Genomic DNA, 111,587 nt, shown 5'->3' with positions numbered 1-111,587 from the left:
ATCGCAAAGACGCTGGACGTCTTCCACAGGACTGATTCTGCGAGCTAAATTTCTCTGCTGCGTTTAAATTCCGCTCATTGTGGATCAAGAAAAACGCTGAAGAAGATCAAGAAACCGAGTTCCTCGAGAACGATGGAGCAAGCCTACCATAAGCCTCCTTTTCGCGAAGCAGAGGACAAATTAGGCTCTGGAATTGAGTTGCTTTTCACGGTTTCTGTCCGTCGCCCAGAAACAAGGCTGTTCGCATCCGTGCACACTGTCGTCTGCGCAGGCCCGGTAGTCTGTGATTTTCCAGCGTGCAGGACCAAAAGCTATGGACACTTTGCTCCATCAAAGAGGAAGAAAAGGGACGGTTTGTCTTCAGCAGGACGTCCACTCACTCACTGGGGGCGCGTCTTCTGGGCCTGATTGTAATTTCCGCGACTAGCAGCGCATCTCGTCTGAAGCTTGTTTGAAGCCGATTCTGCAACTGTAATTGCTGAAGATTGCTTGGATAACTTCCAGGAGAAGGTCATCAGGAACGCAGGAAAGAAACATACTTCTATTCTAGATAGTCCTACAAAATCACAACCAATGTAACGATTATTCAAAATGTCATTCTAAATTGAATTTACTCTTGGAGAAATGTTGTTGATGTACATTTGCGGATGTATCAAAGGGTAATGCATGGTGTCTTTTTCCAGTAAACACGCCATCAATGATATTTGTCAGTGTACAACCTGCACAACATACATAAAGATAAATTTGTGACGCAAACCTGAGGTCTTGATTCCACTCCCTTGTGTATACCAGTCTCTAAGGGCAACCAGCAATAAAGCAAGCATGTCTACAGTAACGTGGTACTACACTGGAGACAAAGAATGCGATAAGAAAACAACCAAAAAACCCTTCAAAGCAATAAACTGCGCTGTGTTTTGTAGGTAATATGCTCTGAAAGATTCTTGGGTGGAGCCGAGGACTCGTTGCTTGTATAGAACTCTAATTAGGAGCCGACCGACACGTGTACATCGCTGGTTCGAATTATCCCTGCGCTAGATGACCCCGCTGTTCTTGACACAAGCCTGCCATCCTCCAGCTAATGAAAGGCGATTAAAGTCTGTGCTTTAAGGACTCACAGCTACTTCATTACGCCGGCAAGGTATGTTTGTCTTATTGATGACAAGCACTTTTGGTATCGTTCCTCTGTTGTTGCCGCTGCTAATGTGCTCGCGGGGATCACGCCCTCATACTTTTAAGACTCAATGTCGGCATTAACCTGGTGAAAGAATCGCTAGTTAACACAGGCTGCTTGAGTAAAAGGTCAGACCTAGGTCAACGATCCGGGATGGACAAAAAAGAATCTTTGTCTTCAACTTTGAAGACGCTGTATGGTCATCGTCTTTGCGACGCTTAGCGCAAAACAACATCGCCAACATCTCAACCACTATTTCTTCCACCTTTTACTTGTGAATGTATGTTAGAGGACTTGAGGTATGTTCTTAAAGGACATGTCAAAATTCAAGATATGTATATCTGTGTAAATTTATCGAAAAATGTGTTATTTGATGCCTATTGGAGATAGTATAGGAAATATTATGACATATGATGGTTTCAACACTTGAATTTTTTTAAAGTTTTAAACTGCAGACTAACAATCAATATGAAAATACCTCTCTACTTGATGCACAGCCCATTTGTAAAAACAGACACGAAGATTGAAGAATATTGGTGTTTGTGGTGATGTATTTTATTTGCTGGCTGGCTGTCAAACACCTGCCTGTGGAAAGAAGACAGAACTGCTAATGCAACCCCACACAGAATCTTGCAACCTGTGCAGCCCACTCCGAACTCACATCCCACCATTCTATCTCAGCCTCACTGAAATATGGCAGTCTGTAACTGTCCCTGAAGTGCAGCTTTGGGTGAACATTAAATCAAACATCGGCGGCGAGCTTGTCCGTGCAAGACAGTCCTGACGGACCTTTGGACATTAACGTCCCTTCTGGACGTGCAGTCGCCATCCACAGCTCGCGGTGATGAAGCCGCACGTGCAGAGCGCGAACAAGTTGCTTTGCGGACCAACGAGAACAGGAAACCTGCTGGGTCGCCTACAGCAAGAAAACGACATTGCCTTCAGAAGATGACAACCTTCTATTTCATTACTTGGATGGAGTATTGTATGGCAAATATCTACATTATTGCTTCAAGACCCATGCATCACAATATCAACTGCCCTATTGCTCGAACCACCAAGTCTAGATGGTATTGGAGGGCAAAACACATCCGGGTGATTAATACCGACTGGTATGGTAATAATGATAATATGAGTTTGGTGGTACTTCGTTTGGGGAATAATCTAAGAATGAAGATTGTCTTCATATTATGTGTAAGGCAACAGAGAAAACAGATTGACAAGCTGTACACTGAGACATAATTGTTGTTTTCATTGCAGGCTAGTAAACATCGCTATTTGTTTACTGTATGGTACACGGCGGAGAGCATCTGCAGTGTTATGCAGGCTTCACAGGTACTTGACAGCACAAGTTCTCCAGCACAAGCTCGTGAAATTACAGCCAAAATTCATCACGGAAATTCTTTATCCAGTTGTTGACAGTTCAAATTGAAATTACCATCGAGCACAACAATGGGACCTAATGCACACTTACTCCTCCCACACAAATTACGTGACAGCACACACCCTCCTCGTCCTCCAAAACACCTTGTGACAGTCTACACTTAACTAATCAGCCACCCCAAATTGACTGTCATTACACACCCGACTAACCATTCACCCCAATCACGTGACAGTACACACCCAAGTAATCATCCACCCCAGCCAGGTGACGGTCCCACCCAAATCCCATGTACGTGACAGAACACACCCAGGTGAACTCTCACGGGTTTTTTTTCTTCCCTTTAACCGTAACCCACGCACCCACACCCCTACACCCGACTCTCCAACCCTATCTACACCTTCCTACACATCCTCCCTTGGGCAGAGTATCGATACCCCGGGATCCCCACGCACTTGTGGCCCTGTTGCCGGGCCGCTGTATCGATGGCACTCGCGAGGCGTGCGCGTGCTGGAGCCGCGTGTCTGCAATCAGTGATTGATTTCTGTCCACGGGTGCAGCCAAGCATGCTAACACACGTGTAGCGGCCTCCGCCTTCATTCCGCTACAGCGCCCCCTGGATGGTGGCGGGAGGGCCTGCCACAGCATCGCGGAAGGTTCGGACATGGCGTCTCCTCATGCTTCAGCAGCAGCAGCTACTTTATGGCAGGAAGTGGCAAGCCGCATGCACTTTCTGTGCAGTTTCCTTTGTTGCCCCCAGTTTCTTCAGAACTTCGTGTTGCATGATTGCGTGTTACTTCTCACATGTGGTTGTGTGTGTGTGCGCGGGTTGGTGTGGTAAGGGTGATGTAGCAGTGTGGGTAAGAGAGTATGTGGAGAAGTGTGCGACAGTGTGTAAGAGAGTGTATTCGAGAGTGCTTTCACTTTGTATTTGAACTACCTTCATCTCTCTCTCTCTTCCCCCTTCTTCCCTCATTCTTGCTTTTTGTCTCCTATTTTTTTTTTTCACTTGGTTTCCATTTCTTCCAATCTTACAGTCTGTCAGATTCTTTCTCTGTTTTAAACTATTTCCACTTGTGCAGCTCAAAGTCCAATTGTATGTGTGTGAAATATGTACTCATATTATTGTTCTATTTCTAACAGTCCCGAAGCTCAAATATAAATATTTTTATATAAATAAGTTCTTGTGTGAAACTAGAGAAGAGTAAAGATGAACAGTTGGCTTCTCATGCAGTATTCGTAGCAAACACGTTCTCAAACAAAAAAAGAAACCCACACAGAATATTTTTCTTTGGAAAGAGCACTATTGAATAGTAACATTTCATGGCAACAGATAGATGTACACTAATTTTCACGCAAACAGAAGACGAAGGACAACTTAAAGCAAATAAAGTTCGCGATTGTTCTGTTGTACGAGTTGAGACCAACTCTGTTGGTCATCTAGACGAGTTAAACGATGTGTGTCTGATGAATGCCGAGGATTTAATTAGTATTGTGATTTGGCATATGAGCAACATGAGCGCTTAAAAGGGTGGATGGAAAATGTATTTGAGATGAATCAGCTCAGTTTGTATTACTTTAATTTGAGATAAACTAACAGAAAAATTTCATTTTTCGGCGTCCAGGCAGAAGCGAAAGAATCAGCAAATGGAAGTGGCACAGGAAGATACTCGGTTTTTTTTTTTTTTTTTGATGGGAGGGGGAAACAAACTTTTTGCTGACAGTGAACAACGTTCACATACTTTCTTCTTCAGTATTTAATTTTTAGGGAGTGGCATACCCCCAAACCACACTGTTCCTTTGCCACTGAATGGTTGTTCTTTTCTAAAATTAATAAACTTCTATTGTTGGTACATATACTTTTGGAACCTCTATTATTATTTTCTCACTTTTACTTTTTGGTATGAAGGTTAATAATAAACAATGCCATTAAAAAAATTCAGGGTTGTCTAGAGAAGAGTCTCCAGTCTCGGTTAGAGAAAACAACTCTCGGTTGGCATAACTTTTTTCATCAGCAGTCTTCGTAAAATTAAAAACTTGACTGAGTGGCGATATATATCTTGATCAGAAGATTCCTTTCATATCACTTATTAATGCCTTGAACACTATATTAAATAAAGACGATTTCCCTGACTTACTTCCATTTCTGTGACCTGTTGGCTGCTTATAGTTAAAATTTCTCCATACCCTTCATGGGGTGAATAAAAAACACAAAATTTCTAAATGTCAAAATAGACATGCTAGTACCTTCTGAACAGCTCCCCTGGTGACAAAATAATACTACTTTCTTCTGTACTATATGTTCTGCCGCTAAACCAGAATTTATAAACAGTAATTACAGTTCAAATGCCGTTATGTCACAAGTCATCATTTAAATTCCCTAAGGAGGAACATTCAATACGTCCTCAACGCGTAAACACAAATTTCGGAACCATTTGTCAAAATTGTCTGAATAAGTAAATTAAAAAAAAAAAACCACGTTTGGAGAAATAACCCAGTGACCAAAGTAGTTTCATAGTCACAAACAAGAAAGTCTGCTAGCAAATATTTTCAGAAATAATCTAATAGTCTAATTTTATGAAATGCTAAACTTTCATCACCCCCAACTTTTTAAAGAGAGAGAAAGATGAAGGGAGGGAGGAACAACAAAAAAGAGACCTGGAAGTGAAAAGTAGGCAAAAGAGCGAGAAGAGGGAGGGTGTACGTACTTCACGAAGCCGTTGACTTTGAAAAGTACCGCGAGTGGAGTGAAGACGCCGGGAGGAAGACATTGGACCTCAGACGTTTCACAGACACGCTCACGCTGAATGCTTATGAATACGGCCCAGGGGCAGGCAACACTCCGTGGCCCTGGTGATGCCGTGAGTGCCGTATCACCAGACGGGTTGTTCCAGAAGTCAATCTGCTCATCAATGCAAACGTGCGGTCATAGGAGGTCCACGTAGATGTCCCGATATCTCGCTTCCCCTTTCTCGGGACGTGGTGGTGTCGTGTGTCATCTCAAGGGAAAACATGAATTTCATTACCGCCTGTCGAGTGGTGGAAGGTGGTTTTTGGCTAAGAAAGCTGTGTGCGTGCGTGCGAGCGTGCATGCGTGTGGGTTTGAGTGCGCCTGGGTCGAGTGGTCTAAGCAAATTTTCAGTGAGACAAAACCTTCCCCGTGGCGTGCAGCTCGCAAGCCATCATATACTATTGAGACAAGTGTAGATTTGTTCTCCCTTTTACTAATATTGACAGTCGCTCCCGAACTGTCTGATAGGAAATAAATGACAAATTATTTACGTACCCGATTTTATTTTAGTCTTTAAGAGCGATGTCCAGACACAACCCTTCCACTTGGAAGACGTCTTGAAGACAGTCACCAAGTTCCCCGCCCTTAGTGATCCTTCTTCCCTCATCTCACAGTTGCAGTCCAAAAAAACTGCGACACGAAGATACTAACGACCTTTTTTGTCCTCTTTGCACGAATAAGAAGAAACAGAAAGAAAACAAAAAATCGGAGTCCTGGCGAGGGCGCGGGAGCGGTTTAATGTTTCGATCTTACGCCGAAGGACAGGTAGGGTTTGTACGGGATGTGAGTGAGGGCGTGTCCAGGTGTGTCAGGATGTAACGACATGTGAGGATGTGTCAAGTGTGTTCCTTTATAGGAGTAACAACTCAATCAGTATTCAACCAGAGGTTCACAAAGAAGTCTACAATAGCAAGGGTGATGATTTTTTTCTCTTTATTTGAGAAAGTAATGGTCGTGGAAGTAAGATTTCGACGAAGCATTATTCATGTGAAAACATGGAGGAAACTGATCTCTCTCTCTCTCGCTCTCTCTCTCTCTCTCTCTCTCTCTCTCTGTCTCACAACACCACAAAAACTACTGTAGTATAGGCTGATTACGATAAAAATTAAAGATAGTTCAGAAGTGTCTGCTTTGAATTTATTTTTATTTACTTTTGTGACTAGTGCTGCTTTATGCTGTCATAATGGATTGAGAATAAACAGTGCACCTTGATATCAGTAAACCTAATATACTATTAATTTTATGTTTGGTTATTGTGTCAAAATGTGCGAGAGCTGTTGGTCGTGAACTTATTTGTACTTCTACATCGGTATGTGTGCCAGTCAGAAGTATTGTCATTATCATTCTCTCTCTCTCTCTCTCTCTCTCACACACACATACACACACACTCCTTTAGAGTTCACTAAATAATAAAGAAAGTAAGTCGTCAGTATAAGCAACATTCATAAATATAGAAACAGGTGCTAAGTATGGAGTGTGCGATTTGAGTTGTGTACATGTTCGCTCATGCGTACAACAAGTACTTGATGTATGGATATGAACGACTCGGCATGTACACTACTGTCGGGTCCCATCTCTGTATAAGCTCTTTGTGTCTGTGAACGTTCAGAAGCATATCCGACTATCAGCTTGTTCTGTTTGTGTGCTAAGATATGAGACTTAGTTTTCATTTGAGGGGCCGTATGTGTTTTTAAATATGTGGTCGATTGCTTATTCATTTATTTATGCATATTTAGTCAACGTTTGAAAAACGTTTTGAATTGCTAAATTCCTTTTTTATTCATCAAAATGTGCATCTGTCTATGCCTTGTTCATGCATTATTAAACAAAATTCCAACAGAAAAAAAGTGCATACTGGAATCTTCAGTTTTGTAGCGACTGTAAGAAACAAATAATCAGATTTTATCCAGCTGTTAGCTTTCAGTTTCTGTATTAAAAAACTTGTCAGCGAAGCCAAGTAACAGAATAACAGAATTTATTCTAGCTTTTTATCATCCCAATCAAAAACAATCACTAGCTGGAAACGCATTAAGCAACTTGCAACTTAAACATAAGCAATTGCAACCCTCAACTAATTCTGATGTTCTTCGCGATAAAGAAATTAAAAAAATTATTTAAAGCCGATTTTATTATAGAAGATTTTGAAAAAAAATCCTGTCGAAAACTGAGAAACTGACAAACGCATAACTTACTAACCAAACATTGTAATGTTAATTTATTTAGATGTTCTAGTGGGACATACAAAGGTCTGCCCCTGACAATCTTATGTATTATCGACGTGTTAACCCACGCGAGAAGGAGTTCTGTCTGAGACAAGATTCGACCCTCCAAGACATTTCATCCCTCTGAGAAAAATTAGGCCACAGAAGGGGAAATTATAAATTATTGTGTTTTCCGATCATTTATGCCGTCTTGTGTTCCTTCGATCAACTGGCGTGCGGCGTGTCTTAACAAGATCAGAGGGTAAACACGCAGTTACGCTCGGCGCGCTCTCGATCGTTACAGCTATCGTGCAAAATATCAGAGGTTGTATTTATTGCATTAAGGAGAATTTAAGACGTGACTGTGCATGCCTGCCAGCAGCACAAATGTTGTGAGTGTACTACTCTCACATTTTTTTTTTAATATAAAAATCAAGCAAGTTGTTAGAAAGCTACGTGATGCTCAGAAATCTTTGTTTGTGAGCGCAGTTATAAAACAAACGATCATAGCAGTGACAAATGTTGAGAATTACGATTAAAATAAGTAAGACTATTTCACTATTATTACCAGGGAGTTCTTGGAGGATATCCCTGTCATATAATCGTTTTTGACACACGAAATACTTCAGTAGTATCATTACGTCAGGACAACGTAGTAAAGGAGTAACGCACTGTGAGACTGAATGGACTTATTTTTTAATTTCTTCCTTAATATTCTTATTTATTTATTTCTTTATCAGATTATAGTCTACCAACTTATGTTTCATTTATCCTTTACTGTCATTTTTATTTAAGATGCAGCGTGGTAATCACGTGACGTAACACTTTTCCCAGAATCCGTGTCCAATGACGAGGTGATTGACGGTTACACAAACAGACAAATCACGCTGTGTTGATCTCAGCACGAAAATGCAAATGTTCATTATGGCCTGTCACGCTCTCACAGAGAGGAGAAAAAAAATTAATGAATTTGGAGGACCGTAATTGGCACAGCAGTCTACAAACAGTGTTTGTTCCCAAAGCAATGGGCAAACGCTTTTTCTCAAACATCCATAGATCATCTCGCTGCTGCAACTTGATTTTGTTGATTGATTTCTCACTGTCTACTTCTGTTCGATCTTCCGCTGCCTGCCACAGACCAGGATTAATTAATATCTGAACATCCTCACATACACACCCAACTTGAAAAAGGTGTCTACATCCAGGATGGTGCATTTGTCTCAAGACCCTTAGAATACAGACTGTCTGGATGATGCAAAGTTGATAGAAAGGAAATATTGGAATAGGAAAATGTTAATAACCGATGATTGTATTTATGAATATCGAGGTTTCACCTTCTGGGTAAATTGTTCAAACTTGTGAAGCAAAGAAAATAAAAAAAGTTACTTAAAGACAGACAATCAAACTTCTTTTTCTTGAGACAATAAGAGATGTTAAATAACCAGCTGGCATTCCGGGAACTCCGGAAAAAGTTACAAATACGAATGTGTTGTTTAGTCAAGATTCCCTAAATCACAAATAACACACGTGGAACGAAAAGCTCGAAAAAAAAGGAAAAAAAACGTGGAAGTCAATTTTATCCACTCCTATCATTCGCCTCGAGGAAGTATTACATAGCAAAAATATTATTGCATCTTCATTTGGGAAAAAAAACTAACAAAGGGTAGACACGAACCACAAAGTTCATTTTTATATGACGTCTGCTAGTCTCGGGTTTAATAAAAATGTCAGATACTAAAAAGTTTTGTGCCATCATATTTTTCCAATATATTTATTAGGTTTTAAAAAATTTTCTTCCTCTCGTCCTTTCTTTCGTTTTGTTGAATTAGATCAATCACGATCTTAATCATATTTATACTACGTGGGAGAAATTAGAAGGGGGACCCCTCCGATAAAATACAGGCTGGAAAAACAGGTTTGGGTAGGCCTTCCCTAGGATCTGATACTGCGGTTAAAAATATTTTTTAAAGTTCTTTTTGAAGCAAGACTCTTACAAAGGGGCATTCACCCTCAATAATAAATAAGAAATTATTTTGGTACTTTATAGTGTATCAAAGATATGTCAGTTAAAGAACAATTTATTTACAGTAATTTGATGTATACGAACATAACTTATTATCCCTTAATCATAAAGTTTTTCGTTCTCTAGTGGTCAACATCCTGCTTTTGTCATATACAGAATTCCACAAAATAAAACATGACAAATCCCCAAAGCAGTAAACAAATGAGTAAGCATGAATACAAGAGCGACTATTTATTCAAAGTTGCAATATTGAACAATCTCTACCTTACAATACAGAACTTTAAGACCAAAAAAAACGTGCAGAGAAAAAGTAAGATAAGAAAAGCAAAAGTACATGAATGAACAAATGAATAAAATGATAATAAAATTAAAAGTAAAAGAAATAAACATAAAAAGAATCAAATCAAGAAAAAGTGAAAGTGTGAAACACAGAGAAAGAGAGAAGAAAATAAGGGACGAAAGAAAATAAGAAACACAGGGGGAAAAGGAAAGAAAAAAAGAAGCAAACATAAATGAAAAAGGAAGGAAGAAAGAAAAAACATACAAAATGAGAAGGAAAGAAACAAGAAAAATAAAATACGAAGTACAGAATGGAACTGAAAAGAGGGACTAGTGGAAAAAAAATAGAGAGAAAGAGAAGCAAATAGGACCTGGAGTGAGAAGCGGGGGAATGTGGAGGGGAAGAGAAAGAGCAAACAGCAAACCGGCCCATCTTGTTTCACATTCTCGGATGCCCGGACACCAAACTCATTCGGTGCAAACTAAAATAAACGTATTCTGTACGCACTGTTTTCACCGATTATTGCGCTTCCACACTCCGCTGTCTGTTCTTTCTCAACAGGCAAAGGGTCCAGCTCCAGAAGCATTTGAAAATGTCACGTAGCACCAGAGAGGCCATTCACTTCCGGCGACTCGGCAAGCTCACACGGTAAGGCGAGCCTGCAGACGATCAAGACCATCCTTCGTGCTCATCTTCGATCTGCTGAACTTGCTCCTTTACAATCCATCTTCATCCCTTTCAGTCCATCCTCTTTCCCAACCAGTAGAAAGGCATGAGGGAAGGACATGCAAGAATGTAACTCCTAAACAGACATTTTTTTCCGTTGTGTTTCGTTCTCAAACTCGCATTGAAGGATTTCTTGTTTTGTGTAATAATGATCTGGAGTATGTGGAAGAAGGAACTGAATACAGATAATACCAAATGAAATATAATACCAAGAAAGAAACTATAATTCAAAACCTGCTGTGAAATCTGATAAAAAAGTAAATACAGTGGTCAAGCTGACAACCTCTAAGGTTTGTCTTCGCATTTAAAGTCGAAACCCATTGCAATCGCCAAAAAATAAAAATAAATAAATAAAATAAAACTGGTTTTAGTTTGATTGTCTTGAATCAAACCTGGTTTTAAAATATTTTATAGCATTCTGTTTCAGGCGTTATTACCACATTTTAAACTTTATTCCTCCCACTTTCTCCCTCAACAGCGATGCTGCTGCTTTGTTAATGTCACCGCAACTACCACTGCTTTTCACTGCTGCTCCTACAGCTCTTGTCTCACTCCTTCTACAGTTCTTCTCCTGCTGCTCCTACAGCTCTTGTCTTACTCCTTCTACAGTTCTTCTCCTGCTGCTCCTCCAGCTCTTGTCTTACTCCTTCTACAGTTCTTCTCCTGCTGCTCCTCCAGCTCTTGTCTTACTCCTTCTACAGTTCTTCTCCTGAGGTTCCTACAGCTCTTGTCTTACGAACTTCTACAGTTCTTCTTCATGTCCTACTAAATCCACAGCTTCATAGGCTTCAGTCTGTTATTATTTGTACATCCAGGTCTAATAACTTGGGTTTACACCTATATTTTGTTCTGTTGCCACCATTTTTGCTACTATCACTTTTACTGTGTAAAGTATTTAAAACACTTTCAATCTCAAACTTCCATTAAATAATGGCAACTACAGAGATGCCAGGGAATTCAATACTTCACAAAGAAGCAAGCAAAGTACTGTGGATGTTCTTGGAGTAAGTGTGTGTGTGTGTAATGGGGAGGAGGCTGGGGTAAGGGGGACGAGAGGAGTGGCAAATTCGTAGCATACATCACCACCGTGGTCTCCTTTCTCCTAGACTCTCCTTCCCCCAGCGATTCAAACTGCCGCGCCTGCACCACTTGCCTGCACCACTTGCCAGCACCTGGGAAGTCGGCAGCTGCTCCTTTCGATGGCCATTGATCAGGTGCTGGGCACTGCTAATGGCCTGACCACCACCACCACCACCGCCACTACTGCCAAACCGATACCATGGTCACCAGACAGACGGCATATCCGTATACAGGCAAAAGAGGGAAGAGAGTCGCCTGACAAGTTCCTTTTTCACTTCCTCCCCTTTTCCTCTTTTCTTTGTCTCTCTCCCTCTTTCTCTCTCTCACTATATATAGCTCTTGTCTCACTCTGTCTCTCCACAAACAAGTTGACAAGAAAAAATAAGGATGGAGAAACGTCTTCAACTTTTGCCCCTGGGTTGTAATGAGGCCTTAATGGATTTCAAATCTTGACATGAAGCTTCACTCTTTCCCTTCATAATGGCAGTCGAATACGTCTCCGATGATTTTTAAAGCTCGTTTTTAGCGCCTCTCTGCGAACTTTTAATTATGAGAGTTCTTTAAGCTTTAGGGGTAGGACGCAGAGATTATTTTTGCCCCCAGTGCTATTATGTGCAACCTAATATGTTTAGGTAGATGTTAATACGATTTTCGAGTTAACAACCTTAGTGCTGTTTGAAAAAACGAGAAAATTGTTGAGAAAATCTTCCATGTCTCTCTCTTTGTTCCCTTTTCTTCTTTGATTTATTCCTGTCTTTGTTTTTCATGGCAAGATATCAGAAATATGGTAGTCCTTCCATTCTTGGTCATTAGTGCAGGGTGGATACAATGTGTAGAAAAGCACTGATCACCCTTTGACATATTGCCAAATCAAGTAATCCATGAGATTAGACGCCTGACCTTTTTTCTTACCCTCGGTCGGTAACCTCGTTCTTTGTACATTGATTAATCTCTCGACCCCTTCCCACACATCTGAGTTGACTTTGATGCCAATCAACCACCATCTGAGGTATCGACAACATCCAGACCTGACGACGTCATTTTCACACGCATTCTCCTCCTTCTAAGAATTCTCGAACGAACACGAGGGTAATTTGCATGAGAGTACCGCATTTTTTTAATGGGTTGAAGCCCGGGACAAAAGGTCAGCATCTTCATGGATGTTAGCAAGTACATTCTAATAAAGTTGATAGAAAACTTGTTGTAGGTACTCTTTTATATACGCTGGTATGATCTACATAAAAACAATGAAAAATGTTTTTTTCCAGTCATAAATGTTTTAGAAAAAATTCTCGTCATTGTGGTAGTCACCATAGTCATCGCCAAACTTACCGGCAATAGAACCACCACCAATATAGTGATCAGAGTAATACTAACAGTCTTGTTCTATAATGGCAGCACCTTGATGTTTTATCTAAATTGTTGTGTGTAAAACAAAAGAACTGATTTTGACCAATGACAGCAGTTTAGAAAGTAGAATTCAAGCGATAAGACGTGTGCTGTGCACGACGCACGTGCAACACATAATCGACAAGACCTTCAAGATAACCAAGTCGGTCAGGATGATGTGAGAATAGCATTCATCACCTTGTTCTCGTAGAGTAAACAATTTTACTGCTTAAATCTGAAAATAAAAATCGTATAATATTTTTTTTTTGTTATACATGCCATGAGGACATCATTTCAGAAATGTAGGTAGGCTCTTCGCCATGAGACCATGACAGAAAATTATTCAGGATAAAAAAAAGCAGTAGATCTTTATCATTGCCTTGATGGTTGTATTTGTAGCAACTAGGTTGTGTCCAATGCTCTCCAGAAAAAAATATTCTACCTTTGTTTCTGTTTGTCCCTGACCTGTCCTGGTCCTCACACTGTACACACTCTGAAGACCTTTGAATGCCACGCACATTTTCTCAAGGAAGAAAATCATTTTGAGTTCTCCAGTCGCTTTCGAGGCTGGATGCTTGAGCTAGTGCCATTCATTCTCGTTTATGGTGAGGAGAAGGTGATAAATCTCTGCCAGCAGGCTGCTTTCCAGCCGATAAATTTGAATAAATGATTCCGAATGCCTTCGCCAGCAGCAAATCACACAGGTTTCTCTTTCCCAGCATTTGCGAGAAGTCATCAAGCACCTTATTGTTTTTTCCGAGTGTGAGTTTTATTTTCCTAACAACAGACTTGGCGATCTCGACACGCCGGGGCCTGGCTTCCTTCCTTTTTTAACGACATCGAGGCTGGTGGTAGGGGGGGGACATAGACTCCCCATCATCCCACATGTCTGTCATCCTGCAGGAAATGGGATTTCGATATACATCCCAGAGGGAGACTAAACAATGTTGAAAGACTAGGGCCCATATGGGATTTATCCGATAATGGCACATGGGACTCTCCTTTTATACGACTCCACTTGATTCTTGAATTAGCTCTACACGTGTTTTTATTTGTAGTATATATAATTATTGTAAACACATGCATTTCGGCATGGTTCTTGGATAAAACGTTGGCGTATCTCACGACATTAAAATTTGACACTGTCGACATAACAAATGCTATGTAGAATAAATACTAATAGCTTAAAATGTTAAAGTATATAATTAATAATTAATAATACACTTCACAAGCTACAACTGACATGGCTCTTTTAAAAAAAATTGTGTATACTTTCAGTATGTTTACTTACATTTTTTGGATGTACTCAGCGTCTTATGAAAATAAAATACAAAGATTCTCTTTATAAGGTTTTACAAAACATTTGTCTTCACCTTTTTTTGGCCTTTTTAATTTTAAAGGTATAAGGTTAGTGCTTTTCGAATCACACTTTCAATAAGTCATTAAATAACATACTAATGAATAAAAATTTCAGCCTGTTAACTCAAGAGACCAAGACAGAGTATAGCAAAAATGAAAAGTGGTTTTGATAAGGACTTCAGTGAAAAATATGGCGGTAGGGTCTATGAATCAGTCTTTTTCTCTTTCAGTAAAACTCGAATTCTCCTTGTAAAAATTCATGTCAAAGTTGAGAAAGTAGAGTGAATTATAAACAATTAAAAATAATTAATATGCTTAGCATCCATGATCAATCTGTCAACGGCCGCCTTTTGTGGAGAAAGATGAAGTAATGTTTAGAAAGATATTATTTCTGTCTGGCATTCTCACAATCTTTATGACTTGGCGGTGTGACACGTATACTGCATGACATTCATGATTTTCCATTAGTCTCAAGTTTATATTTACTGGCAAGGCCAAGTGCGTCTTCTACTTAAAAATGCTTATATCAAGATGGTGATTTTTCGATTAAAATAAAAATATTTCCAAGCAACTGAATGCAGGCAAAGCAAACAGCAGTCAACTGTTGTACATGAGAGTTAAAATAAAATAAAATTGAGAATTAACTGCCCTGTCCTGCTGGAAATAGTCTGAAATGAGTGAATGGCTGAAAAACGGTAGACGCGCACAAACACGCGTGTGAAAAGACACTGGGGAGAACAAGAAGAAAAGAAAAAAAATAATTGATGGTTGCTTGTAGTCGTTATTGACTCTTATTCATAAATCGACTCGCAAACTTTCATTCTGTGCATAGAGAACAGATTGCTCACATACTACTGCATGGTGTATGTTCTGTGCACACTTCACAGAATGTAAACGTAAGTTGCAATAACTGATGAAGGAAGAAGAAATCATAGAGAAAGGGAGAAATAATGGAAAAAATATAAAGCGCAGATAACAGAGGAGGAGGAGAAGAAGAAGAAGAAGAACAACAACAACAACAACAATAAAAACAACAGCAGCAACAAGAACAACAACAACAAAACAAGAACAAAAACAACAATAAAAACAACAACAGCAGCAACAACAACAAGAACAAGAACGTCAAGAACAACAAGAACAACAAGAATTTTATGTTGAGGAAGAAAGCGAGGAAGCTAAGCTCTAATTGACAAAATGATTCTACGTGCCTTGGACATGTCTGTGTCAGCGCTCGATGTCTCTAATGCTGTAATCCCGATTTACATCTGAGTCCTGTCAATGTTCACCTAACCCAACATCACTTCATGTACTAAAGAAAGCAGTTCAAGCTCCCTAGTGTTTTATCCTAGTGGCAAATTAAAATCCCCGCAAACATCTTTACAAAACCTGGAGCGCCTGTGTAATGGGAGTCTCGCTGGACGTAATGAAGAGGTCGGAGGACTGTCCTTTTAAGGATTAATGCTTCCTCCCTGGCTGTGGGTCCAGTGCCAGATCTTGCTAAACGTGTGAGTCAATGCGACTGGATTGCCAGTGCCATCACAGTTAAACCCTTCTGTGATTATTTCTCTGCAGTTGCCTGACTAGAAATCACAAATCACACAGTGTCTACATGTCTTTTACATTCCTTGTGCTAGTTTGGAAACTGAACACCAGGGGCCACAGTGTGGTGAACGTTTCGACACTAAATGTTCTTCTTCTGATGGGAGAGCTCAACCCATATTTGTAACATTGCTCTTTCTATTAGTTGTTCATTTTGAGGTACACATTCTTGGCTGGAATGAGTTGGGGAAAAAAAAACTTGTGACCTGTGGAATTCAATTTACAAATACTTTTAAAGGATTTTTTTAGAAACATTTTTATGGTATGCCTTACTACTTGCTATGCTGTCAAGAACTCCGACAACAAGAGAGAAACTAAGTGGATGTGGGAAAAACATCGGTTGATATCGGGCGGCCAGTCTAAAAGGGTCAAACCCTCCCTTGAGGAGCCACTCCTAGGTGCTTGTGTAATCTAAGGCCATTGGAAGTGCCCTGTAAGTAACCACCTATGAACTGTATTTCCTTGGTATGAATTATGTGAATGTGTACCTGTCCCATGCATAGCGGTTTGTATGAAAAAGCAAGAAGTAAAAAAAAAAATACAAACAAACCTAAATGGAAAAAAATAAGACTAGGTAACGCCTCAAGAATGACATCGGGACAGATGAGAAACAAACTGATTAATGGACAAACCACCAAATATGACAATTTTTATATTAATTACTTCCTTTATGATAAACGACGAGTGTTCATTTCGTAGCAGAAAGATGTGAACACGTGACTACTCACACCGACATCTTTGCCAAATGTCCTTCCACCATCTTCCAGTCCTGAAGTACCCAAGCACGTAGCACGGGATCCACCCTGGGTAGTGTCCCATGGAGATAAAATATCTCCCCTTCATGTGCAGGACAGGGTAAAACAAACTGTAATGGACATTTTATACCAGTTGTGACGAACACCTGTGTTGAGATCAAACGCCCGCTGTATCTCCATCAATACTCTCTCTTTGCAAAAGTGTGTACAGTGCAATTTTCCATTGACTTTTTTTCCCTTTAAGACCTACTGAACCTCTAGCGATCGCCATCGTCGGCACAATTAGAGGCACGAGATGCTTCCGTTGGCTATGGTTTTCTTGTGTCGTAATATCGACCATGCCTTATCAAAAGATTTCTTCCAGTATCATCAAAACAATTATCTTTTTTTTTTATCTTGAAAAGTGCTGTGTTGTTTGGCGGTTTGTTCACAAGACTTATTCGTGCGTGCAGACCTGTGTCTTCTGTAAGGACAGTGCCGGAAGCTATTTTTGGAAGGAGCAACCATTAGCTGGATCTGGTATCAAGATTTTTCAGGTCAGGTGTCGCAGAAAATGGTTTCAGTTGACTTTTAATGATGACCACCGCTGCCTTTGTCTCTCCTTTCTTTGGTGGTATCAGGTCTGGTAAGCAAGGTGTATCAATAAAGATCAATACTTGAATTTTTTTGTGGAAGTACGTTGTACAAAATATACATTCTCCATATGTAGTCAGAGGTCTGGTAGATGCTTTTAGAAATATAAACTGAAGCTCGCAAACAATGCCAAAAACCATTTCCTCGTGAAATATTTTGAGTGCAAGTTTTCTTTCCAAGTAATTTTGTTCAGAATGCAAAAAAAGGTTGTTTTCTTTTCTTTTCTACGTTTTTGTGTTTAGCCGACGTGTTTGAAGCAAGAATAATCTGCAATGCAATGCTCCCATTGAGTTTTATTGTTTAGTTTTATTTTCTGTGTAAGAAAGAAATTTTTTTTTAAAAGTGGAGACTGCAAGATAATTTTGTTTAATGTAAATAGATGGGCGGCACGCATTATGTTGAAAACTAAAGGGCTATGATATCTCTCACAATAGAATGCAATGAAGAATGAGTGCAAAGACCAAAAAGAGAGAGAGAAAGGGTGCATAGAAAAAAAGAGATTGAAACAAGAGTGGTGAAGAGGGAAAATAGGTAAGGGATTGGAGAACTTGTCAGATAGAGAGCTATTTCCATTAGGAGGAGAAAAAGCAAGATAACTACACAAAAACAGCAGCACAGGTTTCTCGTCAAAAGGTCACATATAATAAAATAATCACAAATAATAAAGAGACAAGATGAAAAGAACGATAAACAGACAGGAATAGATAGAAAAAAGAACAAGAAACAATTAAATGGGACATTAAAGGAAGTGAAACATTGAAAGTAAACATCTAGCTAACGTTTTGTGTAAAATCCTTTCTCTGAAAGCAAATTTATATGAAATGTGTGTTGCATGATATCATTCTGTGACTGTGACATATCTGACATGTTTTATATCTTAAATTAATATAAAACACCTGTAACCAACGGGATGCGTTTTCTTATTAACGAGCAAGAACAACAGAAGAAAGTATTCTCATTTTTTTATCCATAACAATCATTTATCAAAACAAAGCTTGGTTGTAGCATGGGTTTTAGTGACAAATGGGCTTTCTCTTAGGAAACCCGGTGTAAGCTGTTAAAGCTATGACAAACCAGATGAACTATTATACATTTCTACATTTCTGATCACTCAGTACACACCGCTTTTAAGACAAAAGCGTTCAAAGGGGGAAAAGTACAGAGGGACGGAGTGGAAGGTCTAGAAACAGGGAAGGTGTGAGTGAGGCTAATGCAAGTGCAAAAAGGTGAGAAGAGCTCCATCAAGGGCGGGAATTCGTGTGCTTGAAAGGAGCTTTCTGGAGAGACTAGAGTCACTGAACGGGGCACCTGCTCGAGGAAAAACAATCTACTGATGTCTGCAGCCATCAACTTGGAGTTTACAGTATAAAAGATCACACACACACACCCAAACTCTTACACTCACACATACACTCATGCACTCACACTCACATACACATTCACACCAAGGAACACATGTCCACACGTCCTTCTGACTTTCTGATCATCATGTCTCATCAAAGCAGCAGTCTAGCGGCAGTAACCATGCAGACACCGACACAGGCCTACAGCTGTCACATGTAACACATATGCTTAACACACCTACAGTTGTAACAGGTAACACTCATTTGCCTACACTTCTTTACAAGCAACTGTAACCATTCTACTCATGGACAACTTCATAAACAGCTATAAATCGAATAAAGAAATCCAACTTTGTGACTAACTGTAGATAAGCTCAGCGTTCAAATGGAATCACAGTTCTCAAATGGCTTTTGGTCACATCTCATCAAGGCATGAAATCACAGACATCAACCAGACTGCAACTATCCTTAACTTCAGATGTACTCCTTAACAGTTCTTGAAAGTCTGACTTAACACGGATCTTAATTTACGAGAAATGGAATTTTGGCTACAAAGGTGTTTGTTTCCACTCTGCTATCGAAGGTGAAAGACATTTTTTCACAAACACAAGAATGGAATGCACAACGTGTTTCATGCACAGAGTGGAATGTTTTGTTAAACAGTTATCGAGTCATGTGACTGTTGATCAACAGGAGAACAGGCTGTTGGACAGGCAGTCATTTTCTGATAATGTTACAAATAACACGCTTACATTTTATCAAACATAATTCTTATGGAAAAAAAGGAAAAAATATGATGTTCTCATTGTAAAAAGTCCTAAACAAACAAAACAAAAAATGGACAAATAAAGAGAAAAATAAAATTGAAAAAAAGCTGACGTCTTCGTTGACATGTTGTATCTTAGTCAAAACGATTGATGATGCAGTTAAGTGTGAAAATATTGGTTCTGGAGTTTTGCAACTGTCTGATAATACGAATAAAGGAATACGCGTGTTTAAAAAGTAGGTTACTTCATTCATATTATTTCGATGCAGGGAAAATATCCACATCGTATGAACAAAGATTAAAATAAGGAACAGAACAAAATACCTTTCTGACAGTAAGTCTAAGAATGGACATTCCTTTGCAAGAACTGAAGGCTAAAATACTGTGTGGTCTGCATCTTTTGATCGTGTTCCAGTAAATGTTACTGGCTTCGTGTGAGATGTCCTCGGTATTGTCAGCCTCGAACTGTTGCCGCCTTTGCATCGTCTCCAGAGAAGGGGTCAGGCAGGTGACCCCACCATCCCACAGGACTAACGTTGATAAAAGGAGTAGGGTTCCTTGCCGTAGGCATAGTCCACATCACCCGATGGTGGATAGCAGTCAATTTCCCCGCTGTACATGGGCCGCTGGTTGCTGATCTTGAGATGGTTGGCAAAGTTGTCTCCTCCGTCCAGAGGTTCGGGTTTCCCGCTTACGCCCCCGTTCTGAACATAAGTCTTATAGGAGGGTTGGCCAAGCTCGCTGTGCTCGCTAACCAGCACATCGTCCTCGTTGTCGAACCGCTTGTACTTGTATACATGCCGCAGCATCAGCAGCACGGGCGCGTAGCCCACGTTGGTGAGGAAGATGAAGACGTTCAGCCACAGGAAACCGATGGCGTGCACGACACTGCCAGCGACGACAGGACCTAAGGCGTAGGCCAACGAGTAGGAGATGTCCGCGATGGCGTACACAGAACCGTAGACAGAGACGTGTCGCACATCCACCAGGTAGCCCAGCATGGGCAGCAGGGCCGTGTCCACCAGCGCGATGCCAAAGCAAATTCCCATGATGGGGAAGATGAGGACAAAGTAGGCCTTGGCGAAAGGTACGAAGAAGCAGCAGATGCCCTCCAGCGAGACGCCAATCGCTGCCATCAGCCACTGGTACTGCGGGTAGGTCTTGGCCAACTTGACAGTCAGGTACACGCCGCAGATGTGCGGGATGAAGGCCGGAAGCCACACGAAGCCGATCTCCCACTCATCGGCGCCCATGCGGTCTTTCATCCACAGCGAGATGGTGGGCTCCAGGAAAGCAAGTGAGACGTTGGACATGGCCAGGGCGCCGGCGCATACGGCGATGTAAGGGTCCATCAACAGCTTGTAGATGGGCGTGCCTTTGGGTCGCTCCTCGGGAGCCAGCATGCTGCGCTGCTGCCGCACGGGCTTCATCACCATCAAGCACAGGAAGCCGTCAAACAGAGAGACGAAAGCCAGAAGCAGGAAAGGGACCACCTTTCCCGCAAACTCGTACAGGATGCCCCCAAGTGGTGGAGCGAAAAGGCAGCCGAATGAGATGAAGGCCTGTGCAATGCCCAATGACTTCGTCCTCTCGGACTCTTCCGTGAACCGGTCTGCGATCATGGCCAGTCCTGACGTGTCTGCAAAGGCGGATCCCAGCCCTTGCATGGAACGTGCCAGAAAGAGCACAGCGTAGCTCTCACCGAAAGCAAACACCGAAGTGGAGAGAAACATGATGACTAACCCTATCATCAGTGGAATATCGTAGCCTATCCGGTCCATCAGGGTGCCGGTGAACGGGTTGACGCAAAGCTGGACGATCGCCTTCGAAGCAAACAGAACTCCAATGGCGCTTCCCTCGTTCCCGTAGCTCACTGGAGGTGGAGGCAGCTTCCCCAGCTTGGGTGTCACTGCCCTGTAGCGAGTCCTGTTCTGGAGCCCATCCTCATACCAGCTGGAGTTCCAGGTGGCCAGTTCCACATACATCTCCGTGACCGTTCCGTCAATGATGACCTCAGCTTCCACAGGGGCGACCTCTTCCGGTATGCCGTTGATGGTTCGTAGAAAATTGGGGATGATTGGCACGATGACCATGTAAAGCATGTTATCGAGGAGGAGAGCGATGCAGACGATGATGAGCACCAGACGACGCTGCGATGTCGGGTTCTTGATCTTGTCCTGGAAGCGATCCCAGACCAGGCTCAGTTTTGATGTGAAGGTCGGCGTGTACCCCATGATGCAACGCTGCTGCACTTCCGTGGACTTTAATCACTACAAACAAAGAAAATATCGCACTACACACCAACGATCCTCATCAGTTCACTGATATCTGTCTATCAATCTTTCGTCTTGCATTTCAGCGATGTATTACACACTTTCCAAAGTTTGAAAGCAGGGTTACTCATGATGGCAGCCGTCCGTTATTCTCTGTATTTTTCACTTTTCTTCAAAATCCAACTATCGGATTCTGTGGTAATCAACATTTTAAGTACCTTCCTTACACAACGTCAAAAACAAAATGTCCAAGGGTTTCCCGTTTTCTCAGATAATTTGTTTTAGATATGATACCTGTTTCGTGTTACTCATAAACATTTTTAAATTTTAGTATAAGCGTATTAAATGGAAATGAGGAAAACAAACATCGCACAACAAGCATTGCACAACAGCTGAGGAACCTGAGTCCCTCGGACTGGCGGTAATAAAATAAGCATTTAACAATTTGCAAACACTGAGCTAGTGTGTAACTGAAGACCTCTTATTAAAAGGTCCTAGACTTAACTTTGCGCCTCATTTGGAGACTTTTTCTGTAAAAATTATACCAGCATGAGGTGTGGGAAACTAGACGACAGTTATTAAAACTATTCTAAGGTGAGTACAATATAAATTATTCTATTCATTTCTTAAAGGGGATTAATGACGACACCAAAAAATGAAATTATAAAAAAAGATAAGAACATAATGTGAGATGCAAAAAAACCTTACCTCTCTCTTGGATAAATAACAGAAGACTCCTAAAAGACAATGGTCGATGACTTCGGAGAAGAATTTCAGCACAAGCCGTTTGAGTCTCTGCACTCTGTCAAATGTTAATGTACTTTTCACTATGAAGAGTGTACTGTCCGAGAGTGTTGATTCTCTTGAAAAAATTAAGAGGACCTTACCGAACTGTAAAAAAGTTTTTGCTTCACCTTCAATCACTTCTGGGATCTTTCGGCTTTCTTTAAAGTTTTTCTTTAGTTTGATAAAACCTCCGAACAGCGGCGGAAAGGCTAGTGTCTTGTCCCACACTACAGGAGATGAGCGCTAAATATATCGTTGTAAAACAAGGATTTTTTGGTCGTCAAAGAAAGCAATTTGTGCCACATAGTGTGCCTTGCCCTTTTTGCCTACAGTTGAATCCCATTGAACGGTAACGGTTTTCTCAGGGCCAGTCCAAAGAGTTTCGTTGGATTTGGTAGAGAGTAGTTTTGTGAGATGTACTCGGCAGCCTGAGACTTTGCCGCGCGCCTCTGCACAGAGCCTGACGCACGCTGCAGTCGCGTACCTCCCGCCTTCTCTCTCTCTCACACACACACTCTCTCCCTCCTTCTCTCTACGCACGGCTTCACCAGCGACACCACAGCGACCGTTCTCTCAGTGCCGCACAGCGCTGCAGCCTCTCTTGTAGCAGCGTCGCCTCGCCCTCCCGTTGCCGTCTGCGTGGGTTCCTGGACAGAGAAGCGAGGATTTCAATGCGCGCTATCGCGGTCCCAAACTCCCACCCGCTGCCCTCTCCTCTTCCCCCCTCACACCTCCTCCTCCTCCTCCCTCACGTCCTTTCTCAATGTAGCGTCCCTCATCGCCAGAATCGATGAGAGTATGAAGAGGGGCTTGCCTAGCCTCCCACCTTCTTTGTTGTGGCCGTCCCGGAGCCAACTTCTTTAAACTTTCCCAACAGACATTCGTGTCAGGAGAAAACTCCGGAGTAATCCTTTCTTTTGAAAAAGGCTTAGACACGACACACGTGTACACACAGTTACTTTGTCGGAGGAAACAAAATCCGTTAGCTCTGTATTTAAATTTGCCAGTTATCGTCAAAACCTCGTGAGAAGATTTTCAGTTACAGCGTGTGTGTTTGTGTGTGATACCTTAAGGACAAAGTGTCTTCTTTTATCCGACTTCCAGACTAAGGTAGGAGTCATTAGACACGTTCTTGTTTCTACCATGCGCTAGTACTAGGGTATGTTTTAAAGCACTGGTAGGTAAATTTTTTCTGATGATTAGAGAAAGCTAAGTACAAGATACTAGCTTCTCAAATTCTCTTCTTGAGATATCGGCTTACGACGATTACCATGCAAATTCAACAACAGGGGTCAACAGCACAAATGTCCGAGGCCTCCGCCATTGTAAGAAATGGGAACAGAAGGGGAGTCATGTATCCAACATTTTTAAAATAGTATTTTGCACCAAGCTTAACCTTATATTAAAAATAATTGTCATTACACTAGTCTTTTGAGTTGCTCCTAAACTATTTATTATCATTGCATCTTATTAATTTTTTCCATGGGTCTCTATTTCCGTCGATAAAGGTGCTCACAAGACCAGTTCTTCGTAAAGACTTTATGATCGCTTCCAAGTACGAGAAAGAAGTTTTACTACTTATGCAGCCAAGCCTGAAGTGGTCCTCTGGCAATATGAGTAACCCTGACTGTGGCTTGAGTGACGAGTTTCTCATTGACTTTTTCCTCTAATGCATTCAAAATTCAATGACCTTAGTATTATGGTATTCCTTGAACTTCTGAGAATGGCATTTGCGTGTGTCACTCCGGACTTTCTAGTCTTCCAGGTTTTCTGGTGCAAACACACTTGTGCGTTCCGTGACCACGAGAGGACAATTTGCATGTCGGGGGGAAAGGCCATGCACGCACGCTGGCGAGCTCAAGTTTAGACCGCAGTCGGCACGATACTTCCTCCCACAGGACCCCATTGGACCCCATTGGACCCCGCAGGACCATGGGAATCTAGTCAGACCTAATAGAGCAGACACAAAAACAATACAGTTTTTTAACCTGACACATTTTCCAGTACTTTTTATTATGACGGTCAAGTAAAGATTTTCCAAACGGAGTCACATATCTGATAAATTACTTAAAGAATTTTGCAAGAAAATGCCGGTGTTTGACATAACGCGGCTGATGGAAAAATGAAGGAGAAACAATGGAAAAATGAAACACATTGAAAGAAAACAAACGTGAAAGTAAGTAGACGCCTGACTCTTTGTCATTTGAAGAAAGAAAGAAAAAATAAATATCCAAAAAAATTTAATAAACGAAAGACAAGGAGTAGAAATGAATACAAACGAAACAAACAAACTAACAAACAAACAAACAAACAAACAAACAAACAAAAAGCCAAGAAAGAACAAGAAGTAAAAAGCAGGATTAGGCTAAGAAATGTGCTCATCATGTAATAAGTAATCCAATGCAGTGGAAAGACAGGTGTTGACAAGTTCGATCAGTGCAGGCCAATGTGAGCCAGGGCAAAACAGCGAAGCGTGCAGGTCCCGAGGAGGTCATAAAAAGTTCCGCTGCATCCAAGCATTCCGGTTAAACGACACGACCACAAGTATTCCAGGCCTGGTAGTTAAATGGTGCTTCTTGCTGAAAGGCATGTATTGTTCTTTTTTTGTGTTTCTTCTAATTCTTCCTCTCGCCATAGACAGAAGCAGAACTGAATTTGCTTATCGATCCCGTTATTACTCCTTGACAGATTCATGGCTGTGTCATTAGACCATTCCGTTGCCTTGCCTTTTGCTTGATGATGAAGTAGCAAAGTCCTGCAGTTGAGGTGATTAAGCAATTGTACCCGTACAGACACATCATACACTCACTCGTGGGTCCTCTCAGACATTTCTCACACAGTGTCCAGGTACAGAGGGCAAGGGGTTGGTTGTCAAACGAAGCTGGATTGAACAGCAGGGTACTTTTGAGACCTGCGGGAAGGCCAGGGACAGTGGAGGCGATGTTTGCTTCAAGCCACATGGACACCTCCTAGTGAATGGGCGGGAAATGGCGAGAGGAGGAGACCAGAGGAGGATCAAGGAGACTGCGCCCATAATCATTACTACACGATGTCTGTTTGCTGAGACAAACGGTGGCGGTGACTAGAGAACAGCAAATATGGTGGACAGGGAAGGAAAGTAGTGTTGACTTTTAACGGCATGCATTTCAAGGCAACACAAGACCATCGAGTCTTCAAAGTGTTAAAGAAATATTGAAAATCATTCAAGTTTTCTCAAATCTCGAGTAAAACACAAAGAGAAAAAAGAGAACCGCTTACATTGAAGGGGAGCAACATGGAGTCACAGCAACGTTAAGTTTGCCAGGCGATGTGTTGAGGTTATCTCAAGTGGTCAGCTTAGTTGGCTTCTTTTTAATGCCTAACGATGTGTTGTCCATTTGTAAACAGGTGTCACATGCACAGAAAGAACAGCGTGCCTGAGACGAGATCTGAAACCAAGACAGTCAATTTATGTTGCAATGGTGACAGGCACTAGCCATTGCGCCACCTGACGGCCACCAAGTTGAGGGACCCTGCAATTAATGTCAGGTCCATTAGAGGCGTTTGAATCCTGTTTGGTGCCCCTCATGAATTTATCCAGATTCATCTCGAGACATACATAAGAACATTGACAAGTCTGTGATCTCCACGAGAAATGTTGTTCCAGGGCCTTCTAACTCCAGTTTAGGATTTATGAAATGTTGACATGATTTTTATTGATCCTCTAACTTGAAACACTACAAGAAGTAATTGTCTTTCTGAAAGAAAACATTTTATATTTCTGCCATTAAAGTATTTTTTTTCTGATGTAGATACGTATATTGTTAATCTCAGTAAATGCGTTTGATATCCACAGAATAGCAATCAAAAGAATATTAAATGACCATGCTGGAAAGGAGAGAAAGATGAATGTCATCCCTAGCACTTTGACACAATTAATTATATGGCAGTTGGCATTGCCGTGATCAGTTTGGAGATAATCCTCAGCCAATCCCACCTCTGGTTAAGAGTATATACGGCTTTGTGGCAACGAGCATTTCCTTAATAAAATTGCACAATGTCTGCATAAGAGAAAAACTGTTGGAGATAAGGGTGTATTTACACTTACAATACCTGGGAAAATGTTGCTTTTCTTCAGAGTATGGTTTTTCTTTGCCTAATGGCAATGGTCATTAACGTGTGCTTTTGTAGTCTGATAGCTGCTGCCACGTCCTCAGTAACAGACAGGAGGCGGGAGCTGTATTCATGAAGCGAAAGTAAATCGACAGGCGACGTGCTGATGTAGTGATGAAGTATCGTCCAGACTCACCTGATGTTGCTTGGGACCATAGCTATGATCAGTGGCTAAAATACTGAGGTAAAGTAAAACAAACAAACAAACAAACAACAAACAACCAAAACCAAACCAACCAACCAACCAACCAACCAACAAACCAACCAACCAAACCAACCAAACCAACCAACCAACCAACCAACCAACCAACCAACCAACCAACCAACCAACCAACCAACCAACCAACCAACCAACAAACAACCAACCAACCAACCAACCAACCAACCAACCAACCAACCAACAAACAAACAACCAAACAACCAACCAAACCAAACCAACCAACCAACCAACCAACCAACCAACCAAACAACCAACCAAACCAAACCAACCAACCAACCAACCAACCAACCAACAAAACAACCAACCAAACCAACCAAAGAATTTTTTCATCTCTTCATATCATTTTCTTATCCTGTCAAGTAGTCTCTCACATTCAACACAAAGAGTTGCTGTTTATTAGCTTTTTCGTTTCCGGTCGAGAGCCAAGGTTTTCTTCAGTACAGTTCGATCCAGCAATTCAAGAGAAGACTTTTATCTGATCCTCCAACGCAAGTCTGGTGGTGTGGCAGGATGGCTATGTTGGCCATATTTCCTGGTAAGGCCAGTAAACATCATTTTGACTTGTTAGTGATTGATTCTGCGTGGGAGACGTGTGGCGCGAAGGGGGGCAGCAAACAAGATAATTTCCCAGCTTTGCTTTTCGTCATTTTTTCTTCTTTAAGGGCAAAAGATGATAGGCATTAACAGATGAAATCAAATCGGCTTCTTTTGTCCCGTAGGCTGAGCAAACATCAGAGAAAGGTAAGAGAGGTATTCTTAACCTTTGATGGTTTGGGAAAAGATTTTTCTTACGATCAGGGATTTTCACACAGGATATCACGCACGCAACCGCACTTCCCCTCCACACACACACATATGAAGGCAAGCAGGAAAAAAATTAATTCGAATATTTCATAAAATATTTTATCTGTATTTCTTTCACTTTCTTGATTTTGGAATTCGCTTTTTTCCCGTCATGGTACGAGTCTGTGTTACTGAAAATGTATTACATGGTATTAGTTCAAAATTCTTGAGTGCTTAAGCTGAACGGGTGGCCATACGCTTCCAAAGGAGGCCGTTGGTATGTAAGGCAGTCTGAGGATGTCATCGATACCTGGCTATCGATCGATCGACCTCTACAGTAGACGATAACTGGCCTCCGGTATCGACATTTATCTCAAGGTGGCTCGCGGACAAGGAGGATTATTAACGGATATCATTAGCGTTGCCGTAGCCATTAGCATTGCTCTTTCTTCTACAATATTTGTTGGACTGTTTCCTGGTGAAAAAGGAGAATCTTTCTGTCTTTCCTTGTTAGAGCTTAAGGCAGAGCTAAAGCCTTCAACGTTTGTGAATACAGGGAGGTCTGTCCTTGTTCCAGCAGAGCTGAAGCTTCGATGTTTGAATCCTCATTACTATTATTACTTACAAATGCTACTGGTTGCTTAAAATATTTGTCTCTTAACAGACTGTTGAATATTTAAAATTGTGGATTAGTTTCTTAACTTAATGCTGGTTATTTCACAAACCAAAACTTTCTGAACGTATTGATGTAGCTGATAGGCTAGACAACTCCAACACCGCCTCCAGCAAATTCAAAAAGGACATCAACCCGATGCCTACATATGACTACCTCCCTACTTACTCCACCCCTTCCTACACAACCCCCACCTCCATCAACCCACAAATGATTGGAGAAAATCTCTAGGAAGAAAAATAAATAGTTTGTAGATCCGGTGGAAGAAAAAAAGATGAAAGAAAAGAGGATTTATTGTGGAAATAACAAGAAAACTGTCTCGAGGTTGGCATCCGAAATCCCACCGAGTCCTAAATACGCTTCCAAAGTTTAGATTGCACGAAGTTCCGCTTGAACTTCCGGTAGACAGAGAAAAGAAAGCTCTAGTCAAACGACGTTTTGTTTGAAAATTTCTCAGCTCGATTTTTGTCTCCCTTTGAAACAGCGATACTTCCTCCCAGACAGCGTGAAAGATTGGGGAGAAAAAAACACCACATCAAAGAAATTTAGAGAAAAGTGTGCAATGTCTTTAAACTCCGGTGACAAAAAGACAACCTTCCAAAAGCTATGTAGATGATCACCAAGGAGATGACAAAGAAAAAAGTAGACAGGAACGAAGGAATGAGTGAATGAAAATCAGAAAAGTAGGATGATATAAAGACAGGGAACAACAACAACAACAACAACAACAAAATGAATAAGACCAGAAAGGAATGAAGGCAAGAAAGAAAGAAGGGTAGGACAAAAATGGAAGAAAGAAAGAAAAAAAGACAAACTAAGCGGTATATGTCAACCAGGGAGCAATGACAAAGATTGGAGAGGGAAACTTCACGCCCTAACCGAAGTGTCTTAAGATGTGGCACAGCTGTGATTAAGACACGCCACAGCCTCGCAGGCCATTGGCTAAGCTGTTGTGTCCAACCATGACGCAAGGCTCTTTGCACAGAGAATAATTGACGGCTTTCCTGTCTAATCAGCCAAATCAATACCCGCCATGTTTATCCTGCAGCGGCGGCGACAAAGATTCTGTCAAAGGTAACCGAAATGACAGGTGAATAATTCATGCCGGTGCCAGTGTCGGCAATTGTTGCTGGCCGCTATAATTTGGCCACCAGTCCCGTCCACGTCGGCACGCCACTGCGCGCGCCACAGGAACTAGCGGACGCTGCATGCTGGGATAGGACGCTGCATGCTGGGATAGACAGGGCGGAAGACAAGCAAAAGTCGGGGGTGCCTGGCGCGATTTCATGCGTGCCGGAAAAAAAGAGATTAAGACAAAAAGAAAAGGAAATGAAATGAAAGACAGTAGGAAACGATAAAACGGAAGAAGAAGAAGAAGAAAGAAAGAAAGAAAGAAATGCTTAGAGAAACCGATTCCAAAAGGTCACCAAAACCAAAAGAAATAAAATGCAGTGGGATATAATATGAGAAATGGGATGTAGCGCTTTAAATTCTAAACATAAGTAATGCAATAAATAAAATTTTGTAGAAGGAGCGGATGTACGGTTATCGTAAAAATAAAATTATTTGGTACAGACTTTTTAATACATCCTTTTTTATTGTTTGCTTATCCAAAATATTTTTCATTCATAATCTGTATGCTTGATTGATCTAAAACACGTTTTTGGCCTTGTTTCATTGTAAGATAATTTTCTTCATTTTTCTTCTTTTTTTTAAACAATTTTCTGTAATTGAAGTTTTTTTCTTTCATAATGTAGTACGTCACAAGCTAGCTTTTATGGACGGTTGTTCAAAGTTAAAAAAGCAATAAAAAAGTTGAACGTCTGTAGAAATTACTAGTGCTTATTCACAAGCAATAAAAACAAGGAATCTGTGAAATCACAAAAATTAATGTCGAAGGACAGTAAGCAGATATAGGTGGTAATTACGCCAGAGGCACACTGTTTACATTGGAGCCGGGTCTAGGCTGATCGATTCCCAGACAGGTTTCCACGTAATTATGTAATTTTCTCTCCAAACCATTGTTTTCTAGGTGTAACGGGAATAATTACCGACATCTATACGAAGAGGATTGATAGCAGTCCGCCAGGTGACCTCTTAGTTGCTGGTCCAGGACCTCACCCTCGCAGTTTGGCGTGTGTATATTTGCGTCACCGGCAGCACCTATTAATCCTGCATCCACCCACACACTTTTCCTCCCCTCGTTCATCCCTAGACCTCTTTTCTGTCATTTTTTTCTCCTCGTCGTTTCAGACACTACCTCATGACGTCATGTTCAGGTCGTGCGTGTTGTATCTTTTGTTGCTGTTGTTGTTGGAGGAGGAGAAGGGCAGCGCAACCGTCGAGACACGTTTGTCAAACGAATTTCTTGGTCACGTGTCAGCGATCATTGTCGCAAGGGTCCCGCAAGATCAAGAGTTGCGCGCGCAGTGGAGTAATCTCATTAGACTCCTTGAAGTGCCGGGCATCGACAGATCGCCATGCCAGGCGGGACCTCGTCTTTGTGTCACGTGACCAAGCGGCTACACACCAATGACTCATCAACGCAGCGCGCCGTGGCCCCTGCGGTCAAGCGTGCTGAATCACGTGATGTCCTTCAATAGCTAGAACTAGGGCTGCCTTGTATTTGCGAATGCCACTGGGTTGTCCTTTCTTCGTTTCTTTTTTTTTTTTCTTCTTTGTATTCATCTAACAGATAAAACGCTGTTCTTATAAAGATACGTTTTGGCCTCAAATTCAACTCTTAAGCTGGTTCCACGCATTAGACACTGATTTGCGAGATTTAGTAAAACATTTGTTGAAAACATATTGACAGTCTTGTTTAGATGATGTTCATAGATGAATTTTGGGCATATAGGACCGACGAAAATATTGCTAGGAGATGCAAGAGTAGTATACAAGGCGCAATAACTCATAACAACCTTTCTCATATTAGCATCTGGAGTATTTTTCTGTTTACCAGATAATAGCCTCGTTAATAATAGTCATGGGATGTTTTCTAAAGAAGAGAGAAAAAATAGCGATGACCACTTGGGGCAAGAACCTGTGTGCGGCAATTTACAGAAAGGGAAGAAGAAAGGCAACCACTCCCTGCCCATGACATTTCTCATTCCTTTACCGAGACAAGCAAAGGTTAGGACGAGAGGAGTCCGCTGCCCCTTATCTGTTTCTGGAAACCGTCTCGCCCGCATGTCGTCTGCTGCTGATGATGATGCTGCTGCCTCTCGCACTAGTGTCTTGCTGAAGATGATGAGCGACCTTAACAAAGTTTTCGACAAGAAAGGAAGGAATTGGGTTGGGCGAGCGTGATGGCGGTGCTAGTCGTCGACCTGTCATCTTTGGTGACACTAATGATGAAGACCCTTATTCACGCAGCCATCACCCTCGTGGCCTGCACAGGGTAGCAGACGAGCATTGTCCAAAGGGGATTTCTGCTGTGGTTACTGTTACTAGCAAGACATTTTTTTTGCATCTTATAATTATAGCCTTCAATAAATTAGAGTCTTAAAACCTGGAAGCATTTGCAGCAAGCCTCAAATGACTCATCATCCTGTAAAAGCAGCAGACAACAGCCAGGACATGAAAGCCAACATTTCATGAATCTGAACTTCCAGTATCTTCCAGTCATACAATCATGTCAGACATTTCTTGTCAAAGATTGTCTTCCTCCCACCTACCACCACAACAATTAGGAAAATATGTCGTATTTTGAAGATCGGGGTTGAGTGATGTGATATACATTAAAACTCGGCAAGAAAAGTTAATTAATTCACTGTATGAACCGTCTATAGAACTAGCACTCGATAACTGTTCCGCTCCATCGCATCTTGTCACGACTGATTGACGCTAACTCTTGATCACGGCCATGTGAAGCGTATCATCGTGTTCCTTATAAAAGGGAAATTATTCCAAATTACACGTGCATCTTAATTCAGAGATGAAAGAGCGAGAAAGGAAGTGCAAAATGATGCTATTCCCACTGTTCTTTTTTTGTCTCCACAAAAAGAAGAGCGAGACCTGCAAACTTCTTTCATTGTCCCAAAGGTCAGAGGAAGAGGCTTAGGAAAAGATGTTCTTTTCTTTCTCCCCCGTGTTTGCAGTGTCTGCTGTTCGTTGTCAAAGTTTGTTTTAAAGCTTTTTTTCTGTTCAAGGAATTATCTGAAAACTGTTTGCTTTTAGGTTAATTATTATTCACACGATTACTTTGATCTCCGTCACGTGAACTATCATTTGTGAAGCAACACACGCTGATCCTCGCCTTGGACCCAAGTGTTCAACTGATTTGATCAGACCAGTGATTATCTGTCATTATGAAATACAGAAAAACAGAACGTCCAAGAACATTACATTTCTTGCAACATGGTTTGCACTAAAATGTTGTTGTTGGCAATTTTCAAAATACTGTTATAAAAGAAATTTGTTTCTTTTACATTTCAAAATTGTTTTCACATAAAATTCGCACGTACACGTAAAAATAATTACGATGGGACAAGTAGTTAAATTCTATTTTCTTAAAATTATAATTTCTGTCTTTGAAAGAAAATGATGACGGCCCATGTACTGTCGATGGCTCTCACCTTTGTGTACATCGCCGGTCTTTCAACCTCTTGACCTTTGCGCTCCACACGTTATCGGGATGCGTCTCGCGACCAAGACAAAGACTGCAGTGCGCATGTCTGTGCACGTGGCGACACTAGGTGCACCATGCGATTGCCAGCGTGCATGGAGAGACTTTATGATAGCCTGGTAATCACTACAGACAGTTTGCACCGCCTGTGTAGTGTGGTTGTTGCAGGAAAATGTTCTGTAAGACTTATAAAGACGCCTTTCTCTGTTTCTCAGTGTATCTAAAGAGCAAATGCTCCTAGTGTATTAACATCAAGCTTAAATCGGTTTTAAAATTATAATTTTAAAAAAATAATAATAACAGCAACAACAATGAATTTATGTAAAACATTTAACTAACAGAAGGCACAATAAGATTCAATAATGCCATGATTGTACAATTAAAGTCATACCATGAGGTGTGATAGACAATCAAGGGCAAAAGCAGTGGCTTTACTTGACATAATTAAACAACCTTAAAAAAAATTCAAGGTTTACACTTCATAGTTGAAAAGGAAGGTACTTGGATACAATCTGAATGCTATCATAAAATTGTTTAAAAGGAAAATATACTTGCACATTTGTGAATATACAGAGTTTTGTTTAAGAGAAAATGACATAATTGTTTTATGAAATCTTCTTTTTCATTGTTTTTGTGAGTACATACTGACCCAATAATAAGTTAAATTTGAACATTTTCTTATTCAGATTTGGTCATTTAGTCATATATTTATGCACAACAGAAAGTGAAATAATAAATCATCATAACACATTGTGTAAGATTATATCTCTGTCCACAGCCTTGTGGCCAAACGTCTGTCCACATCTTGGTTCAGTTATCCTGCTGTTCCTTCAATTCCTCAAAGACTTACATCAACTATTTTTAAAAACCTTTGTTCATTAGCCAGGAACAACACAATAGAGACCGCAGACGACCTCACTACTCAGCCTGCAGTGCTCTCAACATGGCGGGCAACGACTGTTCTCGCTCTTGGGTGAGTCTTGTCTCCACTGTATGGCAGCAAAAACTGCCAGCAAAAATCTTAAGACCCAAGATTCTGAGATCAGGCATGAGTCGGGCATTGATTTTTGTTGGATATTTTTTTTCTTTCCTCACGCCTGCCTGCTTTCCTTTAGTGCGTTCAGATAAATCTCTTCCCTTGCTTCTCATTTGCTCCAAACTATCCTAGAAATTTTGCCCGGCAGTACGAAATCGATGTTACGACGAGTCAAGCAAGGGTCAAGAGCTCATCCGATACTTCTTTCTTTCCTACCTGCATCGAGTTTTGCCACCTTACCTGTCAACGGCTGTTCTGTTCGAACAATTCCTCTGCGGGCGTGACGAAGGCAGTAGTAGACATATTGAATGGTCTGCTCTTGGCGCAACAACACCTGTTACCTTGTCAACCTCATGAGATGTCAACCTTTTGACCTCCCTTCAAAAGGGATGTCAGAATAAGAATGAAAGTCTCGGGACTAAGAAAAGCTAAATGTCTTTTAAAAGTGTTCCAGCTAGGACTTACAGAAAATCACTCATCAATGTGTCTTTAATTCACTACAGATGAAAAATGCACACAGGTATGCGCACAGATTGATTATCTTAATCGATCTCAACTGTCACAAAAAACTACTACCTCCTCCAGAAATGCGTCACAAAACTATTTTTTTCCCTTTTTAAAAAAAAAAAACTCCTAAAAATCTCTTTTTCTTGACACGATCATGCATATGCGGATTGATTATCCTATCAAGGCTGGGTCTTAAGAGTACATAATTATGTTTGCTGCTGCGACAACCGCGACTATCTCAGCGTAGCTGCGAGAACAAACACACCAATATTTCTTCTTTGGCACCTGGCAAAGAGCTGGCAAAGAAAGAATTTCTCTCGACACAAGAACGAGACGAGAAAAGTACACAGCATCGAGCGCCGACGAGCAGCAGATGCAGTTTTCGCACGCTTGGCCTGGGAAAGCAAAACTTACAACCGGCGGACAAGCTGACAGCCACAAAAATCAAAGGTGCCTCTGGAGCCAAAGAATAATGGGTGAGCGTGGTCCACCCGTGAACAGCGACCTGTGTGGGTGACTGCGGTGTAAATTGAAGCTATTCTGCAAGACTTTGCTTAAAGACTTGTCCTGTGTTGACTGGAGTCACCCGATGGAGGACAAGGTCTGGAGGTTTCTTTTTTTTTTTCTCCTGCAGAAATTAAGACTGAGAAATGTCATGAAGGGGCAATTTCTCTGTGAAAAAGCACGGTTTTGAAGTCTCTCATGAACGCGTGAAGAGCTTTTGCTTTTGATGGAATATTCTTATCGCGGGACTTGAGGTTCTTGTCTTTTTTTAATCTTCATTTCCTTGTTTTTCTTCTTTTCATCTCAGCGTCTTTCTATCTCCTCTTTCATCATCTTGTCGGTCGAAAATTGATGACTCAAATATATATATATAAATAAATGATACTAAATTGAGAATATTGTCTTCAGTAAACATTCTAACAGGTCTCTATATTTTAAGACAAGCTTTCAAACGGTCACAGGCTTGCAACCCTCAGCATTTTCATTTAAACTATATATATATATGTCTGTGCGTGCATGGGTGTGCATTTCTGCATGATTGAGTATGTGAGTGAGATAATGATGCTTACTATGGCCAAAGGAAGAGCTGTTAGATGTGATTTTCCTGAACATATGCATCGGATTTACACAATACTCTGTGATTGGACACTCTCTTAACATCACATCCTCCAGGGCCACGCAGCACCTCTTGTAACAGTGGCACGTGACATCCCTAGGGGGAACTTACTCTCCCGTCATTTTTGCAGCCTCCGAAGAGAATGATCCAATATTCTTCCGGGAGCCCGAAAGCACGCTAGTACGAACTCAAAACCATCGACAGAGAGCTGCAGAAGCTGCCCACTATTTACAGTGACAAATTGAATTGAATATCTGTTTACTCGCAGCCCCTCAATGGCAGACATCCCGGGCGCTCTACCAAACGTGTTGGTTCGTCAAACAGGGGGCGGTGGTTGCGCAAACATCGCCCATTTCTGACAAACTGGGTGAGATGCCCGACAGCTCAGCCACTTCCACGTGGAGAAGAATGGTCAGACGCGAAAAGACGGTTGAGCCACCCGCCGAGAGCGGAAGGAGTAAGTAGATTGGGGTGGGGAAGATCTGTCGAGCGTGGGGTAAAAGGGGCAAAGAACTTGGAGAGTTGGGTCCCCTCCCTGAGTGACGACAAACAAACTGGATTAGAGCACTTGAAGGCGACTGTTGAGCCTAACGGGACGTTTGGCTGCAGGCCGTTCCCTGATTTCCCTCTGGACGTGGTGGCCATTTTATCGCCGGGACAACTGCCGGTTCCAGACTGTTTGATCGTGGGGCCAACTAGGATCTCTTTTAATTTTCGTCTCAATGAGCCTGAAATCGTTCTTCTTTTCAAGTCGGTGAGGCTGTTGTGAACAAATCAAGGTTGTCGCTTGTGTAAGAAAAGGCTACACAATGTTTTTATTCCTTTTTTTTTTCTTTTCTTTTGTATATTTATTTTGTTGGGTTTTGTGCTTGTCTGTTTATTTGCCTTTCTCTCTTTCGTCTTTCTTCTGTCCTTCCTGTTTAGGGGACAGCGTGTAGGTTCATTTTGCTCCTGGACATCAAAGTCTTGTTCACTGTTGCCTCAGACGACCTCTTCCCCATCCACAGCGTCGTCTGGTCTGTCATTTCCGCCAATCCACTTCATTAACACGTGATGCAGTGCACATCAATCTGCTAAACACAAATTAATTTGCGTTTTATCGGCTTGCTCGCTCTCTTTTACTGCAGCAGAGACAAGAAGCTAGATCCTTTCCTGCGAAAAAATCGGAAAATGTGAGGTCAAGGGGATATAAGCTAAGCTGAATTTATGGTGCATGTTAATTCTCCGCTGGGAGTCGCTGTCTGTCTCCAGCCATCGCGGTGCTGCGAGGTATAACCACGTGCATGGTCTCATAGCATGTGGGGGGTTAATGGCCAATCATAGGGCCCCGGTGTCCTACAGGTCTGCCATTTGTCTACAAGAAACGTGTTTGTTGGTATTTGGCTACATAAACTGTCGGTTGGGCGGTCTGTGCCTTTTGTCTGTCTGTCTGTCTGTCTGTCTGTCTGTCTGTCTGTCTGTCTGTCTGTCTGTCTGTCTGTCTGTCTGTCTGTCTGTCTGTCTGTCTGTCATTAATAGCCGTCTTCTTTCCATATCCAAGACTCCATATCTATCACTCTTTTCAAAACATTCCATGTCTTCATTCACAGGACCGTTTATTCCTCTTTGATCAAGAAAAAACTGACACCTGAAGGTGTGTACTTTTCCTCTCGCCAACCCCAAAGGTCAAGCAGGCAATGACTGACTAATGACTGACACCAAACTAAGGACTTTTGTTCAGTTACAAACCTGTTTTTTTTTCCCTACAGCCACATCATTCGGTCACTGCTCTACCGGACTTTAACACCGGATTGTCAAAAGAACTTCTTGTGATATCCGTAAGATTGAACAGGAAGAGATGAGGAGGACCAAAAGGACGTTTGCACGAGAAAACAGAGACATGTTTACTGACTACGCCAAAGACAAGACCTATCCTGTTCCCAGCCCCTCCAGCCGGGTGTGGTTCTTTGTTCTAGGCCGAGCGTCGTGTACATTGATTACACCCGAGTATTGATGCAGCTGGCCATTGTCTGGCTTCGGTCCCCGCTTTATTCTGCACAAAATCCAGAGATGAATTGGTGAGGTCCGCCCAAGGCCTCCGGCAGGAAATCATTTAGCGGCATACAATATTGGACTTGTCAGAGCAAAATAGTAAAGACACTCATCACTGCACCAACAATGCTGTGAACCGGTCTGGGACCCAACATTCGTGCCTAATAGAATAATCGTGGCCAACGGTTGGCTTTTTCTGACAGTATCTTCCTCCTGTTCGTGCAAGCCGCTCTCAAAAAAATTCACGAATTTTCAATAAGAATAAAAATCATGAATTTTTTTTTCCAGTCCTTTTTTTCGAATTTTTTTTTTTTCACCAAACGGATCAAACTAATCTGTCATAACTGTAGTCAGCTTCTTTCCTCCCTTATTTGCATAAACTGTTTTGTTATCTCCTTTCCGTTGTCAATCACAATCGTTGGGTCTTTTTTTCCTCCAACACAGGATTTGAGAATCTTTACGGAATCGACGTTTCGTCTTGTCAGTTTTAATGATGGGATTCGCTGCTAAGTTTTCAAGTAAAATAGGCTGATCTCATTAAGAAGTGGCAACTGTCACACTGCTCACAAAATATCATCTTCAGCCTTCAGTCCTTTCACACATTTTAAATGTTATCTTTTCAGAGCCCGGTCTCTCTAACCGCACGAAGACTGACAGACTAAAGTACTGGTATGCAAGCAGAATTTTGTAAAGATTTGTTATAATTTCTGATTAAAAAAAAAATTACGATGTTTTTACATTTCTTCTGTTTTAATTATGGTATTTTCATCTGACTGCTGTCAATAACTCTCTGTTTAGTTTTACTTTGCCTAAAAGTCACACAGAAGAAAAACAACCCCACAACTACTTTGCTCACCGACATGCACTTTGCTTGAACTTAAACCTCCAAACAGCCTTTTAACATTTAACATCTACAAATATTCATCAGCAGGACACCAAACTTAGTGTCCATCCCGGCCGTACTAACTTACCTCTCAAAGCTCTGACCTCAAAGAACCTCAAAGGAGCAAAAGACTTTAGTCAAAGCCATTCAGGTGATCACTGACTGTTAATCATGCCATCACAGATTGCACAACCTCGCGGATGCCAAACAGGACTTTTTTTTCTCGAGCAGAACGAAAAGTGATTTACTACAGTAGTGTTGCCTGAGGCTGGACCATGTTTCAATGGTTATCTCGTTCTTTCTCGGCGTGTAAACGCGAAGTGAGCGATTAGAGACTATCGAGAGCGCAAATAACACCGGCACATGACTTGCAGTTCCTCGAAATGTTGTCTGCAAGTAGCAGATGGCGATAGTTTTATCAGGTGAGCTCCACCCTCTGAACACTTCTACACTGAATCTACATCCCTGTAGGTAATGTTTACTGCTGACTTTTATAAACAGTTTGTTGATGAATCTCTGTGTGTGTGTGTGTGTGTGTGTTAGTCCAAAAAAACTCAATCTCTATTTATTTGCGAACATATTAATGCCAAGCAAATGTTAGTAAGTTCCCATACCTGAATCACGTCTTGGCAAACGCTCTAACCCTTGACATTATTCCCGCGCAAGAAATTACAATTAAAAACACTAAATCAAAGTTATCAGACTAGTTGTACACTGCTGTACACATTCAAGAATACCAAAGCTTCAGGGAGCACAAAAATCAAACTCGTGAGACACTGTATACAGCCAGAGGTCAGATCCCTTCAACCTCCACCCTCTGTACATCCACCCCACCCCACACCCTCTCCATCCCTGCTAGCTAGGCGGGCGGAGCTGTACCAAGGGTCTAAATAAAGACTGCACACTCTGCCTCAGCCTCCTGCCTCCATCGATCCGGCTGCTCCGTCCCGGGATGCAATTTTGGGGGGCGCAGGACCAGGGGCGCCGGGCAGTCTCCTCGCCGCAGCCTCGACTCTGGCACTTCCTATTCTGCTGCCAAGACACTGCGCCGTTTATCGTCTTCTCTGCCCTGCTCTCTGGCGCCCCAGCCACTGGGCAAATATCAAAGTGCATCGCCTTCAAAACTTTTTTTAAAGGAAGCAAAAAAATGGTGGAAAGGGGAAAAAAATTTAAAGTAGCTTCGTTAGACCATTGGTGAACAAGAATTTTAAGGTTTTGGGGTTTGGGGTGGAGTGGTGGAAGAACTTAAGAAAGGAAGTTTTTTTTCTAGAAATGGCAAGTCGATATAATTGACAATTTGTGTAGTACTGATTAATACTAGACTGAGTTGATTAAGAGATTTGTACAAGATTGAATAAGATGGCAGCTGTGACTAAAAGGGATGTTATGTAAAATAAGTCGGATAACACGTTTTCCTTTGTCGGTGTTTCTGCTTCAGTGGTGTAAGACCTATCGGTTAACAAACATGACATAAACAATTATTTAGAGTTATCAGTTTTATTTTCCCCCTTCTTAAGAGAGCTTTGCATGTTTGAGAAAATGCAATAATGATTGTTGTTCTTGTACACAGATGAGACAACTGAAACAGAAAGAGAAGTCAGATTCGCACTCCACTCACACACCTCACTTTATAATTCTCCCTTTAAAACAAACCAAAAGGTTATATCAATAAACAAGTGTAAGTCTTGCTCGCGGTCTCTCTCACTCTCACACACACAGGTGGGAAAATGAGAGGCTGAGAGTGGAAAGAATAAATATTACCGTTTCTGTATATTTTCTGCTTATGCTCTTAAGTGTTACCATCCCTGAGTACAATAACCTAATGGTTACTATTCTTAGTCTGTTAACCTATGCATAATCATTCCGTTACACTGTTTATGCATGTGTTGCATTCCTGTTTTAACCTGTTACCATTGCTCCACAGTGTGTATACACCTGACAAGAAGAGAAGCATCGTGCAGGGTACATAGTCCGGACGATCTGAGCAACACCTGTAACCCTACCTCCCTCTGCACCATCGTCAGCCAGGTGTACACCTCCCCGTGTCCTTATCACCAACGACCGCCTGGTGCACACAAGCTGGCGTGAGACACGTGCCCACAGACAGGTAAGAAGGCTGAGCTGACATTTCAAGATTTTAGTGGAGAAAACGACAAAGAAAGAGCATGAACTTTATTCTCAACCTTTTCACGACTCGAGAGAGAAAAACTTTCAAGGACTCAACATCACATCCAGTACAGATCATGTCGGAATTTCCCCACAGTATCCCTGAGTGACACTTCAACAGACATCGTGGCCCATTATCTTCAATCCTTTCGGTCACATCACCGTGGCCGAGAGTCGATACATGTTATCCTAGATACTGTCTTGACCAGTGTTCCTCACCTTTCTCATCTCCATGGAGTCTTTCTTCTTCTTTGAGGACATGGACAATGGAAGAAGCCACAGCGTCCTGTGAGCGCCTTTGTCTTCTGCAGCTTCTTTCACAGTCAGAATAATTCTCCTGACCTGATGCTGTATCTGTCATGGAGATAATGCAGTTTCTGTGTCCTGCTCTGTTTATTTGTGCTGCCGGCTTCCTTTTGTACCCGGGAATTCGGAAGTACCGCTTAAATGCCGTTTGGTACAGAGACACCCGGGAAAGTAGACAGGAAATAGACAGGAGGCACGGACTAACTGTTAGCATGCACGCTGTGTTCACACAGACGAACACACAATATATAAAATATCTGAGATGAACTCACATATACACACATGTACATCAACTGGTAGCTACCTCTGAAAATTCTAACATTTCAATTCTGTACTTTAAAAAAAAACTAGCAGTGGGATTTTTTTTTGTTATTAAGTTACTTCAACTTTACCTCTCCTTCCTTGTCTCCTTTTTCTTCTCCTATTTCTTTAAAAAAGCGACTTTTGCCGGGACGTAAATTCCTGTAATTGACTTGTCTGGCGCGGTGTAACAGTAGACCAACTTCCAGCATCCTCAAGGTGCAACCCATAGCTGAAGAAGAGATGACCAAACACTGCACTGCCTGCAGAAAATAAGCCCAGGGAGACAGGCTGCATTACAGGACCAGACTTTTTTGAAGAAAGATGTATGGCAAGGATCCCTGTGACAGGTGTTAAAAGCTGTTTGTGAACTGCATGTGGAAAGGTGTGTCTTACACAACCGCAGACAAGTGAACGACTTTCGTGGCTTCCTTCATTATGGAATCATCTCCCCGAGGGAACTGTTAAATATATTATTTTCTTTTACCCTCTTCTTTCCATCTTCTATCCCTCTTATCTCTCTTTTTGTTTTAGTGTGTTTTTGAACATATGTCGAGATATATATATATATGATTTTTCTCATTTTCGTTTTCTTATTTGTAAATGTCATCTTTTATACACCAAGAAACAGTAAGCAAGTATTAAATAAGCATAGAATCGTAAATCCTTAGTAAATCGGGATGAGGGAAATTGAATTTTTTTATTAATGACCTTTTTTTCTAAAAAAAAAACTGAAAAGATTTGGACATATTCTCCACTAGTACAAGGCGAAGCCTCGGTTGGTAGCTCAATACTTGTAAGAAGAAAGCGAATAACAGTGAATCGAATAAAAAGAAAGTCTTCTTTTCGAAAGTTGCAAATTCTCCTTAGGCTGTCCTAAGGAGGCTTTGCCGCCACACCCTTCATTTTTACCTCGGCCGTTGTAGCAGACGTGAATGCTTGGCTACACACTCACGCATGCGCACACACGGTGACGTAACGCAGTCCGACCGACTGGCAGAAAGAATTTCTTTCTTATTCGAAAATTCCTGCCTACATAACCTGCCAGTGGCGAACATGCCTGGTGCTTAAAGCGCATGCGCGAGGTTGCCTGTGCACTAAATATCCGGGTTATGAACTGCGCATGCGCACAAGTGCCGGGGTCGCTGGAGACCCAGGGTATGGAGTGCGAAGGACATGAAGCAGCCTGGACATTATTGGCCACCGCTTCTCGGCAACCGAGAAAAATTGCCTGCCTTTACAAGCTCCCGACAACCTCAAGCTGGCGATTGGCGCCATATAATAGGTCACAAACAAGATGGCGATTTGTGGTGTTCCGTGGCAAGCAGCCTAAATTATTCTAAAGCGATTACAACTCACAATCTCCTTTGGGGGAGGACAAGTTTCAACGTACTCACTACGGCTGGAAGTACCCTGCAAAACTAAAAAAAATAATTATAATAAATACAATTGGGAGGAATCCGAGACAGGCATTGGGTTCTGCTTTTCTTTCTAATCTGGTGCATGGCAATATTCGTCTTGAGAGGACTTAATATTCTGAACTAGGGAGAAGTACAAAATCTGGGTCTGTAAAGTGCTGCTGTTGATGAGTGAGTTTCCAAAATAGTCCGCGACACTGTTCTCCTTAAATTAAGGAACAGCTTTATTAATTTGCAATAGTCGTTTCTTCTCGTATTTATGGCATTAAATAATATCGGCGATAGAACACTATTATAACACTTTCGGCGCCTCGAGTGTTCTTAGTTTGCCTGGCTGTCGACGCGAACAGCTGTAAAGAACTGGAAAACAAACCCTTAGCTATGGCTGCACTTCAGGAGTTTTCATGTTCCCTGTACCCTAGCAACTGTCCCAAGAGACTAAACACTCCCTCGCCAGCCTGTGTTTTCTCGAAATCTGAATGCACTCGACGCTAAGTCGCCATACTTCATTTTCAGTCACACAAATCGGGTTGTGAGGCTCGTCAGAGATTGCTTAGAATTATGATATGTTTAAAGAAGCGACCACGCTCTTGACAGACAATTTTTCATGATTTAAAATAAATCTTTACTATGTTTCTATTGAACCAGTAGCAACGACACTGGCTATTAAATGACTGATGAGTAGGTTTTTAATTACTTTGCACCAAAACTGTAGCGTCGATTATTATTATAGTTAAAAATAATATTATATTAAAGTTAAATTATTATATTTATATAGTTATATTTTAAATAATTATTATAGTTAAATACCGTTCCTTCAAAATTAAGAAAAAGTAAGATAAAGGAGAACCAGCACAAAACCTGAACCAGAGCGTAGCAAGTTTATATTCTATGCGAGCCTGGACAGGAAGCCAGTGAAGAATATGGAAAAGATATTTTGCATGATCTTGTTTGAGCACTTAGAAAATGAGTCGTGCTGAAAAGTTTTGGAGTTTGGAATTGCGATATAGAAGAAGACAGGGCAAGAGAGAACTACAGTAGCCTAGGTTTGATAAAACAAAGGCCCGGATGTAGGCATCTGAATAAGAAAATACTGCCGGATAGTGCCTGTATTGTGTAGGAAAAAATGTGCTGTTGTTAAAAAACTCACATGTCGAGAGACGTATCAGATGTCACAGGAAGACCTAAGCTCTTGGTGAAAGAAGAGAATAGAGCTTCCGGCAAGGCTCGTTGTCAGGGAGCATGGCGGACATTTTATGACTTAGTAGAACGTCTGTCTTATCAATGAGGTTTAGTTGGTTTTGAACTATTGAAGACTTCTGAGATACAGGATGAGGTAGAAGTTAAGGTTGTAGTTATAGCTCGTTGAACATTTTTACTTACCATCAGTACATTAAGAAGTTGCTTACATCAGTTATCTCTCATTTAAATTCCGTATCATTAGGTTACAAACTGTCTCCATTTCTAATTAATATATTCCTATTGAAAGGAGTGAGAAACGGTTTGGATACTATATTTGATGAAACACACAAGAGTAAGAAAAGTTTGTATATTATATTTATGAAACAAACACACTCGTATATCTATCTATAAATATTTTTCTCATTAAGGAAAACAATATGTAGTAAAAAGTTATTTTTGTCTGCCTATAAAGTAATAGTGACTACATTTTTTAGCTTTGAGTTTCTTCTACAGCCATTTTTTAAAATTCTATTGTCCTGTTTTTCCTATTTTAGTCCTGATAGCGTTTATGTAGGAGTGTTTCATTGCCGGTGAAATGTTTCCTCTACTAGTTGAACATTTCTGTATGACTTTATCTTCTCCACCACCAAGACTGAAGATTATCCCGGGCCAACTAGTCTGTGTCACCATCAGTCACAGTCCACATGATTTAACATTTTGTGTTTAAACGATATTTCTGGAAAATGGATTGAGCTGAGCGTGGAAGCACGCTAATTGCTTAATAATAATAATAATAATAATAATAATAATAATAATAATAATAATAATAATAATAATAATAATAATAATAGCAGTTAATGGAAATCATCAAGCCAATCCAAATTCTGGGTGGAGACTGTGGCCCTAAACAATATGTATGTACTCACCAATATATGTAGTCTCTCCAACACATGCACACTGTAATAAATCCCATACATGACAGCTGCATGACAACACAACTTTAAATCCACTGTCACGTGCAACAACAACGTGTGGCCGCCATCTTAGCGCCAGGGCTCTAAAGCAAACAACAATAAATGGCAGTTATTTAACTCCAAACGTCATTGGTTGATAAGGTTTGTTACAGTGTGACAGTTTGGTTAAGGAAGGACAATATATAAAATGTGCCTTCAAGGAAAACAAGAACAGTCCAATTTTATTCAGTTTCATTTTAATTATCTGAGAGCAGAAAAACCCTTTTTTCGTCTGGTTGTTATCAGCAATTCTAATATTATCTAGATAAGATCTTATGGGTATCGTCAGTGGCGTGAGCACTAGTCACTGCTCTTTGAACGCAATTGCATTTATTTCAAAAATCAATGAGCGCTGCATTTTTCTCTTCATTTTATCTTGGTAGAATTTTGTCATGTGTTATCGTTGAGGGCTTGAAGGCGTCAGTCATTGTGTACCAAAAGGTTTCACAACCGTTAATGTTGTTGATGTTGAGACTGGCTACACAATGAGTGAAAGGTGTCATGAGAACTACAAAATACTAAAAATGTCGCTGAGGTTGTTTATGTTAAGACTGCATGGCATACTCCCACACAGTGCCACTCCTCCATCATCCAGTGTCACCAGCCTCTCCTCTCTTGGGTATCTTGGTATGAAGGAACGGGTGCTCTGGAATTCTGATTTCATGATGTCTCGCATCTCGTTGTGGGCAAGGACTATTTCGTTTTGTTGTCAAGGCAGTTTGTTGAATCAATGCTTGTGTATAACCCTTTGTTCCATTGCTGGTTTTTGATGACACAATTTGGCAATTTTCTACACCATGGCTCCATTTTTATGTCATTTCCCTCCTGATAAACATAATCTCGCCATCAGGAAAGGCGTGGCAATTAAGCTTTTTATGAAGAAATACTTCTTGAGCTAAATCTAGCAAGTAGCCCTCGACGACTATGATGATGATGATGATGATGATGATTGCTGAGTGATCATGTGTTCTTTCTTTCTCTCTCTCTCTCTCTCACACACACACACACATATTATCTCCAGGCTCCGGTTCCAGACGGGCGCTGGGTGCGGTTCTGCTCCGTCGGTCCACACTTCGCCATAAAGTCGATTCCGGAAGTGTGTGCCACATCGCCAGGGCTGGCAAGAACGATAATTTACAGCAGTTATTACTGTCGAAACTAATCCTGCCGTTCAGCTTTGCTGTGTGAAGGAGGCGCTGCCTTGTAAGCGCCGCAATGCGCATGCCCGGAGACGTTGGCTTACTAACCATCAAGCTTACGCTGTAAACGACCAGCCTGCTATCAATGTCATCGTCCCGCAGTCAAGTTACAGACCAAAAGACGAAGAAAACGACGACACACACACACACACACAAAAGACATAATCACACATAATGGACCCACCATCACACAATGATACACATGCATGCACATAATTACATCGCGCACCCCTCTACTTCTCCTCCACGGCTACCACCCTCTTCCTGTCTCTATCGTCACCATCGTAAACACCCAGGAACGGGCAGCTTTAGTTTCTTTTGTGTATTCTGGCATTTTCTATCTCACAGCCTGATCAGCAGCTGCACCACGAAGATCTGTCACCTCTCAGGGAAAGTGAATTTTACAGAAAGTCAGCGTGACATGTGCATGGCAGTATGTTCTTGAGACATACATTGTAAGGTTGTGTATGAGAGAGAGAATCGGAGTTTTACACCGAGCCAGCAACTAAACTCTATAACACTTCAAGGTAGTCATGCCTGCACAAGAAATAAAAGCGTGCCCGAAACGAGATCTGAACCCAGGACAGTCAACTTTGGTGATGGCGCTAACCGGACCGCCTGACAGTGTATGACAACAAGTAATTGCAGCATAATAGGTAATACTGCAGATGACAGTACGTCACCACTGTACATGACAGTGACATTCAACTCAGAATTGTGCATGGCAGTAAGTGAATGCAACATGTGACGTAAGACTGTATGTTACAGTAACCGCGATATGTTACGTAACACTGTGCATGTCATCTATAAACCCGGATGGAGCGATGGACCTAACCCAGACATAGATACAATCAGAAAATAATTTTAGCATTCTTCTAGACTGTCCCAAGCAGGAACCAGAAATCTTTCCCTCGCTTGAACAATTTTTACGACCACCACAAAACAGATGTTGAGAGACCCTAAGACAGGGCGTGAGACACTCTATGGGCGGGCTGCAGGGCGGGAGCGGACATCAGTGGTCCTCCAACATCCACAAAACCGCAGCAAAGGGAGGACAGCGGCGGGAGAAGTCGTGGCAGCGGCTGACAGCGGATTTTCAGCCACAAAGAAGTTCCGGCCTCCTTTCTTGCCGTGCTTTGGCCGCAAGCCCCTGGCACCATCGTCTTTTCATGCCTGCGACCAGACTCTTGTGCTTGTGCACATGCTTGAGAACTGCTGCACCGCCTCCGCCTGACAAAAAAAAAAAAAAATTAGCAGCATGCACACACACACAACACACACGCACGCACGCTCGCACACATTCACACGCCACTCTATCGCACGTGCGTTTGTTCTCAGGCTTTTGTGCCACGAGAGCTCTCCGTTCAGGAGGTATTATTTGTCGCCGGACGCGCCAGACCTGAAGAACCATTTTGTTCCCCAGATTTAATGGAGGCCTGAGTTGCGCATTTGCTGAAACGCAATTCACTCTTCCGCCAACATACGACCGTCCTGAGGATAAATTTGCCTGGGCCGGGTGTTATAAAGTACGATTTTACTCGCCTATCTTCTGACACCCAGCTTAATTTGTGCTTGTTGGTGGGGCGCCATATTGCTCCTTTTCAAATCCCAACGGCTAAATTGATTTAAAGCGAGAATATTAGATTTCATTCGATCAGCCCTCTTTAGCTCCCGCTCGTCCTCAATCCTATTTGCTAGTTTTTATCTTCATTACAATCCTGTTTGCCCTGTTCCGAGCATTAAAGTTTACATGGATACTGCAAATATCCCAAACCGATTGGTGATTTGTTTTTGGATCGGCCATTTTGTCGGAAGTGTTTTACATCTCTTCGTTCGGTCCACTCAAGTTCCTTTTCCCGCATCCGCCTTCGCTTCTTATTGGACTCTCGAAGAACCTTTTGTTTGCTGAGCTGGTGATATTTCCCCTCGATATCAAATAAACAGTTTGTAAAACTGTCGGCCCTACATTGGTCTGTGTTTCCTGTATTATGCTTATTTTTATCTTAGTTTTGTTTTTGTAATGTGTTAGTGTTTGTCAAATTTAATCATGTATAAATCATTTAGCTCTATTCTCCACCGTGGGCGTAGAGGAATGACAAGAAGATAAATCATTTAAGTGTTTTCATACTTTTGATGGTTTTGCATCTAATCGAATAGTATGAGCAATGATTGTAGTGTTTCTGAGACAATTCTTCACTTAGATTATGTCAAAAGGCAACCCAAACGAGAGCTGTTAGGTTCACGAAACAAACAAACAAACAAACAAACAAACAAACAAACAAACAACAAACAAAAATACAAAGAAGAGAAAGCAACCTATAAGTACACTGGGTTACATGTCATGCGTGACCACCAACTACAGAGTTCAAGAGTTTGCAGGTCATATATTCCTTTTTTTTCTTTTCGCTTGGATGTAGGGAGGCAGTGGCTGCGGGTGTCCTATCCGACACAGTCTCCAACCTTCATTGTGCCTCTGCTGGCTCCATGGAGGTGGACGGAGTGAGCCAAATCACAAAGCATCGACCGACGTGGGGTTATTATCGATAATTAACATGCTCGCCCAGCCTCGCTCCCACAATAGTTCCAGTGTTGTGCACGTGTCACGATGTCCGGTGGAAAAAATTCCTACGACCACACACACACATGCTCCATGATTTTAGAGCTCACTTAAAAGTTTCGTTGCACGGTCATCATCGTGCCACCATTGATCTCTGAACTGCTCGCTGTGGGCTGTCAGCCTGGTGCGTCGATAGTCGTGTCCATCCACCCCACACCTCTCCCACCCTCCCTGTTACCCCTCCTCCTCAGTTGCTGGTCTTGCTTGTCCAGTGAGAGGGGGCGAACATTCAAAATGAGATGTTCGGGAATAGCGATTCTTCTCTCTCTCCCTCTACCCGCTGGTAAACTGTTCCATAAAGGTCTAGTATACCCTGACGACTGTTGAGGATAATATCCTAACCTACGTCCATCTAACGAACAGAAAAAAGGAAACTTAAAACCTATTCAGGTTAGGAAATACTCAATACTCTAACAAAACTCATGCTGTGAAGAAAATAGTAGACCTTTTGTCTTCCCTGGATACATTATACTGTGTCACACGTTTCTATTCACAAATGATTTTTTGTGTTGCTATGGCTATTTCTAAGTTATTAGTTGCTTTTACCTCTTCGTGTTCTCTAACAATCTTCCAGACCATCTTCAGTGCAAAGTCTTGTCGAGAGTTGGAAAAAATAACCACTCTCAAAGTTACTGACAATATATATTAATTGAAACCAACACAGCTTCGCGTTTTTAGCGAAAAAAAAAAGGCAAAACCTATTAAATTTTTTTTTGGTTGAAGGCCTTCTTACAGTTAATGATTTTTACATCGATTTTTGATCAACGGAAGATATATTTTTCAACTTTCTGCAATTTGTAACTTTTTGCACCCAAAGCACCAATCATGAAAATAGAAGCACAGTCAAATGAATGAAATACTGTTATTGTGTTTTAATTCTTTGAGAAAGTGGCACATTATTCTTTGAAGACGACAAAAAGAACACCTGCAAATTCATGAGCCTCTGTGATGGCCACTTGACTGCTTCCGTTGCGGGCGTTAAAGGGAAGGAACTCGTCCGATATTTTTTTTTTTTTTTTTTCCAGTGTAGAGCGAAGAAGCCCCCTACAGCAGCGACTCTGTAGCCTTGCTTGCAGCAGTTCATGCTTCAAATACAACAGCTCTGGTTCGGGGATGAAGCAGAAAGAGAATTTAATCTGGCAGAAATACAGTCAGACCAAGCGCGCTAAATTCGGAGTTCAGAGTTACCGCTACATGGCTCTATTGTATGGCGTGTCGCGGGCAAAAAACGGTCAGGAAGAAAATTAGGGAGCCCCCTCCCAGCCAGAGCTGTCCACTCCGCTCTGCAGTTGGGATTCATCTTTGTCGGCATTGATTAGGGCGCGGTGAAGATCAAACGACTGGTGCCTAAGTCTGCAGTCGAGAACTTGTTTATGTTAAACAACGCTGTGCGAAGCGTGTTTGCCCGCTGACCGTGTTGGAAATGTTTTAAGCAGGAAAAAATAAGAAGAGAATGTTAGAACAATCGTAATTGCACTCAGGGATCCAGCTTGAACATTTATGACAGTGTTCTGGGGCAGAATGTTGTGGTTTTGGACAGTAACCCGCTGTCATGGACATCATACCTTTGTCCCGGACACTACACTGAGGTCCTGGACATTACACACCCAGCTACTTGTTTGTGTAAACGAACGGAAACAAACTCCTTTCCAGTCTTGATGTAGTTTCTGACCAAGAAACAGTTCTTGAACAGCTGTGAGAAATGTGTGTGAAAATGACAACATTTATGTAATCTTCATCATTACAAGATGTACACTCACAAATTAAGTAGTTTACCTTACGGACGCTTTCAATATAAATTCTGTTTGATCTGTTTGACCTCCAGTAAAATTCTGTTTAATATTTACAGGTGAGCGTTTGTGAGCCAATAAATCCACTACAGTAAATTTATACTTGGACTTTTGAAAAGGCTTTGGACAAGAACATCTGCCGAACGAAGGTTTAGATGTCAAGTATCCTTGAGGCCGTTTAAAAGAACCAGCTGTGCCAGATGGTGAAAATAAACCTCTTTCCTGCCATATCTCTTGTCGTCATTAATGACAGCCAGGACGAAAAGAAGATAAGCTCGATGATCGTAGGTAGAAGCAGCAACTCGGTATAAATATGCGAGTTTGTGTTTACAAACACTGCTTCGTACTCACAGTGACTTAAACGCGTTTTGTACAAATCGTGTGTTGAATACGCATCGTGCATGTAGTGCCTCTAAATATCAGTCACATTTCCACAGAGGTCCCCCCGTGTGCCATGAGTCCTGTTCTGCTGTGGAGGGCTAGCGAGTCTTCAGCTGCAGCTAAACCTCATCTTTCTTCTATTACCTCGTTAACGTCAAGGCTGCACCACGTGACCTTTCATGGAAGTTGGGGTCATTGGCGTTCTTGCGTCTGTTTACTTGCTGAACATATTTGTCAGCCTTTCCTGTGACTCCTAGCCTTGGCCTTTCTTTTTCTCGTTCTTGTTCTAATACAGATATAAAATCATTATAACAATGAAGAGTCCACAAACTGTCACTACGTTCCTTTTGTCCTCGCCACAGGAAGTGTCCCATCCACCTAATTATGATCCTACATGATAGTCACAGACAAGCACGACTGAAAAATTACAGCCTGAAAAATAAAGGACATGTGACAAATCGGTCTATTTACTGATCATTTTTCCTCTTTTCCCCTGGTGATAGGAGACTTCTGTCATCTGTGTCTGTTGCCACGATATCTTCAGTTCAAGATCTCTCTGTATGCTCTGTGGTCAGTTCTCAGTACAGGTTTGTTGATTTTAGTAAACGACTAATTAGTCTTTGGGATTTTAAATGTTTACTATTTTCATCCCTAAGTCTATACACGTATTTCTCTGTTCATCTTTTTTTCTGGAAGCCTTGTACTTAGAAGTATACTTCACGAAACAAAACACAAACAAACAAACAAACAGAAACGTGCCTGCTATTAACGTCTAGAGCTTTGTCTCTAACCATAGCATTGATGTCACTCTGTGATTCATTAATTTCCCTGAGATTTTGAATTTAATAATTAAAAATATTTAGAATGTGGGATTTTAATGCTTTCAATATTTAATGATATATCTCAATATCCATTAATTGTCAGGAAGTGTTGACTTACATTAATGCACGGGATAATTTATGGACGAATTTGTGGGGGTGTATAGGGTACGGAGATAAGATGAACCCGTAAACCATTTGTCAAATCAGACAAACACTTATAAAGCCACGTTCCGAGCGCTTTGCATTACTGTGACCATCGAATTTATTATTTTATGAGAAATAATAAAAACAATAATCTGCTCTAGTATTACCTGCATATTACTTTGATATGATAACATGAAGCTATGAAACATTGGTGATTTATGATATTTATCTGTTGTAAGTTATCATCTAAGACAGACAGTTTTACTTATTTCAACTCTCTCTACCATTGATTAACAATATTTCTAGTCTCAAAAATGTAAGTCTGCTCCGCTTCCAAGCTTGGCTGCCAATTCTGTTATGTCCTGTGTGGAAAATCTTCAGGAAACAAATGAAGACAAATAAAGATGTAATTTACCACTCCTCAAGCACTAAGCTCCTCTGTGAACGCAAGACACAACAGGTCTCAACATCACCACCTGCACCAGGTGAGCCTGGTCAGAGACAATTTACTCTGCAATCGTTGTCTGGATATAAGGACATCTCAAATACACCGCCGTGTCCATCACCAAAGTGCAGGGTCACCGGCAGATCGAAGTGTTCCATTCTCATTTTTGTTAGGTGTGCATGTCCATTTATCTGATTGGTCATTTAACTCCAAGAAAAACACTGAAAATGTTCAATTTTATTGTGGCAGTGTGGAGTTCATACGAGTTAAACATAGAGTGCATAACAACAACTCATATGACACGGTCACCTGTAATGAATATTTCCTGTATATAGTCTTTACCGAAATTATTTAATGACATAATCACAAGATGAAATTCGCATCCACATGCTCTCTCTCTCTCTCATCTCACACACACACCTCACTCGTATCCGATACATACTTGTCAATTCATACAACAAATACAGTGTAAAATTTTTAAAAAATAAATTCATACCTAGATATATTACATAATATCCACCAATTATTTTGGTGAATAGTAATGTATACAAATACGGATCATGACACTATATTTCAGGGCCTTTTTCACCCATTGCGCTTTCTGCATTTTTGTACACCAGCAGTTGAATGAAAAACTTATGTTCTCTATACTTTAAGGAAATCACAACATTGCATGGGCATCATTATATCCAGGGCCGTGAAGGAACTTGTTTTACGGTGTCTATAAAAGATAATTGTATGCATGGAAACGGTACCTGAAACTCTTGCAAATACTAGTTTCGTTTTCCTTCGGGGTACGCAGAAGATACCGTTGAATTTTCTCTCCCCCCCTCCTCACCTCTCATTTCCCCCTTTTCTTTCATCCTCTCTTATTTTTTCCTCTCTCTGTCCCTTGCTCGCTATAGTCGATATTTTTTTTTTTTTATAAAAGCAAAGAAAATTATCACAAATTAAAAGCGCACCCTGGAGCACTCTGCTCGGGATTCTAGGGATCCTGCATGGAGCTGTGTTGGACATGCTTGCCCCTGGCCAGTATTAAATGGACTGTCATTTCGCCGTACTACGAGAAGGCTTTTTATTGTGGTTGGGGTTAAATGATGTCGCGTGCACAGGAACACACTAATGTCCTAACTTCTGTCACATGGGAAAAGCAGGGTGACTTTCCACAATCACAAGTGACCCAGGCCAATAGGTACATCGTTCTCGAAAACAACCATTCGAAACCAATCGTTTCAACGGCATGGAAGCGTATGAACGCACAGGATGTGATCCAGAGTTCACTGCCATTGGAATAGTTAAACAAACATGTCTAAACTGTGTCTTGCTGCAACAGTAATTTTTAGATTAACGAAAAACAAAATCAACGAAAGTGATGGTGGATGAGAGCAGTAGACTGTCATTTGCTCGTTTGCAGTGATGAGTATTTGACAGAGTAATGCCTGCACAAATTTGACTCATTATGTCCACTCTTCTGGCAAATCAAATAAAAATCTTGCCTTCAAGCAAATCACGACGATTTCTGATGCTATTGTTCTTTCTTTTTTTCTCTTCTTCTTCTTCTTCTAGCTCACCAAAATTGAAGTCGCTGCTTTCGTTTTGGCAGAAGCGAGGCTTGATGTGAACACTGCAGCGATATATCCACCCTGATGCATGTTGCTTCCCCGGAAATGCACAACTACCTCTGCAGATTACGAGAGGAACTGAGATGTGGATCAGGCATAAGTCGGTCCAGCCTGTACAGATTACATGGCTGCACGTAACTCAGCTTAGGGTATGAGCCTGCCAAGGCCTGCCAGATCCGTTTCTTCTCACTTCAGAAACACGAGCTGGGGAATTTGGATCCAGCAGACTCCTAGATTGATTACTACTGGCTGGTTTCTAAAAACCTTAGTTCTGAACTTAAACTTGCAAGGCATTTTCGTGTCCTAAAGAAGAGTAACTCCATGACATGGTTAGTTCCCCTTGTTTATGTTTGCTTTGTGCTAAACGTAAAACACCAACTCTAATTGTCGCGCTCGTTGTCCGACAGTATTTCATTGATCTGCCCGGGTTGCCCTCGAATGGTGATGCCGACGAATTCACTGCCATTTCCTGTACGCCTCACGTGACATGCAGAAAAAAGCAGGAGCGGAAAAGGGTGGGCAAAGTGGACAATTTCCCTCTCGTTATGACACAGCGACCCCCAGGCGGCCAGGTCCTGCGGCTGCGCGACCAGCCAACCAAAGGGATGGCAAGACTGACGTGTACTGGGGTCAGTGCGGCAACTGCGATCAATGTATTAGGACAGGTAGTACATCTCCTGCCCCGGCCGCCTGATTGTTGGGCGCGACGTTGAAGGGTCATCGAAGGGACGTGGAGGGCTCTTTTAACCCCATTTGTGTGTCTGCAGGGTTCAACGAGCATGTGAAGAGAGGAAGAGGGGAGCGGAGGAGTGTGATAAGAGAAAAGTAGGTGTTTAAATGTCCCTGAGTGAACCACTTCCGGTATTATGCATCCTCTTTCCTGTTTTGAACCACGTTCTTTGTTTCCAGATTGCTCACCGAGGTGAATGGCTTGACATTTTATGTGCGTCTGATATAATTAATTATGTAATCGATGAAATATTACTTCTACTATGCTGTTGGATTATTTTTATAATCAACATTGTGTGAACAGTGTCTTTCTTTGTTTTCGCTCATGCTTCTCCCTGCCTTCTTTTTCTGTCTCTGTGATCTGAGGTTTGGATGTGTGCGTGCACACCTGCAAAAGTGAAAGCGAGGTTAAGTGTATTCACGGCAAACTATACCACAATTGCCCGCATAATGACATGGGCTTAACATAAACAACACGATATTGGACACAACTGCAGATTGGATTCATCGAAAGAATATTTTTAGCTTAAAATCCATCCTGTCCAACAGACAACCTTGTGAACACCAGGCAAAGCTGTTTCTGCACTTGCAAATTGTCTAAATCCCTTAGTTATCAAATATATCTTTTCTTAGCAATAATATCTTCACTTATCGATCTGTCTTTATTTCAAAATAGGCTCTTAATTCAGCATTACTTCTACTTATGTAATTAGTTCATATATGTAAGACCAAACTGTGTCAGACATACATTAGATTGGACATCCTCACACACCCATCCCTCGGGATTTTCTGACTTGACTTAAAGAAAACAGCAAAAATTATTTGCTGACCCCAAACCCCAAACCATTATAAACTGCATTATAAACTATTATCTCTATAGCAAACTCAGAGACTTTGAATGAATATGTTTCCTGATCTTCTAAATTGAGCAGCTTGTGCATATGTGGGATACAGCACTGGAGTAGGAACCATGGGTGTGGGTGCAAGGAGGCAGCCGCCCCTTCTAGAAGATTCTGATGGAACAAGAACATCTTTTTACTTACAGACTTTCTGAGTTAGACATTAATGAGGGCTATCTTAGAGTGTGAGTGAGGTGAGGTAAGGTGTGAGGTGATGAAACAAAGGAGTCCAATGACATCCTTCATTCCACTATAAGAAAAAAACTCGAAAAACTGTAAGAACAATACGGATTTCGTTGTTCTCAATAAGCCAATTTGTGTGTGTGTGTGAGAGAGAGAGAGAGAGAAAGAAAGAGAGGTTATATAACCTACCACGAATCAGAAGGAAATTTTTTCACAGGGGGACTGGCAAAGGTTAGGCCAGAATCAGTAAGTATTTAAAATACAGCGGGATGAAATCTACAAATCAAGACCCCATAATGTTTTCTTTTTTATTTACTGACAAAATATGGAGGATAAAGAAATAAAAACACAGAAAACGGGCAGAAAATATACCGCTCACACTGTTTGGACAAGACTTGTACCAAAACTCAGACACTGCTCATCCGCCATTGCGAGAAAAGCACGCCTTAGAGAAGTCAGGTGTGACCTGGTACCAGTCGGGATGCGAGCCGTGGCGATAGAAACTGATCTGAAGGGCGAAGCTGGAACAGAAGGTGCGCCAGCACGTGCAGCACACAATGGCAAAGGAGCTGTCATCGGGCGCTAATCTGGCACTGCAGCGATTTGGTGTCGGGACGTGTTAGAGGGCATCACACGGAGCCTGGGTCCGCTTTGCCTCGGCCGCCCGCCGCTAATCCCGACACTGGGAGGATCGACCCAGTCGCGGCGGCAGTAGCTTTACAGGGGCTTGGCGGCAAGAGAAGGCCAGTCTCGACAGACTTGCGGGATTTACGGTTCCATGCCAATGCTAGTCATGCCTTTTGCTGGGTCAGAGATGGCCGACTGCAGTATAGAATTTGTTTGGAGCATGACTCACGGCTTTTTATCCCCTTTCCCTTCTCTTTCTCTCATTTTCTCCTTTCCTTCTCACTCTTTGACTCTTTTCTTTTATATTGGAGAGCTTATAACCGATTCTTCAGCAGTACATAGCCACGACATTTGTGTTTTTGTTTATTTGCTAGTTTTTATATCCTTTAATAAATATATAACAGTATATAGGTAATTTATTATACGCAGACTTCTGAATTGCCTTCGAGTGTCCAGATCTGTTCTTTGATAGTGCGACTATCGACTTTCGCCCTCCGCCTCAATCCCCTATCTGTGTATCTGTAGAAATAAAGAAAGAAATGATGCCCAGAAAAACAGTCTATCCCTCTAAATTTCCAGCTAGACTCTTGGGACATAAACAAGACCTTCTAATGCTCCATGAATCTGCGGGAATTTTCTGTAGGGGGCACTGGAGAAGGCACGGTCCGAATCAGTGTGGTTGTAAATACACCAACATTTATCACGTGGTTTACAGGGATTTTATGGCGTGCCCGGCTCTGGTCATTTTTGTCGATTGTCTCTAGTCTCTCATGGCTAGTTTTAAGAGTAGGTTAAAATTACACACCCTGATGCCACGACACCTACGGTGTGTGAAGGGACTTCGGTAACCAGGATTTAAATAATGACCGTTGGAAGGTTACATGTTAGTGAAAGTGACTTTCCCTCGCAGTTGAGATAAACTAATATATGTGACCAAGACCGTCAAGCCACCATGTCTTGGCTGTCACATCAAATACTCCAAAATAAAAAAAGTAATATAAAAGGGTCATTGATTGATTAAAATTATCATTGTTAAATTGGTTTTAAATTAGGTTTTAATTGTAACGTGCGTCTTCTACATATTTGCCGCAGTCTGATCTGCTGGACATCGATGGAGAGAAATCTTTCCATCAACAATCATGCCCTCGCTGTTCACACAGACACACATCAGTCGTGATTTTTTAAAACCATATAAATATATGTCATCGTTGTCATTGGCTATAAGTATTCCTAGACTGGAATATTGCCATGGAAACCAGCGGAAAGAGATGCATGATTAAATAAGTGTCTTGAGCATGATTTACGAGTTTAATCTTAAAATCTTCGAAAACTTAAAAACCGTCTTAAGACATATTGATATAGAACTGTGTTCAGAGACATCTGTAATATTGTCTGTCAGACAATTGATTGTTGGCTGTCAGAAATATCACTAATGAAAGTTATATATATCTAATTACAGCTCTCGAGATCTGAACTGACTTTCGTCCAGTATGCAAAGTTTCCAGCAAAAAAATGCAAAACGTTATAAACACAAACATTTACTGGTCATAAGCTTCTCTCGTTTGCTACACCCAGTTGACATAGGCAAACTTTAGTCAGTTAACGCTGCTATCTTCTGTGTGGGTCATAGACACTAACACCCAGTGTAACGAACTACAAATATCAGCTCCCGTATTTTCATTTCGAGAAAAATGTAATTATCATCGGAGCATGGACAATTTTAAGACTTGCCAAAATCTGCATAGATGACAGATGCAGTGTGAGCAAAGGGAAATAAAAAAGGCGATACGCTATTATCAAACTCTCGAAGTTACTACCCTTTGTTCCTTGTCGTTTAAAAATAAAAAATAAAAAAAAAACACCAAAATTGATAAATAAAAATTAAATAAAACTGGTATGATTTAATCAAACCGAGTTATACAAAATACATTGCATGAAATATTTTTATTGAACAAAATGACTACGTGCTTCCGTGGTCCCAAAGTAACTGTCAGTTTTAGAAACTATTCTATGCATCGTGTCTTAGATTACTGCATAAAGCTGTGTAAAGGATGCTGTAATGGCAATTGTTTTTTATTTTTATTTAGTTTTAGGACATCGATTTTGCAAAATTTGTTTGTAACTGATTTATAAATACCTGGATGAACTAAAAACTAATTTTAAAAGGCATCGTAGCTTAGGGACTTATTATTTTATTTTGAGCCCTCATTCAGCTGTCTCTGTGGCGCAATCGGTTAGCGCGTTCGGCTGTTAACCGAAAGGTTGGTGGTTCGAGCCCACCCAGGGACGTTAGTTTTTATTTTTCTTTTCTTCATCTTTAATACAACTTGTTTTGATCTAGTATCGTATTGGAAATGAGATCTTAATATAATGACAAAGAATGGGATCTTAATATAATGACAAAGTTGACGTGACTCCCATTCGAAGAAAATCGTGTGTGTTTTGTGTGGTCATCATTGTTGTTCTATCAGTCAAATTATTACAAATGAATAGACCAGTAAAGAAGCCTTCTGTGTTTACTTAAACCGCAAAGCCTCAAGGTCTTGTGAAATCGATTGTAAACTGGCCGGAACTGGTAATTAAGTGCGCGTGCAGCAGTATGTCATCTGCAGCAGTCTTGTTTTTAATGCAGGTTTCTCCCTGAGCTGTGCTCCATCCTAAGTGTCCCGCTCGGGTTTATCAGATACTCGATCATGTCACGTCACTGAAATAATAATTATACTCGATCATGGGTATCGCCTAATTGTGCGCCTTCCTAGGAAAATCTACTCAGAAACTCTTACACCATCAGATTACTCGTTTAAGAACATCGCTACCATTAATTACTGGGATGAATAATTTAGTTTTAGCATTATCATTTTGATCTAATGTAAACGCGATTTCATTTAGACAATGTAGCATCTCTCTAAATTCACCTTCACGGTGGTGATCGGAGATTTTAGCTTTCTGCTCACAATAAAAATTTTAATGGCCACCATTTTGGATGAGCAGAGCATATTCGCAGAATCTAATGTGTGAGACATTTAAAATGCTGGTCACTGGTTTATGTTTTTGCTTCAGTCTGACGTCCGTGTTACTAGCCAAAAAAAAAATTAAATGCGTTTTCCCACCAATAAAACACACATTTATTAGGTTTATAAACTTTATCATTCATTAATGCCCACTTTCAGACAATTTCTTCACTTAAACACGTGTATGAAAAAAACATCTAAACAGTATTTAGTAGACTTCGCATCTATTTCACATTCGTTGTCGTCATCATCGTCATAAACCTCCTATCTCACATTACCACTATTTTGACTTAGGTGAAGAGTGCAAATCAGGAATGATGACAAGAATGATGACAAATATGATAAAACGAGATTGCAATACTTGCCTGGAAAAAAAAGTATTATACAAAAAAAGAAGAGTTAAAAATAGCCAGTAAACATGGCAGTATATATATTCAATTGCATAATTCAATTCTTTCCCCTATTTACACAGTCACACGTCTGATCAAATAGGTGTAGTTGGTACTCTATACTCGTACGATAAAATACTGCGTCGAATGGTGAAACGCGACCATGTTACAAACTGGATCATGCCCAGAAGTACAGGATAGAAGCAGACGACCTTAAACATGACATCTTTGATTATCTCCAATTCCTCCCCTGAAAGCAAACCATCCTGCAAAATAAAAAAAAGTTATAGGCTTTTCTCTTTCACTCCCTTTCTCTCCTTTATCTATCATCTCAAACTCACAAATTTATATTTTGTATGGCCAAGCAATTGAAAACCTTCAATATTCAGTCAAATACAAATGTGTTTCTAGAGCCTCAACAAGCACAGTGGGCTACAAAATTTATCAGGATTATCAAGGAGTTAAAGGATTATATTATATAAAGATTGCATCCAATAATTACTAATGTGTATGGATGGGGAATATTGGCAAATCTCTCCTCTCTGCTGCGTTTGAGGAAAACAGGTAAAATCACAGGTAATGTGCTCACCTTGAGCTTTTCGTAACCGAAGTGATTGAGGATTGCGACAACCAGCATGGGAGACAGGGAGTTGGCCGGCTTCACGACCAGAGCGTTGGCGCCGTAAACCGTAGAGGAAATAGGGTGTCTGTGACGATAAATAACGAGTCAGTGTTACAGCATTGCCACAAATAAACAAACAACTGTTTGCAGGAGAAACAAAAAGTGTTCACGTGTCGGCAGTACCAGAACTCAGCGCCCAATCACAAGTAAGCAATTGTTTATGACATCAAATATTGTCACGATGACTACAGAAAACTGTCTCTGGGTGGCCATAGAAACTAATGGATAGAGTGGGTCTGACTGTCATGTTTCAGTCTACAGACAGTTCATAAACATTTGTTTGTGTTTCATGAAAATTAGTCACCAGTCTCACACTCTTCCCCTAGGTTAAAAAGTTACGTATTTACTATTTGCAGAAAATCGTTATGTACAAACTAGAATTTGTTTGCAGCTCAGATATGAGAAAAATAGAACTAAAACTCACTTGCGATTGTACTTTTCCCGGTCGTGGTCAGAAATATCAGATAGCGGCATATTGAACAGTGAATAGGAAGCACCTGTGACACTCCTGTAAAAATCAAGGATCGTTAAGTTTTCTTTAGATGACAACAGAAATAAATCATTGTGGTGGTGATGCAAAATGACGAACGTCTGCGAGTAGCGATCATTGCATCTAAGCAATGTACAGTTCCTGATCATGTGTGCGTGGCACAATATATTATACAATGTAAACCTACGGATCTGCAGAGAAATATGAAGAGCTAGCGTGTTGGGATTTAACGGTCACACGAGCAAAGCCAGTGACCTAGTCTGTGTAGATCCCCACATAAAACATTACATAAACTGACTCACGTATCGAGAAGTATGAAGAGCATCAGAAGCCAGGGGTTGGATGGGCCGATCAGAAACATGAGAAGTCCACTGCAGATCTTAAACACAAAGCTGCACCGAATGATGCGGAAATAACCAAAACGTCCAACAATGGGAGCGCCAAATATGACCATGAACTGCGGAAATAAGAAATTAAATAATATCTAAATGATTTTTTTAAAAAAGATGGAAATAGTCACTAATGTAACAGTGTGAGAACCTGTGAGTAACTGCATTGGGACACTCAGGTGACACGGGCATAAAAACAGTAGATGTGATTAACCCATTCTGATTTAACAAATAAAAACACATTAACAACTACTTTCGAGAGGGTGGAAACAATCAGACGCATGTGAAGCTTACCCCTCCAAGGGTACCCGTAAACCCGTAGAACGTGCTGCGAACCGTAAGAGGTACCCGTGTAGTGGGAATAAGAAAGTCGCAGAGGATTGCCGTGAAGTTGGACAAGTATGTCTTGTGAAATTCCTGAAAGAAGTTGGTCAGCACGAAGGCTATGAAGTTCCGCTCCGAAAGAATCTGTTGAGAGAAGATAGACCGTTTATAAAATCACGACATTAATTAAGTATTTAATGTGACTTTTAAAATGGCAGTGCAGCATTATTTTATTTTAAATCAAAGGAAGTTATTCAGTCATCCCCTACACCCACCACTAAAATTTGCATCATTGAATTCAGCAACCAGAGGAATCTCAAATTCAGAATGAAAAAAAAAAACCCAAAACAAAACACACTTTCTTGAAAACGGTCAACTAACCTACCTGCCACGTCTTTAACCAGAAGGGCTCCTTGACCTGTGGATGATTCTGCTCTATATCTTGTTCTACTTTCTGAGGCATTTCTACATTGTCGTCTTGGGCCTTGTGTTCACGAAAGTCCCACACTGTGTGCGCATTAAGCCCAGTGTAGATCATGAGGGACATACCACATAACGCCACAAAAAAGGCGGTAATCTGGAACGCCAGGAAGTTCTGTAGACTACTAGACGTGTATTCAAACACCAGAATGGAGCAATGCCCTAACATGCTTGCCATCTGAGCGTACTTGGTTAATAAAAGTCTGTCCTTTTGGTCTGTAGAAATTTCGGTAAACAAACAGCACATAGCTAAACCAATGAAGGTGAACATTGTGTCGTAAAGGCTCAGAGCGATTATGAGATGCAGTCCCGTGGCCCAGTCACTGGAGCCAAACTGGAACCAGGGTATCATGTATGACAAAGCCAGGAAAGGAGCTGTGTATAGAATACTTTCCCTTCTCGTCCTAGTAATGGTAAACTTAGCATTGTCCTGAAAGAGAGCGAACAAAGGATCGTTAACGGCATTCCAGATGAGGAACAGAAACTGGCGAAATGAAACCATGACTCCTGAATGTGGTAGCGGTTGAGGAAAACTTTAACGTAGTAGAAGTAAAAGGAATGATGGATCATCGTCATCCCCAGGCTGGAGGCACAGTAAGCCATCATCCGTCGTTTTAGGGTCATTGTGCTCTGATGTCAGCTGTAAACAGAAACTGTGACACTTCTACTCTTCACTATCGCTGTTTTATCAGTTCTCTTTTGACAGTACGTGATTTCGTTTAAGCTGTCTTGAGCAGTTTATCCAAACGTCTGTGCGTTAGTTAAGCCACTGACCCCGAATAGTAAATGGGTGACATTTTAAACAGATTCCCAGAAGTGGAGAACATCAGGACCAGGTCGAGAAGACTAAAAGTGCTGCAGCTCCTGGTAATGACTTGCTTTTCATTGTTCCAGCGCTCAAGCACAGGTGTGCATTCGCTAGAGAAGTGTCGAGAGAATGAAAATGATCCCACAGGCTGCGATAAACCTGTTTAAAAAAGGAAAAAAAACTATTAAAATTAAGCATTCGGATTCAAAAGTTTTAAAAAATGTTTAAAAAAACAAAATGATCACTTCAAAAATAAGGGTTCTGATCATGCAAACCATTCTCACTCGGATTCCAATAATGTAATTTAAATAAGTATCATTACTATTGTTATCACTAAGCACTAAACATAATAATATTACTTGTATAATGCCTTTACCATCCACAAAAGCGGGCTTAAAGCGCTTTTCAAAAACAAGGTACACTGCTGTGGACTTCAACAGTTAGAGAGATTTAGCAACACAGCGTTGGCAAATAATAATAATAACAATAATAAGTGAGCATTTATATAGCTCAATATTTCCGTCAAAGGACAACTCATTGTGCTGAGCAAGTGCACGAAATACTCACAAAGACGTAGAAGGAAAAACCATGACAAGACTCGCTGCACTCCGGCAGCAAAGGGAGATCACTGAAGATATAACGGTAACGACCCCAGAGAATAAGGTTAACGACATCAGGAAAGTACTGAGAATATATTGAGAAATCTTGAGAATATCTTGAAATAAGAAGTGTTGTCATATGAAACTGTACAAAAAAGTAATCGTCACTTCAGTTTATTTACTTCATCGCAAGGTCGTTGCCGAATGGAGTGAAATCCAGCCAATAGATCCAGACAGTTCGCACTTCAAAATAACATCAGCTACAATCCAGCTACAAAACAGAAGAGGGTAGAAAACGAAGCAAAAGCACGTGTAAGCATGAAGATCCAAAAATTCATCCTAATTGATTCATGACCACAACACTAAAACAAAATCAAAGAGACTCGATCGCACCAGCCTGTCAGGTAAAGGGAAAGAACTCTCACAAAGTCTCTCTCAGATATATACCTATAAGTAAACGACCTCAGCAACACTCTGCAGTTTAACATCAGACAGCACTCAATAATAACCAAGATGCTGGCAAAAAAGTCAGTATAAGCAAGGTCAGTAAAAGTGACTCACGGTAAGTAAACTACAAACGATTGCAATAATAGTATTTTTTCTTTCGTTTTCTTCCCTTTTCAGCTTTTTAAAATTTTCTGTTCATTTGTACGTCAGTCAATTCATTTTGTTCCTCTTCATTGTTTCTTTCTTTTCGCATTTCTTTCTTTCTATATTCATTCCTCTTTATTTTTTCTTTCTTATTTTTGCCATTAATTTCATCTTTCTTTCATAATAAAGCACATGCAGTCTGGCTCGTAAGTTTTCACAATATAATAAAGCATATAAAATTCGGCACGAGATCACTTACAAACGCAAACGTGGACTTAAGTACACATGTATGCAAGCGCGAGCACACACATACACCATCGTACTTCTAGGTCGCATTGATGCTAATGAGGCTGAGAAGATAGTGTCACAACAAGCTGTGACACTAAGCAACACGTTTTACCCAACTGTGTATTCTGAATAGCGTTTCATCCACCCTTCTACATCTGGAATAATTACCGCATGTTTACAAATTTCAGGTTTGACAGATACCAAGACATGGTGACATGAGAATTTTCGAGACTGCAAGTTTCAGAATTCCATGGAACCCTGAGGTGGAATCCTCGGCAGATACATTGCACAGAAACCAGAATTCAATAATCGCCTATGAGTTCTTGTCGATTTCTAGACAGTGGAACCTACCACTACAGATGAATGTGGAGACGTAAAATGAACGGTCAAGGGAAGACAGCGCGAAAAGCAACAGCACACACCAACACAACTCTTCACAGAAAGACCTGCATCTCCTTTAGTAGGCTTTATTACATGGCAAGCTACCTATGTAGTCACTGGTGGGTCATCGGAGGTCTGTGCAGTACTACAGAACCGAGCATTGTACTACAAATGTTTACATTCGGGTCAGGAGATGCATGATCGTTACCGAGCCTGAAGGTGTGATGCCACACGTGTAGCCTCGCGCTCAATACGTGTGCTTTGCTGGGGTCGGGGTGGATGTGAGCAGCTGTGCGACTGACTTCATTGTCACCGAAGTGAGAGATGACTCAAGCCCTGGTGATCATCGTCTGTTCGCTGTTTATACGCTTCAAGATAAGTCGGCGCCACGTGTTTGCCTTTCTCTCGATTTCAGCTGTTTAGTGGTTCTACTGTCTGTAAATCTGCTTTATGTTTCTTTTTCTGACAACTTGTCTTTCTGGGGAAAACTTTGTCAACTTCTGCATCCCCCGGTTATTCCCCTTCCACTCGTCCACCCCAAAGACGTCTGGTCAAAGAAAGGGATATCAGTCTGTTCGCCTGACTGACGGTAAGGACCTTAGGATGGGGGGAAGAATCGTACAGCCTGCTCTTTACATATATCCTGTCTTGTCTTTCCCAATCATATTAGCGGAACAACCGATAAGTGAGCGCGACGTGCAACCAGGACTACCGCAACACGTTTCCAAAAATGCCGTTAACAGAACGACAGCAAAGGTGCACACGACACATCAAATGTTCATGTATAAGAAGCAGAAAAATTTACTCCCTTTACTACGAAAATGTGTACAGGTACAGACGCTGAACGCATGGTGCTTAAAAATACTCTTAAGCCCGAAGACGACACCTCACGAACACACATATGAGTCGTTATAAATATTTTCTGCATAAAATTCCTACCCACAAGCATCCAGTTCTTCGCGTTAAAAAAAAAAAGCAGCTATCTCACCTGAAATCGAGGACCTTCGTTGCTCTTGCTAGTTGTTCCTGAAGGTCAGATACGTATCCGATCAACTTTGCAAACTAAGCTTGCCTAATGTCGGAGAACTTGTTATACTTCGAGTCGTCGCCTTTTTAAGGTCCGTTTGCAATCAGCGCACACACAGTGACATGTGACGCATGACTCTATCCAGTCAATGGTTGACCCCTCACCTCCCCACTTTTTTTTTTTTTTTGATGTAGCCAATAAGCGCTATGAAATCAGCATCTGGGATGAGGTCAGAAACGGTTGACGCTGTACTTCTTTGGAGGGCAGACAGTGTGATGCAAATAAAATTACCTAATTTAATGCGCTTGATTTATTTTAATTAATACTGTCGTTTATATGATTTGACATTAACTAGACCGATCATTAGCATGCTGCAAAAACTCGATGAAGATTATGTTTTGTCGATCGTTATGTGCTTGTGATCAGTGGATTGTTCACGATGTCGTCAGTAGACTGGCGACACGTGTCTCGCTGAGTCATTAGAAGAAGTCCGGAGAGGTGGCGTGGGCGAGGCAGATGGGGAGAGGTAACACTCGAATATCGAACTGGACTAGCTTTTATAAGTTCGGCAGCTTGTGTACATATAAATGCGTTGTATGCTGTCTCACCTGGGGCACGCCAGACCTAAATATAGAGCGAGGTTCCTCCTCACATCATCTTTTTGGCATGATGAGGAAAGGACATATTTTGTCTCGGTGATTTCAGATGCACAGTGGGCTACGTAAGCAGCGTGATAAACGTGACAGTCATGTTATGAACTGATTGCTGTAGTCATATTTATTGACGATGTAGCTGACTCGATCCTTCCCTTCCGTGGTGTTAACCATGCAGCTACGCTAGCACTTGCTATATTTATCTCTTTAGGTATACGGAATATATAATGTACAATCAAGCTCGTATATTTATAAGGGCGCCCGGTAGTATAGTGGTTAAAACACTCATTGTCACTACTGCAGTGAGCGGCTAAGGGTTCAGATCTCGTCTAGCAACCCTCTTCGTATGTGACACCTGTTCGCAGGGCGTCCGAGGTTTTCTTCCACCAAATAAACCAACCATCGTATATTAATGTACACACAACACGCAGCTGAAGGACCGTGCATGATACGTCAATATGTTTCGGCACACAATAACAAAAAATTTGGAAGAAAGCACTTTATTATTATTAGGTTCACATAAATGCATGCAGCTCGATCGTTGAATGTTTTAAGATTCACGATGGAATTTTAATTTCCCCTTCTCGACTGAAGCACAGACACAAGAAAAATAGTGAAAAGGAAAAAAGAATATCTTGTACACAATTAACTGCATACACTAATTGTTCCATTGTCATGATCACTCATCCCCCAAAAATTGAAACAAATTCAGTAATACACACCTGCATCAAAGTGAACCCACGAGTTGTCCCCCTTTTATTGTCACCCTCGCACCTGACAGGTGTGCGCCCGGTAGGTGTCGCCTGCGTCAACTGCCCTTCCGCTTCTCGCGAGTTTGATCACAGGAAGACAACACATAAGTTCAGCTTGTTTATCAAGAAGGTTCCTTCATCAACCTGAGAAATGACGAGCGTGCCGAGAAAAAGCTGGCATTTTGTCGTCGTTGTCCTGATTGTCTGTTTGACAGGTTCAGGTGAGATGGCAGTTGTACACATGTTAACAACACCGGAAACATTCTTCCTAGTGCGTAATGGCAGGCACAGAAATTTGAAATCGGTTAAATCAAAAGCAATATGAAAAGAATACTAAATCCAAACATGGCGTACATTCCGTTAGATAAAGTAATAACGTTTAATTCATAAATAATGTACGTATGTTATAGTCACACGTGTTCTGTAAACAACAACCGAGAAAAGGTAGATATTATAGACTTGCTTTCATTTCCGCGTTGTGCATGGCACTGAGATAAAATAAAGAAGCAGTATATTTATCTGATCAAACATGTTGTTTTTGAGCAAACTGAATGTTTTAAAAATCGCACTGTCTTTGCTGTGACGACACCATTTGATTGCATTGCATTTTGTGTAAAAATTAATGAATCGCGAAGATAGACATACCATAACAGTGCAAAGAAAAGCCAAAAAAAAGTTGACATGAATTGTAATTTTTTTAATTGAAATTAGTAAATGAATAGCTTATGCAGTTTATTCAGAGATCTATATAAGTTAACCCCCATAATAATTTTGTGTAAAGTTTGGCATAAAGGATTAGCGGATTTGTATTGTTACACTTAAGTAAAAAATACTGTGATTAAGCTTTGTAAGTTATACATTTTTATGGTTTATTTCTGTGTGTGAAAATATTTGTCCCTGTGTGAATACCAGCCTCTAATCAATAAGTAAAGGAGCAGTAAAGCGCAGTGCTTTTACTTTTAGTGTTATTACTATTTGAATTTAATATTGACGCATGTTGAGTTACTGTCAGTAACTAGCAATGATTGGTGTTATCACATTTCTTGTGCATGTTACTTTACAAGCCTTTCTAATTTTCAACAGTGAAGGCATATAACTGTTACCAGTGTAATTCAACTCTGGACAACAACTGCCAAGAAAAGTGGGATAACTCACTGAGCACAAACAGTGAGAAATACAAACCCTGCAGCCTTTGGGATACCAAATACTGCATCAAAGTCACAGGATTATGGGGAGGTATGCAAAATGTCACCTAAATAGATTGCTTTTGCAGTGTTCCAGCTGCTTGTGTGTGTTTCAGACTTCTGTTCAGTGACTGCCTAAATATATAATAATAAAAAATGAAAAATTTGTAAAGCACTTACACTCCGAATATGCTAAGAGTGCACGGGCAGGGTGCACGTGAGTAGAACCCTTGACCTACGATTGAGAGCGTTATACACTGGGAGAATGTGTCATCGTTTTAGAAAAAGCAGTTTTGTTCCACTTCCCCAGTGGAAAAAAGTGCACGGGAAACACGGGGGTTCAGGCAGTCAACATTTTAAATTGAAAGTGTGTGAAGGAGATGAATTGCGATTTTCATAGGTAAGAAATGACGGTAAATCCATATGTGTGAGAAATATTTATTTGGGCAGAAACTACTTCTAATAATTGGGCACCATTAAATATCTCTATGCTCCTAACACTTTCATATTTTTCGCTAGTGACTGCTGTTTTGCGTTGTATTTTGCCTTTGTATTTATTTCATTACATTATAGTTTGTGTTCAAAAGCAAAGGTAATGAATTCTTAGGTAGTTTAATGGGATTTTACCTTGTTTTAAAAATGCATCATTATTGACAAAAAGCCATAGTTTTGCTATTTTTGGATGGATATTAGTCCTCACAAAATCTTAAAATAGGCATTAAGCTAAGGAAAAGTCAAAAACATATTTCTTACTATTTCAGAAATGACTGAAATTATTTGGTAATTTGTTCTCCGTTTTGTCATATTGTTTCGGTTATTATACTACTTACAGGTTTTTCTATGAACATCCATATTTGTTTGTCTTCATTTTAAAGTAACACATGTTAATAGGTGAAATCAAAATGTACTTTTCCCCTCATGTTGTGGCTTGAGGGATGGTCCGTTCGCACAAGAATCGAACAACAGAGTTCCTATGGATGCAAAATTGGTTTATTGCTGTCACAATTCAGACAGCTATGCAAAAGTACATTTTCTTGTCTAAGTCATTCCTGTTATAATGATAATAAAGTTAAAATTTGTAAAGCGCATACTCACACTCCTAAGGAGTATGCTCTTAGCACTTAAGAACAAGAACGAAACATGGACAGCATACGAGGGACAGGAAAACAAACAAATAACAAATGAACTATAAAAGAATAAAATTATGGGAAAGGTTGTTAGGAGTTATGTTTGTGGAAGAGATGCACTTATAAACGTATCTTTAGGTGACAGCACATTTTTGTCTTAGCTGCCTTTCACATTTGTCTGGGATAACTATTTCAGCTGTCAACTGCAAGTATGTTTATATATGTGTTAACTGGTAAACAAGCTGATTTTGGAATATCTTTGCTTCACTCGTTGAAGGCAATAGCAGGTGGAAGTTAAAAGTAAGATGACTTAATTAATGACTAATATTATGACTTAAATAAGTTTATCCTAACCACCAAATAGTAGTAATGGTAATACTGAATGCATGGGATATATTTTAAGTAAAATTTTTCCAAATGTTGTGACAGTACCTTAAAGAATGTCAATGTATGTTTCAGGGGTTGTAGGCACTCATCGCTTCTGTAGTTCCCGGGATATGGGTGACCAGTGCCAAGACATCTGGTTCCCTGACCACGACCGCATGTACCGTGCTTGTGTTTATACCTGTTCCAGTGAAGGATGTAACTCAGCATCAGGATTATCTGCCTTTCCTGCAATTCTTGGTGCCGCTATTTGGTTGGCTTTGCATGTCCTGAGAAAGTTTTGATTAGTGAGTGCCTTTGATATAGGAATAGACATGCATGTTCGAATACAGATTGTGGATGGAAGAAAGAAGGCAGGGAAAAACTAGAATAGAATGTTTTTGACTTTTACAATATTTTGTGTGCATGGATGTGAGCATGTATCTACACATGTATATTTGGTGTGTTTGAGAGAGAGAGAAATTGCTTATATTGTTGCATGTTAAGCCATTTATGAACGTTTGTTTAGACTGGTAAAGAAGTGTAATTTGTTTTTCGTTTGTAAATTTGTGTTGTAATCATAATGACACTTTGACAGCCTGCTAAATTTAGCTGTTTGGGAAAAATGAAAATATAGTTTGCCTTGGCTTAAAAAACACAAAGTAGTGATTGAATTCATAAACATTTTAGAAAAATAACAGTTAATATGAAAATAGGCCAAATGTGTAAAGCCATGCAAGTCTTTTTCTTTTTTTAAAGTGCTATGTGTATATATAGATCTGGTTTTTAGTATATTTGAATGTCTTATATCAGACAGTTCCTTGTTATTTTCATGCTGGCTTTACATTATGACAGTGTTGTAAATACAGTATGGGATACCAGCTGAATTTATTGTGTTTAAAATATCATTTTTGCTTTCATGCTAACAAGTCGGATCCTTAGCACAATGCCAAGGTGGCTTCCACTTGTGCATATAGATAAACACAGATTCATCTTTTAAAGAGCATCAACAATTTAGCAGCTCTTTAGATAAAGGTCATAATTTTGATTATAATTATGTTCTATTTCTTTAACAGAGAATGAATGATAGATGTTTTGAAACGATTCTCAGATAATTGTCAATGCAAGTTCTAAAACAAATCTTATTCATTGGCATTTGATGCAAATCCATGTATTTTTATACGCAGCTCATGCAAGTACTTTAAGGGTGTGAATGAATAGTGCCTTGCCATGTGACCACGTGAGTGTGAGAGAAAAAAGATGTTGTTCATTTGACATATCCCACAACTTGAAAAATTTCTTCTCATGCAGTTATTCCAGTTTATGAAATGTATATATAAAGTGTAAATAATGTACAGTTTTGTCTAAACCATTTTCATTTTAGCCTTGGTAAATCATATTATACATTATTCTACATACCATAGAGAGTCTGCTGAAATTTAATACGTATATTTTTATCACCAAAGCGATGTCTATGGTGTTTAAGTAATGCTGCAACATAAACTAAATCCCTAAATCATGTGCTGTCATTGTGAATTCATGATTAGCACTTAAAGTATGACACTAAGGTTGAGGTTGTATGCCATACATTTTTTTATATATATTATTATCGCCTGTTAACTAGCCTGTACACTAGCTCATTTCCAGTTTATGTCAGATTTGTGCAGAATGTATAAAATTTTAATTCTTTTTGAAAAAGAAAATTGGACAAAAGTTTTTGGGTTTTTTTTATTTAGCACTTGCAGTGGAAGAGAGTGCACAAGATTGGTCTTTTCAATTATCTACCTCTTAACTCCCTTTTGCCACATCCAAAGTCTAACAGCATGTAATTATAAGTAATGTAACTTTTGTTCTTAAACATATGCAGTATGGGTTGCTCTGTAACTTGAATGTAAGGTATGTGAGCGCTCGCTCTGTCATAGATATAAAGAGAATAAGAGAATTTTGGTTTCTGTTATGCTTGAACACTGACCATGATAAAGTTTAATTTTTAATGCGTAATATAGAGTGACCCCTTATAAATTAATACAAGCATTACTTTAATATCCATGGTAACAAGAGGGTTTAGTTTTTATAAACACCATATATGAATAAGGATTTCTAGTTAACATTTTTAAAAGTAATTCATAAAAGAACTGTTAGACATGTAATTAGGCAAGTTTAGAAAGTATGAAAACGAAATAGATGTCTAATTGAATTATTTTAGAGGTGCAAGGGAACATTTTATTGTAAAGGTAGAAAAAGACAAAAGCTTAAGTTTTATAACGGTGTAGCATGGTTGTCTCCCTTGAGATGTCAGGCCAATTGAAGTGTGTTTTGGAAAGGGTAGGTTCGAAGTGACGGACTCCAATGAGTCAACTACTTAATGATTTTGATTGTTGGCACAATTTTCCTTTTGCTGACAGATCAGCCAGTTTGACTTGGATCAAAATCTTAAAGTCTGTGTGTGCATGTATGGTGCAATTGTCACCATAGTTGTGACAGTGAAAATAAAGTTCTTAAAACTGTTCACAAGGTGAAGTGAACATCACCTTTTCCTTAATCTTTGGAAAGTAGTTTTCCATTATTATGTCTTTTCCCTGGTCTATGCATGCTTTTTTATGAACTTAATCTCCATGTTCAAATTAGTGAACTTGTGACTATCAATACACAGTTTAAGTGAAGCATTTAATTGGTCAAATGTATTCATACTCAAATTTTATTGTTACATGTTTTTTTTATTAGCATTACACAGGAAATAATTTGATCTGAATAGATTGAGGCTATGGGTATTGACTTGACAAATGTAGTTTTAGCAAATTTATGGGTTATTTTTTAAAACTGTTGAGGTGGTTCAGATTGATTTGGCATGAATGAAGCTTCTTAAAATGTTTACCACTCTCAGAGCATTTGTACGTAGATACAAGTCATATTTTGAAAAGCTCTATTTTGACTCTAGCTGATCATGTACCTTTCAAATGGTTATTTCATTTTTGTGACAGACTCAAATTTCAGTAATAAAAAGCAAAAAAAAGAACCCCCAAAGACCTTGTTGTATTTGTGGCTGTTGTTTTGTCTCTAGTCCTGTCTACAGCAAAAAATGTAAAATAAATGCATAATAATGATTTTATTCAACTTAATGGTCAAATAATGCTTAGTAATAATTGAAAGTGCAGAACAATTCATTTAGTAATGCTATAAAGAATTTTTGCATCATGAGTATGATAACTTTTATAACTGCAGTATTAATACAGCTGCAGAACATAGTCATTTAGGATATTTTGAAGTTGGTCGAGCAGTTTCAAAACAGACAGAAAGATATTCCAAACTTTGAACTAAAACATAAACTATATTGTAACGGATCATTTAGTTGACTGTGCCCCATTATTTTTATGGTATTATTTAACATCTGTAAAAAATAAACTGACCTTATAATTCAGACTACACATTGCATGTCTTGGGCAGCATTATCATCTCAAATATAGCAAAGAGAGGATGTGTGTGCTTCTGAGGGAAGGCAACTTAAATTTGTGCAAATCACTATTTATCTAATCCTCACTAAATTTAGCAGGAGTATTTCCGTGGACTATTGTTGATGTACATTGTCCCAAAGCATGTGTATTTTTTATATTTATTTTATCCATTCTAAGATGATACTGATGACAAAATACTATGCACAAGAAATTTACATTTACTGTGCTGCACAAATTTCTCCAACGTAATTTAAGAGAATATCTTATAAAAGAGTAGAACAAAAATTGGGAAGGGAAGAAAAAAAGGGCCTGAGTTGCATGGTGGTTTCATTTGAAGCATTGTTTTATTGCTGAACAATGCTGTCAACCTGTCAAATTAGCAAACGAACATAAGGAGTAAAATGGCAGGAATAAGCTTAACTCAAACAAAGGGATGAAATCAAAAGTGAACCATAAAATCAGGGTTGAAAGAGCAGCAGCAATCAACCTGAGTTAAATCCAGCTACCCTGGCTAGTTAAAAATATTTTAAAACACTCTTTGGGATTTCTATATTTCTTAAGAGCAAGAAAGAATATTCTCCATTATGTTTATTTTTTCCTTTATCATTCAAGTTAAGTATTTTGTATTCAAACAAACTGTGCACATTGTGGAATCATTGCAGATGCCCACTTACTATCAGTTCTTCATGGGCATATTGAAGACTTGTTTGCTGACCAGATGTACGCTTTGTATGAAATTTATATTTTAAAACAATTTCAAAGCATATCATAATCTTTGCACTTGAAGTTTTATTGATTTACTTTGTGTATGAGTTTTATCCTATTATGTGTTTTTAGACATCTCTAGCTGCTTGTTCAATATAATAATCCTACTCCAAACGTAAAAGTCACAACAATGAATGAATACACAGTACAATGCATCTTTATGGTCTACTTCTGTTTATAAAAGAAAGAAATGTTTCTTTGTTTGGGGCTCACATTAGCAATAAACAGTGTATAGTTACATCCCAAACACCCATACAATTGCTACTCACTTTAAACCCCTATCCTAGGCAGAAATATGACCCTGCTGTTTAAGCAGAATTTGTAATTACATACTTTCTAATAAGTTCACAAACTTTTAGAACAAATGTGCATTCCAAATACAACACAATACAATTTTATTAATCCACACTTGCAATCACAAATGAAAAAAGCATGTGTACTATTAGTGAATATATTGTCATGTACTATAATAGACTAAAGTTTTATATAAATATGCCAAACGCATATACACGTACACAAGAGAGTGACACTGTTATTTTGATTTCGCAGCTTACAACAGCAACGTGCGAATCGTGAAAAACTCAATACTGCAGAAAGGAGAAAGATGTGATGTTGCTCTCGGCTTTAGGTGGCGGTTTCTCTCAGTACCGCCGAAATGAAGAGCGGCTTCTCCACAATACTCAGAAACGATCCTGGCTTCCTTGCAGGTGTTTCCTGAAGACGTTTGAATGTTTTCAATTTAAATGGTAAATGACGGGTGGTAGTATATCACATGATCATATGCTACAGAACACACGTATTGACATTTTATCTTTATAGCAGACAGAATGAACTTAATGATACACACTACACTCATGTTTGTTTAGTTTAGGATGGATATCAGTTTATGTAGGTATGGATAGATACTAGTTCTTTTTCTGTATGTATTCATGGTTTGATGAGACGTTTTTGTAGTTTTAATTGGAATGGGGTTAAACGGTTTGTGTATGCATGAATAGATAGGTGTGTTGTTTAAGTTGATTGTGTTACATTGGTGAACAGTGTGAGATTTCTCTATTATGATTCTTTTCCTCTCTGGAACAGCTGTAGCCAATAGTCCCACATCAAACTGGAACTTTAGCTTTATTTATTACACACACTTGTAAAAACGTTTTTCCTCATTAAAGTGGGATATCATTCTTTATTATTATTTTTTTCTGTTTGTTCATTTCTATATCCCGATTAAAGAGCCATTAGTTTTGAAAATTGACTGACATGCACGTTACCTTCAAGTCATCTGTTTTGATAAATCTGACCTTCCGGAACACGTGCACCATGGCCATCTTGATCTGCAGCAGCGCCAGACGCATGCCGATACACTGGCGAGGTCCGAACCCGAAGACCAGGTTAGAGAAAGGGTTCACGAATCCATCAGCGCCTTCAATGAACCTAAGCGAACAGGAAGAGAGATTTATAAACATATAAAGTACAAACGTCTGTATCTCTGTGATGATGGTGTGTGGTGGTAAGAGAGGCGAAGAGCGTGCGCGCATAGCTTTCGTGTTAGAAAAAGTGTGGGTGTGACGATGAGGTAAAACGCCTGTAACCAAGAAATTATGGGAACCGAATTAAATCTCTTGCGGCACACGGGATATTCTTCTGAGACTACAACAGAGGCAGCTAGAATTTATTTTTACGTCTTTAAATAAAACAAAATATCGTTTCTTCTGACGCTTACAACAAACTTAACTCCTAATTTCAATGCTGTGCACACTATTCATGATTAAACTCTACAGTGTCTATAAGAAAAATGTGTGTAAATCTGTAGAGTTTGTGACCACATACATTGCCAGATCTGTTCGCTTACCTATCGGGTTTAAACACGTCAGGGTCAGGGAAATATTCTGGGTCCCTCATCACATTTGCAATAGGAACGCAGACACCAGCTCCCTTAGGAATAGTGACTCCTTTAATAGTCACCTCTTCTGACGCCATTCTGTTAACTCTGAAAGGTTCACAAACAGTTGTACATTGAATTTAGAAAGCTCGTGGTTAATTTCTTTGCACTGTGAGTTAAAACAAGTCAGACAAACTGCATTTAAAACAAATTATATTTAAAAAATTATATTTAATCCATTAAGACAAAGAACATATTTTACGTGTTTAGAGGAGGGAACATCCTCAGTGTTTCCTGCACGACGCTGTCTAAATATTTCAGCTTTGCCACACCCTCGTACGTAGGTTTGCCCTGAAAACAGAGAAAAAAGAGATTAGACAAAAAAAGATCAGGTTTAAACTGTTTTTCTACCATTACTATGAGTGGTTTTTATTTTACCTTTGTTTCTTTCTTAGAATTGCTTGTACTTTTTTTCGGGTAAACGAAAATGAGAAAATCCATGGACTTTTCTGATAGTGACTAGTATCTGTTTGTCAGCAGTAACACTCACATCTCCAATTAGGTTTTGGATTTCCTGTACAACCTTCTCTTGTGCTTCTGGACAACAAGCCAGGTTATAGGCCAGGAACTGAAGGGCGGTGGATGTTGTGTCATATCCAGCAACGAAAAAGAGCATAGCTTGAGCAATGACCTCAGTCCGAGACAAGGCTGTTACCAAAGACAAACCTCATCAGTATAATCAATGTGAACATAGTAAGAAATCTTTCGTTTTTGTCTAATGTAATGTCAAGTATAACAGTATAAGGAAATATTCTAATGAATAATGAACTAAAACAGGCATACGTTTACTTCGAATTGTCTACATTTTAATGAACGAAATTGTATTTTACAGTAAGCGTAACTTTAAACTGTTTTCAACTATCTGACCAGGAGGACATAGGAAAACGTACTGTAAATTAGGCAGTCTATTAGTCCATTGCTTGAACACATTAAATAAGTTAATTAAGTGGGGAAGGCCATACAAATTAGGGTCTGCATCAAGATTTGTAAGGTTCCACATTAAGACCCTAGAGGCCTAACCCTCTTCAGCTCCCAAATGAATAATAGACACCCTACTGAAAAATACTTACACTTCATTTGCCCTTTTGCGAAGCCTTCGGGATCCTCATAACTCACAATCATTTGAAGGAAGTCGGTGTGTGCCTGTAATACATATAAAATTGCAAATAATAAAATTTCTTAACATTTTTCTTTAAAAGATGCGTACGTGCAAATGTGTATTGATTTTGTGTTCTTAAACACCCGTGGGTTAAAAAGGCCAGTGTGTCCAGTTTTGATTCCTCTCCCTACTATTCCCCTAGTATTGTGCCTCCATTTCTTCGCGCTCTCATGATAGCATAGTTGATTGGACCTTCCCGACATGTTATATCTCTACAGAAGATATGGCCGATAGTTCGCTATGCCAGAACTTTAGTTTTTAACTTTGCACAGAATTTGACCATCAAGAGCCATGCATGTTTCTGTCTTCTTTACCTGGTGAGGGGAATACAATCCTATCAGCATTTTCCCCTTGGTCTGCTTAACGATGTCTTGCAAGCTTCTAATCGTTGTGACTATTTACTTACAAATTTTGCTTCATTGTACTTACATTTCTTGATTTTTCTTGTTTTCTTTCATTTATTATGCGATTGACGTTTTTCAATAACGAATTCCATCGCGTTAGTGGAAATAAATAGATCGCCAGGAACTTTATCACTGGAACAAGAAACTGAACCGAAGCTGAAACAAATAAATGGAACTTTCTTCGTTAGCTGTTTGTTCAACATATGAGTACACAGGTGTAGGAACAATCATGCAAAAGGAATTAGAAATCTTTTACCTGCGAGAACTGTTAACAATCCATCAAAACTGGCGGCTTCGTGCATAACACTGGCCACATCCTTGACGAAGGGGTCGTTGAGGTCTTTCTGTGAATTGACTTGAATTCCAAACGCTGTGCTCGATATCACATCCAGGGTGTAGCCTCCAAAGTATCTGGTAAACAAATATGTCGAACCTGGTTGAGCCTGCTTGATTAACAACCTAGTGATCAAGGTTTTACGAGGATTTGTTTAAGTTTTGTAAGTTACTCACGACTAATGGAAGGCTGCTGACGAGAAAACGCAGGAAAAAGTAACATTATCTAGGATCATATACTAAATAGGGTATCTTTGTACAAACTAGACCTCACAAGTTTGACCTCTTTTGTGTATAGTTATGTTTCTAATCATATATCTTGAGAATAAAAATAGGTATTCACAAACAAGTCCTTCGGCAGAGCATGTAACCCAATTAGCCAGTTAATAACAGGGTAAGTGCTATGACGTTGAAAAAATGATAATGAGGAAAATAGGCCTTGATAAAAGGTGCAGAAGTCTCCATCTACTACAAAAGAGACACGTCTGAATAGTCAATCGCTCTTTATGATGCAAGATGAGAAAAGGAGATGAAGTAACAGAAGAAAAATATCAATTAAAGGTAATTTAACCTTACTTTTTGGCATCAATTCTTTCCCCTTTCCTAATGGCCTCCTGAAGATTTTCAGTGAGATTGATACAACACCTGTCGATATGGTTCTCCATCTGTGACAGTATAGACGCATTGCATAGGCCGATGTAATTTTTTTAAAATCATGTATTTTTGAGTAATGTTTAGACCAGAGGTTCTCAAAGTATTTTGGACCGCGGACCACTTTACTTAAGTAAAAACTATGGCGGACCACCAAGGCCTAAAAGTCACTCTGTACTATGAATTTCAAATTTAAATTGCCGCATTAGTTTCATTACAATTCAAAACTAAATGTCCTTTTGTGACAGTAGTATAGTAATAAGTTGACATAAAACTATGTACCTCGTTATTTGTAATTGAAATGGTAATGCGAGGAATGCATCACTTTAAACATCACTTTGCTTACATATGACAACTGCAGCCGCGGACCACCAGACTTATTATGCCCAGGAACCACTAGTGGTCCGCGGAGCACACTTTGAGAACCACTGGTTTAGACGACTGTAAGCTGTTTGCTAGTAAACACAGGTTAAGGTTACATGACGACCAAACAATTTTCACATAAAAGAACAGTCATTGAACTATTTAAAAGTAAACAGTATTTCATTTATAGTGAAATGAACAAACAATGCACTCACCAGTTTCAGTTTGCCTGAGCTAAATGTAGGCGTCAATAGGGTTCTAACCCTTTTCCAGTCTGCGCCTCCAATAATGAAAAGGTTAGGTCGAAGTTCTTTTGGAAACAGTTCAAACTTGTCCTAGAAGTTAAAATCTCTTTAGTCACAAAGAAGAAAGACAGAAAAGAGTTGGATACTATCATTCGTGGGATTTACACTTATTTTCTAAGACAGTCAAGACTTCTAAAACGCAACTCACCCCGCTGTGCAATTTTCCAGGAAACAAAAAGGATCTCGTTGTGCATTTGTAAGCTTTCACAAATGTCATCCAAATCTTTAAATCTATGGTTTCCTATTATCCTTATATTATATATTTGTTTGTTTGTTTTTAAATAAAGTAAGTAGATCTCATAAGCTGCTTTGGCAAACGACAGCAATGTGTTTGCACTAGTAGTCAAGATGCATAATTATTAAACATATCCATGTAATATGGTTTTACGTCGCAAAGATCGAGTGGGACGCCATGATTAGGGAAAAGTGTTTTTATTTGTATACTAATGCAATTAATGTTCTTATTTGCTCCTTTTTCCACAAGTTCTAAACGAGACTACTCCACTTTTCGTCTGATAACAGCCTTTTCTATTTATTTCACGAGAAAAACCACATATTGCACCTGTGTTTTAGTTAGTTTTATTCTTTCAAAGCACTGGAACTATTTCCCTTTCCTTCCGCAATCTACCCTCCATCCATCCAATAACCGTGCACGAAAATCGAACATTTTCCCTGACACCAACCAACATCGTTGTCAATAGTACTTGTAGCGAATTAACCAGTAGGCCTGCTTGTCTTTGTCTGCAGACTTATGACACGCTTTCCGTTTATTCCCTGTTTACTCTTTGTATTTTTCAGGTCTTTTCCGGTGACAATGTAATGCAAACTAATAGAAATTGGATCATTAATTATTTTTAAATTATCCTTTTATTGATAGGGTTATTAATGAATGAAAGTTAACAGACTATTGCTAAATGAGCTCTTCACATTTTTATATTTGAAGTTGTATGTATTAAATAAAATCCAATACCTAAGGGGAAAATATATTACCTCTCTGAGTACCTTTCAACTAAACATTCGATATTTTATTTCGACAAATTAGGTGGCAAGCTAAAAAGTTGTCAAATAAAATAAGACTAGCTTTCCTATGAAACGTTGCTGCCTGAATGTGTTTTAAATTATGCACTTTAAATTACTTCGTAACAATGCAACTCAGTATAACACTTTGTAGAAAACTTACAAATCTGTCTGCAAATCTGTTGAAATCTTTAACGAGCACTTCCTTTAAGATGTCAAGGTCAGTGGTCACCAGCAATGGCCGACGTCCACAGTAAATTCTTTTTTAAAAAATCACATTGTATGATATTAGAAAAGAGCACTCAAAGAAGGTAAATTGAAAATGAAGCTGAACTTTAAAGCATTCTGATCAGAATAATTTGTACTTATTTTAGGGATAAAGTATTGTCGCGTGTCCGACATGTAACTGTACCTGCGTTTCTCTCAGCGCATGGGACGCAACCGTAATAGGAAGGCCGCTTACAGCAGACGACGTTTGACGTCATATTCCAGGCTATTTTTACCCAGTTCGAGGGGAAAGTCAAGGCCCTTTTTTTCGCTGACTGTAGCAACGCCTGACCTCACGCCCATGTTACGTCACGCGTCGTCTGCTTGAGTGCTGTCTGCTGCTTGTTGTACCAAAGGGAGCTCACTGTTCATTGCCCCTCTCAACCTTGTTCACAGTTTTATCGCGAAAAGACGCTGAGTGGAGCGGGTGGTTTGGAAGGCGGCGATAAACTGTGTACAGTGTTTTGCTCAGCAGCCAGGAGTGACCAGCAAGCTAGGGGTGAACTGGTAGCTAGGTACTGGTAGCCAGTAGTGACCACCGGTAGCAGTTTGAGACGGGAGTGGGCTTCCGGTGTTATTCATGTGAGCTGATGACCGCCGGACACTCACAATTAAGCCGCGTGGGCGAGTTCGTGATTTGTTGGCGATTTTGTAATATTTTTGCTTGTTCAGCTTGTGCGTGAAGGCCTTGATTAGCGGGCTGTACTAGAGTTAAAATATGATCTACTAGTCCAAGAGTGGGACAGCATTAGAGAATACCATATTTGTTGATTTAAGGATGTGACCAGCAGAGGGTCCGTGTACGTCGGACGGAAAGTACAGTGGTGGAAAGCAGAAGAGCTTCGAGCAAGATCACAAAAACTGAAGTAGACAGTGTAAACAGAATACAAAGTGTTTTAGAGCTAACTGTAGGCCTTAGGACATTAAGGGTGAGAACTCAGACATTTCTGTTCTGCAGCGTCTGTGTTTTTTTTTTTTTTATTATCTCCCTTACTAATATCTTGGGCGTGGGGTAGTTCTGTTTTCTTGTGTGTGTGCTTGTTTTTTTTTTCTTTTTTTTTCAAATTTTATCTACTATAAAGTTACCATTTCTACTGTTCATCATTATTAGAAGTGGTTATCATGCAGTTTGACAGCGTTGCCTTTGTCTATCATCTCTAAACTGATAAGCGAAGGTAACACACATACCGTGATTCTACAGTTGTTTTGAGGCCAACATCCCTTCTGATTATGTCTGTGTATTTTTTGTTTGTTTGTTTTCCTTTTAGTAAAGCGCTTTGAGCCCACCTTTTATGATGGGAAAAAGCGCTATAAAAATAAACATATTATTATTTTATCTTTGTTGTGGTTTACGTTTATTAGAGGTTCGTTAGGTCTGTCGTGTCCAGCCTCTGGTTACACGAGTGGGTGTGTGTTCGTGCCGGGTGTGTGAGCGGTGGCGAGCGTGCATCTAGCAACGCTGGGGGCGATCCACGACAGTTATAATATTTTAACACTGATGTAGGCTTTTGAAAGTGTTAAGAATGTGATGCAAGTGGAAGAACCCTTATAACATACCCATATGTGCGACCGTAAGTCTGTGACCATTTCCGAATGCTGTTTTCATATCCCTGAAAAGTAGTTAACGTACGTATCATTAATTCCGAAGAAGAAGCAAGCGTTCTTGAACAATAATTACATTTAGCAATATGTAAATCATGGAATATCCCGGAGAAAATTATATTTGCGAGTAAAAAAGACTGGAATAAAGAAATAAACATAAAACTCCAAATACCTTTTTCTTTATCTCCCACTGGTGTCCAAAGAAAGGCAGAGGTGCTGGTCCATCCACTCCAAGAGACTTCCATATTCCAAAAGACCAAGTCCCATAGCTTAACGACCGCCGTAAATGAAAAAGTGAATATCCTGTTTATACTGAAGATTTCAAAAAGAGACTCTCTGATTATTAATTAAAACATTTTTGAACTAAGGGAGATACATCATATTAAAAGCACGGCGATTAAAAAAATGTATGTAAGAAAACATGAAGAGAATCGTGACTATTTGCGCTATTGTAAAAAGAAAGTTCTAGTGCGCTGAGACAGGGCCTTGCTGTCTACAAGAAGTTTACATGCACTTCTAGTTTCTTAGTTCGAGAGATTATTTAAAGTGACCAGTTGACTTTCCCGACATTTACTTCACAGACGTATTTACAAACAACCTATCGGTGCTACTAAGCATTCTGACACTACGAAAGAGTGCACTTTAACCTGAGGTAACATGGCATCGTGACATTACTTAACACCAAAGCTAAACCAACAAGAAGGAGAGACGCCAGTAGCGAGACAGTGAAGTCAACTTCAAAATGGGGGAAACTCAGTTTTCTTGCAGTTTGTCTCACGATTGTGAACGACGCACGGACATGGTCAGGACATTATTGTTTATCCGGAGTCATTGTTCGTGACCTCAGTAAATACAAGCAAAGAAAATGTTTCCTAAATTAGAGAGAGTTAACTTACAGATAAAGCAGGAAGACTGCAATGAAAAGCAAGAGCAAGTATATCGGCAAGTCCACCCCGAACAGTAACTCCATCTCGCTAGAGTTGAAATACAGTCTGCCGACGATAGTTGTTCAAGAATTTCCAGTACTTTCTAAGGCGTTGTCTGATGTTTAATATATGCAGCCAGCAGACGTCGTATATTGTGGTGTGATAGAACAGGGCGAGGGTATGCTCTCGTTTGCGACCGAAGGGTGTAAAAGCATTGATGTGATAGTCGGGTACTGTGAGTACATCATTATAAGGGGAAAGGCATGTTGACACAGGTCATGGTGGCGAGCAGCCACGAGCCGCATGCTCTTTTCCCCTCAAACGATTAGCTGGAGATAAAGCAAACTGGAGTATGCGATATTTTTTTGGGTATCTTGTCCGCAAAGGAGTAACTTTTTTAAACATTTCATCTTTCCTTAGGGTCTGAATTGTTGTGTATTATAAGAACAGGAAACATTTGACATTTTTGACTGAAGCATATCTCTGCTACCAAGGTCGGACGTGTGGCACTCGACTTTCACGATGTACAACAGTTTTTCTTGTCACATTCTCCAAGAGAATGTAAGCAATCTTTTATGTCGAGTTCACTCTTTTATCTTCAAATAGTTTTAGCACATTTCGGGTGCACCAGCACTCAGCCCTCTAATGCAAAATCTTTTTTTTTTCTAAATATACATTCGATGTAGAGGCTTTGAACCATTTACTTGGAATTTAAACATCATATTATTTTATCGTCATCGCTTGAATAATCTTTTATGAGTTAAAACCAAGTTGAAGGGATCTTTCCCCATTACTTCCCCATTTAACTTACCACATAACATTCAGGTTAACGAAGAGCCACAAAGAGTAGAATGTTTATTTTTGATACTGAAACTGGATATCATTAAGTTTGAAACAACAAATAGCTAAAGAATCAGTAATCAAAATATTTCCCAAGGTACTTAAAGAGTCCCCTTTACTATGAGTGCTGAAGTCAAAGTAGAAGACAATGGTCCTGTACAGAAGTACTTATGATAATTTCATATATTTAACACATTTTTAACATTTCATCTTCTCATTTTTATTGCTTTTTGCTTTAGATTTTTCTCTTGATATATATGGAAGGCTTATTTATATTTTTTGGATAAGTAGAGTACGCCTTGCTTCGTGTTACAATGAAATAATGATCTGTATTTGCAAGAATCCTCACATAAAGATGTTTTTGATCAAATCTTTGCTTGTTTAAGAAACATTGCAAGATGAATTATATACGCAGCAACACATTATGATAAGTCTAATATAGCAACAAAATGGACGTTAGACAGCAAAACCTCTTAAAACAAAAACTCTACGTAAGCTAACTAAAAGAAAAAAAAGAATCTTTTAAACATAGATAAATAAAAAAAATAAATAAAAATTAGAGGAGCAAAATACACTATACAACATCAAATTTAACTAAAAGATGTCAGATATCAGTCTAATATAACAGTAAAATAGCAGACGACAAAAAGTCTACATATGTTAGGTAGCTAAATGTACATAAAACAAAAGAATATATACACAATAAATATAAATCCAAATAAATGGAGTGGACAATTTTTTTGTCACTTTTTTCGATTTTTGACTTAACAATTCGAGTATTAACACGTTTCAAGGTCCCTTTGTTAAAAAAAAATCAGAAATATAACAATGATGTTTATGCACAATTTGTAATTAACACAGACTTTCTAAAAAGTTCAGAAAATTTTCCAACGAATGTTCATTCCAAATACAATACAATTTAATTAATCCACAATTGCAATTGTTGAAATTAAACCAAACATTCCAAATGCAAATATACACGTACACAAGAGAGTTAAACTTCAATTTTTTAATTTGAAACTTAATGACAGAAACGTGCGAATAAGCCTTAAAACATCTATACAGCAGAAAGGAGAACGATGTGAAGTTTTATGGAACCTAATGTTCTACTCGGGTTTTGGTGGCGGCTTCTCTGAGTACCGCCGTGATGAAGAGCGGTTTCTCCACAATACTCAGAAATGATCCTGGCTTCCTTGCAGGTGTTTCCTGCAGAGTTCGAATGTTTTCAATTTAAATGGTAAATGACGGGTGGTAGTATATCACATGATCATATGCTACAGAGCACAGGTATTGACAGCTTATCTTTATAGGAGACAGAATGAACTTAATGATACACACTACACTCATGTTTGTTTAGTTTAGGATGGATATCAGTTTATGTAGGTATGGATAGATACTAGTTCTTTTTCTGTATGTATTCATGGTTTGATGAGACGTTTTTGTAGTTTTAATTGGAGTGGGGTTAAACGGTTTGTGTATGTATGAATAGATAGGTGTGTTGTTTAAGTTAATTGTGTTACATTGGTGAACAGTATGAGATTTTTCTTTTATGATTCTTTTCCTCTCTGGAACAGCTGTAGCCAATAGTCCCACATCAAACTGGAACTTTAGCTTTATTTATTACACACGCTTACACACACTTGTAAAAACTTTTTGTCCTCATTAAAGTGGGATATCATTCTTTATTGATATCTTTTTTGTTTGTTTGTTTCTAAATCCCGATTAAAAAGCCATTAGTTTTGAAAATTGACTGACATGCACGTTACCTTCAAATCATCTGTTTTGATGAATCTGACCTTCCGGAGCACGTGCACCATGACCATCTTGATCTGCAGCAGCGCCAGACGCATGCCGATGCACTGGCGAGGTCCAAACCCGAAGACCAGGTTAGAGAAAGGGTTCACGAATCCATCAGCGCCTTCAATGAACCTGAGTGAACATGAAGAGAGATTTATAAACATATAAAGTACAAACCTCTCTATCTCTGTGATGGGTGTGTGGTGGTAAGAGAGGCGAAGAGCGTGCGCGCATAGCTGCGTGTTAGAAAAAGTGTGGGTGTGACGATGAGGTAAAACGCCTGTAACCAAGAAATTATGGGAATCGAATTACATCTCTTGCGGCACACGGGATATTCTTCTGAGACTACAATAGAGGCAGATAGAATTTATTTTTACTTCTTTAAATAAAGCAAAATATAGTTTCTTCCTACGCTTACAACCAACTTGGTAACTCCTAATGTTCAATGCTGTGCACACTATTCATGATTAAACTCTACAGTATTTATAAGAAAAATGTGTGTAAATCTTTAGAGTTTGTGACCACATATATTGCCAGATCTGTTCGCTTACCTATCGGGTTTAAACTCGTCAGGGTCAGGGAAATACTCTGGGTCCCTCATCACGTTGGCGATAGGAACGCAGACACCAGCTCCCTTAGGAATAGTGACTCCTTTAATAGTCACCTCTTCTGACGCCATTCTGTTAACGCTGAAAGGTTCAGAAATAGTTGTACATTTAATTTATAAAGTTTGAGTTTGATTCCTATGCAAATTATATTTTAAAAATTATATTTAATCCATTCAGACAAAGAACATATTTTACGTGTTTAGAGGAGGGAACATCCTCAGTGTTTCCTGCACGACGCTGTCTAAATATTTCAGCTTTGCCACACCCTCGTAAGTAGGTTTGCCCTGAAAACAGAAAAAAGAGGTCAGATGAAAAAAAGGATTAGGTTTAAACTGTTTTTCTACCATTATTATCTCATCTAAGAGTGGTTTCTATTTTACCTTTGTTTCTTTCTTAGAATTGCTTGTACTCTTTTTCTGGTAAACGAAAATAGGAAATTCCATGGACTTTTCTGACAGTGACTAGTATCTGTTTGTCATCAGCAGCACTCACATCTCCAATTAGGTTTTGGATTTCCTGTACAACCTTCTCTTGTGCTTCTGGACAACAAGCCAGGTTATAGGCCAGGAACTGAAGGGTGGTGGATGTAGTGTCATATCCAGCAGCGAAGAAGACGACAGCTTGAGCAATGACCTCAGTCCTAGACAAGGCTGTTACCAGCGACACATCTCATCAGTATAATCAACGTGAATATTGTTAAGAAACCTTTCCTTTTTGCCTCATGTAATGTCGAGTATAACAGTATCAGGGAATATTCTAATGAATAATGTACTAAAACAAGCACACGTTTACTTCGAATTGACTACATTTTAATGAACGAAATTGTATTTTACAGTCATAATCGTAACTTTAAACTGTTTTCAACTATCTGACCAGTAAGACATAGGAAGACGTATTGTAAATTAGGCAGTCTATTAGTCCATTACTTTAACACATTAAATAAATAGGCTTAAGTAAGGAAAGCAATAGAAATTAAGGTTTGCATCAAGATTTGTCAAGATTCCACATTCAAACCCTGGAGGCCTAACCCTCTTCAGCTCCCAAATGAATAATAGACACCCTAATGAAAAATACTTACATTTCATTTGCCCTTTTGCGAAACCTTCAGGATCTTCATAACTCACAATCATTTGAAGGAAGTCGGTGTGTGCCTGTAATACATATAAAATTGCAAATAATAAAATTTCTTAACATTTTTTTTTGAAAGATGCATACGTGCAAATGTGTATTGATTTTGTGTTCTTAAACACCCGTGGGTTAAAAAGGCCAGTGTGTCCAGTTCTGATTCTTCTCCCCACTATTCCCGTATTATTGTGCCTCCATTTCTTCGCGCTCTCATGATAGCATAGTGGATTGGACCTTCCCGACATGTTATATTTCTACAGACGATATGGCTGAGTTAGTTCGCTATGCCAGAACTTTAGCTATTAACTTTGCACAGAATTTGACCATCAAGAGCCATGCATGTTCCTGTCTTCTTTACCTGGTGAGGGGAATAAAATCTTATCAGAATTTTCCCCTTGGTCTGCTTAACGATGTCTTGCAAGCTTCTAATCGTTGTGACTATTTACTTACAGATTTTGCTTTATTGTACTTACATTTCTTGATTTTTCTTGTTTTCGTTCATTTATTATACGATTGACGTTTTTCAATAACGAATTCCATCGCGTTAGTGGAAATAAATAGATCGCCAGGAACTTTATCACTGGAACAAGAAACTGAACCGAAGCTGAAACAAATAAATGGAACTTTCTTCGTTAGCTGTTTGTTCAACATATGAGTACACAGGTGTAGGAGCAAATCATGCAAAAGGAATTAGAAGTCTTTTACCTGCGAGAACTGTTAACAATCCATCACTGCTGCCGGCTTCGTGCATAACACTGGCCACATCCTTGACGAAGGGGTCGTTGAGGTCTTTCTGTGAATTGACTTGAATTCCAAACGCTGTGCTCGATATCACGTCCAGGGTGTAGGCTCCAAAGTATCTGGTAAACAAATATGACGAGCCTGGTGAGCCTGCTTGATTAACAACCTAGTGATCAAGGTTGTACGGGGATTTGTTTAGGTTTCGTAAGTTACCCACGACTATTGGAAAAAGTAAAATTATCTAGGATCATATACTAAATAGGGTATCTTTGTACAAACTGGACCTCACAAGTTTGACCTCTTTTGTGGATGGTTATGTTTGCAATCGTATATCTTGAGAATAAAAGTGGGTATTCACAAACAAGTCCTTAGGCAGAAAATGTAACCTAAATACTCAGTTAATAACAGGGTAAGTGCTATGACGTTCAAAAAATGATAATGAGGAAAATAGGCCTTGATAAAAGGTGTAGAAGTCTCCATATACTACAAAAGAGGCATGTCTGAATAGTCAATTGCTTTTTATGATGCAAGATGAGGAAAGGAGATAAAGTAACAGAAGAAAAAGGCGATATCAATTAACGGTGATTTAACCTTACTTTTTGGCATCAATTCTTTCCCCTTTCCTTATGGCCTCCAGAAGATTTTCAGTGAGATTTATACAACACCTGTCGATATGGTTCTCCATCTGTGACAGTATAGGCGGATTTCATTGGATGAGGACATTTTTTAAATGATGTGCTTTTGAGTATTATTTAGACGACTGCTAGCTGTTTGCTAGTAAATACAGGTTAAGGCTACATGAAGACCAAACAATTTTCACATAAAAGAACAGCCATTGAGGTATTTAAAATTAAACAGTATTTTATTTATATTGAAATGACTTAAAGAATGCACTCACCAGTTTCAGTTTTCCTGAGCTAAATGTAGGTGTCAATAGGGTTCTAACCCTTTTCCAGTCTGCGCCTCCAATAATGAAAAGGTTTGCTTGAATTTCTTTTGGAAACAGTTCAAACTTGTCCTAGAAGTTAAAATCTCTCTTTATTCATAACGAAGAAAAACAGAAAAAAGTTGAATACTATCATTCGTGGGATCTACACTTATTTTCTAACACATTCTAGACAGTCAAGACTTCTAAAACGCAACTCACCCCGCTGTGCAATTTTCCAGGAAACAAAAAGCATCTAGTTGTGCATTTGTAAGCTTTCACAAATGTCATCCGAATCTTTAGAGCTATGGTTTCCTATTATCCTTATCCTTATATTATATTTGTTTTTGTTTTTTTTTAAAAAAAGTAAGTAGATCTTTTAAGCGGCTTTGGCAAATGACAGCAATGTGTTTGCATTAGTAGTCAAGATGCTTAATTAAAACATATTCATGTAATATGGTTTTACGTCGCAAAGAGGTGGGAAGTCATGATTAGGGAAAAGTGTTTTTATTTTTATACTAATGTAATTAATGTTCTTATTGGATCCTTTTATCCCAAGTTCTAAACGAGACTATTCCGTTTTTCCTCTGATAACAGCCTTCTCTTTTTATTTCAAGCGAAAAACCACATATGGCACAGCAGTTTTAGTTAGTTTTTTTTTCTTCTTTCAAAGCAGGGGAACTATTTTCCCCTTTCTTTCCGCAATCTACGCTCCATCCATCCAATAACCGTGCACAAAAATCGAACGTTTTCCCTGACACCAACCAACATCGTTGTCAATAGTTGTACTTGTAGCGAACTTAACTAGTCGGCCTGCTTGTCTTTGTCTACAGACTTATGACACGCTCTCCGGTTATTCCCTCCTTACTCTTTGTATTCTTCAGGTCTTTCCCGGTGACAATGTAATGCAAACTATTAGAAATTGGATCATTAATAATTTTAAACTTATCTTTTTTATTAAAAGTGTTATTAATGAATGAACAGAATATTTCTAAATGAGCTCTTCACATTTTTATATTTGAAGTTGTATGTATTAAATAAAATCCAAGACCTAAGGGGAAAATATGTTACCTCTATGAGTACCTTTCAACTAAAAGTTATATATTTTTAATTTCGACAAATTAGGCGGCAAGCTAAAAAGTTGTCAAATAAAATAAGACTTGGAAACGTTGCTGCCTGAATGTGTTTTAAAGTATGCACTTTAAATTACTTCGTAACAATGCAACTCAGTATAACACTTTGTACAAAACTTACAAATCTGTCTGTAAATCTGTTGAAATCTTTAACGAGCACTTCCTTTAAGATGTCAAGGTCAGTGGTCACCAGCAATGGCCGACGTCCACAGTAAATTCTTTTTTAAAAAATTTACATTGTATTATATTAGAAGAGGGCACGCAAAGAAGGTAAATTCAAAATGAAGCTCAGCTTTAAACCATTCTGATCAGAATAATTTGTACTTTGCTTAAACTATTTTCGGGATAAAGTATTGTCGCGTGTCGGACATGTTACTGTGTTTGCGTTTCTCTCAGCGCATGGGACGCAACCGTAAAAGAAAGCTTACAGCAGACGACGTTTGACGTCATATTCCAGGCTATTTTTACCCAGTTCGCGGGGAAAGGTCAAGGCCTTTTTTTCGCTGACTTTAGCAGCGCCTGACCTCACGCCCATGCTACGTCACGCGTCGTCTGCTTGAGTGCTGTCTGCTGCTTGTTGTAGCAATGGGAGCTCACTGTTTATTGCCCCTCCCCACCCAGAAAAGACGCTGAGAGGAGCGGGTGGTTTTGATGGCGGCGATAAACCCTTTAGGCAGGGTACAGTGTTTTGGACAGCAGCCAGGAGTGACCTCGTAAGCTAGGGGTGAACTGGAAGGCTTGTACCACGAACTAAATACACGTTCATGCTTGTACTGTGAGTGGACACTGTAGCCAGTAGTGACCACCGGGAGCCAGTGGAAATCCGTGGGGCTGGTGCATGGAATTGGTTTCAGTAGCCGATTGTTGACCACCAGAGTCTGTTTTGAGACGAGAGTGGGCTTCCGGTGTTATTCGTGTGAGCGGATGACCGCCGGACACTCACAAGCCGCGTGGACGAGTTCGTGATTTGTTGGCGATTTTGCAGTATTTCAGCTTGTGCGTGAAGGCCTTGATTAGCGGGCTGTACCAGAGTTAAAATATGATCTACTAGTCCAAGAGTGGGACTGCATTAGAGAATACCATATTTGTTGATTTAAGGATGTGACCAGCAGAGGACAGTACAGTGGTGGTCAGCACGAGAGCGTCGAGTAAGATCACAAAAACTGAAGGAGACTATCAACGGAATACAAAGTGTTCTAGAGCTAACTGTAGGTCTCAAGACATTAAGGGCGAGAACTCAGACATTTCTGTGCCGCAGTGTGTGTGTATTTTTTTTTATTATCTCCCTTACTAATGTCTCGAGCGTGCATCTAACGACGCTAATATTTTAACACTGATGTAGACTTTTGAAGGTGTTAAGCATGTGATGCAAGTGGAAGAACCCTTATAACATACCCAAATGTGCGACCATAAGTCTGTGACCATTTCCGAATGCTGTTTTCATATCCCTGAAAAGTAGTTAACGTACGTATCATTAATTCCAAAGAAGTAGCAAGCTTTCTTGAACAATAATTACATTTAGCAATATGTAAATCATGGAATATCCCGGAGAAAATTATATTTACGAATTAAAAAAGACTGTCAATAAAGAAATAAACATAAAACTCCAAATACCTTTTTGTTTATCTCACACTGGTGTCCAAAGAAAGGCAGAGGTGCTGGTCCATCCACTCCAAGAGACTTCCATATTCCAAAAGACCAAGTCCCATAGCTTAACGACCGCAGTAAAAGAAAAAGTTAATGTCCTTATACTGAAGATTTCAAAAAGAAACTCACTGATTATTAATTAAAACTTTTTTGAACATCTTATCAAAAGCGCTGTGATTTAAAAAATGTATCTAAGAAAACATAAAGAGAATCACGACTATTTGCGCTATTGTAAAAAGAAAGTTCTAGTGAGAAAATGTTTCCTAAATTAGAGAGAGTTAAAAACAGTACTTACACATAAAGCAGGACGACTGCAATGAAAAGCAAGAGCAAGTACATCGGCAAGTCCAACCCGAACAGTAACTCCATCGCGCTAGAGTTGAAATGCAGTCTGCCGACGATAGTTGTTCAAGAATTTCCAGCACTTTCTTAGGCGGAGTCTGATGTAGGACTAGGGCATGCTCTCGTTTGCGACTGGAGGGTGTGAAAACATTGGTGCGATAGTCGGGTACTTTGAGTACATCATAAAAAGGGTGAGGGCATGTTGACAAAGGTCATGGTGGCGAGCAGCCACGAGCCGTATGCTCTTTTCTCCTCAAGCTATTGGCTGGAGATAAAGCAAACTGGAGTATGCGACATTTTTCAGTTATCTGGTCTGTAAAGGATTTTTTGGAACCATTTATCTTTCCTTAGGGACTGAATTGTTGTGTATTATAAGAACAAGAAAACACTTGACATTTTTGACTGAGGCATAGCTCTACTATCAAGGTCGGACGTGTGCTTTCACGATGTACAACAGTTTTTCTTGTCACATTCTCCAAGAGAATAATCCTTTTATGTCGTGTTCACTCTTTTATCTTCAAACAGTTTTAGCACATTTCGGGTGCAGCAGCACTCCGCCTCTAATGCAAAATCTTTTATTTTCTAAATATGCATGCGATGCAGAGGCTTTGAACCATTTACTTGGAATTTAAAGATCATTTATTATATCGTCATCGCTTGAATAATCTTTCATGCGTTAAAACCAAGTTGAATGGATCTTTACACACAGAGGGACTACTGTAGCTGAACGAGAATCGCACGTGACTTTTTATTATACCACTCGTGACGTCAACTACAATCGCACATGACTGAGCCTCTTCACGCGTATCAAACTTTTTTACCTTTATTCTGTCACCATCATATTTATTTCAAGTTTAGAGCATGCATTATGCAGTATAATATAATGCTAAATAATATCCCTCTTTTTTCTCATCTTTCCATTATTCAGTCTTCCGGAACGTTCATACTTTCTCATATATTTCAACTTTTTTTACCAGCTTTTTATTGTTTCTTCAGAAAGAGTTATTGAGTGAGGTATTGACATAACTTCATCTCCTAAACAAGGGGAAAAACCCAGCGCAACAGATTGCTGAGCATCTTTCAATGTCAGTGTTGCAGTATTCCTTATTTTTATCCGAAACGTGAATACTGGCTCAGGGGAATCGGGCACGTGGGCGACAGTTAACCTCAATTCCCACTACCCACGTCAACTGCTGACTTGTTGCTCCGTCCACTGTGACGTCAGTCCGAAAAGTGTCCTCCTACTTCTTTGTTCTCTAATTTCCTTTGCGCATTCGCACGTCACACACACCGAGGAATGCCATTTGTTACTCACTCACCAACCAATCAAGTAGCCAACATCGACAAGAGAACGACCGCCCTACTGATGCTTTGCTTCGTGTGCAGGGACCTAGTGGACAGGTGACTAACCCCCATCCCCGTCCACCTGGCGGACAGGTGTGGGAGCCACTGATGTGTCACTCTCTTCATACACGTCATTGTCACCTCTGCCAGTCGGCTGGTCGCGCTTGGCTTACTGTACCCACATATGCTGGCTCCCACTATAAGTCTCTGTGCTTATACCGCATACAACACCTCTAATGGCACACACGCCCCTCTGTTTTTGTCTCTGTCCTCCCGCTTGTCGAAAAACCACCTTAGACACTAACTGCATGGGGCGATAGTTACTTCCCCATTTAACTTACCACATAACATTCAGGTTAACGAAGAGCCACAAAGAATAGAATGTTTATTTTTGACACTGAAACTGGGTATCAATAAGTTTGAAACAACAAATAGCTAAAGAAGCAGTAATCAAAATATTTCCCAAGGTATTTAAAGAGGCCCCTTTACTATGAGTGCTGAAGTCAAAGTAAAAGACAATGGTCCTGTACAGAAGTACTTGTGATAATTTCATACATTTAACACAATTTTGATACTTCCTCTTCTCATTTTTATTGCTTTTTGGTTTAGATTTTTCTCTTGATGTATATGGACGGCTTATTTATATTTTTTGGATAAATAGAATATGCCTTGTTTCGTGTTACAATGAAATGATGATCTGTATATGCAAGAACCCTCACATAAAGATTTTTTAAACAAAATCTTTGCTTGTTTAAGAACATTGCAAGATGAATAAATATTGCAGCAACACACTTATTATAATAAGTTTAATATAGCAACAAAATGGACGTTAGACAGCAAAACCTATAAAAACCAAAACTCTACATAAGCTAACTAAAAGTAAAAGAAGAACCCGATAAATATAGATAAATTAAAAAAAAAATTAAATAAAAATTAGGGGAGAAAAATACACTTAACAACATCTAATTTGACTAAAAGAGGTACGATATCAGTCTAATATAACAATAAAATAGCAGCCGACGAAAAGTCTACATATGTTAGGTAAATAAATGTACATAAAACAAAAGAAGCTCTCTCTATATATAAACAATAACTATAAATCCAAATAAATGGCGGCGACAATTTTTTGTCACTTTTTTCGATTTCGAGTATTAACACATTTTAAGGTCCCTTTGTAAAAATAATCAGATATATACCAATGATGTTTATGCAGAATTTGTAATTAACACAGACTTTCTAAAAAGTTCATAAAATTTTACGACGAATGTTCATTCCAAATACAATACAATTTCATTAATCCACAATTGCAATTGCTGAAATTAAACCAAACATTCCAAAATGCAAATACACACGTACACAAGAGAGTGACACTCTAACTTTTTAATTTGAAACTTAATAACAATAACATGAGAATAAGCCTTAAAACATCCATACAGCAGAAAGGAGAAAGATGTGAAGTTTTAAGGAACCTAATGTTGCATTCGGGTTTTGGTGGCGGCTTCTCTGAGTACCGCTGTAATGAGGAGCGGTCTTTCCGGTATACTCATAAATGATCCTGGCCTTATTGCGGGTGTTTCCTGTAGACGTTTGAATTTGAACGTTAATGACGGTTGGTAGTATATCGCATGATCATATGTTACAGAGTAGACAACTTGACAGCTTATTTTGTATAGGAGACAGAAGGAACTTGATATCAGTCGATGAGCGAGTTGTTTATGTAGATATTGGTATATGAGTCTGATTGTGTACGTATTGGTGGTTTAACGAGACGTTTGTGTATTTTTGAATGGGTTGGGGGAGCTTTTATTGTATGGATAGATTAGTTTGTTGTTTAAGTTGCTTGTGTATACATTGTTTACCAGTGTGATATTTTCTCTTACGATTTTTTCTCCTATTGTACTCTTTTGTCGTCCCGAAATAGCTTTAGCCAATAGTCACACATCAAACTTCCCCTTTGTTTCTATATAATTGTTACACACACACACACTTGTAATATCATTCATTATTTTTAGCTTATCTGTTTGTTCTTTTCTATAGCCCGATTAAATAGCCTTTAGTTTTGAAAATTGACTGAAATGCACGTTACCTTCAAGTCATCTGTCTTGATAAATCTGATCTTCCGGAGCACGTGCACCATGGCCATCTTGATCTCCAGCAGCGCCAGACGCATGCCGATACACTGGCGAGGTCCGAACCCGAAGGCCAGGTTAGAGAAAGGGTTGACGACACCATCAGCGCTTTCAATGAACCTGGACAAGCATGCAGAGAGATTTTGAAATATGTAAATAAGACTTGGTGGTGGTGGTAGTGGTGGTGGTGGGTGCTAGTAAGAGGAGCGGAGAGCGTGGGTGATTGCGGTGTTAGGAGGAGTATGGGTGTGACGATTAACTTATTCATATCTCTTGCGGCACACAGGATATCCCTGTCAGAGTACAACATAGCCAGAATTTTTTTTTTCTGGTCTTAAAATAAAACAAATTATCGTTTTTTGCTACACGTACATCCCTCTTGATAACTCCTAACGTTCATTGCTGTGCACACAATTTATTATTAAACTCTATAATGTCACTCAGAACGATATGCATGCATCTTTAGATTTTGTGAGTTAAAATATTGTGAGTTATGTTCGCTTACCTATCGGGTTTAAACTCGTCAGGGTCAGGGAAATACTCTGGGTCCCTCATCACATTGGCGATAGGAACGACGACACCAGCTCCCTTAGGGATTGTAACTCCTTTAATAGTCACCTCTTCTGACGCCATTCTGTTAACGCTGAAAGTTCACAAACAGTTGTACATTGAATTCATAAACTTTGAATTCTATTTGCTGTGAGCTGATCCAGGCAAGACAAGTTTATTTGACTGGATTTAACTTTATAGTTTAAAATCTATTACATCTACACCTGATCACATGTACAGCAGCTTAGAAAATTTCGATGAAAAATCTAAGAGAAAGCATAAAAAAATATACAAGTAAGTAAAGGTGTATTTATATACATGTAAACAAAGAACGTGTTTTACATGTTTACGGGAGGGAACATCCTCAGTGTTTCCTGCAGGACGCTGTCTAAATATGATAGTTTTGCCAAACTCTCGTAAGTAGGTTTGTCCTGAAAATCAGAATAAAAGAGGCTAAATTGCGAGAGATAACAAGTTATGAATTTTTGTTAATGTTTCTGATTTATCCCACTTTGTCTATGTTACTTGATCTTTGTTTATTTTTTGCTGCACTATTTCACTATTATGTAAAAACTTAAATCATAGAATCTTGTGCACTTTTATGATTGTGGAAAGTATCTGTAAGTTTACAGCAGCAGTAAGTGAAAATTAGAAATTCCATGGAATTTTCTGATAGTAACCATAAATGTATGTCGGCAGCAGCACTCACATCTCCAATTTGGCTTTTGATCTCCTGTACAACCTTCTCTTGTACTTCTGGACAACAAGCCAGGTTATAGGCCAGGAACTGAATGGCGATGGATGTAGTGTCATATCCATCAGCGAAAAAGACGAAAACTTGAGCAATAACCTCAGTCCTAGACAAGGCTGTTACCACCGACAAACCTCATCAGTATAATTAATCTCAACATTGTGAAGGGCCTTTAGAAATTCGGAATTGCAAGATAGAAAAGCGATAGGTAAATTAGGAAAAGATTTAGGCTATTCTTCCATGACTAGACGAGTAGACCAGTGCAGTAGGCCGCCACATAAAGATATGTCTGGAGTAAGTAGCAATTTACAGTGCAGGGCGTTATAAAGGGGTCAAAAATATTCGAACCCTTGTGGTCTAGCCGTCTACAATTTCTAAAATAGACTACTGAATACTTACACTTTATTTGCTCCTTTTTGGAGCCTTCTGTTTCCTCATAGTTTAAAATCATCTGAAGAAAGTCTGTTCGTGCCTGCAATATATACAAAACTGAAACGGTAAAGTTTTGTGATATCTTGTTTGAAAGGTATCTCACCTGTTTTATCAATGTTGTGGGGCGGGGGAGTTCAAAGATCCATGGTTTATTAAACAATTAGTGTGCCCCACTATTCCAGTATTTTTGTAGACACAAAGCGACTTTTTTCGCGCTCTTATGATAGCAGCAATAAATGCTGTTGAACACAGGAAGACGGTTCAGACCTTGAGTCAAAAACGTAAAATTTTTCTCCAGTTACAACGGCTGAAGTATCACGCTTAACCTGGACAGACAACCCAGGAACAGATATCTTGTGTCGCGCATGCGCTGGACTAAGTTATTGCTTCGCTTTTCCGGTTTCGCTTTGCACAGTGTGTCGCAGAGCTACTGTCGTTATTATTTTGAGATGCCAGGCACTAGCTGTGCGATTCCAGGATTCCCCGCTTGTAAAAGTCGACACAAAGGTTGATCATTTTTCCACATAAGAAGAGTAGACAGTAAAGACTGGGGAAAAGCTCTTGTGAGAGTTGTGAATCGTTGTGATTCTAGCTTCAACATCAAAAGAGCGACCATTCGCTCCAGACATTTCAAAACGGAATGTTATATTGAAGGTAAGTCACTGTGTGAGATAAACATAACTTTTTATGTTTTAGAATAATTTGACTTTCCAGTGGTTCTAAGTATTGCTGTGATAGATGAAAAGATTTATAGTCGTAAAAATAATCGAACTATTAATCACCTAGTATAAGCAATGTTTAACACTGCCGTTTTGAAATTGCTGAGTGCTGGATACGGTTGGCACATTAGAGACAGAGAGTGTGTGTGTTAAGAGAATAAATAACCAATTATAATATTTAAATTTGTTATAATATAACCAACTCAAAGTAAAACAAAAATTGAGAAGTAAATTAATGATTGCATTTTAATGCTAACATTAACATGAATAGGTCATGTCAAATGGTATGCGTAAAGAAGTGTCCTGTAGGCTAATAATAATTCTGCCTTTTTCACTTACGGAACCATAATTATGTTACTACTTTATCATACATACGTTTGTTCTTTTCTGTTTTCTCTCTTCTATTATACGATTGATATTTCCCAAAAGCGAATTCCATCGCGTTAGTGGAAATAAATGGATCGCCAGTAGCCTTAACAAGGGAACAAGAGACTGAACCGACGCTGAAACAAATGAATGGAATTTTCTTCGTTAACTATTCAGTTGTGTAATATTTACTCTAGAATGATAACAAAAAAACTTAATGTAATAGTATTCGTCCAACATGGCTTAGTCCATTATATGGATTTCAGCATGACAATAGGACAATGAATAGCTGATATCTTAGGTTTAGTCCCACACAAACTAGTGACCTCATGGCGAGAAGACTAAACCGTTGTTATCTTGTCTAAGGCACAGTGTGTTGGTGAAGGTGTAGGAAGGTGAAGAGGTAAAGCACATGTGACCAAGAAATTAATCGCTGGCTTAAAACCATCCTGTGAAACTCAGCCCCTTTACATCTCCTGAAAACTAAGGCACACGTTTGTTGAAGTGAGGTGTATTTCTACCGAAGGCCCCAATGGGTCGTTTAAGTGACATTTAGCTAAGCTAAAGTTGTCTATGCTGATACGTGTATAGCTAATCAAAGTAATTATATGCATTAACACTGTTTGAAAACGTATTAATCATACAGTCTTGATAATGAATTTTTCGGATGGTCGCATACCTGTCATGCATGTTTGTGGATGTGAGTACACAGGTGTAGAGGAATAAAGCAAAAGGAAGGCAAAGTCTCTTACCTGCGAGAATTGTCAACAGCCCGCTACTGCTGGTGGCTTCTTCCATAACACTGGCCACATCCTTGACGAAGGGGTCGTTGAGATCTTTCTGTGAATTCATTTGAATTCCAAACGCTGTGCTCGATATCACGTCCAGGGTGTAGGCTCCAAAGTATCTGGTAAACAATGAGAGAGAAAGGGATGAGAGAGCTAGGGATTCGTCTAGGAATTGTGAGTTACCCAAATGTCAGGGGTTTGACAAGAAAACGCAATAAAAATTGTAACAGTGATCTGAAGCCATATACCAAATGGGGATATTTTTGTACAAATGTGACCTCATAGTTTTGACCTCTTTTCTCTAAGCAAGATGATGTTTGCAAGCGTGTATTACGAGAACTAGAGTAGGTATTCATTTTGAAAACAGTTATTTGTATCAGCTTAGTCTTTAGATGGAAAAATGTACTTCCAAAAGCCATTTGATAAAGATTACTGCTTCGCCGTATGGGGAAAGATAATGACCGAAATGTGCCTCGATTAAAAAAAAGTTTATTGCTCTCCCTCTTGTTCTTCCGAATCAAAGATGTATGAATGGTGTAGAATGTTTGTATGATTCATCGCTAACTCAAGAAAATGAGAGGAAAAAAGAGGAGAAAAATAGAAATTTCAATTAACGGTAATCCAAGCTCACTTTTTAGTGTCGATTCTTTCACCTTTCCTAATGGCCTCCTCAAGATTTTCAGTGAGTTCCATACTACACCTGTCGATATAGTTTTCCATCTGTGACAGTAGAGGCGCATTTTATAGGCCTATATAATCAAGAAAACAACTGTATGATAAAGTATTATGAGGCGATGGCTGGCTATTTTCTGATAAACACAGTTAAGTTAGATGATAAGCAAAGTAAGTATTTTCACAAGAAAAAGCTAGCAATAAGTAATAAAAAAGCAATACTTCATTTATAGTGAAATAACACAAACAATGCACTCACCAGTTTCAGTTTGCCTGAGCTAAATGTAGGTGTCAGTAGGGTTCTAACCCTTTTCCAGTCTGCGCCTCCAATAACGAAAAGGTTAGCTTGAATTTCCTTTGGCAACAGTTCAAACTTGTCCTACAAGTTAAAGAATCTCTTTAGTCATGAAAAAAAGAAAATAAAAAAAATGTAGTGGTAAATCAGAATCGTTCATGGGATTTCCACTTATTCTCTAAGACAGTTGTAGCAAGACTTCTAAAACATAACTTCATTCATACGTTGATTCAACTTCGTGAAGTTGTTGAGAAGCAAAAATGTCACCCACAGTTTTAGAAGTAGTGTTTCATATTATCCTTATTGTAGAAAACGTATGTTTCAGTTTTCTCTTTTCAAGTCTGCTATTACCACCAACAGTCCACTGGCCAAATGTATCCCCTGCTCTACTAATGGCCAGTAAATCTTGACCACAAACTCGCTGGCCTAAACACGACCGCAGTGTTGAGTGCTGCCTTGAATTAGTCCAGCATCGAAAGAGAAAAAAATAATTGGCCACTGAGTTAAAAATAAATGAACACTTTCTGAATCTGCTCGCTGGCGAACGGAGGTCATTCTGGAACATCACTCTCGTACTCGTGTGTAAGTTAAATCTTATTGGAGCATACTGTTGTACTTGTGTAGACCCCTTTTGGTGAGATTATAACTTTGTACCCTTGAGACCAACTAACTGTAGAGAACATATAGTGCGGTAAACTGTGACAGAACTGTATAATTTTTATGTGTGATTGAAACTGTGAAAGAAGACGTGGAGGCGACCACAGGACGATACGCAGTGAATTTACAAGTGCCTGACTCGTGTACATTATTGTTTTATGGACGATTTCTTTTGAATATTTTTAAATTATATTTTCTGTTTTGTACACATATATATCTTCATTGAAGCTGCAGATGCGCGTTATTTCAATATTAACTTCGTGTATGCAATGTGATCTTGGTGTCAGTAGAAAGTCTCATTATATATAGTCTCATTATAGTTATCCATTGCGTACAGGCAGCCGTTACAATTTATCTTAAGTCAAAGTTGTCATCTTTAATTTAATGAAGAGAACTTAAATAGTTCTGAGGAGCTGCTTTGATAACGAAGAACATTAATGTATTGTAGTAGCTGTCAATAGTTGTGATTAAAGACAATTGACTAGTCCACCTGCTTGTCTTCCTTTGCCGATTTAAGGCACTATCCATACTTAATGTTTATTTTCTGATTATTTTCTTTCTTCTATGCTTGTTGTTTTTTTTTTTTTTTTCTTTCTTTTTAAAGCTACACCCAACCTTGATTCTGAGACCTTTCCTCAGACTCGTCTACTGCCGATATTGAAACAAAGGGGGTTACGTCCCTTGACCTTTAATTCCGTCGCTCATTTCAAATGGTAACCAGCAAATAAAAAAGTCTGTTCTTTAGCTTACTGACTTACTGATTGTCTTGATGCTTCTATATTTTTGATAAATTAGGCAGCAAGCTAGTCAATTTGTGGATTTGAAAATATTGCGAACTAAAAGTGTCTTAAAGTATGTACTTAATAAAAAAAAACTAAGCAGTGGTAAAACTGTTGTAGAAAAACAAGTTGTAGAAAACTTACAAATCTGTCTGTAAATCTGCTGAAATCTTTAACAAGTACTTCCTTTAGGATGTCAAGGTCAGTGGTAACCAGCAATGGCTGACGCCCAGAATAGATTCTAGAAAAGATTAAAAAAAAATGAAAATTCGAATTGTATTATATGAGAAAAGAGTACACAAGGGATGTAAAGTAAAACTGAGAATCAACATTTATTCTTGATTAAGACATTTTAGAGATAAAGTCTCATACAGACTACGTTATTTCTAAAGCTGATGTAAAGTAGAAGAACCCTGATAACCTACCCAAATGTGCGACCATAAGTCTGTGACCATTTCCGAATGCTGTTTTCATTTCCCTGAAAAGAATTTGATGTATCATTAATTCTAAAGAAAATGCAAGCTTTATTTAGAATAATATTTGCATTTACTGATATTGATTATTGCTGAGAAGATTGTTTTCGTGAATGCAAAAATCACCAATTGAGAACTAAACATAAAACTCGAAATACCTTTTTGTTTAACTCCCACTGGTTTCCAACGAAAGGCAGAGGTTTTGGTCCATCAATTCCTAGAGACTTCCAGATTCCAAAAGACCAAGTCCCATAGCTGAACGACAGTAGTAAAGTGAAAACTTAATGTCCTTATACTGAAGAGTTCAAATAGAAACTTTCTCATTATTAATTAGAAACTCGCTGAACCAAGGGAGATAAACCGTTGGGAATTTTAAAAAAACTAACACGCAGTACGCAGTTAGAAAGCTAACAGAGAAACATGACTACTTGTCGCTATTGTCAACAGAAAGTTCTTGTGTGCTGAGATAGGGCACAACTTTTTATTGCTCGTAAGATTTTCTACGATTACAGGAAGTTTACTGAGCCAATGTAAATAATACATGTGTCATAGCTTGACCTTCTTTGTCTACATTAAACATACAACATGTGATCTTCTAACCTGCAAATGAATTGTGTTTCTTTGTATGCACTTCTGGTTTCTTACATGGAGAAATTATTTTAACCTTAATTACTGACATTAACGTTATCTACACCTCAGGAGCATTTAGCAACAATTTAGCAAAGATACTACGCACCCTTGCAGTAGACAGAAACGCAAGTAAACTCAGGTATCATTCCATCAGACATTATTTAGAAGGAAAGCTAGACGAACAATTTAAAGTATCAGTGGTAATCCAGTGCATGCTGAATAATCTGCGCAGCCATTTCTCCGTGACCTAATGTTGGAAAGAATCGAGAACTAAATTTTCTTTCAGTGTGTTTCACCCTTCTCAGTGAGGAGATTGTTGTTTGTTTTTTTTTTTCCATTCCATTACCATGGCTAGCGTTCATACAAGGAACTAGAGAGTTTTTAGCACAGTACTTACAGGTAAAACAAGACGACTGCAATCAACAGCAAGAGCAGATACATCGGAAACTCTAGTCCGTCCAGTAGCTCCATTACGCCCGAGTTCAGAACAGTCTGGCGACGAAAGTTGGTCAACAATTGTCCGCACTTTCTGAGATGTAGTCTGATGTAGGACCCTCAATGGTGGCAGGATGCTGATGGCGTATATTGCTGCGTGGTATCCGTGTGTTCTAAGCAGAGGGGTTAGGGCATGGTGGCGCTTTTATTATGTTTAGCGATGGGAGAGCGTGAATGCTGTGAGGCACCCCGGTACTTTGAGTACATTATCAGAAGAGTGAATACATTAACCCAGGTCATGCTCGCGAGCAGCCAAGAGTCGCATGCACTTGTCTTTTCAAGCTGTTTTCTGAAGATAAAGCAAACTGGAGCATGTGATTCTATCGGCATGTCAGTAAAGATACTTATTTTTCTCTCTTTAAATACTGAATTGTTCTGTAATAAAAGAACAGGAAAATATGTGATGTTTCTCGAATGCAGCGTAACTAGATTCTCAGACTACAGAAAGTTCACTGAGCAAGTGTGCAGAAGACTCGTCTCAAAGCTCTACTTTCATTTTCTTGATTTCAGCATCCATATTAACCTTCTGACCTGCATTTGGACTCCTCGACCACGCTCCTCACAATAGTTTACACAGAAAAAAACAATGTTTTTAGGACAGTTCAGATTTAACATGACAGTTGTATTCAGAGCAGATACAACAGCGTCTGGCCCAAACTAATTTCATTGCGCCCGAGTGCAAGGGCAGTCTTTAGACGAAAATGGCTCGCACAACAATTTTCAGTATTTTTTAAAACTGGGCCTGATGAAGGTGTCTGTGGAGGGAACAAAAGAGAGTAGAGTGTGAACATTGAGTACTTTCGGTCAATCTTGACAGGGGAGAGGACATGCTGACATTTGCTTAATGCGAGCGTAGAATAATTTGAGTGTATCTTGAGAGGGTGACAGTGGGTGAGGACGTTGACCAAGATCATGCTCGCGAGCAACACACCCTTTTCTTCTTAAACTTAACGCTAAAGGTAAAGCAAACCAGAACGTATGATTTATCACAGTGAGTATAGGGGCTGTGCTAGTTTTTGCCCTTCTCTTTTCTGTCTCTAGGATGACACTGAGCAGTCACTTCACAACAATGACATGATATCATGATACAGGGGACGGGAGATGGATGTTTCCTTACCCCATGGTAGTTAGTTTACATTGCAAATTTCTTCGCTTTTTTTTTTATAACTCAGCCCCAACCACACAAATAACACACACACATACACCTGAGTTTAAATAAATGGCCGATATCATCAAACGGTGTTGCACATTTTGAGTGCATAATGTGAGATATGGATAAAAGAGATGAGATAAAGCCATTTTTTGAGTTCAGTTAGCTTTTATTAAAAAAAAACTCATGAAGATACATTGCATGTGCCTCTCTGAGGCGTAAAGAGTCCTGCCTTATACTAGCAGCAGCACGCCTTTTATGTTGACCTGATACGTTCGTCTGAAACTCTTTGCTTTCTTGTTTTTGCCATTTTTATTTTGTAAAGAATTTAGGAAACATAAGTCAACATGTTTACATCGAAATCGCACTCTTACTTGCTTTTTTGAGCTTAAGAGGTAAATAAAATAAAACACTCCGGCATACGATACCAATAAAAATAATAATTACCTCAAAAGCCTTTGACAAAGTCAGTGTAAAGAATTGTATTTTCTACAAGAAATATAACATTTTTCATTACATATAATATTTACAAAATATTTACAAATCATTCTTATTAAAAAAACACACAGTTGTTGATTATAACCTAAGAATTCGTCCCTTTGCTTTTGAACACAAAGAGCGATGTAATGAAATAAATACAAAGGCGAAATACAAGGCAAAACAGCAGTCACTTGCGAAAAATGTAAGTGTGAGGAGCATATAGATATTTAATGGTGCCTAATTATTAGAAGTAGAATATATTTTCTGCCCAAATAAACATTTCTCACGCGTTTGGATGAAGTTTTATGGAACCTTATGTTGCACTCGGGTTTTGGAGGCGGCTTCTCTGAGTACCGCCGTGATGAAGATCGGTCTCTCCGCTACACTCAGAAATGATCCTGGCTTTAGTGTAGGTGTATCCTGTAGACGTTTGAATATGAACATTAATAACGGGTGGTAGTATATCTCATGATCATATTTAATTGTGACACACACACCTTTAAAAACTTATTTTCTCATAAAACGTGATATCCTTCTTTATTTTTAGCTTATCTGTTTGTTCGTTTCTATAGTCCGATTAAATAGCCTTTAGTTTTGAAAATTGACTGAAATGCACGTTACCTTCAAGTCATCTGTCTTGATAAATCTGACCTTCCGGAGCACGTGCACCATGGCCATCTTGATCTGCAGCAGCGCCAGACGCATGCCGATACACTGGCGAGGTCCGAACCCGAAGACCAGGTTAGAGAAAGGGTTGACGACACCATCAGCGCTTTCAACGAACCTGGACAAGCATGCAGAGAGATTCTGAAATATGTAAAGCACATATATTTCTGTCTTTTAGGTGATGGTGGTGGTGGTGGTGGTGGTTGCGGCACAGGATATCATTCTTAGAGTAGAACATAGGCAGTCAGAATTGTTTTCACATCTTTAAATAGAGCAACTTATCTAATGTGGCTACACATCCATATTGACAACTCCTAATGTTTATTTCTTTTTCCACCATTTACATTTAAAATCTACAGTCTCTTTCAGAATGATATGCGTAAATTTTTAGATTTTGTGAGTTAAAATATTGTTCTCTCACCTATCGGGTTTAAACTCGTCAGGGTCAGGGAAATACTCTGGGTCCCTCATCACATTGGCGATAGGAACGCAGACACCAGCTCCCTTAGGGATAGTAACTCCTTTAATAGTCACCTCTTCCGACGCCATTCTGTTAACGCTGAAAGGTTTACAAACAGTTGTAAATTTAATTCATAGAGTTTGAATTCTATTTACTCTGAGTTGATCCAGGCAAGACAAGTTTATTTGACTGGATTTAACTTTATTGTTTAAAACTTTTACATCTACACGTAAGCACATGTACAGCAACATAGAAAATTCTGATTAACGATCTCAAAGAAAGCTTGAAAAAAGTATACAAGTACGAGAAGGTGCTTTATATACATCTAGACAAAGAACATGTTTTACGTGTTTACGGGAGGGATCATTCTCAGTGTTTCCATGACGACGCTCTCTAAATATTTTAGTTTTGCCAAACCCTCGTAAGTAGGTTTGTCCTGAAAACAGAGAAAAAAAGAGACTAAATTTCGAGAGAGTTACAAACTTTTGTTAATGTTTCTGATTCATACCACCTCCCCATGTTGCTAGATCTTCGTTTCTCGTTTGTTATACTGATTCGCTATTTAGTACAAACGTATATCATAGAATTGTGTGTACTGTTATGATCATGGAAAATATCTGTATGTTACAATAGCAGTAAACAAAAATTAGAAATTCCATGGACTTTTCTGATTGTAATCAGTATCTGTATGTCAGCAGTAACACTCACATCACCAATTTGGTTTTTGATCTCCTGTACAACCTTCTCTTGTGCTTCTGGACAACAAGCCAGGTTATAGGCCAGGAACTGAAGGGCGGTGGATGTAGTGTCATATCCAGCAACGAAGAAGACGAAAGCTTGAGCAATGACCTCAGTCCGAGACAAGGCTGTTATCAGCGACAAACCTCATCAGCATAATTAATCTCAACATTGTGAGCGGTCTTATTTAGGCTATTCTTCCATGACTACACCAGTACACTAGTGCAATAGGCCACCACATTAAGATCTGTCTGGAGTAAGAACTAATTTACAGTGTAGGGCGCTAAAAGGGGGTCAAAAACATTCGAGTCTTTGTGGACTAACCCTCTACAATTTCTAAAATAGACTACTGAATACTTACACTTTATTTGCTCATTTTTGGAGCCTTCTGTTTCCTCATAGTTTAAAATCATCTGAAGAAAGTCCGTTTGTGCCTGTAATATATATATAAGGAAACTGTAAAGTTTGTTATGTCTTGTTTGAAAGTTATCTTACCTTCCTTATCAATTTTATGGGCGGGAGATTTCAATGATCTATGGTTTATTAAACAATTAGTGTTCCCCACTATTCCCGTATTTTTGTGGACACTAAGCAACTTTCTATGATAGCAACAATACTTCTGTTGAACACAGTAAGATAGTTAAGACTTCGCTTCAAAAACGTATAATGTTCCTCCAGATAAAACGGCTGAAGTATAGTGCTCTGTTACAACTTCTAGCTAAAATTTAGTTACAGAAGTGAGCTTTTAGCATTTTTATTTATTTCTGGTTTTTTTTTCCCCATGGTACGAACAACAAAATTTTTTTTTCAAAAACGAGTTTTTCCCCTAGGTATGCTTAACGAATGTCCAGCAGGCTTCGAATCATTGTGTCTTTTTACTTACAGTAACATAATTATGTTACTACTTATCATACATACGTTTCTTGTTCTTTCCCGTTTTCTCTCTTCTATTATACGATTGATATTTCTCAAAAACGAATTCCATCGTGTTAGTGGAAATAAATGGATCGCCAGTAGCCTTATAAAGGGAACAAGAGCCTGAACCGAAGCTGCAACAAATGAATGAAATTTTATTTGTTAGCTATTAAGATTCACTCCAGCATGATAATACAAATACTTAATTGATGTAACAGTGTTCGTCCAACATGGCTTAGTCCCACATATGGACTTCAGCATGACAATAACAACGCATAGCTGATCTAATAGGTTTAGTCCCACACGAACTAGTGACCTCGTGGCAAAGACTAAACCATGTTATCGTGTGTAAGGCACGGTGTGTTGGTGAAGGTGTAGGAAGAAGAAGAGGTAAAGCACACGTGATCAAGAAATTAATCGCTGGCCTAAACAATCCTATGGACATCAGCCCTTTATCTCTCCTGAAAACTAAGGGACACGTTTGTTGAAGTAAGGCGTAGTTCTACCGCAGGCCCCAGTGGGTTGCAAAACAGCGACAATTTTGCTCATCAGTCGAGTGTAGACAAGGACGATCGTCATTTTCTTCTGCAAGTTCAACCATTCTCTGTATTTACTTTGCAAAGATAAGAAACTAAAGTTGTCTATGTCGAATACATGTATAGCTCCTCAAAAGTAATTATATGCATTAACACTGCTTGAAAACATATTAATCATACAGTCTTGACAATGTATTTTTCGGAGAGTCACTTACCTGTCATGTATGTATACGGATATGAGTACACAGGTGTAGGACCAATGAAAAAAATGGAAGGGAAAATATCTTACCTGCGAGAACTGTCAACAACCCGTTACTGCTGGTGGCCTCGTGCATAACACTGGCCACATCCTTGACGAAGGGGTCGTTGAGGTCTTTCTGTGAATTGACTTGAATTCCAAACGCTGTGCTCGATATCACATCCAGGGTGTAGGCTCCAAAGTATCTGGTAAACAAATATGACGAGCCTCGTGAGCCTCATGAGAGATCGAGAGATTCCTCCAGGGTTTGTGAGTTACCGACAGCTAATTTCAGGGGTTTGACGAGAAAACGCAGGAAAATTGTAATAGAGAAGGGTATCTTTGTATAAATGTGACCTCATAATTTTGACTTCTTTTCTCTGGAAACGTGTATTACGAGAATTAGAAATAGGCAGTCTATTCGAAAACAGTAATTTGTATCAGACTTAATCTTTAGGTAGAAAATGTATTCCCAAAGCCATTGAATAAAGGTTACTGCTTTGTCGTTAAAGAAAGATAATGACCATAATGTGCCTTGATTCAAAAACGTGTATTGTTCTCCGTCTTGTTCTTTCGAATGAAAGATGTATGAATGAAGTAATGTTTTTGTATGGTAAGAAAAGAAAAGAAGAGGAAGAATGAGGAGAAAATTAGCGATTTCAATGAACTGTAATCCAAGCTCACTTCTTTGTTTCGATTCTTTCACCTTTCCTAATGGCCTCCTCAAGATTTTCAGCGAGTTCATTACTACACCTGTCGATATAGTTCTCCATCTGTGACAGTAGAGGTTCATTTTATTTGCCGATGTAATTAACAAAAAAGAACTGTTGGATAAAATATTATGAAGGTGATGGCTGGCTTATTTCTAATAAACACAGATAAAAGTTAGATGATGAGCAAAGTAAGTTTTTTTCACAAGAAAATATAGGCAATAAGTTAATGAAAAAGAAGCAATACTTCATTTATAGTGAAATAAACAATGCTCTCACCAGTTTCAGTTTGCCTGAGCTAAATGTAGGTGTCAGTAGGGTTCTAACCCTTTTCCAGTCTGCGCCTCCAATAGCAAAAAGGTTAGCTCGAATTTCCTTTGGCAACAGTTCAAACTTGTCCTAGAAGTTAAAGAATCTCTTTAGTGATAATAATTGTAATTGTAGTATAAACCTGCTGTTCTGAATTAGGGAGTAAGTTCCTTTGTGAGTGTAATTATGCAATACATAAATCAAACGTTTATTACAACTTTTTCACATCAAACTGAGATTACAGGTGACTACGATAACAACAGCGAGAAGATATTTTCTTTTAGATGATTTGATTTAGAGGATTTAAGATCGGGTACCTTGGGATTGTTTTGAAACTTTATGGAGTTTATAATCTGCATGAATTTACTATAAATATAGCTATAAATAGCGACACCCAAGCTAAATTCTCTTTCCTGTCCTCAGACTCGCCTGCTGCAGATGTTAAAACACAGGAGTTACCTCCCATGAACAGTAATTCCGTCGCTCATTTCAAATGGTAACCAGCCTATGAATACGTCTGTTCTTTAGCTTACTAACCACGTGCTTCGGATTGTTTTGATAAATAACGCAGCAGGCTAGTCAAATTGTTGATTTCAATATATTACGATCTTAGAGTGTCTTACAGTATGTACTTATAAAAAACAACAACTTAGCAATAGTGTAACTTAGCAACAAGTTGTAAAAAACTTACAAATCTGTCTGAAAATCTGTTGAAATCTTTAACTAGTACTTCCTTTAAGATGTCAAGGTCTGTGGTAACCAGCAATGGCTGACGCCCACAATAGATTCTAGAAAAGAACAAAAATGAAAATTCGAATTGTAATATATTAGAAAAGAGTACACAACGGAAGTAAATTCAAACTGAGAATCAACTTGAGAATCATTTGTAAGTTGATAAGAACATTTTAGAGATAAGATCTCATATAGCTTCGCTATTTCTATAGGTGATGTAGACTTTTACAGGAATAAAGAATGTGATGCAAGTAGAAGAACTCTGATAACCTACCCAAAAGTGCGACCATAAGTCTGTGACCATTGACGAATGCTCTTTTCATTTCCCTGAAAAGAATTTGATGTATAATGAGTTCTAAAGAAAATGCAAGCCTTTTTGTTATTGATTATTGCTGAGAGAATGGTATTCGTGAATGCAAAAACTTGTAAATCGAGAACTAAACATAAAACTCGAAATACCTTTTTGTTCAACTCCCACAGGTTTCCAAAGAAAGGCAGAGGTTTCGGTCCATCCACTCCCATAGACTTCCAGATTCCGAAAGACCAAGTCCCATACCTGAACGACCGTAGTAAAGTGAAAATTAATGTCCTTATACTGAAGAGTTAAAAAAAAACTTTATCATTATTAATTAGAAAGTCAGTGAACCAAGAGCGATAAATCAAAATTAAAACTAACAATTAGGACGCAGCTAGAAAGCTAACAGAGAAACATAACTACGTGCCGCTATTGTCAACAGAAAGTTTTTGTTTGCTGAGATAGCACAGTACTTACAGGTAAAACAAGACGACTGCAATCAAAAGCAAGAGCAGATACATCGGAAACTCTAGTCCGTCCAGTAACTCCATTGCGCCCGAGTTCAGAACAGTTTGGCGACGAAAGTTGGTCGGCACTTTCTAAGATGTATTCTGATGTAGGACCCTCAATGGCAACAGGTGACAGATGGCGTATATTGCCGTGTGGTATCCGTGTGTTCTAAGCAGAGTGGTTAGGGCATGCTCTTGCTTTTATAATATTTAGCGATCGGAGCGCGTACAAGTTGTGGGACATCCCGGTACTTCGAGTACATTATCAGAAGGGTGAGGACATCAGCCCAGGTCATGCTCGCGAGCAGCCACGAGTCGCATGAGCTTTTCTTTTCAAGCTGTTTGTTGAAGATAAGGCAAACTGGGGCATATGATTCTGTCATCGTGTCAGTAAAGACGTTTATTTTTCTCTCTTTAAAGACTGAATTGTTCTGTAATGAAAGAACATAAAAATATTTGACGAT

General features: G+C 39.5%; 7 protein-coding genes and 1 non-coding gene across 8 annotated transcripts in view; 2 read left to right on the top strand and 6 right to left on the bottom strand.

Annotated features, from left to right (window-relative positions):
• LOC112572327 (choline O-acetyltransferase-like) overlaps nucleotides 1-14,158 on the bottom strand; it is a 64,845-nt gene extending 50,687 nt beyond the window's left edge. The window contains 1 exon segment of the mRNA XM_025251957.1: nucleotides 13,485-14,158. Within this exon segment, the coding sequence (XP_025107742.1) occupies nucleotides 13,485-13,583 (99 nt within the window). The 5' untranslated portion in view covers nucleotides 13,584-14,158.
• Nucleotides 14,159-18,335: 4,177 nt separating this feature from the next.
• LOC112573918 (vesicular acetylcholine transporter-like) lies at nucleotides 18,336-23,331 on the bottom strand. The gene is made up of 2 exons (XM_025254623.1): nucleotides 22,479-23,331; nucleotides 18,336-21,767 (listed from the first exon to the last, which is right to left on the bottom strand). The coding sequence occupies exon 2, from the start codon at nucleotides 21,729-21,731 to the stop codon at nucleotides 20,028-20,030; it is 1,704 nt and encodes a 567-aa protein (XP_025110408.1). The 5' UTR covers nucleotides 21,732-21,767; nucleotides 22,479-23,331; the 3' UTR covers nucleotides 18,336-20,027.
• A 35,314-nt stretch (nucleotides 23,332-58,645) lies between these two features.
• Trnan-guu lies at nucleotides 58,646-58,719 on the top strand. The gene has a single exon. It is a non-coding gene; the product is annotated as a tRNA-Asn (tRNA).
• An 820-nt stretch (nucleotides 58,720-59,539) lies between these two features.
• Nucleotides 59,540-67,217, bottom strand: LOC112575532 (transmembrane protein 180-like). Its single transcript, XM_025257470.1, is given in 8 exon segments — nucleotides 59,540-60,096; nucleotides 60,420-60,537; nucleotides 60,937-61,020; nucleotides 61,305-61,459; nucleotides 61,686-61,859; nucleotides 62,101-62,684; nucleotides 62,687-63,162; nucleotides 65,851-67,217. Coding segments are annotated over 7 exon segments (1,419 nt in total). The 5' UTR covers nucleotides 62,820-63,162; nucleotides 65,851-67,217; the 3' UTR covers nucleotides 59,540-59,925.
• A 111-nt stretch (nucleotides 67,218-67,328) lies between these two features.
• On the top strand, nucleotides 67,329-72,981 carry LOC112575563. Its single transcript, XM_025257510.1, has 3 exons — nucleotides 67,329-67,515; nucleotides 68,378-68,530; nucleotides 70,065-72,981. Exons 1-3 carry the CDS (start codon nucleotides 67,446-67,448, stop codon nucleotides 70,271-70,273), a joined length of 432 nt encoding a protein of 143 aa, XP_025113295.1. The 5' UTR covers nucleotides 67,329-67,445; the 3' UTR covers nucleotides 70,274-72,981.
• On the bottom strand, nucleotides 70,737-83,344 carry LOC112575482 (cytochrome P450 3A24-like). Its single transcript, XM_025257386.1, has 14 exons — nucleotides 83,119-83,344; nucleotides 82,395-82,491; nucleotides 82,178-82,230; nucleotides 80,517-80,613; nucleotides 79,247-79,366; nucleotides 78,594-78,682; nucleotides 77,941-78,095; nucleotides 77,710-77,840; nucleotides 77,192-77,264; nucleotides 76,612-76,769; nucleotides 76,324-76,412; nucleotides 76,032-76,169; nucleotides 75,451-75,613; nucleotides 70,737-74,899 (listed from the first exon to the last, which is right to left on the bottom strand). Exons 1-14 carry the CDS (start codon nucleotides 83,190-83,192, stop codon nucleotides 74,810-74,812), a joined length of 1,527 nt encoding a protein of 508 aa, XP_025113171.1. The 5' UTR covers nucleotides 83,193-83,344; the 3' UTR covers nucleotides 70,737-74,809.
• A 646-nt stretch (nucleotides 83,345-83,990) lies between these two features.
• Nucleotides 83,991-93,060, bottom strand: LOC112575475 (cytochrome P450 3A24-like). Its single transcript, XM_025257375.1, has 14 exons — nucleotides 92,260-93,060; nucleotides 91,932-92,028; nucleotides 91,713-91,765; nucleotides 90,439-90,535; nucleotides 89,158-89,277; nucleotides 88,856-88,944; nucleotides 88,224-88,378; nucleotides 87,992-88,122; nucleotides 87,472-87,544; nucleotides 86,886-87,043; nucleotides 86,589-86,677; nucleotides 86,337-86,474; nucleotides 85,755-85,917; nucleotides 83,991-85,194 (listed from the first exon to the last, which is right to left on the bottom strand). The coding sequence occupies exons 1-14, from the start codon at nucleotides 92,331-92,333 to the stop codon at nucleotides 85,087-85,089; spliced, it is 1,545 nt and encodes a 514-aa protein (XP_025113160.1). The 5' UTR covers nucleotides 92,334-93,060; the 3' UTR covers nucleotides 83,991-85,086.
• A 958-nt stretch (nucleotides 93,061-94,018) lies between these two features.
• LOC112560422 lies at nucleotides 94,019-111,375 on the bottom strand. The gene is made up of 28 exons (XM_025232283.1): nucleotides 111,092-111,375; nucleotides 110,779-110,875; nucleotides 110,594-110,646; nucleotides 110,279-110,375; nucleotides 109,558-109,677; nucleotides 109,253-109,341; nucleotides 108,620-108,774; nucleotides 107,798-107,928; nucleotides 107,241-107,313; nucleotides 106,850-107,007; nucleotides 106,489-106,577; nucleotides 106,103-106,240; nucleotides 105,637-105,799; nucleotides 103,655-103,760; nucleotides 103,288-103,444; nucleotides 102,419-102,515; nucleotides 102,213-102,265; nucleotides 101,932-102,028; nucleotides 100,316-100,435; nucleotides 100,016-100,104; nucleotides 99,349-99,503; nucleotides 98,606-98,733; nucleotides 97,479-97,551; nucleotides 97,038-97,195; nucleotides 96,671-96,759; nucleotides 96,285-96,422; nucleotides 95,737-95,899; nucleotides 94,019-95,227 (listed from the first exon to the last, which is right to left on the bottom strand). Exons 1-28 carry the CDS (start codon nucleotides 111,163-111,165, stop codon nucleotides 95,120-95,122), a joined length of 3,168 nt encoding a protein of 1,055 aa, XP_025088068.1. The 5' UTR covers nucleotides 111,166-111,375; the 3' UTR covers nucleotides 94,019-95,119.
• Between the last annotated feature and the right edge of the window lie 212 nt (nucleotides 111,376-111,587).

This window comes from Pomacea canaliculata, linkage group LG1 (assembly GCF_003073045.1).
Source record: "Pomacea canaliculata isolate SZHN2017 linkage group LG1, ASM307304v1, whole genome shotgun sequence".
In the NCBI taxonomy this organism is placed as follows: domain Eukaryota; kingdom Metazoa; phylum Mollusca; class Gastropoda; order Architaenioglossa; family Ampullariidae; genus Pomacea; species Pomacea canaliculata.
The sequence above is the reverse complement of the archived record's forward strand: the minus strand, read 5'-3'. Positions and strand labels throughout refer to the sequence as shown.

Excerpts from the sequence above, each read along its gene's own strand:
- LOC112575563 (XM_025257510.1), top strand. The coding sequence starts at position 67,446 with ATGACGAGCGTGCCGAGAAAAAGCTGGCATTTTGTCGTCGTTGTCCTG. Across the intron at positions 67,516-68,377 it reads TGTCTGTTTGACAGGTTCAG|TGAAGGCATATAACTGTTAC; the intron begins GTGAGATGGCAG and ends AATTTTCAACAG. Across the intron at positions 68,531-70,064 it reads AGTCACAGGATTATGGGGAG|GGGTTGTAGGCACTCATCGC; the intron begins GTATGCAAAATG and ends TGTATGTTTCAG.
- LOC112575475 (XM_025257375.1), bottom strand. The coding sequence starts at position 92,333 with ATGGAGTTACTGTTCGGGTTGGACTTGCCGATGTACTTGCTCTTGCTT. Across the intron at positions 88,945-89,157 it reads GCTCAGGAAAACTGAAACTG|ATGGAGAACCATATCGACAG; the intron begins GTGAGTGCATTC and ends ATACTGTCACAG. Across the intron at positions 87,044-87,471 it reads CGCAAAAGGGCAAATGAAAT|CCTTGTCTAGGACTGAGGTC; the intron begins GTAAGTATTTTT and ends CGCTGGTAACAG.
- LOC112573918 (XM_025254623.1), bottom strand. The coding sequence starts at position 21,731 with ATGGGGTACACGCCGACCTTCACATCAAAACTGAGCCTGGTCTGGGAT.
- LOC112560422 (XM_025232283.1), bottom strand. The coding sequence starts at position 111,165 with ATGGAGTTACTGGACGGACTAGAGTTTCCGATGTATCTGCTCTTGCTT. Across the intron at positions 107,929-108,619 it reads GTTGTTGACAGTTCTCGCAG|CTTCGGTTCAGGCTCTTGTT; the intron begins GTAAGATATTTT and ends CATTTGTTGCAG. Across the intron at positions 95,900-96,284 it reads GACGAGTTTAAACCCGATAG|GTTCATTGAAAGCGCTGATG; the intron begins GTAAGCGAACAT and ends ATGCTTGTCCAG.
- LOC112575482 (XM_025257386.1), bottom strand. The coding sequence starts at position 83,192 with ATGGAGTTACTGTTCGGGGTGGACTTGCCGATATACTTGCTCTTGCTT. Across the intron at positions 82,492-83,118 it reads GCAGTCTTCCTGCTTTATCT|CTATGGGACTTGGTCTTTTG; the intron begins GTAAGTTAACTC and ends GCGGTCGTTAAG. Across the intron at positions 78,683-79,246 it reads GCTCAGGCAAACTGAAACTG|ATGGAGAACCATATCGACAG; the intron begins GTGAGTGCATTG and ends ATACTGTCACAG.